At 44.8% G+C, this 118,476-nt stretch overlaps 2 protein-coding genes, 1 long non-coding RNA gene and 1 pseudogene across 34 annotated transcripts; 1 reads left to right on the top strand and 3 right to left on the bottom strand.

Moving 5' to 3' along the window:
* Positions 1-8,129: 8,129 nt before the first annotated feature.
* LOC148699849 (cysteine proteinase inhibitor 1 pseudogene) lies at positions 8,130-8,753 on the bottom strand (annotated as a pseudogene). The gene has a single exon (XR_015973569.1). The product of XR_015973569.1 is annotated as a cysteine proteinase inhibitor 1 pseudogene (transcript).
* A 43,965-nt stretch (positions 8,754-52,718) lies between these two features.
* On the bottom strand, positions 52,719-54,479 carry LOC120107087 (cysteine proteinase inhibitor 1-like). The gene has a single exon (XM_039120238.3). The coding sequence runs from the start codon at positions 54,386-54,388 to the stop codon at positions 53,888-53,890; it is 501 nt and encodes a 166-aa protein (XP_038976166.3). The 5' UTR covers positions 54,389-54,479; the 3' UTR covers positions 52,719-53,887.
* A 23,511-nt stretch (positions 54,480-77,990) lies between these two features.
* On the top strand, positions 77,991-87,910 carry LOC103722509 (cysteine-rich receptor-like protein kinase 6). 20 transcript variants are annotated; one of them, XR_016398438.1, is made up of 8 exons: positions 78,004-78,691; positions 81,288-81,602; positions 82,581-82,812; positions 85,553-85,678; positions 86,104-86,237; positions 86,408-86,618; positions 86,900-87,136; positions 87,245-87,910. XR_016398438.1 is itself a non-coding variant. In XM_089927391.1 (7 exons), exons 4-7 carry the CDS (start codon positions 85,564-85,566, stop codon positions 86,920-86,922), a joined length of 483 nt encoding a protein of 160 aa, XP_089783517.1. In that variant the 5' UTR covers positions 78,004-78,691; positions 81,288-81,602; positions 82,581-82,812; positions 85,553-85,563; the 3' UTR covers positions 86,923-87,910. The 20 variants fall into 20 exon arrangements, 12 of the variants coding, with proteins under 12 accessions (XP_088568160.1, XP_088568161.1, XP_089783517.1 ...); XR_016398440.1 differs by adding an exon at positions 85,360-85,459 and having other exon boundaries at positions 78,022-81,602; XR_016398441.1 differs by having other exon boundaries at positions 78,023-78,691; positions 81,351-81,602.
* Positions 87,911-89,366: 1,456 nt separating this feature from the next.
* LOC120109137 (uncharacterized) lies at positions 89,367-94,857 on the bottom strand. Of its 12 annotated transcripts, none has more exons than XR_016398450.1 (7): positions 93,905-94,857; positions 91,908-93,830; positions 91,070-91,359; positions 90,475-90,546; positions 90,133-90,348; positions 89,878-89,997; positions 89,367-89,788 (listed from the first exon to the last, which is right to left on the bottom strand). It is a non-coding gene; the product is annotated as an uncharacterized LOC120109137 (long non-coding RNA). The 12 variants fall into 12 exon arrangements; XR_016398448.1 differs by having other exon boundaries at positions 91,908-92,096; positions 93,686-94,840; XR_016398453.1 differs by having other exon boundaries at positions 91,908-92,096; positions 93,905-94,840.
* Positions 94,858-118,476: the final 23,619 nt, after the last annotated feature.

Raw genomic sequence — 118,476 nt, 5'->3', positions numbered from 1 at the left:
CCTCCGAGCCAATGCTGATGTATTTGCCTGGTCGGCGGCCGATGTACCTGGGATCGACCCGGAGGTCATTTCTCACGCCCTCAACGTCGACCCAACCCACCGACCAGTAAAGCAGAAGAAGAGACACTGTGCCCCGGATCGGATCCGAGTGGTCGACCAGGAGGTAGACAAGCTCTTGGAGGCAGGATTCATAAGGGAGGTCAGCTACCCCGAATGGCTGGCAAATGTCGTACTTGTCCGGAAGGCGAGCGGGAAGTGGAGGATGTGCGTCGACTACACCGACCTGAACAAGGCGGACCCAAGGATAGCTTTCCGCTTCCACGGATAGACCAACTGGTCGACGCGACTTCCGGATATCAGCTGCTGTCTTTCATGGACGCCTTCTCCGGCTACAACCAAATAATGATGGCTCCACAGGACGAGGAGAAAACTGCCTTTATAACAAACCGGGGGCTGTACTGTTACAAGGTAATGCCCTTTGGTCTGAAGAATGCTGGCGCCACTTACCAGCGCCTCGTCAACAAAATCTTCAAAGGGCAAATCGGCCGGAACATGGAGGTGTACGTGGACGATATGCTGGTGAAGAGCCGCCATGCAGACCAGCACATCGCGGATCTGGAGGAGACTTTTGCCACCCTGCGGAAGTTTCGCATGAAGCTGAACCCAGCGAAGTGCGCCTTTGGCGCTTCGGCCGGGAGGTTCCTCGGTTTCATTGTCAACCAGCGGGGGATCGAAGCCAACCCTGACAAAATCAAGGCTATCCAAGATATGTCCCCTCCGACCAAAGTGAAGGAGGTTCAGGAGCTCGCTGGAAGGGTCGCCGCGCTCGGACGATTTGTGGCAAAATCGGCCGAACGCTGCCAACCATTCTTCAAGGTGTTGAAGCGCCCGAAAGACTTCCTTTGGACGGCCGAATGTCAAGTGGCATTCGACCAACTCAAGGAGTACTTGGCGTCTCCTCCCCTGCTGTCCAAGCCGCAAGAGGGGGAGATGCTCTACCTCTATCTGGCGGTCTCCCCAACCGCAGTCAGCGCAGTACTGGTTCGGGAAGAGGCAAAGCTCCAGAAGCCTGTGTACTACATCAGCCGGGTCCTACGGGATGCCGAGACGCGGTATACGAAGGCGGAAAAGATCGCCTTCGCGCTGCTGACCGCGACCAGGAGGCTTCGCCCCTATTTCCAGGCCCATTCTGTCACCCTCTTGACCGACCAACCGCTGCGGCAGATCCTCAGCAATCCTGAGAATGCAGGACGGCTGGTGAAGTGGGCAGTAGAACTTGGTGAGTTCGACATCCGCTACCAGCCCCGACCCGCTATCAAGGCCCAGGTGCTCGCGGACTTCCTCGCTGAGTACACTGTGCAGGAGGCGGAACCTAGGCCGCCGGAAACACCCAGCCTCGACCTCCCAATCTGGACGCTTCACATTGATGGGTCGTCGAACCCCGAAGGTGGAGGGGCCGGGCTGGTCCTTACCAGTCCCGATGGAGTGATAGCCGAGTATGCCTTGAGGTTCGGATTTCCAGTGACCAACAACGAGGCGGAATACGAGGCCCTAGTCACAGGACTCAAACTCACCAAGGAGCTCGGCATCCGGCGTTTGAAGGTCTTCACCGACTCCCAGCTGGTGGTCGGGCAGGTCCGAGGGGAGTTCGAGGCTCGGAGCCCGACCATGCAGAGCTATGTCTGGAAGGTGCAAGCACTCATTCCCGACTTCGGCAGTGTTGACATTAAGCAGGTCCCAAGAAGCGAAAATGCTAGGGCCGACAGGCTGTCCCGCTTGGTGGGCGCAGACGCGCACAACTTGTCGAGGGCGATCTACCTGGAGACCCTGGATGCCCCGAGCATCGGCGAGGCCGGAGCGGTGATGGCGATTGATCCGGAGCCATCTTGGATGGACCCGCTCGTCGCCTACCTCGCCGAAGGGATCCTCCCAGAGGACGAAGATCAAGCTCGGCGACTCGTCATGAAGTCCGCCCACTACGTACTCTATGAAGGGAGGCTGTATCGGACCTCGTTCACCGCCCCCCTCTTAAGGTGCCTCCGCCCCTCGGAAGCGGCCTACGCCCTCAGCGAAATCCACGAAGGCATCTGCGGATCGCACCTGGGGGCTAGGTCCTTGGCGCATAAGATCATGAGGCAAGGCTATTATTGGCCTACCTTGTTGGAGGACTCAAAGGATCATGTGCGGAAATGCGACGCCTGCCAGCGCCACGCCAACGTCCAGAGAGTCCCTTCTGTCCCCTTGGCACCAATCACTGCACCCTGGCCCTTCGCCCAGTGGGGAATGGATATCCTCGGACCATTCTCCGTCGCTTCAGCTCAGCGGAAATTTTTGATTGTTGCAATCGACTACTTCACCAAGTGGGTGGAGGCAGAGCCGCTGGCCACTATCACGGAGGTGCAAGTCCGGAAGTTCGTGAAGAAGAACATCATTGTCCGATTTGGGGTACCTCGGGTCCTCATCTCGGATAATGGGCGACAGTTCGACAACAAGCATTTCCGTGACTTCTGCGAGGAGTTCGGGATCGAGCATCGGTTCACATCTGTGTCGCATCCCCAAACCAACGGCGAGGCCGAGGTCACAAATCGGACAATCCTCCAAGAAATCAAAGCGCGAATCGGTCGGACGGGGCAAGCTTGGGTCGAAGAACTCGAGAATGTCCTTTGGGCGTATCGGACCACGCATCGGACCCCTACCGGGGAGACGCCTTTCAGCCTAACCTATGGCACGGAAGCCGTTGTCCCCGAGGAGCTCGGACTCCCCTCACCTCGGGTGGCCGCGCACCGACCCGAGGCCAATTCGGAACAACTCCGAGGGAACCTGGATCTCTTGGAAGAAGCGAGGGAAATGGCGCAGGTTCGGATGGCGATGTATCAGCGGAGGGTGGCCCGATATTACAACTCCAAGGTCCGACCGAAGCTTTTCAGAATCGGAGATCTGGTGCTAAGGCGAGCTAAAGCATCTCGACCTGCGGAAGGTGGGAAGCTAGCGCCAAATTGGGAAGGCCCATATAAGGTTCGCTGGGTAAACCGACCTGGCTCCTACCAGCTGGAGGCCCTAGATGGTCGAGAAATTCTAAGGAGCTGGAATTCCGCTAACCTGCGGATGTATTACCAGTAGAACGACGATGCCAGAAAGACAGTTCAAAAATGTATAACACTTTGCATTTCAATAATTTCTGGTTACAACGGCGTGCTCGTGTGATTACAAGGAATTCCCAGGGGGGAATTAGGGTGTAAAGAAAGTAAAGAAGAGGTGGAGACTCCGAGGAGCTGAAGATCTGGGATCCCGAAACCTCCATCTGAAGCGGTTGCAATCCCGTCGGAAGTGGGTGCTTCCAACCGGAGGCGCCATCGGCGTCTCACGAAAGAGACGAAGAGCCGGCGCGGATGAAGAAGAAGTGGACGAAGGAGAAGTCCACACTACCTCCAACCGGAGGCGCCATCCACACCCCACGAAGAGGATGAGGAGCCGCCGCCGATGAAGCTCCCGCTGCCTCCAGAGGAACGCCACCTCCAAGGGATATTCCGGTCCTCCCCAGTGTTAGGGGAGAGAAGGAATACAAGGGGGAAGAGCATATGGAGGCGCGGTCCCGGATCAGGCGTCTGGTGCAGAGCTCAATCGGGAGGCTGAACTTCAAGGAGGGGAGATGTGATCCCGGATGAAACGCCTAGAGCGGAGTTCCGCCGGGGAGACCCTCCTTGCTGATCCCAGATGAAACGGCTAGTTGGCTGAAGTCGCGAGGGGCGCGCCTCCCGTTCCTTCGGCAGGAGTCTCTCAGCCATGCGCCAGAGAGAAGGTCCACGATCCATGGCAACTTGAACAGCTTCGGCTTGGCAAACTCCATCGCACCTGCACCTGTATTTATAGCCAAACTGCAGCCCCCCGGTCGTTCCGATGCGGGTGGCTCCCATAAATGCGGACGCATTGAATCCGGAGCCGTTCTGGCTCTCGAGGCGTATCTTCCCGCGATTTCCTAAGCGTCATTCTCCTTAATCGCATTCTTTGTGCAGGACACTCCGGGTGGCACGTACCCCTAGGTCCACATATCTCCGCTCGCGCTCAGGCCGCATCCGCCTCGAAGAACGCGCGCATCGCGGCCGCTTAACTGACACTCCTCGCAAGCAGCAACTGGCGATCCGATTTCCCAGGTAACGCATCAATTAGCGTTTAATGCCCTTCTGTTGTTCCCCAGGCAACGCTTGGAGAAGAGGAGAAACACGATCGCAGCTGGCCACGGGGAAACCCCGTCGGGCTGCAAGCGACAGGCGCATGGCCAACGAGCGGAATTTCCCGAGGCACGGCCCTCGGATGCCAGGCTAACCCGATGATCATCCCGGGAGTAGACTAGCCTGAAGCCCCGACCGGTCGCCTTGGCTTGCGCCAGCCTTGGCCGACCAACGAGCGGAATCTCCCGAGGCTCGGCCCTCGGATGCCAGGCTAACCCGATGATCATCCCGGGAGCAGACTAGCCTGAAGCCCCGACCGGTCGCCTTGGCTTGCGCCAGCCTTGGCCGACCAACGAGCGGAATCTCCCGAGGCCCGGCCCTCGGATGCCAGGCTAACCCGATGATAATCCCGGGAGCAGACTAGCCTGAAGCCCCGACCGGTCGCCTTGGCTTGCGTCAGCCTTGGCCGACCAACGAGCGGAATCTCCCGAGGCCCGGCCCTCGGATGCCAGGCTAACCCGATGATCATCCCGGGAGCAGACTAGCCTGAAGCCCCGACCGGTCGCCTTGGCTTGCGCCAGCCTTGGCCGACCAACGAGCGGAATCTCCCGAGGCTCGGCCCTCGGATGCCAGGCTAACCCGATGATCATCCCGGGAGCAGACTAGCCTGAAGCCCCGACCGGTCGCCTTAGCTTGCGCCAGCCTTGGCCGACCAACGAGCGGAATCTTCCGAGGCTCGGCCCTCGGATGCCAGGCTAACCCGATGATCATCCCGGGAGCAGACTAGCCTGAAGCCCCGACCGGTCGCCTTGGCTTGCGCCAGCCTTGGCCGACCAACGAGCGGAATCTCCCGAGGCCCGGCCCTCGGATGCCAGGCTAACCCGATGATAATCCCGGGAGCAGACTAGCCTGAAGCCCCGACCGGTCGCCTTGGCTTGCGCCAGCCTTGGCCGACCAACGAGCGGAATCTCCCGAGGCCCGACCCTCGGATGCCAGGCTAACCCGATGATCATCCCGGGAGTAGACTAGCCTGAAGCCCCGACCGGTCGCCTTGGCTTGCGCCAGCCTTGGCCGACCAACGAGCGGAATCTCCCGAGGCTCGGCCCTCGGATGCCAGGCTAACCCGATGACCATTCCGGGACCAGACTAGCCTGAAGCCCCGACCGGTCGCCTCGGCTTGCGCCAGCCTTGGCCGACCAACGAGCGGAATCTCCCGAGGCTCGGCCCTCGGATGCCAGGCTAACCCGATGACCATCCCGGGACCAGACTAGCCTGAAGCCCCGACCGGTCGCCTCGGCTTGCGCCAGCCTTGGCCGACCAACGAGCGGAATTTCCTGAGGCCTAACCCTCAGATGCCTGGCTTAGCGCTGGAAGAATTTCCTGAGGCCTAACCCTCGGATGCCTGGCTTAGTGCCGGAAGAATTTCCTGAGGCCTAACCCTCGGATGCCTGGCTTAGTGCCGGAAGAATTTCCTGAGGCCTAACCCTCGGATGCCTGGCTTAGTGCCGGAAGAATTTCCTGAGGCCTAACCCTCGGATGCCTGGCTTAGCGCCGGAAGAATTTCCTGAGGCCTAACCCTCGGATGCCTGGCTTAGCGCCGGAAGAATTTCCTGAGGCCTAACCCTCGGATGCCTGGCTTAGCGCCGGAAGAATTTCCTGAGGCCTAACCCTCGGATGCCTGGCTTAGTGCCGGAAGAATTTCCTGAGGCCTAACCCTCGGATGCCTGGCTTAGTGCCGGAAGAATTTCCTGAGGCCTAACCCTCGGATGCCTGGCTTAGTGCCGGAAGAATTTCCTGAGGCCTAACCCTCGGATGCCTGGCTTAGGGCCGGAAGAACTTCGAGAGTCAGGAGTCGGCAAGACGCTGCCAAGAGTTAAAAAGAAAAAAAAAGAGGAAGACGGACGGGGGAGGGCCCCCGGTTAAATAGGCGGAAAGGCGGGTGATGCCTCGATGACGCCAGAGGACGCCTGGCCGCCGAAGGGTCGCTCGCGCCCCAAAGGCGAATCGACACCATTAAGGAAGGATGTCCGCTGAAATCCTCAGACTGCCAGGTCAGCAACAACCGCCATACGCCATAAAGAAGGCGGGGAGCTCGAAGCGCGCGCGCCTCTCCGAGGGATGGCGGCAATCTCGAAGCATCACTCCCTTCACCCGTTCCCCTTCTGGTTCCAGGCTCGGAAGTGGGGGGCTACTGTTACGGGGGAACTAAGCCGCCATGCTCCACGTGACCGGCACGCGCGCCCATGAAGACTACGGCTGTCCTTTGATCCAGCAATCCGACCCCGAGTCGGACATCTTCGGCTCCACAGCCCGACCTCGAGTCGGCTGCCCTTCGATCCAGCAGTCCGGCCCCGAGTCGGACATCTTCGGCTTCGCAGCCCGACCCCGAGTCGGCTGCCCCTTAATCTAGCAATCCGACCCCAAGTCGGATATCCTCAGCACCGCAGCCCGACCCCGGGTCGGCTGCCCCCTGATCCAGCACTCCGACCCCGAGTCGGAGATCTCTTGATAACGACAGGCTGCTTCCCAGAGGCACGCCGAGGCCTCCTGCTCCACTACTCCCTGCAACGGCTGTATCCGATGCTGTTCCACGATCTCCTGTATCAGCCGTACAAAGCGGAACTCCACTACGCCCTGTCATGGCCGTACCCAGCGCTGCTCCACGACGCCCTGTAACGGCCATGTCAGTGGCCACTCCATCGCGCCCACGATGACAAACCCCCCTGAGAGACCCCCCAGCCAGGTATATATGCGGCTGGGGGGAGAAGGGGGGGTAAGCAATATCTTCCAGAGCACTCTCTTGCTTGCTATTATTATCTCTCCTTCTCCTCCAATCTCCTCTGACTTGATCGTCGGAGGGCCCCCACTACCCCAGTGGTGGTGCGAGGCTTGCTCGCAGGTTTCCCGGTGGAAGGTGGAGCGTAACCAACACCAACCAAAACAACTCAGACGGAACCCCGTTCACACCGCTGTGTCAATCGTTCTCGGTTTGGACCACCAGCAACAATATATATATAATATTATATTATATTATATTATATATTATATTAATGATATATTATATTATAATATATTACTAATCATATTATTATCCTATTATTATTGAAGGATAATAATATAGTAGAAATATGTATTATATTTTATATTTATATAATGAAAATATTTAATATATTATTCCTATTTACCTTATTTTCCTAATCAAAATAATTATTAGTATTAAAAAAAATCTATTATAAGTATAAATAAAAATATTAATTCTATAATGAAAAATAACATATTTTTATAAGATTAATAATTTATAGGAGTAATAAATATATTTTTATAGAATATTAATATATTGATAAATATATTAATATTATATTTAATATATTTTATATGTATAGTAAATATATGATAAGAGCAACTAAAAGTAGAATATGTGATAAAATTATGATGCTATTGTAGAAATTAGTATATTAACTTAAATTTTTGATTCATGAGAATTAAAAATACATAAAAAATTCATCTAAAATATATCAGGGTATTTGTAATATTATGTGATTGGTGATCTTGGATCTCCGTACCATACCAAATAAGTTACTTATGGATACTCGGGGATTTTTAATCATTGGACAATTGCCTACCAAACACATTGATCTTAGATCATTGGGGATCAAATTACTCCAGCATTCGGATCATCGGAAATCTTAGATCACCATGGTGATCCTGTTGGGGTTACCAAACGCCCCATGAGGTTAGATATGTTTACCTAGCTTTATTTTGACCAACTTTCTCGCATCCTACCGTCCATTTTTTTATAAAGGAAAGATTTACATCATCAAATGGCTTGATATACAAATCGTTTGCAAGAAGCTTGTATGATCTATCGATAATCACGTCCCTAGACAATGGTCTGAGTTAGTGTTTAACTTCACACCCTATGGCAGGAAGGGAAATAAACCAATGATGCAACAAAAGACATGATAAAAGATCAGCAGAGAGCAGCAAATGCTTCCACATATCTTCTCCCATTACAAGGCATGGTATCCTTTGCTTGAACATCAACAACGAGAAATGGTAATTACTCTCTTCATTAAGCTTATAATATATCGCTTACATTTTTTCATAACATTTCTCAAACAGTTACCTTGGGTTTATATTTTTCAACCCTCGACTGACTTGAAGGATGCGAGCTTCCTGAACCCCTCCCAGGCCTTCTCCAACACGACGGCCTCATACTTCACCATGGCTGCTCCGCTATTCTTAGCCTCCACGACAAGCTTATAGTTAATTCCAGACACCACCTGGGTCTCGCCCTTTGCCACTTTACTAAACGCAAGCCTGGTGTTAGCCAGCTTGTTGTGCTCCGACACCGCGAACTTCGCAATCTCCTGGACATGGGGGTCATTAACATTCTTGATTGGCTGCCAACCCCCGAGAAGAGTCTTGCTCATGGCTACGGTGGCTGAGAGGGCTCCAGTGGCTACGAGAAGCAGAGGGAGGAGAAGAAACGGAAGGGATCTCATATTGATGATAATGGAGGCGATTTTTTCTTTTGGGGATAAGATGAGGAGGAGGATAAGCATGCGTAGGTGGAGGTTCGGTGGGGGATTTTATTGTGGTGGATTTTGAGAGTTGGAACGTTACAACCGGGGAAGGAACGTTTTGGTCTAGGTTTTTTCCGCGTTGGTGGGGCCACGGATCGAAGAAAGTTTGTCGGGGAGGACGCACTAGAAAACATTATCTAGTCTAATACTGTGAATCTATAAAACTGTGGTGTCACGGGTTTAAAACCGCTAACAAGGATGCACCGGTGAGGGTGGGTTTCCTGCAAAGAACCACATATTAGGACGGTTGCTGCATCAAGTCTCAAGAGGTTGGTTCCTGTGCATCGCTATATGTACTATTTGGCAAGCAAAATCAAATCTTGGCCCAGGTTGTAGTCCCAAAATAATGCCAAGTGTAGCTAATAACACAAAATTTGAAGAGAAAAAGACCATGGTCTTGACCTGACAGCAGAGTTCTTCGTGGAGAAGAGATTGGGAATACTTATTGGCCTTGTGTGCCTCCATCTGGGTATAGGTAGGGATGCAAAAAAAATGGGTTGAATTGGATTTTAATTTGATTCGATTTTTTGTCCGAGTTTTAATTTTGGATTCAGATTCGATCCGGTTGAAGATCTAATCGGATCCGAGTCGGATCCTGATCGGATCGGATTCGGTTTCGAGCCTGAATTTTTTTTTTTTTTTTACTCTTTTGAGGAAGAATTTACGCAAATCTAATTTGGTCATATCATAATTATGAGGTGCTGGGTGAGTCATGACTTGAAAGACTTGCAGGTGACACATGGCTTACTAACTCAACGGGCCAAATTTCAAATCACACTATTTCTTGTCTATCTGACTGATTTGACGGAACTTGGTGTCTCCCAGCTCCCCTCTCACGAGGACAAAAAAAAAATCCCAGACCTCCGTCCAAAATCCAATTCCATTGCAGAAAACTGGCACATGACCCATATTCACTCCAGTGTTCCCTCAGTTTCTCCTTTCAAAAGCTAAAAGAAACAAAAACCAAAAAATTGAAGGGAAAAAAAAAAAAAAGAAAGCCAGCTACCGAGACACCAGAGGCATCAACAGTGTAATAGATCGAGAGAGAATCCGGACGGGCCGGGGTTCTTTTGGAATCTCTGAACCTATGTTTGTTGCTATCCTTCCACGCTTGAACCGTCCTCTCCTTAGGGCTTTTCCTTCTTTTCCTTTTTTTTATTTTTTTTTGGTACAAAGCTTTCCCTCCTCTTGGTGGGCATTTCCCATCCCTTAGGGAGCAAGCTAACAAGCTCCTAAGAAACCCATATCTCCTTCCTGTTTGCCTCGAAAACCCACCATAAATTCACTTAAAAACGACCAATAGTACTACAACCCACACACACACACACACACTCTCTCTCTCTCTCTCTCTCTCTTTCTCTTCGGGTCGGATCGGATCCATTTGGTAAACCCAAATCCGACTCAGAAAATGATTCGGATCCAATTTTAGGACCCGACTCGAACCTGCGGGTCCTAAAATTCGGAACGGATCAGGTCTACGCGGATTGGGTCGGGTTAGGTCACGGATCGACTCGACCCATTTGCAGCCTTAGATATAGGGATGCAAATGGGTCGGATCAAGTTAGGTCATGAGTGACTTCGATTTAATCTAGTTTCTTGTTCGAGACCTAATTTTAGATCCCGACTCGATAAAAGATCGGGTCAGATCGTGTTGAGTCCACCGCTACAGTTTTTGACCCAACGAGTCATTTGGGTCGAGTCGAATACATGTATAATCGGACCCAACCCAAAAAATTTGGATCCGGTTTGGATATGGGTCGGGTCCGGTTCGGGTCAATCCATTTGTGGCTTCAAAAATTGTGTTTGCACTACCGCGGGCTGCAACCCGCAAGCCAAAATAATTTTTTAGATTCGGATCGGGTCGGGTCAGATCGGGTTTGCATTCAATAAACCTAAACTTGAGCCGAAAAATAAAATGGGACCAATTTTAGAATCTGATCTGGCTTCACGAATCCTCTAAAATAGATTGGATCTAATTGGATCGGGTCACAAGTCAACCCGATCTATTTGCTGCAGCCTTGGCTGGGTATGGTAGAGTTGCACCTTGAACTCAGACGATGGAGGATGCCCTCAAAGAAGCGTAGCTACAGAGAGAAACCAATAGGCGTAAAAAGTAGGCATTTATCGTGATGAGCCGGTCGTTTTGATCTGGACCCTGCCAGGTGACCAAGCTATAGGCTCCATATCCTATTCCTACATCAGCTGATAAGGTATTACCGCATAGATATATAAATCAAGATCTCTCCTCTACCAAATTGCTGCAATTTTCTAGACACTGAATCCGTGGTATCAGAGCCCCCATACAAGGTCCTCAAATTGGCAACTTGTATGAACTCTTCAAATCACAAATATGTACATTAACGGCTATAATTACTCATTACGTGATTATCAACTAAACTATATGAATAGTTTTCATGTAAATCTACAATGGTTGCTTCGAAATTTATACGGAGATTACGGTCCAATTGTCGATGTTATAAAAAAAAAAAAATCAACCACTTTTTTTACACAAAAGATAGGATCCCAATCCTACTTTGGCAGATCTCGGATATAAAACCATCTAGACCCACAAATCCTGAAGTTGGATTTCACAATATTCATGAATAGCAAACCCACTTGCACCAACCTGACGGTGGGAAAACTCTAGAAACACAAATTTAGTCACACCACCTACTCCCTTAAACGGGAGGTGTGGACGCGAAGTCCATGTTTGCCCAACCGTCACCAAATTAGAGGGGGCCCGGGACCTTCAACGTGCCTTCATAAAAAGTGGACAATGGGAATCATGTCCATTCCACCGCCTTCCCCACGTCTCCGAATTTCTTTTTAACTTTTGGCATTCCTTAAGGGACAACGAAAACTCATGGTCTGGTTTCTCTCTTACATAAATTCTATTGCATAAAAATTGGAGAAAAGTTTTTTCCTCACGTATGGCCAGACTTTTCTTTAATAAATGCGCTCAATATATAAATTTTTTAATAATAAAATTAAATAGCGCAGAGATAAAGTTCAAACTCAGGACCTCTACTCTGATGCTATGTTAAAATCATCAATTGTTCCAAAAGCTTAAACTAATACAATAAGATAGATTTATTTATATATTTTATATTTTTTTAAACATAAATCTGTCCGATACGTACAGTTGCTTGATCTACAACTTAAAGCAACAAATGATGTACAACACCAGTCTCAATGGTCCATTCCACACAAAATAATATAATGGACTAGAAGTATGCCATGTATCTACCAATTAACATGCCACATCAAGAGCCCTCTCTGCACTACACGTGTCAAGTCCAGTTGAGTGGCTAGGTGTGAATAAGGCTGCAAATGCATCGGGTCGACCCGACCCGCATAGATCCGACCCGATCCAAATTTTAGGATCCGTGGGTCCGGGTCGGATCCTAAAATTGGATTCGAATCATTTTCTGGGCCGGGTCTGGATTTACCGAACGGACCCGATCCAACCCAAATGGACCCGAAGAGAGAGAGGAAAAGCAAAAGAGAATCTTCTTTTTTTTTGTGTGTGTGTGTGTGGGTGGTGATACTATTGGTCGTTTTTAAGTAAATTTATGGCAAGTTTTCAAAGCAGAAAAGAGATATGGGTTTCTTAGGAGCTTGTTAGCTTGCTTCGGAAATGCTAGCCAACGAGGAGGGAAAGTTTTGTACCAAAAAAAAAAAAAAAAGGAAAAGCTCGAAGGATAGCAACAAGCATAGGCTGAATCCAAAGGAACCTCGGCCCGTCAGGATTCTCTCTCGATCTATTACACTGTTGATACCCTTGGTATCCCGGTAGCTGGCTTTTTTTTTTTTATGTCCTGTTTTTTGGTTTTTGTTTCTTTTAACTTTTGAAAGGGAGAAAGTGAGGGAACACTGAACTGAATATGGGTCATGTGCCAGTTTTCCGCAATGGAATTGGATTTTGGAAGAAGGTCAGGGATTTTTTTGGTCCTCGTGAGAGGGGAGCTGGGAGACACCAAGTTTCGTCTAATCAGTCGTACAGATAAAAAATAGTGTGATATGAAATTTGGGTCATCTGTTCTGACTGGACGTCAAGTGCAAGTCTTTCGAGATTGTCATTGGTCACCCAGCACCTCATAATTATGATATGATCAAATTAGATTTGTCCAAATTTTTTTCAAAAAGCATAAAAAAAATTTGAACCAATTCGGATCAGAATCCGGCCTAACTCGGATTCGAATCCGACTCGAACCCGAATCCGGCCAGACTCGGACCCGACCTTCAACCGGGTTGGGTCTGGTCTAAAATTAGGATCCATACAAAAAATCAAGTCGGGTCGGAATCACTCAGCATCCGATTCGATCCGATCCGACCTATTTGCACCTTTAGTGAAGTGTAAACCAAATTTTTTGAATTTTTTTTGGACCAATTTTGTTAAGTTTGATTGGATTAAGTACAACATCCCGATAGAATGCCATCTTCCCTAGAATTTTAGCGGAGCACATTATAAATGCTCCTTAACCAATTCATGTTCGTGTGCCAAGAAAAACCAAAAAAAAAAAAAAACAATCCATGTTTGGAGCATATCATGGCAAAAATTTGTCGCTTTTACAGCTTAGAAAAACAAAATCTTTTGCTAGGGTAGGCGGTAAAAAAATAGTAGATCTAAGTAAAACGAGAAAACCTAAAAATAACTAGCCCAAACAGACTGGGTTTGAATGGGCTTGTGTATGGATTTCCAGCCTATAAAAATTTTCCGGCTTCATTTGAACTAGGTTTTGGCCTTGCAATTATAGTTAAACTTCACTCTATATACATACATGCATACGTATATACATATATTTATGCATGCATATATATATATATATATATATATATATATATATATATATATTAGTTTGTACATATATACAAATAAAATTAGCCTCTCCTAATCTCAAAAAAAATAAAATATAAGATATAAGAAAATAATATGTATAAGTAAGTGTAGTTACTTAGTTAAAAATATATATAGCATACTCTATTTAATGCTAAGACTGATTTATGTCTAGTTACACTTAGATGCTCTAAAAACATTAGAGTTAGATACCATTTCCTAAATTGGAGTATGTGTTGCGCTCTACCTTGTTTTTGACCAAACTTTCTCCCATCCTACAATTCTTTTTTTGTAAATAATAATATTATATTATATCACATGGCCTAGCATGCAAATTGATTGCAAGAAGCTTATACTATCTGATCCCAACAGTTCTCAAAATCCTGGATCATGATGTCGATGCAGCACTGGAGTCCAGCGAGGTCGCCCGTGAGGTTGTCCGCTGGGCCTCGCTTCCGCGTGACCGGCCTCAGTTGGAGGAGCTAGGGTTGACCGGGGTTGTTGATGAAGCCTACACCACCAGTGTTTTAGTAAGTGATATTACTTCTGTGTAGATACTTGACCTCGGCTAACTTCTGTTTTCTTGTGCCAGCTGCTCCATCTGGTCGACATGCTGGGGAATACTGCCGTCAACTCTCGGAAGAAAATTTGGGAGTTGCAGTCAGAAGTGGCGGTCGCGGAGCGGCAAAGGAAGGAAGCCGAGGCCCGAGTTGCTGATGCTGAGTAGGGACGGCAACAGGCCGAAGCTCTTGTCGAGGCTGGGCTCGTTCGAATTTGGAAGATGAAAGCCGAGCTCCTCCAGGTACATTCGACTGCCGAGGGTCGTATTTTGGAGCTCGATTCCGCACTGGCCGGAAAGAAGAGGGAAAATAGAAACCCTAGAGGTCCCTTCAGGGCTTTATATAGCCTGCTTCAACGGCTTCGATCGACTTTTTTAAATGACGGGATAGCTAGATTTCACCACGCAGTAAGCTCCGGAGTCGTCTCATCAAATCTCTTCAGATCGCAGCACTAAAGACCGATCATTATGGCAAACATTCTAAAAAAAATGGAGCATTATGATTGGCCCCTTGCGTTCTGTTCAGCGACGCTTCGAAAAAGAAGCGTGCACGCAACACATTAAGAGCTTCCACGGCTGCTTCCTCTTCGATTGACGTGATGACCTAACTTATTCCAGCTCGCCTTACAAAGTACGGCCAGAAGCAATACACCCTTGATAAGACATGTATGCTCAGCTCGATGTGCGCGTCTTCATGAGCACTTAGCTGAAATGCAGGACGACCAATAGTCCAACTACTTCCTTCGCCCAAGCCAAAGAGCGACTCGACCTTAGAATTCGGGGGCAAATGATGGGGGGCGAAATAGATCGTCTTGTCTACAACAAAAGGTCCACCAAATTTCGCCCAATAGACACCAATGCCGACCAGACGGAATCTCGGTCCGACCTAGAACCAGCCCGACCTCAGATTCCGCTGAAAGCTCCTTCGACCTCAGGAATATTCGCCGACCCATCCCGACCAAGCTCGGGACACCATCCACGTTTGTCGACTCGCCCCGACCAAGCTCGGGGCACCTTCTATGGTTGGCGACTCGCCCCGACCATGCTCAAGGCGCCATCCACGTTCGTCGACTCGCCCCAACCAAGCTCGGGGCACCTTCTACGATCGACGACCCGCCCCGACCAAGCTCAGGGCACCTTCCTTATTCGCCAACATGCTCCGACCGAGCTCGGGGCGCCCTTCCAATAATACGCTCCGACTCTTGAGCTCGGGGCGCTCTACCGAGCACACCTCGGAATCCGGAATACTAGGGTAGCCTTAACACCCGTCAAGCCGACTCTCGCCAAATGCATGATGCGACCTCTCGACAAGCTCGACCTTGCCAACAGCCGCACCCATGTGCGTGCCCACACCCTCCTACGTGGCCGTACATTACGACACCACCATGCCATGCTTTGCTTGCTGGCCTACGACAGTCAAGGACAGCGCCATGCTATCCCAGCCATATCCTGCTATGACTGTCAATGCCTTACCGTTTTCAAGAACGGACTGCACTGCGCGCCACCAGCAAACTCTAGCTACACGCCATCTGGCTTAGAGCCATTCCCTCTTATGATGAGAACAGGCCATACCACCACCACCTGGGCATATCCACAGAGACTATAAATAGCCCCATCAGGTAACGCTTAAGGAACTTCTGGACTAGACCAACTGAGCTCCACTCTAATTTGATCGTCGGAGGGCCCTCACCGGAAGCACCGGTGAGACTTTATGCAGGTTCACTGCCGCGCGGGAGGTGGCTCTCATCCTCTTCTTCGACACTCCGGCAGCTCCCTTGACTCCTCCGGCATGGTCACTCTCGGGCCAAATTTGAACCGCAACACTATCTATAAACATCACATGCCAAGATAGTGGCTTAACTTCCACTATTAATCAATAAGATAGATCTAAACACATAAGCGATTTAATAAACATAAACCCCAAGACCTTCAGCTATCATGATTTTCACCAATATAAACATAAGGCTCAAGTAATTTAGAAGACATACCAGAATCCATGAGAGTAAGTCTTCTTGTTGTTGTTGAAATCTTTAGAGTAGACACTTTTCAGAAAAATGATTTCTCTCACTTAGCCCTCAATTCAGATACACCAAAATGATGGAGATAGTGTTCATTTATAGGGTAGAGAGAGGACCATATTTCCAACCTTTTACATACCATAAGACTCTCCACTATCCATCAAAGTGGGAGTTTCAAGAGAAAATTAATTTTTCATAATATAACATAATATTAAATTATTTAACATAATATATTAATGTATTATGATATAATGTAATATAAATATTATATTTATAGTATAATACAAAAATAAAGGTATAAAATATTATAATTATTAGCGTAAATTAATTTAAAAGAAAGAAAATCAATGGTCCACTCACAGAAGAACCCACCCTTTCCCGCATCAGGCACTAATCTATCTTTAACGTCTAATTAGATCGGGTAATCATTCAAATTAAGAACAAAAGCTCGTTGCTTTTTTTCTCTTCTTTAAGTCTTCCCAATTCCCAATTATCTTGATACCTATCAAGATAAGAATCTTCGTAAACTGGGCTATCTTTATAGCATGTCTCTTTAAAGTGAAAGTGGAATTCCCCCTTTGTTTTTTCCTTTCCATTCACTCGGATCTTTTTTTCTCAGAAGAAAGAGACAGAAGAAGAGGAACAGAGAGAGAGGGCAGCAAAGCCGAGGCACAAGCCAATTCGAAATACCTCGACTTTTTCAGAACAGGTCCGAGTCAAATAGCAATGATTCGAAGCACTTCTTTTTACATTACACTATTTCGGAAACCTAGCCTAAAAAATAAGTGCTTTCCACCTCTTTCTTGCTGCAGTTGCAGGTCGAAGATGAACCTTGCTGTTTAGTTTCTGCGTGACAAATACGCGCCTACCCCCCCAAAAAGGAAAAAAATGGTCATTAATTACTAGGTAACAGAATTACACTTAAAAATATAATTTTTTGACAAAAAATGTTGCGGAGACAGGATTTTCATAATATAACATAATATTAAATTATTTAACATAACATATTAATGCATTATGATATAATATAATATAATATTTTATTTATAGTATAATACAATAATAAAGGTATAAAATATTATAATTATTAGCATAAATTAATTTTTCATACTATAACATAATATTAAATTATTTAACATAACATATTAATATTTTATGATATAATGTAATATAATATGGAGTGTGATCTACGGCTAGAATTCTTTGTTAGGGCTCCAATAAATTTTTAAGTTTATAAAGTGATAAAGTATGTAATTGTTATATTTTATTATGAATATTTTGGTCAAAAAAAATAACTTTCCAACAAAACTCAAAACGGTTTTTTCGGAAAGCTCCAAAATGGAGCTTCTCCCAAAAAACTATTTTTAGCTTTCTGAAAAAACTAAAACAGCTTTCCAAAATTTTTATTAAATATCTTTTTTATCTAAAAGTGCCTTTAGAAGGATCAGAAAGTACTTTTTGGCCCTCCAAAAGCTTCCTCAAATGGAGGCTAAATCTTTATTAATATTAATGTCTGAGATGAAGTACTCTTATTCTATAACCTTTTTATCAAGGATGAAATGATTACATTCATTTATGGAAGCTATTTATAAATTTCCATCACGTGTTTGGTAAGGAGACAAGAGCGGCCAGATGGAACGGGAGGCTGCGGCAGGACTGTTAGGATGCCGCGCACACCGCAGAAAAATCAGAATGCAACGGAAGAGGTATGCACGGATCCGCATTCATCGCATGAACATATTTTAAAACCGTTCGTAGATAGATTAGGATTAATTGCTTTACATAAGATTAGGAAGATCAGATCTTTACCTTGTGCAGGTAGATGATCACCGTAATCTGATGATCGTGGTATTGTAGGAAAGGTTTGCTTGAAGCCGCACCCACGTCCAGCCTCTACGAGTATCTAGACGAGGCAGAGGACTAATCCAAATGCCTGAATCTCCCCGGGGTGCTAGCTCCCTTACAGAGATTTGTTATAATGGCTGAATCTCTCTCTCCTTTTAGCAACCAACCCTTTGATTGCTCTCTCTTCAGGAAGAGGAAGAGGAAGAGGAGAGGGAAGAAGAAAAGGAAGTGCCCTTGCTGCCTTTTCTTTTTGCGGTGGAAGAAGGGAGAGAGGATGAACCACACGCCTCTCTTTTTTTTTTTTCTTTTGCTTGCGGCTGAAAAACCTAGAGGGGAGAAAGGGAGGCAGCCGTATGTGATAAGGGATTATTGGAGGGGGGCTACAAGCCCTCCTCTTATTTTTTTTTTTTAACCCTAGATGTGAGCTCCTACAATTTAGGAGCTCATGTTTATCTCTTAGCCAAAAGAGGAGGGGTATGCCCCTCCCTTTTTCTATCATGAATTAGCAAGGGGAGGGGCATACCTCTTTTTCTCCCGTTCACGCACGCCCCCACTTAATCAAATTAAGTGGGGCGTGGGGCCTCTTTCATGGGTCTCTAATCCTCTTCTAAAGAGGATTAGGTGGCTTTCAAGATTTATCCATAAGAATCCTAATCTAGTTAGGACCCAATTGGATTATGACTCAATTGAACTCTTCAGTTCTAATCCAATTAGGAATCATCTTATTTATTAGATCAAAATTAATTAGGACTTAAGGAATCCTAATCCAATTAGGACTCATATAATTTTAATCCTAATCCAATTAGGACTTTAGAAATCCTACTCCAAGAAGGATTCTAATTTAATAAGATCAAACTCAATTAATTAAGTTTAATTGATTCAATTAAATTGCAATCCAATTGCAATTATTCCTTCTTCAACTCACTAATTCTTAGTGGGTTAAACCAATTATCAATCAAATTGACAATCTTGAATAATTATGATTTCAAATCATAATTCAACCATCGGATCGGTTAATACCTCTAATGTGTGTGACCCCATAGATTCTATTCTATCTAGTAGTGAGATATATTATGATCCCTATCATAATATCATTGAAAACTCCTTTCAATGGGTTGAAACTGTTGCGGGATTTTCACCCCGGCAACAGCCTTAGTCCCAACCGAGCCGAGCAGAAAGAGACCGCGTCCCCCACGAGGTATTGTCCGCTTTGGGCGCTCCGGTCCGCGCGTCCAGCGCTGACGGAGGGAGACGTTTCCGGCCCGCGCGTCCAGCGCTGACGGAGGGATTGCCCTCACGGTTTTGTCCCACAAAAGGGCCCTCGTGAGGAAAAGGCTTCACCCTCCTCATTATAAGGCACGGAACCTTTCCGCTCTAGCCGATGTGGGACTAAATTCAAGGCCCCCTCCCCTCCCACAACATAGCCCCCCCAGCGGGAAGGTTCCGGCCAGGTTTTACCCCAACGGGCCCCCACAGTCCTGGAGGGTAGTCAATGGAGAGAGGAGGCTGCCCTCCTTCTAGCGCCAACTGTTGCGGGATTTTCACCCCGGCAACAGCCTTAGTCCCAACCGAGCCGAGCAGAAAGAGACTGCGTCCTCCATGAGGTATTGTCCGCTTTGGGCGCTCCGGTTCGCGCGTCCAGCGCTGACGGAGGGAGACGTTTCCGGCCCGCGCGTCCAGCGCTGACGGGGGGATTGCCCTCACGGTTTTGTCCCACAAAAGGGCCCTCGTGAGGAAAAGGCTTCGCCCTCCTCATTATAAGGCACAGAACCTTTCCGCTCTAGCCGATGTGGGACTAAATTCAAGGCCCCCTCCCCTCCCACAACATAGGGATCACGCCCGCGACTAGAGGAAGGGCCGAATCTCAGAGCGATCGTAATGACACGGCGAGGTGGTCGTGGAGCTTCCAATGCCTCCGGTCGCGGGGCCTCTCGCGCCTCCGGCCGGGAGGCCGCTGCGTCTCCAACACATTCTCAGCAACACTCCACCGCTCCACCTCCCATTCAGATGGTCGAAGCCGCTCAGTTCGACCAGTTAGCCCAGCAGGTTCGCACCCTCGCGGAGGCAGTGCAGAACCTGCAGGGTGTGATGTCTCGGGCGCCGCAGCGGGCCCAGGAGCCGCTGCTCCCTGAGCGCTCACCTGTCCTCCTCAACCCGCGCTCCTTCCTCTCCCATGGGGAGGAGCGCCGGCGCGAGGAAGATTCTCGAGCACGGTCCATTCTGCCGGGACTTTCCCATCGGAGCTGCGCGGGGTACGAGAAGCGGGCCCGGGCGCATTCCCAGACCCCCCAGTCCTCAAGGAACCCGCGCTCCAGTCGGTCCCCCTCTCGGTGCTCCTTGTCTCCCACCCATCGGTCGCGCTCCCTGGACCGGCGGGTGGACGATCTCCACCGACAACTCCAGGTCCTGAAGGGCCACTCCAAAGATCCCTTCGCCGACTTGGAGATCTCCTCCCAACCGGCGCTTGTCTCGAGGATCCTGCGGACCCCGAATCCGCCGGGGTTTAAAATACCGGCGATCGAGCCCTATGACGGGGCGGCGGACCCGCGGGATCACGTCGAGAGTTTCAGGACCCTTATGCTCCTCCACGGAGCATCAGATCCTCTCCTCTGCAAGGCCTTCCCGGCGACCCTCCGTGGCCCGGCAAGGGCATGGTTCGCCGGCTTGGAGGCTAACTCAATCCAGTCCTTCGACCAGTTTACTCGCCTCTTCATCACCCATTTTGCCGTCAGTAGCCGGCGGCGACTGGTCTCCGACTCCCTCTTTGATGTCCGGCAAAACGAGGGAGAAAGCTTGCGGGATTATCTTACCCGCTTCAACAAGGCTACGCTGGAAGTCCGGAACCTGAGCCAGGAGGTGGCTCTTTCAGCCCTGAAGCGTGGCTTCCGAAAGGGCAGACTCACCTTCTCCCTGGACAAACGCCTGCCGTGGAGTTTTCCGGAGCTGTTGTCCCGGGCGAACCAGTATGCGGACGCCGAGGAGGCGGCCGCCCACCGGAGCAAGGAGGCCGCCGAGATCCCTCCAAAGCTCGAGAAGAAAAGGCGAAAAGAGGCACGCCAGAGGAGGAGCCCGATGCCTCAACGTCGGCGCAGAAGCCTATCGCCGGCGAGGAACCACGGCGCCCTACGCCCTCGTTCTCCGCCCCAACGTTTCAACCGGTACACTCCTCTCCTGACTCCCCGGGCCCAGATCCTCATGGAAATCAAGGGGCGGGAGGACCTCCCGGTCCCGAGACAGATGAAGAAGATTCCTGGGAGGAGGCCCTCTCGGGCGTACTGTGAGTACCACCGGGACCACGGCCACGACACCGAAGACTGCTTCCAGCTTCGGGACGAGATCGAGGCTCTCATCCACCGAGGGCGTCTCGGTCGATATGTGAACGACCGACGTCCCCCCGCAGACCCGCGTCCGGCCGACCCGGTCCCTCAGGAGCCTCGGGAGCAGAATCGACCCGTCGCGGGTGTGATCCACACTATCACTGGGGGCTGCCCCCGGCCCGAGAGGAACGCAGGGGGCTCGACTGAAGCGTCAGGGGCAGCCGTCGCAAAGAGGCAAAGCTCCAGAAGCCTGTGTACTACATCAGCCGGGTCCTACGGGATGCCGAGACGCGGTATACGAAGGCTGAAAAGATCGCCTTCGCGCTGCTGACCGCGACCAGGAGGCTTCGCCCCTATTTCCAGGCCCATTCTGTCACCCTCTTGACCGATCAACCGCTGCGGCAGATCCTCAGCAATCCTGAGAATGCGGGACGGCTGGTGAAGTGGGCAGTAGAACTTGGTGAGTTCGACATCCGCTACCAGCCCCGACCCGCCATCAAGGCCCAGGTGCTCGCGGATTTCCTCGCTGAGTGCACGGTGCAGGAGGCGGAACCTTGGTCGCCGGAAACACCCAGCCTCGACCTCCCGATTTGGATGCTTCACATCGATGGGTCGTCGAACCCCGAAGGTGGAGGGGCCGGGCTGGTCCTTACCAGTCCTGATGGAGTGATAGCCGAGTATGCCTTGAGGTTCGGATTTTCAGTGACCAACAACGAGGCGGAGTACGAGGCCCTAGTCACGGGACTCAAACTCACCAAGGACTCCCCTCACCCCGGGTGGCCGCGCACCGACCCGAGGCCAATTCGGAGCAACTCCGAGGGAACCTGGATCTCTTGGAAGAAGCGAGGAAAATGGCGCAGGTTCGGATGGCGATGTATCAGCGGAGGGTGGCCCGATATTACAACTCCAAGGTCCGACCGAAGCTTTTCAGAATCGGAGATCTGGTGCTAAGGCGAGCTAAAGCATCTCAACCTGCGGAAGGTGGGAAGCTAGCGCCAAATTGAGAAGGCCCGTATAGGGTTCGCTGGGTAAACCGACCTGGCTCCTACCAGTTGGAGGCCCTAGATGGTCGAGAAATTCCAAGGAGCTGGAATTCCGCTAACCTGCGGATGTATTACCAGTAGAACGACAATGCCAGAAAGACAGTTCAAAAATGTATAACACTTTTCATTTCAATAATTTCTGGTTACAATGGCGTGCTCGTGTAATTACAAGGAATTCCCAGAGGGGAATTAGGGTGTAAAGAAGGTAAGGAAGAGGTGGAGACTCCGAGGAACTGAAGATCTGGGATCCGGAAACCTCCATCCGAAGCGGCTGCAATCCCACCGGAAGTGGGTGCTTCCAACCGGAGGCGCCATCGACGCCTCACGAAAAAGACGAGGAGCCGCCGCAGAAGAAGCTCCCGCTGCCTCCAGGGGAACGCCACCTCCAAGGGATATTCCGGTCCTCCCCAGTGTTAGGCGAGAGAAGGAATACAAGGGAGAAGAGCATATGGAGGCGCGGTCCCGGATCAAGCATCTGGTGCGGAGCTCAATCGGGAGGCTGAACTTCAAGGAGGGGAGACGTGATCTCGGATGAAACGCCTAGAGCGGAGTTCCGCCGGGGTGAACCTCCTTGTTGATCCCAGATGAAACGGCTAGTTGGCGGAAGTCGCGAAGGGCGCGCCTCCCGTTCCTTCGATAGGGGTCTCTCAACCATGCGCCGGAGAGGAGGCCCACGATCCATGGCAATCTGAACAGCTCCGGCTTGGCAGGCTCCATCGCACCTGCACCTATATTTATAGCCAAACTGCGGCCCCCCGGTCGTTCCGATGCGGGTGGCTCCAATAAATGCGGGCGCATTGAATCCGGAGCCGATCCGGCTCTCGAGGCGTATCTTCCTGCGATTTCCTAAGCGTTATTCTCCTTAATCGCATTCTTTGTGCAGGACACTCCGGGTGGCCTGTACCCCTAGGTCCACGTATCTCCGCTCGCGCCCAGGCCGCATCCGCCTCGAAGAACGCGCGTATCGCGGCCGCTTAACTGACACTCCTCGCAAGCAGCAACTGGCGATCCGATTTTCCAGGTAACCCCTCAATTAGCATTTAATGCCCATCTGGTGTTCCCCAGGCGACGCTTGGAGAGGAGGAGAAACACGATCGCAGCTGGCCACGGAGAAATCCCGTCGGGCGGCAAGCGACAGGCGCACGACCAGCGAGCGGAATTTCTCGAGGCTCGGCCCTCGGATGCCAGGCTAACCCGATGATCATCCCGGGAGCAGACTAGCCTGAAGCCCCGACCGGTCGCCTCGGCTTGCGCCAGCCTTGGCCGACCAACGAGCGGAATTTCCTGAGGCCTGACAACCCTCGGATGCCAGGCTAACCCGATGATCATCCCGGGAGCAGACTAGCCTGAAGCCCCAACCGGTCGCCTCGGCTTGCGCCAGCCTTGGCCGACCAACGAGCGGAATTTTCCGAGGCTCGGCCCTCGGATGCCAGGCTAACCCGATGATCATCCCGGGAGCAGACTAGCCTGAAGCCCCGACCGGTCGCCTCGGCTTGCGCCAGCCTTGGCCGACCAACGAGCGGAATTTCTCGAGGCTCGGCCCTCGGATGCCAGGCTAACCCGATGATCATCCCGGGAGCAGACTAGCCTGAAGCCCCGACCGGTCGCCTCGGCTTGCGCCCGCCTTGGCCAACCAACGAGCGAAATTTCCCGAAGCTCGGCCCTCGGATGCCAGGCTAACCCGATGATCATCCCGGGAGCAGACTAGCCTGAAGCCCCGACCGGTCGCCTCGGCTTGCGCCAGCCTTGGCCGACCAACGAGCGGAATTTTCCGAGGCTCGGCCCTCGGATGCCAGGCTAACCCGATGATCATCCCGGAAAAAGACTAGCCTGAAGCCCCGACCGGTCGCCTCGGCTTGCGCCAGCCTTGGCCGACCAACGAGCGGAATCTCCCGAGGTTCGGCCCTCGGATGCCAGGCTAACCCGATGATCATCCCAGGAGCAGACTAGCCTGAAGCCCCGACCGGTCGCCTCGGCTTGCGCCCGCCTTGGCCGACCAACGAGCGGAATTTTCCGAGGCTCGGCCCTCGGATGCCAGGCTAACCCGATGATCATCCCGGGAGCAGACTAGCCTGAAGCCCCGACCGGTCGCCTCGGCTTGCGCCAGCCTTGGCCGACCAACGAGCGGAATTTCCTGAGGCCTGACAACCCTCGGATGCCAGGCTAACCCGATGATCATCCCGGGAGCAGACTAGCCTGAAGCCCCGACCGGTCGCCTCGGCTTGCGCCAGCCTTGGCCGACCAACGAGCGGAATTTCCTGAGGCCTAACCCTCGGATGCCTGGCTTAGCGCCGGAAGAAGTTCCTGAGGCCTAACCCTCGGATGCCTGGCTTAGCGCCGGAAGAAGTTCCTGAGGCTTAACCCTCGGATGCCTGGCCTAGCGCCGGAAGAAGTTCCTGAGGCCTAACCCTCGGATGCCTGGCCTAGCGCCGGAAGAAGTTCCTGAGGCCTAACCCTCGGATGCCTGGCTTAGCGCCAAAAGAAGTTCCTGAGGCCTAACCCTCGGATGCCTGGCTTAGCGCCGGAAGAAGTTCCTGAGGCCTAACCCTCGGATGCCTGGCGTAGCGCCGGAAGAAGTTCCTGAGGCCTAACCCTCGGATGCCTGGCCTAGCGCCAGAAGAATTTCCTGAGGCCTAACCCTCGGATGCCCGGCTTAGCGCCGGAAGAAGTTTCTGAGGCCTAACCCTCGGATGCCTGGCCTAGCGCCGGAAGAAGTTCCTGAGGCCTAACCCTCGGATGCCTGGCTTAGCGCCAGAAGAAGTTCCTGAGGCCTAACCCTCGGATGCCTGGCTTAGCGCCGGAAGAAGTTCCTGAGGCCTAACCCTCGGATGCCTGGCTTAGCGCCGGAAGAAGTTCCTGAGGCCTAACCCTCGGATGCCTGGCTTAGCGCCGGAAGAATTCCCTGAGGCCTAACCCTCAGATACCTGGCCTAGCGCCAGAAGAATTTCAAGAGTCGGGAGTCAGCGAAACGCTACCAAGAGTTAAAAAGAAGAAGGACGAAAGTGAAATGAAGAAACTCTATTTGCATTAACTTTCATTGTTTCAGGGCCGAGACCCATACAACTTGGCAAAACGCCAACACACAAAGAAAAGTACAGAGGGTCAGCTTGGAGGAACCCCCGGGTCGGGAACGCCCGGCACGTCTGCAAGGGGTAGGGAGACGGTTGGAGAATCAGCAGGCAATGGCGCCGGAGGGGAGTCGAGAAGGGAGATCCCACTCAGGTCAATTTCGGGGTACTTAGCCGACACCCTTGCCAGGCCTTTCTCGAAGCCTAAGACAAAGGAGTCGGACCCCGCGTCCGACATGTCACGGACAAACTCGTCAGACTGACGATAGGCCTGTACCGCCTCCGACATATCACAGGTGAACTCGGCGGACTGACGATAAGCCTGTACCGCCTGACGCCCGATTTCCGCACTCTTCTCGGCCAGCGCCGCCTCTGCCCGCTCCATAATCTGAGCTTTCGCCTCCAAGACCTTCGCCACAATCCGGTCGTCCGCCTCGGAGGAGACCCTCAGCAGATCAGCCTGAGCCTCCTTGTGTTTCGCCTCGGCAGCAATGCGAGCAGCCTCAGCCTCCTCCAGGCGCGAATGAAGCTCCTGGTCGCTCGCGCGGAACTCCTCCAAGGCCGACTCCAATTCGCCCAGCTTGGCTTCAAGAGACCGGGTTCGGTTGCGGGCGTTGTCGGCTGACCGCTGGGCCTTCTCCCACCTCTCCCGGTAGTCGGCAGCCTTCCGGGACTGCTTCTTGGCCCGCTCCTCCGCCTTCTTGATCTCGCCCTCGAGACCCGAGGCAACCTTGAGTTGCTCCTGAGCCTCCAACAGTTGCTTCTCGAGGGTGACGAAGCCGAGTGCCCGCTCTTCGGCCACCTGGAGCCTCATCTCGAGGTCCCTGGTCGTCCTCCCCGCCGCAGCCTGACCTCCCTCCTCTACTGCCTTCAGTTGGCTCTCGGCCCTCGCCAGAAGCCTCGCCTGTTCCTCGTAGCACTCTTCCAGGCGGATCATGTACTGGGCGAGCTAAGAGATAGGAAAAACGAGGGCGTCAGGCGGGGATCAACAGAGCCTATAAATGATGAAAGCGACCAAAAGAACACTCACCGACATGAGACAGACGCAGCTGGCAGCCCCAACGTCAGGGACCCTCATCTTCCGGACCTGCCTGCGGTCCTTCTCCAGCAGCACCGTCTCGATGAGGTTTCGGGCGCCGGCGAAAGTGAAGGCCGACCCCGACTTCTCTCCGGAGTCGGACGGTGGTTCTGCAGCCTTACCCTTACCCATCGCTTGGGGAAGAGTCATGCTGACCATGCTCGGGGCGGGGACCGCCCCTGGAATTGACAGGGTCCCGCTCGGCCGGGGCCTCGGCGCGTCCCTCCTCGTATCATCCGGAGCCGACCGAGTCGAAGGCTGAGCTGGGGACCGATCACGTCCGACCCGTCCATCTCGGGCGCGCCCGGGTGATGCCTCCGGAGAAATGGTAGTCTCGGCATCGGAGGGCTGATACAGCGTCAACTGCCGGTCCGCGCCCGCGGCGTCCCCCTGATCGGTGGGTCCGGACCCGTCTGTCGGCGTCGGAGTCGCCTGCCGGCGGGACTTCTTCGCCGGTGGGGCCCCGCTCGGAGGAGCTCATTTCTTCCTCCGGACTGCTTTCAGTAGGGACGTCCTACCAACAGCCATTGCCTTGTCCGACCGCATGACGTCGTCGATCTCTGCAAAAAGGACGAGGTGGTCGGAGGTTGAGAAACTGAAGGAAAGAACGAGACGAAAGAGGAGAAAAGAGCTAAAAAAGAAATGGTGGCGGGCTCACGGTCAGCGGGGACCGAGCTCAGACCGACGTTCACCAAGGTATCCTCGGAAATAAGGCGAGCCACCGGGGGGAGCCGGCCCTCGGCAACCAACCCCTTCAAGACGGCGACGCCATCGGATTCCTCCCTCGACAACCTCGATAGGCCAATCGGGGACTTCATCGGCGTCTCCCAGGTTGCCCTGATCCCCCAAGAGGGATCTGCGTCAACGAAAAAGAAGCGCCCCTTCCAGCCGTGAATGGAGGTAGGAGCCTCCTTGACGAGGCCGCACCCTCGCCGCGCCGCAAAGCACCACCACCCTTTGTCCTGGGGGTGGCCGCTCAGGCCGTAGCATTCCCAAAAGACATTCAGGGTGGCGGGAACCTCGTGCATGCGGCAGAGAACCTGAAAGGCCGTCAGGGCGCGCCATGAGTTCGGCACCAGTTGCGTCGGCGCCACTCTTAAACCCCGAAGCACCTGAACGACTAAGTCCGAGGGGGGAAAGTGGAACCCGGCCTGAAGAATGCCCTCATTGATGGCAACCTTCCCCGGAGGAGGATGGGACATCCTCTCCTCAGGCCCCGGGAGCGTAACATTGCAGGCCTCGGGAAGGTGGTATCGAGCCACGAACCTATCTAGGTCTTCGGCGACCAGCTCCGACTTAATGCGGTCTGCTCTCACTTCGCCCATCCCTAATGGCCAGTGAATCTACGGTCAGGATGGGGTCAAGAAGGGAGAAAGGACCGGAACGACTGGAGTACACTAATACAAAAGGAGAAAGTATGGAGAGCCTTAAATTGAAGAATGGGGCAACTCACCGGAAGAGAAGGAAGAACGGCTCCGAGAGCGTCAAAGGAGGAGCAAGCGAACAGTCCGACGGCAATGACGGCAGCGCAAAGGAGAAACTCGAAGATGTCTATAAAGAGAAAGGCGGACGGAGGAGGGCCCCCGGTTAAATAGGCGGAAAGGTGGGTGACGCCTCGGTGACGCCAGAGGACGCCTGGCTGCCGAAGGGTCGCTCGCGCCCCAAAGGCGAATCGACGCCATTAAGGAAGGATGTCCGCCGAAATCCTCAGACTGCCAGGTCAGCAACAACCGCCATACGCCATAAAGAAGGCGGGGAGCTCGAAGCGCGCGCGCCTCTCCGAGGGATGGCGGCAATCTCGAAGCATCACTCCCTTCACCCGTTCCCCTTCTGGTTCCGGGCTCGGAAGTGGGGGGCTACTGTTACGGGGGAACTTAGCCACCATGCCCCACGTGACCGGCACGCGCGCCCAGGAAGACTACGGCAGCCCCTTGATCCAGCAATCCGACCCCGAGTCGGACATCTTCGGCTCCGCAGCCCGACCCCGAGTCGGCAGCCCCTTGATCCAGCAATCCGACCCCGAGTCGGACATCTTCGGCTCCGCAGCCCGACCCCGAGTCGGCAGCCCCTTGATCCAGCAATCCGACCCCGAGTCGGACATCTTCGGCTCCGCAGCCCGACCCCGAGTCGGCTGCCCCTTGATCCAGCAATCCGACCCCGAGTCGGACATCTTCGTCTCCGCAGCCCGACCCCGAGTCGGACATCTCTCGACAACGACAGGCTATTCCCCAGAGGCACGCCGCAGCCTCCTGCTCCACTACTCCCTGCAACGGTTGTATCTGGCGCTGCTCCACGATCCCCTGTCACAGCCGTACAAGGCGGAGCTCCACTACGCCCTGTCTTGGCCGTACCCAGCGCTGCCCCACGACACCCTGTAACGGCCGTGTCAGTGGTAGCTCCATCGTGCCCCACGATGACGAACCCCCCTGAAAGACCCCCCAGCCTGGTATATATGCGGCTGGGGGGAGGAGGGGGGGTAAGCAAGAACTTCCAGAGCATTCTCTTACTTGCTACTATTATCTCTCCTTCTCCTCCAATCTCCTCTGACTTGATCGTCGGAGGGCCCCCACTACCCCAGTGGTGGTGCGAGGCTTGCTTGCAGGTTTTCCGGTGGAAGGTGGAGCGCAATCAACACCAACCAAGGCAACTCAAACGGAACCCCGTTCACACCGCTGTGCCAATCGTTCTCGGTTTGGACCACCAGCAACAGAAACAATTCCAACTCTTTTCACCAGGGATCATCGACTATCAAAATAATCCCTGTGAGTCTCACCATCCACCAGTGACACCTAGCAGCATATAGTAGCAACCTAGCAGAATGAAATAATGAACCTCTAGGTGCAGTTACCGTATGATATAGTCCTTCTATCGTGGATCCTTACAAGATGGAGGTTATGGATAACTCGTCAAACTCCATCATCTGTCATATGTCAAGATTTATTCGACTTAAGTTCGAGAATGAAAAACTCTTTTTTCACTATACATACTGCTCTGGCCGAGGTCTTACAAACTTAGTTTTATAAATTAAATATGATTACTCCTTATCAACCAAGGTCGATAGATTCCATGTAGGTGCAGATCCTACTCCTATAGTGAACCTACTGCAGCCAATCTACACCATAAGAACCCATATGGCTAGAGACTATATATACGTGCAGTCAAACTACAACAACCTTACTGTGAATAGCTAAAGCACCGTAAGTCAAAGGACCAGTCACACTATTGCAATATCAAGTAAGTCACTGACAAGTGGATAGACATCTAAGTGACTCTTGCTTTGGTCATGCTTGGTACCCTTGTTCTCTAACAAGCACCTGCACTATCACTCCAGTATTCCTACACTGTGGACTCGAGACTCGTCTATCCAAAAGAAAAGTGATTTGTACACTAATCTCATCGGATCAATCACCGTCCTCGTGATGATCCATCGATCAGGAGCATTTAGAAATTAATCACCAATGACACATGGTTCAAATTCTCAACTCTTAAGAATATGCATCATCATCTTATTAATTCCTTAGACGATTCATAGACACATACACAATATGAATGAAAAAGATGACCATTTATTATTCAATAATAATAAAGTCAAGTACAAAATTATGTTCCAGAATTAATTATGCGTCAGCCAGATTAGCTTCTAGGGCATACATCTAACAGAAACTCCCACCAAGGGCGCTCAAGAGCACACCCCCCTGCCACAGCAAAGGTGAGGGGTTCGAAAGAGGCACATGGGATGCCGACGTGTTCCCAGGGGGTTGGCCGCACGGACAACTAACGAAACGCAACAGGACACAATAGGGGTCCTTCGAGCAGGAGTGAAGGGACACACCTAGGAATGGTTGGCTGCAACAAGGCAGGGATGCTGCCTCTGGTTGCATATCCGAGACCGCTCACGCGCCAACACGATCGTAGCCATGTCGCGCCCCGTGGTCCCATCCCCTAAGCATGGAGCCTTTCGGCCCGGCCACGTATGGAGGGGTCGTCATCAGGGTGCCAACAGCAGAGCACTGTTGAGCACAAGATACTACAAAGACCGAGGGTAGACAGATGCACGAAACTGTGTTGCACTGTCGGGGTAGCGGTGGGATGGAGGAGGGAGAGGGAAATCAGGCTCGATGCAGCAAGAGTCCCATGCATCAGAGGGAGATCCACCGAACCAACGAACGCTACCTCATCACCATGCCCGCACGGATGCGACATCGACTGGAGGGGACCAGACACCGAGGTGATAATAGTAACATTGAACTCTCAAATATGCTCAAAGATCTCAAAATGATCTTCCAGTTTTTGGGAGAATTCGCAAAACTCCATTTCCATCAAAAATTTTATGGGGGATGGAAGGTAAAATGGATCGTCCTACTCCGGCATAGAACCACCCAAACCCTGCCGAGCAAGCCGACCACGGCCAGAGGGCGAGTCGACCACGGCCAGAGAGCGGGCTGACCTCTGCCTGGGTCCAAGGCGACCTCCGCTGAAGGCAGACCTCAGCCTCGCTAAGAGCCAGGCTGACCTCAGCCTCGCTAAGAACCGAGCTGATCTGAGCCCTGCCAAGAGCCAGGCAGACCTTAGCCCCGCCAAGAGCCAGGCCGACCTCAGTCCACCAAAGGCCCGAGCCGACCTCGCCAAATATATGTCGTAGCTATCACCTGCAACAGCCTCACCGTGTCGTACTTTGCTTGTTGGCCATGCTATGACGTGTCAACCAGGGCCATACCCTGTTACACTTGCCAGGGGTTATACCCTGTTTGTTGCCCAGTAAATACAACCCAAGAGAGGGGGGTGAATTGGGTCTTTTAAAACTTTTAAGCTTCTTTTGAAACTTTTTGATTAATTATGCTAAGTTGTATAGATGCACAGTAGAATTTAAACTTAGCAACAGTTTGATTTATTGAATGAGACTTGATTACGTAAATTGAATATGCTTGCAACTAAAGGATGCACGGATAAGAGTTAAGCAAGCAATTTATCTAAGTAAGTAGGTGAGCAAGTTAGACAATGACAAAAAGCATACAAACATATAGTGGTTCGGTGCACCCCAGCACCTACATCCACTCCCCAAGACCTCTTGGGAATTTCACTATAATCCTACAGATTACAGCCGGTTGTTTTACAAGCTCACAACCCAACTGGTTGTTTTACGAGCGCACAACGAACTCGTCGGTTTTTCCAGGCTCACCGACTAGAACCAACCCCGATTGTTTTTCCGGGCTCACAATCAAACCCTTACACGTTGGTTTTACCCTCGGCTCGCCAACAAACCTAAACCCCGTTGGTTTTCCCTTTGGCTCACCAACAAACCTTAAACCCCGTTGGTTTTCCCTTTGGCTCACCAACAAACCTTAACCCCTTGATTCAATCCCTTGATTGAATCAAGTTACAAGATATTAAAAATAAAGTTTAAAACAAATCAAAGCTTCTTAAATAAGCAAATATAACAATATAAACAAATAGAGTAAAGAGAAGCCCTCAAACAAGTTTTGAAGATGAAGGAGCTCGGCTTCTTCTTTACTTGACCCTCTTCTGATTTGGCATGAGGTAGAGGATCACTGAGGCAGCACACGGATGGAGAGAAAGCTTTGGGATTCTCTTGGATGCTCTTCTTCTCTCTATTTCGCTTTGGTTGGCCCTTTTGTGCTTATGGGAGATTTCCTTTGTAATCTCTTTGAGATCTCTTTCCTAGATGATCTCTCCCGCTTCCATAACTTCTTCCCTAGCTCTCTTCTTGTTTTTATAGCTTTAGATAACGTGAAAACAAGAATATAGCCGTTAGAGACAAAAATAGAGCCGTTGGACACAGTCTGCACTTCCTGACAATATTACCGTTGGGATCGGAGTCGACTCGCGCGATCAGAAGTCGGCTCGCCTGTTGCAGGAGTCGGCTCGTGTTTTACCGGAGACGACTCGGCCACTGTTCCAAATTTGAATTAATGTGCTTGCCTCGACTGGGAGTCGACTCGACTTAACCCGGAGTCGACTCGCCAACTTCTGGAGCTGACTTGGCAATTCTGGAGTCGGCTCTTCCACTGAAGTCCGTGGATCCAATTTTGAATTTTGTCCACTCGAGTCGACTCGACTGTCCTGGGAGTCGACTCGAATCTCAGAGCCCGAACTCCCGATCCAGTCTTGGAGTCGACTCGAACTTCCTCGGAGTCGACTCGGCTCTCAGTTTGCGAAATACAGCCTTCTGCCATCTTGGTGTAGCGCTGCCTTGGAGTCGACTCGAGCTGTCTGGGAGTCGACTCGAATCTCAGAGGCAGTAACTTGGTTTTCTGTCTGTTGATGGTCGCGGAGTCTCGGAGTCGACTCGTGCAATGCGGGAGTCGACTCGAATCTCAGAGTCCCAAAAATGCTCTCTGACTTTTTCCTTGTGTTCCGCTGAGAGTCGACTCTTGCTTTCTTTGGAGTCGACCTACCAACCATCGGAGTCGACTCGCGTTCCACTGGAGTCGACTCGAATCTCAGACCCGAAGACTGCTCTCTGATTTTTCTGCCTGTGACTCCTAGGAGTCGACTCATACTTCTCCGGAGTCGACTCGAATTCCACTGGAGTCGACTCGAAGACTGTTCTTTTGAATTTTTCTTTTGATTTTACTCCTCCAATTTGAATCCTTTGAACTTTAAACTTGGGCCAATAAATTGTAGCTTTCTTCCAACTTGAGAGCTTTGGAGGCCTTCTTGTGTTCTTCCAACTTGCTATGTTCCTTGCAAAATAAATATCTTTCTCCTTGCAACATAAACATTAGTATCTATACTTCAAGGTTTTGTGATCATCAAAATCAATCTATGAATCAATCTTTGGGTCATCAATCTCCCCCTTTTTGATGATGACAAAACTTGGAGTATATGCAATATAAAAGATATTGTTTTCTAGAAGTAATACATAGCTAAGTTGCATGAAGTAGAAGACATGTATATTTAAAACATACTTCATGATAATGCTTTTAGATTTAATCAGCTTAACACAATCAACATATTTAAATTTTAAGCTGATTTGTATTCAATTCAAAGTAATAAAGCATTCTGAGGTATATAGCATATACTTAGATATTTCTCCCCCTTTTTGACAACATCAAAAAGATAGTGAAACATTAAGCACAAAGATCAGAGCAGAACACATCGAGTGTGAATTCAAGAGGTTTTCTAATTTGATACCACAGATAGTTTTCTAATCAAGTGTAGGTGGAATCTTCCTTAGGTTAATTCAAGAAGTACTACAAATGATATTCAAGGAAAAACATGAGTGGAAATCTAACCTCTCTTCACTGAGTATGAAAGCTTGTTCGTTTAAGACCTTTTGCCCAATCTATTAAGTATTTTATCAACCATGAGAGCAATTTAATTAATTTTCTTAATGACTTCAAAGTTCTTTTATGATAATAGGAGCATTGAGGCACAAATATCAAAATATACATTCATGCAATTTTTGATACATCTTAGAGCTCTTTTAAAGACTTTCTTTTATTTCTTTAGAAAATAAGCACAATTTGATACATAAAATAATGAATTTGCACAAAATTGAAGTTCCAAAGAGCAAGCCAATTAGGACTCATTAGTGAGGTTCAAAATAGATTTTCTAAGAGATACTCAAGAAAATTTAATACATTGTTCTCCCCCTGTTTCATTAAATTAGAGGCTCTCAAGATTTGTAATTTGGTTCATGAGTGATGCATAAGATATACTAACCAAATAACACGCCTCAAGGTGTATCATAAAGATTTTCAGATTTAAGTTTCAGATGATACATATTGGAGAGTATTAGGATTACTTTTCATTTAGTATTCTTTCTCTCTCCTTTAGCTATAGATTTATGCAATTAAGTCCAATAAGACCTCTCCTTCTGAAATTTTCTTTCTCCCCCTCAATTGATCATTCCATTTAAGAGTTTAGAATCCTAAGATAATGTTCAACAAAATTGTCAATCTCAAAAATATATTTTCTATAAGTTTCAGCTTATTTTCATAAGACTCAAGGTTTGAGATAAGACAACCTTTATAGAACTCATCTCAAGGTAATTAAAGCATGTCTTGCAATATAAGGAGGTTCATCAAAATCAATCCATAAAATTCAAAGCATGCATCAAAATAAAGTGTCTTTGGGATAGGATACCGAATATCTAAAGCTCCCCCTCAAAAGATGCATTCTTCTTTAATCATTTTAAATTGTTGAATTTCAGATTATAGTGATAAACGTGAATAACACTGAAATTCTGTAATATCGAGAATGTAGAGTAATCCAGTATTATTCCAAAATTTGTAGTAATTACTCTTTCTAATCCTTTATGAACAAGTTATGCTTTCTCTTAATCTTAGAGAAAATGTATAGAAATATCAATCAGAAAATGATTCATTTGAAGCTTAGTTTCTTTCAACCGCATTTACATTTTCTTTCTTTTAGAATCATTTGAGTGAGCTGAAATATTTCTAGTTTTAAGATCATTCACTCTATTGATGGAAGTTTTTAATAATGTAGGGGAGAAAAACATATAGATGATCATTGTGCAATGTATACATGAAACACAATAAATCCTTTTAATATCAAAATAAAATCATATATTTAGAAATTTTTGTTTGCAATCAAGATCATCGAAAGACACATCATTTGAACCAATATTAGTATACTTTGAAGATAAGAAATGATATGTTTCGGATGCGTATCGGAGCAATCACCAAAGGCATCAAAATTAATTCTGTTTTTCTTTCAAAATCATACTTTGAGATATGTATCTTCCATATTATAGCTCATCTTAAATGATTACAATTGAAAATGCATATTTCAAACATATAAGAGTATATACAGAATCTTTGTATTTAATGTTGAGTTTTGGTACGAATTAGAACATTATATACCAAATTTAAGCAAGTTGAAGGATCAATAGAGATATCCTTCTCTTCTCCTTTTTACAGATTTATTTAACTTTCAGATTTTAACGATGATTGTGAATGACAAATCTGAAATTTCTTTTCAATAAGACCAAACAAAAGATGTTATGTAGCATTTCAAACATTCAATCAAATTATTCAATCATGGAACATTACAACACATTGAGAACCCATAGTTTAAAGCATCATGCCACATGCAAAATACATTGTGTGTTAAGTCATGCATGAAAATATTAAGAACAAGCATGTCAATGATCAAAATCAATTCTTTTCAAAGAAACTCCCCCTATTTAAATGTTATCTTGCACTGATTTCATTTACTTTGTCTTTCATTTTTACTTTCTTATGCTCTATACTCTATTTACTCCCTATCCGGTGGAGTTGGGAAGGGGCACGAGGTACTACCACTAGCCTCCCTCTTGTGTCGTCCCTAATATGCCCTACACCGAATAGTTGGGTCAAATAGTGCCGGGTACTACCACTAGCCTCCCCATTGGCACCATCCCTATGATGAGCAATATAGAAAGGTTAAAATGTTCACTTCTAACTTTTCCTGTTTGAGTATAATTAGTTACAGATTTTATCGCTTCCAAACGTCTCACAAATATTCCGAGTATACTATGCTTGTTTTGCTTTTCCTTAAGATTGGAGTATTTGTCTTTACTCAGATTTTTCATCTCTTGAACAATGTCCATTTTCTTTTCTTTATCTCTCTCCCTTTTTGTCATTCTCAAGTAATTTACATGAAAGAGTAGAATAAAGAAATAATCTTATGTGTCATATAGATGTATATCATGCAAACAACTTTTTCATTATGCTCAAGTATTCATAACTTCTCACAAGTTATTTTACATCAAAATTTTAAGCATATACTTGTGTATTTCATGGTTATGATATAGGCAAAGAAATAATTTAGTTTGGGCAAACCATGAAACAGTTTCTAAAAGTATAAGTCAGTCAATACACACATAGACATGATATCAAAAATTAATAATTAAAGAATATAATCATGCCATAATAAGATTTAAGTTATTGACTTTGCTCAATTAATTTATGAGAAAGGTATCTAAAATTACCTATTCATTCTATATTCTTCAAGCCAAACTAGATTTCTTATGTGTGAACTTTTGGCTGAAGAAGATCCTCTCTCTTGTTTACATGTGAATGTTTATTGTATCTTATGTGGAGGTTTCCTTCAAGTTGAAATCTCTCATTTTCTTGCTTAAAGATCCTGCATTATTAACAAAATTCTTTTCTTTCTTGAAGGAAAATCATTAGTTTCTTCAAGATACAAAACATTCATACCATATATTTCTTAACTAGATGACTCAACGTACGATATGACAATAATTGAGTGTTGAGTCATTTTACTCAAGAGATTGCCTAAATATAAGCAAGCATATGTCACTTGAACTTACAGAGATAGTTTCATTAACCAAGATGGTTCAAAGACAAGCATGTGAAGCAATAGGAAGATTTATCAAGATCAAAATTTTTTTTTTTATTTTTAGAATCAATTTAGCTTAGATTCTATTTGCTTAAGATAATTATCAATAAGACATGTTAGCTAAGTTTTAATCAACTTATCTTAAACGGTTGTTTCTATCAAAATTCAGATTATGATTTATTTGTTATCAATAAAATGTGATTCATTAAAGTTAGATTGAAGTCTTGCACAAGGGCACACAATGATCATACAATCTGGTCTACTAACTGTATGATAAAATAATTATTCTATCATGCTTCAATACAGCTTTAAAACAATAGATCTACTTTGCTCATCCTTTTCAAATTCTACAAGATGGGATCATAGACATACCTTCTTCATGCCAATCTTCTATAAGAGTTGTCTTGTGGACTAACTTTGGTCAATGAAGATCCCCTTTCTTGTTTGTTTTAATTTGGAGTTTGAGAAAAAATGTTAATTCATTCATCATACATATTTCAAACTCACCTTGCATGAGCTTAGTAAAATCTTCATATAAATCTTCATTAGTAGAACCAAGAATGATGTCATCAATGTATACTTTGAGCAAATAAGATATCACAAATTCTTCTTTTGATGCATAGATTTATTACTTTCTGTCGAAAAGGTTGCTTAAGCTTTTATATCACGCTTTTGATGCTTGTTTCAAATCATATATTGCTTTATCATATTTGTAATGAGTGTTTTCAAATATGGTGGTTATTTAACATATATCTTCTTTAATAAAGTAAGCACATAGGAGTCCATTCTACACACTCATTTGATAGAATATAAAGCTCATAAAGCAAGCAAATGATAATGGTGATCTTTACTTCTAATCATGCAAGAATTTCATCAAGATCTATTTCATCTTTTCTTGATTTAGTCTTTTAGTAGTCATCAATTTTTCTTCATTAAGTGCATTTCTGAAAAGCTCAATTTGGTTCTAATTATTAACAAGTTTTCAGATTGTTATATGTAAAATATTAACCATATACATACATAATTTAATTTTAGTATCTTGATAATAAATCATTAGTCTCATAAGGAATAAAATGAATTGATATTTCTGCAACTAAAATCTTTTCATTGAATATTCTATATGCATTGCTTGATGAATGATATCCAAGGATAGACATATCTCTATCAGATTTGGCATTATTTTCATAAGAGCATATTAAGCATAACATGTACGACTGAAAAATATGAAAGATATGCAATGGTTCATTTTCCATTTTTCAGAAGATCAAAATTTTCATCAAAAATAGATCTAATAGAAATCATATGTATGACAAGCAGTGATGATAGTCTTTTAAAAATTATTTAAGTAGATGACTATCATACATAATTGTCTTTTTCATTTCTTCAAGAATTCTATTAACCCTATTTTACTTATGATGTCCTTGGAGCTGAAATAATTGAATTTAATATTATTTTCTGTATAATCTTAATCAGGATTTTGGTTTTCAACACTGTGCCATGATCTTCACAGTTTGGAAACCTTTTTCATTTGAAACGCTTTTACAAGATTTAGTAAATACAGAAAAATACTTCAGTTTTATTTTCCAAGAACAAATCCAATGTAAGCTTTTGAAAACTTAGAGATGGAAACAACATCTTTAGATTTAGAAATGATTTTTGTTTGTTTCCTTAGTTAGCATGCATAGCAAAACTTTGACCTTTAAGTAGATAATCTAAGTAAGCCTATGGCAAGGTCTTTTGAGATTAAGTACATACTAGCATGAGTTGATTCTATGTGGCAAGGATGGTTTCTTTAATCTTGGTATTCATAGTGCATATATTCAAAAGCATACCAAGTACACATTATCATATCTATGATCAATAAACAATAATGCCATGGATAAAAACTCTCAATCAAGCATATAGAGAATTCATAGAATTAATCTTAATAATGATTAATCATTTAGCAACTTTATCCAATAGTGAGTAAAGTATCCTATAAAATGAAGTGATTTGATTATATTTCCAAAAGTATTTTCTATATCACAAAATTGATCAACACATGCAATTCATACTTTAATCAAATACTAAAACAAAAATAATGATGAGATGCAAGGATTACTAATTTTCTTATTATTATAATTATTATGTTTATTTAAAATTACTTTTCATAAGTAAGTTTTAAGTTTCAATGTGTCTAGAACACCCATTTGTATGAATCTATTTGTTTCATGGGTATCTTGGCACATCTATGTCTACATCCTCATATTTTCATTTTAGGTACCCAAGCTTGCTTGAGTCCTTGAGAGTTAGGACATATGGTTCCTTTTGGAACCCAAATCTGTTTAATAGTAATAACTTTACCATTTGATTTAATTGTGTTAGAATGATAGGTAAAGTTGTTATGCCCATTCTTTTCATGTTTGAAATAAGTTATCTTATTTAATGGTTTGCTTGGTGAATTGATAACCTTTTTTTCTAGAGATTTATGGCTAAGTGAAGGAGTCAAGCTAAATTTTGATTTATCAAAATCAGCATGTTGGCTTTCAAACATCATTTTTAACCTTTCTGAACTTACAGTGAATTTGTTAATAAAACATCTTAATTGGTTAATTTCTTCGCTTAAGTTTTGATTTTCTTTAATTAAATTTTGATTTTTCTGAATCAATTGTTCTAAATTTAACCTTAAGCTTTTATTTTCAGAATCTTGTATTTCATCATTAGAATTTCTTTCTTTTGAAATTTTCAGATTTAGTTTCTTAAGATTTTTATTCTTCACAGCTAATTTTCTACATTCACTATACAAATCATGAAAAGCATTTAATAATTCATCATAAGAGAATTCTTCTTGAAAATCATTTGAGGTAAGAGTAGATTCAGTCTTTACCTTGTCTTCTTGTGCCATAAAGCACACGTTAGTTACCTCTTGTAGTTCCTTGGAGCTAATATCATCATTGTTGCTCCTAACTTTTATTTTCTTGCTAGACTCTTTCTTGGTCAAGGCTTTCTTCCTTTTTATCTCTTTCTTCCTTTCTTCTTGCTTCCTCTTCTTCTTTGTCTTTAGGAAGCTGATTTGCCTCGGAGTCGACTCGGACCTTATTGGAGTCGACTCGGTGAACTTGAGAGTCGACTCTGAGATACTTGGAGTCGACTCGAGTGAGGGAGATTCAACACCTTTTTCTGCAGTCTTATTGTTAGTATGTAATTGAAGCACATGTGAGCTAGTCTGAGATTTATCATAAATATTTTCTAAAGTATCCCAGATCTCCTTAGCAGATAAGCATGCAGAAATTTCATTAAACTTTGTTTCTTGAATAGCACAATATAATATGTTCATAGCATTAGCATTCAATTGTGCTAAGTCCTTTTCATTAAAAGTTTGAGAGAGTGTGTGAAGGTCATTTATTATGAATTTCCATAAATAATAGTTTTGTGATTGAATAAAAATGCGCATGCGTATTTTCCAATGTGTATAGTTTATGCCATTAAATAGTGGAGGTGTATCAATTGATTGTCCTTCTCCTAGAAAACTATCTATTTGAGTTGTCATGATCTTTGGCTCTAGTCGGTTAAGACTACAAATAATATTTGAGCACCCGCTCTGATACCACTTGTTGCCCAGTAAATACAACCCAAGAGGGGGGGGGGTGAATTGGGTCTTTTAAAACTTTTAAGCTTCTTTTGAAACTTTTTGATTAATTATGCTAAGTTGTATAGATGCACAGTAGAATTTAAACTTAGCAACAGTTTGATTTATTGAATGAGACTTGATTACGTAAATTGAATATGCTTGCAACTAAAGGATGCACGGATAAGAGTTAAGCAAGCAATTTATCTAAGTAAGTAGGTGAGCAAGTTAGACAATGACAAAAAGCATCACAAACACAACAAACATATAGTGGTTCGGTGCACCCCAGCACCTACATCCACTCCCCAAGACCTCTTGGGAATTTCACTATAATCCTACAGATTACAGCCGGTTGTTTTACAAGCTCACAACCCAACTTGTTGTTTTACGAGCGCACAACGAACTCGGTCGGTTTTCCCAGGCTCACCGACTAGAACCAACCCCGATTGTTTTTCCGGGCTCACAATCAAACCCTTACACGTTGGTTTTACCCTCGGCTCGCCAACAAACCTAAACCCCGTTGGTTTTCCCTTTGGCTCACCAACAAACCTTAAACCCCGTTGGTTTTCCCTTTGGCTCACCAACAAACCTTAACCCCTTGATTCAATCCCTTGATTGAATCAAGTTACAAGATATTAAAAATAAAGTTTAAAACAAATCAAAGCTTCTTAAATAAGCAAATATAACAATATAAACAAATAGAGTAAAGAGAAGCCCTCAAACAAGTTTGAAGATGAAGGAGCTCGGCTTCTTCTTTACTTGACCCTCTTCTGATTTGGCACGAGGTAGAGGATCACTGAGGCAGCACACGGATGGAGAGGAAGCTTTGGGATTCTCTTGGATGCTCTTCTTCTCTCTATTTCGCTTTGGTTGGCCCTTTTGTGCCTATGGGAGATTTCCTTTGTAATCTCTTTGAGATCTCTTTCCTAGATGATCTCTCCCGCTTCCATAACTTCTCCCCTAGCTCTCTTCTTGTTTTTATAGCTTTAGATAACGTGGAAACAAGAATATAGCCGTTAGAGACAAAAATAGAGCCGTTGGACACAGTCTGCACTTCCTGACAATATTACCGTTGGGATCGGAGTCGACTCGCGCGATCAGGAGTCGGCTCGCCTGTTGCAGGAGTCGGCTCGTGTTTTACCGGAGACGACTCGGCCACTGTTCCAAATTTAAATTAATGTGCTTGCCTCGACTGGGAGTCGACTCGACTTAACCCGGAGTCGACTCGCCAACTTCTGGAGCTGACTTGGCAATTCTGGAGTCGGCTCTTCCACTGAAGTCCGTGGATCCAATTTTGAATTTTGTCCACTCGAGTCGACTCGACTGTCCTGGGAGTCGACTCGAATCTCAGAGCCCGAACTCCCGATCCAGTCTTGGAGTCGACTCGAACTTCCTCGGAGTCGACTCGGCTCTCAGTTTGCGAAACACAGCCTTCTGCCATCTTGGTGTAGCGCTGTTGTAATAACCCCAAATTTTTTTTTTTATATATAAAAAGGGATAGAATAGTCCTTTAAAATTGATATAAGGGGTAAAATTGGAAGGAATGAAAAGATAATGGCATAGTTGTAGATGCGTTGAAGTGGTAAGGGTAAAATTGGAAAGGAATCAAAAGTTAATGGCATAACAGTAGATATGTTGAAGTGTTAGGGGCAAAATGGGAATTTAATAATATTAAACAAAGGGTAAATAGTGTTTTGATGTGACTTAATTGGAGGGTTTTGAGTTGGTTGGCTGGCGTTGGGATGGAAACTGAGAGAGAGTAACAGAGAGGGAGAGTCAGAGACGCAGAGAGGAAAGAAAGAAGGAAAAAGAGAAGAAGAAGAAGAAGAAAGAAGAAGAGGAAAGGGATTCGAGGAGGAAAGGGATCCCGGTTGCACTTCCAGCTGAAGGGAAAAACGTAGATCTCCTTCCCTTCTACACAAGGACCTCGATTTCCAAAAAAGAAAAAGGTAAATATCCGTCCCTATCTAGTCTTTTGATGACATTAGGCTATACAAAGGGTGGATATAGTCTAGAGGGGTCGGATAAGGGTTGTAGAGGTGGTTAAAAGAGGAAGAATCGGATTTTAACAAATTTTTCCGGCACTACGGAAAAACTGTGTCGAAGTCCCAACTTCGGCGAATTATTTAGGAGGTCAAACGGCCTCCGATGATGATGCATGTTATCTCTTTGGAATCCTCTATGAGTGTAGAATGTTAGGTAAAAATTTCATCAAATTTGGAGTCCTGAAAGTGGATCAAAACCGGGATGAAGTAACCCACTGTCAGTTCGGGTTACTGTTCATCCGGGTGGAAAATAAGGGATTTCATGCTATAATAGAGTATTAAGCCTAGATCAAGCAAAAAGGGACCTTGTACTCATGCAAAGGAGTCCCTAATACACATAAATGGTGAGTTAATTAATTAAAAAGAAAAAGAAGAAAGAAAAGAAAAGATTTAGGGAACAGGGGAGTTGAATCAATTAAAGTTTCCTATGTTATAATTGGCACGTAGATTATAGCCCTTGATACAAGACTAAATGTATTGTAAATGCATGTCATAGTTGGGCAAGAAGTTAGGGAACAAGAGGAAGAAGTTCCCCACTGCCTGCTGTAGATTTTTGGAGGCGTATCAGGGCTGTGCCGGATTGGCAGGTGAGTGGGAGTCATGTACTTTGCACCATGAGCATTCCTTATTCATTTTCATGAATGTTGCCAAGTGTGACTTGATTCCACCTGAGCCTATTGATTAACTGTTGTTGTAGATTTCTCTATATTTTGTTCTCCATACTTGATTATTCTGTACATGCATTCGAGGGAACATTGAGAGGAATTACGATGGATCTGAATTGGGAAATGACATCTTTTGTAAAGTGATTTCATTTCATCTATTTCAAAGACTTGTGAGTGGGAGTCATGTACTTTGCACCATGAGCATTCCTTATTCATTTTCATGAATGTTGCCAAGTGTGACTTGATTCCACCTGAGCCTATTGATTAACTGTTGTTGTAGATTCCTCTATATTTTGTTCTCCATACTTGATTATTCTGTACATGCATTCGAGGGAACATTGAGAGGAATTACGATGGATCTGAATTGGGAAATGACATCTTTTGTAAAGTGATTTCATTTCATCTATTTCAAAGACTTGTGAGTGGGAGTCATGTACTTTGCACCATGAGCACATTCCTTATTCATTTTCATGAATGTTGCCAAGTGTGACTTGATTCCACCTGAGCTTATTGATTAATTGTTGTAGTAGATTCCTCTATAATCTTAATTCTCCATGCTTGATTATTCTGTACATGCATTTGAGGAAACATTGAGAGGAATTACGAGGGGTTGATGAGTAATCAAATTGATTCCGAATTGTGAAATGATTTCTTTTGTAAATTGATTTCATTTCCTCTATTTCAAAGATTTGTAGAGCCTTTTTAGTGGTATATTGAGTTGTATTGCACTTCCTTGACCCTCACTCCTAATCCTGATGTTAGTTTATGATTGGGTCATGATCGAGTGAGTGGTAGTCTTGATTATACTCCTTTTTAGTTGAGTATTGGGAGGGTGCATTATGGCATTTATGCATGGCTTGGCAGTATCTGCAGGACACCTATAGTCGATGGGGGTTGAACATCGGCCTTTGTGCGCACATAGTAGCCTTCTGGGTGGGCGGAGCCCAGTCCCTTCCTAGGGGGGACACGGCCCTAGGCGTAGGATCGGCCGGTCCTACGACTTATATTCTGCTTGCCGCCGGGCATAGTAAGACCCCGCGAGGTGCAGTATGGCTTTCCGCGGATGTAGAATTCCCGCGAGGTGCCGTTTAGTATGTAGATGTGAGATGGATTTCTGTTCTGGATACTGGCCAGCATTTACATGATCAGTGTGGTATCTTATCCTGCATATGCATGTGACAGTAGGGAGTTGTTGCTGGTTCGCCTGGGGCGTAAAACCCACCTCCCGATAGCTGTCTAGCATTTACATTATCGATATGGTGTCTTATCCTGCATATGCATGTGACAGTGGGGAGTTGTTGCTGGTTCGCCTGGGGCGTAAAACCCACCTCCCGACAGCTGTCTAGTGATGATTTACATATTGGTGTGGTGTCATATTCGATATATGCATATGGCAGTAGGGAGTTGTTGCTGGTTCGCCTGGGGCGTAAAACCCACCTCCCGATAGCTGTCTAGTGATGATTTCAGCATATTGACACCTGATTTGTATGTTCCAGCATTATGATCTGTTGAGCATATTCATGAGTAGCATATATGTTTACTTGATTATTCCATATATGCTTCAGATGAGTTGATATTGATTGTGGTGATATTGATGATTTACTCCATATTCTTTATGTTGAGATCATGTTTATCTTGTTATTGATCTTGAGATTTCATCTCGAGCCATGATTATATTCTGTCTCATGTGCACAGTACTCTCTACTCCACTCACTGAGTATTTATATACTCACTCCCCAGTTTTGTGTTTTTGATTGCAGGGCAGGTATTGTATAGAGAAGAGCAGGGTTAGAGATTGCCTGCTAGCTGTGCCGCTCCATAGTGTAGCATAGTATAATGTAGATAGAGGTTTATCCCCTTTTTGTGTATTATAAACCTTCTGTTGTATTTAGTGTATAGTTACAGTCATAGATCCTGTTGTGGATATGGGTTTGACCATGGATGAAATGGGAACCAGATTTTTATATAGATGAGTTATATGCCTGAGATGATGTATTGATATATATTGTCCAGGTTCATTATGTGACAGATTATGTGATTGCTGCTCTGACAGGTAGCATTGTTGTATGTAATGAGATAATCCTGACAGGTCATCATAGGAAAGGTGATCATTTTGTGCATGTATCATGCCAAATTTTTCAAGATTTATTGATGATTGATAGGTAGTAGGGTTCTACGCGGTGGCTGGTGGCCTTATGCCTACCCGCACCCTAGGACCGTCGCGGCGGCCCGCCGGGAACGGGGCGGGGGTCGTGACAAAGCTTGGTATCAGAGCAAAGGTTAAGAAGAGTCCTGTCAGAGCAATAGGATGAGTCAGGATTAAGTATAGGATTATACTATGGAGCATAGGATTTTTCTGTATGTTATTTTATGAGTCATTTACAACTCAGTAAAATATATCATGACTCAGTGTGTAACGACCATCCTCTCTTTTTGACTTTTTTAGAGAGATATAAAGAATACCTCCAAGGAGAGGACCTGCTCGTCCTGGAAGGAGGATGGAGCCAGATATAGCATTGGATGCGGGTTCTGCACATGTCGAGCCCCAAAGAGAAAAACCTCCTCCTGCTGATAGACGGAGGGTTGATGATCAAGGAGATGTAGGAAGTAGAGATGCATTGATGGAACAGTTACTGGCGGAGAATCAGGCTCTGAGGGAGCAGATTGCTCGGAGGAAATCTCCTGCCCCGTCAGTAGTATCCATCCCACCTCCTGTACCTGTGCCAGGAAGTTTGGCCAGACGGGCTCTAGATAATGAGGGGATTACTGTATAGGAATTTCTGAGGCTTAGAACCCCAGAGTTTAAGGAGGAAGAAGGTGAAGATCCTCAGAGATTCTTGGAGGAGACTGAAAAGATGATACGGAGACTGCCCTGTTCTGATGCAAGAGCTATAGAACTTGTAGGGCTTACAATGAAGGAAGATGCCTAGGACTGGTACCAGAGGCATATGGAGGACAGATTGTACAGTAGGAATCCTCCAACCTGGGAAGAGTTCAGGCAAGCAGTGATGGATGAGTTTTTGTCTCCGGCTGAGAGGCAGAATCGGGCTCTTCAGTTTGAGAGGCTGAAGCAGATGCCCGGAATGAGCGTATCTGAGTACGCTCGTGAGTTCACTAGATTGGGGAAGTATGCTCCTTACATCATCCCCACTGAAGCTGCCAGGATAGAAAGGTTCAGACGAGGTCTGATTTCCCCGCTTTATAATGCAGTACTGGCAGTAGAGGTCCCCACCTTATCTAGATTGATAAAGCAAAACAGTGGGAGACCAGAAACAAAGAGGAAAGAGCTGAAAGAGAACAGAGGAAAATGAGTATGGGGAAAGGGCAAAGCAGTAGAGATAGATCTGAGGGAGTAGATCTCTCGGAGGGCCCGATGGAGCAGTCTGTACGCTCAGCTCCACCTGCCCCACGTAAGAGGAAATGGAGGGAAAGAGGTCAATCACAAGATACTTTTCTACCATCAGTACCTCGTCCTCCAGTCACTATGGCCAGAACTGAATCTAGGTTCCAATCATGGCCAGTATGTGGCATATGTGGGAAGCAGCACCCTGGCAGATGCAGAATGGGTCAGGGAGTGTGCTACAGATGTGGACAGCCGGGTCATTTTGTCAGAGAATGCCCGCAGGGTGCCACCCAGCAGTTTGTGCCTTTGGCATCCTATCCTTCTGTACAGATGGACAGGCCTAGTAGTAGGGAGCCTGTAGGCAGAGGTAGAGGTCAAGCACAAACATCACAGCAGAGTGCTGGACCATCTCAACTGTCAGCTCCAGTAGGCAGAGGGCAAGGAAGGGTGTTCACGGTAAATCCACAGGAGGCACAGACATCGAATGCAGCTATGACAGGTAATTTACTCTTTTAAATTCGAGGACGAATTTTATATAAGGGGGGGAGGATGTAATAACCCCAAATTTTTTTTTTATATATAAAAAGGGATAGAATAGTCCTTTAAAATTGATATAAGGGGTAAAATTGGAAGGAATGAAAAGATAATGGCATAGTTGTAGATGCGTTGAAGTGGTAAGGGTAAAATTGGAAAGGAATCAAAAGTTAATGGCATAACAGTAGATATGTTGAAGTGTTAGGGGCAAAATGGGAATTTAATAATATTAAACAAAGGGTAAATAGTGTTTTGATGTGACTTAATTGGAGGGTTTTGAGTTGGTTGGCTGGCGTTGGGATGGAAACTGAGAGAGAGTAACAGAGAGGGAGAGTCAGAGACGCAGAGAGGAAAGAAAGAAGGAAAAAGAGAAGAAGAAGAAGAAGAAAGAAGAAGAGGAAAGGGATTCGAGGAGAAAAGGGATCCCGGTTGCACTTCCAGCTGAAGGAAAAAACGTAGATCTCCTTCCCTTCTACACAAGGACCTCGATTTCCAAAAAAGAAAAAGGTAAATATCCGTCCCTATCTAGTCTTTTGATGACATTAGGCTATACAAAGGGTGGATATAGTCTAGAGGGGTCGGATAAGGGTTGTAGAGGTGGTTAAAAGAGGAAGAATCGGATTTTAACAAATTTTTCCGGCACTACGGAAAAACTGTGTCGAAGTCCCAACTTCGGCGAATTATTTAGGAGGTCAAACGGCCTCCGATGATGATGCATGTTATCTCTTTGGAATCCTCTATGAGTGTAGAATGTTAGGTAAAAATTTCATCAAATTTGGAGTCCTGAAAGTGGATCAAAACCGGGATGAAGTAACCCACTGTCAGTTCGGGTTACTGTTCATCCGGGTGGAAAATAAGGGATTTCATGCTATAATAGAGTATTAAGCCTAGATCAAGCAAAAAGGGACCTTGTACTCATGCAAAGGAGTCCCTAATACACATAAATGGTGAGTTAATTAATTAAAAAGAAAAAGAAGAAAGAAAAGAAAAGATTTAGGGAACAGGGGAGTTGAATCAATTAAAGTTTCCTATGTTATAATTGGCACGTAGATTATAGCCCTTGATACAAGACTAAATGTATTGTAAATGCATGTCATAGTTGGGCAAGAAGTTAGGGAACAAGAGGAAGAAGTTCCCCACTGCCTGCTGTAGATTTTTGGAGGCGTATCAGGGCTGTGCCGGATTGGCAGGTGAGTGGGAGTCATGTACTTTGCACCATGAGCATTCCTTATTCATTTTCATGAATGTTGCCAAGTGTGACTTGATTCCACCTGAGCCTATTGATTAACTGTTGTTGTAGATTCCTCTATATTTTGTTCTCCATACTTGATTATTCTGTACATGCATTCGAGGGAACATTGAGAGGAATTACGATGGATCTGAATTGGGAAATGACATCTTTTGTAAAGTGATTTCATTTCATCTATTTCAAAGACTTGTGAGTGGGAGTCATGTACTTTGCACCATGAGCATTCCTTATTCATTTTCATGAATGTTGCCAAGTGTGACTTGATTCCACCTGAGCCTATTGATTAACTGTTGTTGTAGATTCCTCTATATTTTGTTCTCCATACTTGATTATTCTGTACATGCATTCGAGGGAACATTGAGAGGAATTACGATGGATCTGAATTGGGAAATGACATCTTTTGTAAAGTGATTTCATTTCATCTATTTCAAAGACTTGTGAGTGGGAGTCATGTACTTTGCACCATGAGCACATTCCTTATTCATTTTCATGAATGTTGCCAAGTGTGACTTGATTCCACCTGAGCTTATTGATTAATTGTTGTAGTAGATTCCTCTATAATCTTAATTCTCCATGCTTGATTATTCTGTACATGCATTTGAGGAAACATTGAGAGGAATTACGAGGGGTTGATGAGTAATCAAATTGATTCCGAATTGTGAAATGATTTCTTTTGTAAATTGATTTCATTTCCTCTATTTCAAAGATTTGTAGAGCCTTTTTAGTGGTATATTGAGTTGTATTGCACTTCCTTGACCCTCACTCCTAATCCTGATGTTAGTTTATGATTGGGTCATGATCGAGTGAGTGGTAGTCTTGATTATACTCCTTTTTAGTTGAGTATTGGGAGGGTGCATTATGGCATTTATGCATGGCTTGGCAGTATCTGCAGGACACCTATAGTCGATGGGGGTTGAACATCGGCCTTTGTGCGCACATAGTAGCCTTCTGGGTGGGCGGAGCCCAGTCCCTTCCTAGGGGGGACACGGCCCTAGGCGTAGGATCGGCCGGTCCTACGACTTATATTCTGCTTGCCGCCGGGCATAGTAAGACCCCGCGAGGTGCAGTATGGCTTTCCGCGGATGTAGAATTCCCGCGAGGTGCCGTTTAGTATGTAGATGTGAGATGGATTTCTGTTCTGGATACTGGCCAGCATTTACATGATCAGTGTGGTATCTTATCCTGCATATGCATGTGACAGTAGGGAGTTGTTGCTGGTTCGCCTGGGGCGTAAAACCCACCTCCCGATAGCTGTCTAGCATTTACATTATCGATATGGTGTCTTATCCTGCATATGCATGTGACAGTGGGGAGTTGTTGCTGGTTCGCCTGGGGCGTAAAACCCACCTCCCGACAGCTGTCTAGTGATGATTTACATATTGGTGTGGTGTCATATTCGATATATGCATATGGCAGTAGGGAGTTGTTGCTGGTTCGCCTGGGGCGTAAAACCCACCTCCCGATAGCTGTCTAGTGATGATTTCAGCATATTGACACCTGATTTGTATGTTCCAGCATTATGATCTGTTGAGCATATTCATGAGTAGCATATATGTTTACTTGATTATTCCATATATGCTTCAGATGAGTTGATATTGATTGTGGTGATATTGATGATTTACTCCATATTCTCTATGTTGAGATCATGTTCATCTTGTTATTGATCTTGAGATTTCATCTCGAGCCATGATTATATTCTGTCTCATGTGCACAGTACTCTCTACTCCACTCACTGAGTATTTATATACTCACTCCCCAGTTTTGTGTTTTTGATTGCAGGGCAGGTATTGTATAGAGAAGAGCAGGGTTAGAGATTGCCTGCTAGCTGTGCCGCTCCATAGTGTAGCATAGTATAATGTAGATAGAGGTTTATCCCCTTTTTGTGTATTATAAACCTTCTGTTGTATTTAGTGTATAGTTACAGTCATAGATCCTGTTGTGGATATGGGTTTGACCATGGATGAAATGGGAACCAGATTTTTATATAGATGAGTTATATGCCTGAGATGATGTATTGATATATATTGTCCAGGTTCATTATGTGACAGATTATGTGATTGCTGCTCTGACAGGTAGCATTGTTGTATGTAATGAGATAATCCTGACAGGTCATCATAGGAAAGGTGATCATTTTGTGCATGTATCATGCCAAATTTTTCAAGATTTATTGATGATTGATAGGTAGTAGGGTTCTACGCGGTGGCTGGTGGCCTTATGCCTACCCGCACCCTAGGACCGTCGCGGCGGCCCGCCGGGAACGGGGCGGGGGTCGTGACAGCTGTCTTGGAGTCGACTCGAGCTGTCTGGGAGTCGACTCGAATCTCAGAGGCAGTAACTTGGTTTTCTGTCTGTTGATGGTCGCGGAGTCTCGGAGTCGACTCGTGCAATGCGGGAGTCGACTCGAATCTCAGAGTCCCAAAAATGCTCTCTGACTTTTTCCTTGTGTTCCGCTGAGAGTCGACTCTTGCTTTCTTTGGAGTCGACCTACCAACCATCGGAGTCGACTCGCGTTCCACTGGAGTCGACTCGAATCTCAGACCCGAAGACTGCTCTCTGATTTTTCTGCCTGTGACTCCTAGGAGTCGACTCATACTTCTCCGGAGTCGACTCGAATTCCACTGGAGTCGACTCGAAGACTGTTCTTTTGAATTTTTCTTTTGATTTTACTCCTCCAATTTGAATCCTTTGAACTTTAAACTTGGGCCAATAAATTGTAGCTTTCTTCCAACTTGAGAGCTTTGGAGGCCTTCTTGTGTTCTTCCAACTTGCTATGTTCCTTGCAAAATAAATATCTTTCTCCTTGCAACATAAACATTAGTATCTATACTTCAAGGTTTTGTGATCATCAAAATCAATCTATGAATCAATCTTTGGGTCATCACTGTTACACCTGCTAGAGGCCATACCCTGCCTGCTGGAGCCATACCTTCACCATCGGGGGACTCTGGTAAGAAATAAAAGAGACCATGAAAAGGTACTCAAGGAGGACTCTCCGGACTCCTCCTCCTCCCCCCAACGGAGATAAGGGGACGCTGGCTCCCAAAAGGAGGACCCTCCAAAAAACTTTGTTGACTTAGCTAGCGGAAGGCCTTCGCCGGAATCCCCAGCAAAGGCTTTGTGCAGGTATCCCAGATTGCAAGGAGGTGGCACCCTTTTCCCATCCCGGCCGCCGTCTTCTCGGAAGCACCCTGGAGCAACGGTGGTGGCCCTCTTCTCCGTCTCGGCCGGCGTCTTCTCGGCTTCCTCCAGCGTGTTCACTCTCAGGCCGAATTTCAACCCCAGCAATAGGGTTTTTCCGTAGTTCTACCAGAGAATCTAACATAGACATTTCTCTATTACTTATTGATGCTAAATTTGAATACAAATGGTGAAAACTAGTATATCAAGTAGTTTCAATATGCAAATGAAAATGTGATTATTGTGTCATGCCCATAACAATGTTACCAGGTTATCTATTTATTTTTTTAAAAAAATAAAATATTCCCAGCGGCTAGAATTGCTGCCCAAGTTTACACACTAAACCGCCGCTAAAAGTATCATTATCAGTAGTCAGGATCGCTACCAAAAGTTTACGCATTACTTTCAGTAGCAAATAGAGCCACTGCTAAAAGTTTACACAACTTTTAGTAGCAGTAGTCGGAATTGTTGCTAAAAGTTTAGTACTAGTAAAAACAATTTAAATAAGATGTCTGTTACAATATGTTGGTAGTAGTTATGACCAATGGATAAAGTTTCTCTTGCGGTTGGAAAATGCCGTTAAATCCTTATTAAAACCGTTTCTGAAAGTATACTTTCCCCAGTGATTATCTAAGTTTTAAAACAACGATGGTACATTTGGCAGTGACTTGGCCGCAGTTGTTACGACCGCTGGGAAAAATTTGTCCAGCTGCTTTCCATACGTTTTTTCTGGTAACCTGAGTAGGAAAGAAATACAACAAAGTAAAGGACATCAAAAAGGAAAACTATCAAGATTTACGAGTATAAAACATTCCCCGAACATCTCGCAATAGAATCTGAGATAACTCATAAGGCAAGTCGAAGTAGAGAAGGAAGTTCAGATTCGCTCTTCTAGCAGCCAGCCAATATATATATATAGATGTAGATATATATATATATACTTATTATTCAGAAAAAAAGAATCATATTAATGGTGTCATTAATACGGGTGTCTATCTGGCTAATGAAGAGCTCAAGCACAAAATAAGCCTCCATTTTCCTTGCATACTAGAATGTAACCAACATGACGAATGGATATGAATTTTTATTTAGTTTTGGATTGCTCCATAATTGTAATATAGCACTGTAACAAATTATACTTAAAATATTATGTTGTTTTGTTAAAACCATCATGGTACAATGATTATGGTTTTGTAAGAGCTATTACTTGTGCCACGGAGTAGATTACATATGTGTTGGCTAAAGAATAAATTATATTAAATTTAATGAATAGATGTGTGGATTGGCTTGAGTTTGAGTTAAGATAGAATGACGGGCATATAATCATTATTTATCATTTTAAAAATATTATTGTAACTGTTTGTGCTGCATTCTTATGCCATATTCAAGATGGCCCATGAGAGACGTGCTTGTTCAACCATATGATGGCTAGGGGCGCCAATAGGTCGAGCCATGAGTGACTCAGCCTAATCTGATATTTTATTTGGATTCTAATATTGGACCTAAACCCAATCCAATAGAAGATCGAAATAGGTCGGTCGGGTCCACCATTATAATTTTTGACCCAACGGGTCATTCAGGTCTGGTTGGATCCATGTATAACCCGGACCCAACCCAAAAAATTTGGATCCAAATTGAGTCGAGTCCAGTTCAAGTCAACCCATCCATAGCTTCATAACTTGTTTGCACCCCTACGGGCCCAAATAATTTTATAAATTTGGGTCGGGTCGGATCGGAGCAGGTCGTAAGATTGAAAACACCAAAATTATGCAAATTTTAAACTGGGTCGGGTCGGATCGAGTCGGGTCTGAATTCAGTAAACCCATACTCGATCTGAAAAATTGAACGAGTCCAAGTTTAAGACCCGATTCGGCCCCACGGGTCCTCCAAAATGGGTTGAGTTAGGTCTAAGCAGGTGCGGTCAGGTCATGGATCAACCCGACCCATTTGTAGCCTTAATGATGGGGGTAAAAACATTATTGGTATAATAGAGTTTAAGATGGCTATCCCAAAAATAACTAAAGCCAAAGTAATAGACTTCATAAATAAGCTGATCGACTCTATTAAAAGGTATTATGCTAGATAGAAAAGGTGAATATAAACTACTACAAGATTGACCGAAAGAAGATCCAATGTTAGGATTAGAACCGATCAAGTATGATAATCAATATAATCCATGATTTGATATGCATGACAGGAAGAAAAATAAACTGATGGGGACGCAAAAGAAAACAATGATAAAAGAACAGCTGATCCAGCACTTACTTCCACATCTCATCTGTCTTTATCCTTTATTTGAACAACAATAACGAGAGGCACTAATTATTTATCAATATGACCTCGTCATGAAACAGATGATATCTTGTTTATATTTTTTTCTCATAATATTTCTCAAACAACTGCAGTTTGTTTGCATTTTTAACTCCCGACTGGTGTAAATGATGTGAGGTTCCTAAACCCCTCCCATGTCTTCTCCCACACCACGGCCACATAGTTCGCCATGGCTTCGCCATCTTTGGTCTCTACAACAAGCCTATAATTAATTCCAGCCACCACCTGGGTCTCACCCTTCACCACTTTACTCAAAGTAAGGTTGGTGTTCGCCAGCTTGTTGTGCTCCGACACCGCGAATTCTGCAATCTCTTGGACATGGGGATCACTGATATCCTTGATCGGCTTCCAGCCCCCAACAAGAACCTTGCTTGCAGCTTTACGGGCTGCCAGGGCTCTCGGAGGTGAATGAATGGCTATGAGAAGAAGAGGGAGGAGAAGAAGACGAAGGGATCGCAGGGTAACCATCACGGTGGCGATTTTTTGTCCTGGGGTGAGGCGAGAGGAGGCTGCGGTGGGGGGTAAGGATGGGCGGGTGGGGGCTTTTATTACGGTGGCTGGGAGGAGCTGTGGATGATTAGAGTGCATTAAAACAGGGAGAGCTTTGGTTTTGTTTTGTCGCGTGGATAGCGCTTTATGGGGACAGTGGGTACCTGGAAGGTGGACCTAGCACCAGCCCATTACTGCGAGTCTTTATATGATATGTGGTGGTGTAATAAATAAGAGATTGGTGATGGATTGGCGATGGGTTGGCTTCCATGGAAACCATGTATCATAATTTAATGTGTGATGATGCAATGGGTGAGGAGAGGCTTCGATGGAAACAATATATCATTCATTTAATGTGCGATGATGCTGTACACAGTTACACCTTGCATGCTTACCATCTCAATTTTGGATTATTTGATAGGCAATCAAATTTCTAATCAAATTATGTTTGTGTATATAAATATTTTGGAAGGAGGCTCTTGCTAGTGCACGCCAAAAAATTTCTTGAGCCTGCTTGTTCATTTTTCACAGTTCTTAGTAAATACTATTTTAATTGCTCAAATTATTCTGTTTTTTTTTTTTAGTTTTTTTATTCTTCTATGCCGGTTTAGATAAATCAGAACCCGGGGGCTACCCACTGGAATGATGGAGATATTTTGGATACTTATCTAAACTCCGTCAAATACAATTCGCCGGTCTTCGCTTAAAAGACAAATCCAGTTGCATGATTTTGCCGACATGCTAGGGACTGGTAGGTATCTAGGCTACGTGCCCACGGATATTCGCGTTTAATGAAAACCTTGCTTGGCTAACTGACGTAAACTTTGTCAAAAACAATCCACTCATCTTGACTAAAGGCAAATCTAGCTCTACGACTTTGTCGCCATGCCAAGGTCCGACGGGTGCGCATTGGTTGTTTTTCCGGTTTGGCTGCATAACCAGTGGATTCTGACCTTCCGAGTCACATTAAGTCCGGAAATTCTGCTATCTAGATGCCTTCCAAACTGTGGAAAGGTTTCTGGGCCATTTGCGAAAACCGTGTCTGAATGGACAATGGATCGGCCTTTGTAGGCCGTACTAAAATCTTATTTAGGATTATTGTTGGCAGCAGGACTTTGAAAGTAGAGTTCTGTTATTTTTTTTTTACTGTTTGATAATTATATTTTCAAATGATGTACATTTTATATATCTATTTAGTAATTAAATTAAAAAAATATTTTTAGCATGATAAAAAGACAACAAAAAAAATTATATGGTATTGTATAGTATAGTATAAGTATAATATAAAATCTTGTTACAATGCATTTTTCTTTCCGTACAAGTACAAAATCCTAATTTTTTATTTAAAATTGAATAACTTTAGATGGATGACTGGATGCCAATAGTATAGATTACCATATTTGATTTTTATTGTAATTAAATCTAAAATCCTATCCTTTTTGAGTTGTTCCCTCTTATCTTTTATCTTGTTTTATCTCTCTTATTGGCAAGTCCACTATTGCCTCCTACCTCTGTGCCCTCCCCAACCTCGCAACTACCTACAACCTCGATCTTCTTTCTCTCCTCTGTTCCTCTTCCTTCCGTTATCTATGCTGGCTTCCATCCTTAGAATCTTGATCGATAATACAGAAGGGGTGGGCGGCAACGACCTTGATGACAGTGATCGTGGCTGCAGTCGATGCCAACTAGAGAAAAGACCCAATTCCACACTACAAGGAAGTAGCCATGGGGGCAGTTTGCAGCAGAGATCGAGAAACCCTAGAAGAAGACCCAGTATTTGTCTCAACACCTCCGACTCTCTCAAGCATGCCATCAATGCCCTTTGTGGTCCCAAGGCTATGAATGACATTTAATGGTATCGAAGCAATAGGTTTGATCATGAGTAAAACTTTAAGTTTAATAATGAAAATGGGTAGTTAGGTCTCGTTCAGTTAGATTCCGCATGGTTGAAAAGAAAGGATAGATTTTTTAAATTGTACTGATGGTCAACCATGAAAATTAATTAATATTAATATTTTGATGGGTGACAATGGACAATAAAGAGAAGGAAGTGTTGGCAAATTTTAGAAAGATAGGAGCAAGAGCAACTACGAAAGGAGTTGCCAGCCAGCCAGTTGGGCAAGCTCCTAACTCGACAATGACCCAGGCTGACATTGGTGGAGTATGCTGGATGGTAGCTCAGCTTCTTCAGCAACAACAGAAGTTGCAGGCCGTTTCCGGACCTGCACTGCCTATGGAGTCTTATTACTATAGATTCTGGAGGCTTAACCCACCCATGTTTGATTGTGGACCTGATCCTCTAGCTACTGAGACCTGAATTCGGAAGATGGAGAAGATGTTCGATGTACTGCAGTATCCGAGAGTGTGAAGGTCAGATTGGCTATGCCAATATTGAGAGAAAATGCAGAATTCTGGTGGACGGCCATGAAAGCTGCAAATGAGAATGAAGATGATCACTTGACATGGGATGAGTTCAAGAAAATATTTTATGATCAGTATTTTTCCAAGTTAGAAAAGTTAGCAAAAGAGAACGAATTCTTGTCTTTGAGGTAGATGGATGACGTGATAGTATTGGAGTATGCAAATAAATATAATGAGTTAGGCCGCTTTTGTCCCCAACTCTTGGTGTCCGAAAGGAGAAGGCTAATAGGTTCAAACAAGGTCTGAGATATTCAATTCGATCTCGTTTGTCATCTCACATCTTCAGTAGTTATAAAGATGTGCTGGAAAGAGTACTAAAGGTTGAGTTAGAATTGAAGAGATCAGAGAAGGAAAGGAGTAATAAGAAGAGGCCCAAACCTGTAGGAACTCAAAATGACCAACGCGAAGATTTAGAAAATAACTCTAACAAAAAGAACAGATTAGACATTTGCGAGTATTGTGGCAAGCTTCATGCTGGACCTTGCCTCAAGAAGTTGGAAGCTTGCTATGCATGCGGTCAGTCAGGACATTTAGCACGAGACTGCTCGAATAAAAGGAAGAATGACTATGGATCTGCTAAATCTAATGCTCGGATTTTTGCATTAATCCAGCAGAATGCTAGTGCAAGTGATCAAGTAGTGACAAGTATCATCCTAGACAACTTTATAAATGTTTATGCACAAATTAATTCTTCAATTTCCTTGCATCTTCTAACTTTCTACCCCTTTAGAACGCATATTCGAAGAACTAGGCCAACCTTTATGTGTTATCATTTCTCTTAAGAAAGTTATTTTATTATAGATATTTTGTTTTTAAAAAAAATTATCACTTAGATAAGGAAGTTAGGGTTAATACAAACTAGTCTAGGGTTTTAGAACTTAGAAGAGTTGGTAAGATCAGAGTTGCACGGCAAAAGTTTGGTGGAGTAGGAAAGACTAAGTATCCTTATATATTAATAAGCGAAGGTATGTTAAATTTTGAGGATGAAATTTCTTTTAAGGCTTCCTTTAGGAAATGATCTCTAAGGCTTGATCTTTGGAGACCATCATCATGGAATCGTAGCCCTCATAAAGCTGCCCTGGGATTCGATAAAATGCTTCCTTTGGATGGTGGGACTGAGGAAAATTATTCAAAATAATTAAAAATAGTTGGAGTGATGCCACTCAATCGCTTGTTCATTAGGCTACCAAGTAGCCTCAGGAATCAATGATTTTTGACCTCAGCTGCATTGAAATTGAGGAGTAAGTAGCCTTTGGATGGAAAAGACAAACTAAAAAGATTTAATGCTAAATCTGATGAAGTTATCTTTCTTCGATAATTTTCTTCTAGCAAGACATATAGAGTGTTTAATAAGAGAATTCTAGTAGTAGAAGGGTCCATTCATATTGTTTTTGATGAACTAATGATTTTCTACAAGAAAGGAGAAGGCTTTTGATGATGATGCAAATTCTTTGGGCAAAGAAATACAAGACTTTACCATAAAAGATATGTCTATACAAGGTGTAAGAAAACATAAAAAAAAAAAATAATGGTGATGATCAAGAAGAATAGGATCAACCACAACAATAATCTTAAGATAGACATGACTTACCTAGAGAATGGAGATATGTTAAATCATCCTAAAGAACTTATAATTGGTGATCCATCACTTAGGGTGAGAACTAGGTCTTCTGTTAGAGATGCATGTAATCATTTAACTTTTATTTCTCAAATTGAATCTAAATCTATAGAAGAAGCTGAATAAGATCATAATTGGTTAATTATCATGCAAGAAGAACTAAACTAATTTGAAAGAAACAAAGTTTGGAAACTTGTTAGTAGACCCAAGGACTATCTTATAATAAGAACTAAATGGGTATACAAAAACAAACTAAATAAAGATGAAAATGTTGTAAGAAACAAAGATAGACTAGTTGTTAAAGGATATAATCAAGAAGAAGGCATTGATTTTGATGAAACTTCTAGTTCCGTAGAAAGATTAGAAGCTATTAGATAGTTACTTGTATTTGCTTGCTACATGAATTTTAAAATATTTCAAATGGATGTTAAAAATACCTTTCTAAATAGATTTATTGCTAAGAAAGTTTATATAGAACAACCGCTAGAATTTGAAAATCATGTCTTTAAATTAAACAAGGAATTATTTGGTTTAGAGCTAGCTCTTAGAGCTTGGTATGATAGATTAAGTGAATTTTTTTTAGAAAATAATTTTTTAAAAGAAAACATTGATAAAACTCTTTTTATAAAAAGAAAAGATGATAATACCTTAATTATATAAAAATATATTAATGATATTATTTTTGGTGCTACTAATGAAGCTTTATGTTAAGAATTTGTTAAGCTCATGCAGGAAGAATTCAAGATGAGCATGATAAGTGAATTCACATTTTTTCTCAAATTTCAAATCAAACAAACAAGAGAAGGGTTCTTTATTAGCCAAAGCAAATATACAAGAGAAATTTTGAAGAAATTTAGCATGGAGAAAGCAAAGCGCATTGGTACTCTTATGAGTCCCTCTTGTATATTAGACAAAAATGAGCATGGTAAAAGCATTGATTTAATGCTTTATAGAGGCATGATAGTTTCTTTGTTATATCTTACTGTTAGTAGAATTGATATCATGTTTAGTATTTGTTTGTGTACAAAATATCAATTTGATCCTAAAGGTTCATATTTAATTATTATTAAAAGAATCTTAAAATATTTAAAAGGAACACAAAATCTAAGTTTATAGTACTCTAATCAATTCTCAATCAACTTAGTTGGATAAATAGGTACAGATTTTACTAGTTGAAAAATTGATAAAAAAAGTACTAGTGGAACTTGCTAATTTTTAGGATTTAACTTAATCTTCCTATTTACAAAGAAATAAAATTTGGTAACCTTGTTTACAGTTGAGACTGGATACATTACAATCAAAAGTTGTGGGGCTCAAATCTTGTGGATTAAGCAACAACTTGAGGATTATAGCATAAAATTTGATAAAATACCCATACAATGTGATAATATAAGAGCTATCATCTTAACTAAAAATTTCATACAATAATTAAGAACTACACACATTGCAATATGACATCAATTCATAAGAGATCATGTTCAAAACAATGATGTAATTACTGATTTTGTTTATTCTGAAAAACAATTAGCTAATATTTTTACTAAACCTGTTAGTGAAGACAAACATGTTTGATTAAGAGTGAACTTAGAATTTGCAATCCTTTCTACTATTATCCTTCTACTAAAATCTATCAGTTAAACGCTTGTTTACTATAGTTAATTAACTCAATTTCAATTTCATTTTGATGAAAATGTTGAATCCCTTTTTTTTGTGAGTCGACTCTGAATCTGAGAAGTCGACTCTGGATCATAAGGAGTCGACTTCTTGGAGTAAGGAGAAGCTTCAAGTCGACTCAAGAGTTAACTCGAAGTTCTACTGGCAGTGAAGGAGTCGACTATTAGAAATTGAGGGGCGACCTCACCACTCAGGAGCCGACTCGAAAGTGAGTTCGAGCCGACCCTTATGTCGGGAGACGGATGTTATATCCGAACGATCCCAATTCTGTTTCATTTTATCTACTCCCTCCTTCTATTTGAATCTCTCACCTACCATTTTCTCCTCCAAAATAAGTTCAACCATGATAGAGAATTCTTTCCTTTTGGGTGGATTGGTCCCTCATGGCTCCTAAGAAGGAGATTGCTCAACGGATGAAGTGGACGGAAACCCTAGTTCTATTAGAAAGAAGAACCAAAGCTCAGATGGATTGAGTGCCTCCGTAGGCTAAAGAGACAACTGCTTCCCCTCCCAATGCTATTCCAAGTTAGGTACCACTCTCTACAAGGGTTTTGACTATCGATCGCAAGATAGATTTTGAGTTTTTGCAACGAGAGGGTTTCTCAATTAGAAGTAAACTAAAGCAGATGTGTTGGAAATTTATGTGCTCAAGGTGAGTCCTCTAAATCTACCCTCACTCATATTCCGCCACATGTACAAGGCAGCAAGCAAGTCGAAGGTATCTCTATTTTATGGCATGATTCTAAGCTTGGTGCTTAGAAACATGGTGTTGTGCTTGAAAGAGAAACTTCGAGAGCATTGCTGCACACCAACACCTAGGATGACCGCTCCCTATATTGAATAGGTTATTCCAAGATTGATGGTCATTGGGTGCGACATGATGCTACTAGGAGACAAGATGAGCCTATAGAGACTAGACCTAGCGAAACTATAGCCTCTATTGATGAGCATACTAAGCCACCTGCCCCCATGGAGATGTATTCAGCTGAGGAGCATAGTGTAAAGACTTTATGACATTTTTTGACTTTTAGCCTCCATATCTAGAGAGCAGCTTGAGTCACACTATTAGGATGGATGAGGCGTAGATGAAGTCCATTATTGAGCGAGTGCTTGCTAGAGTGATGGCTTCTAGACTTCTTGGATAGGGGGGACAGCAAACCCCTACATCACCACATGGTGCACTTCCCACGGATTAGAGATTGTAGCATCATTTTCTTTGTTGACCCAGATGGTTGCTGAGTTGAGGCCTGACGTCTTTGACATTCGGATATTGGTGATTAGCTAGTTTAGGAGGACTATAGATATTGAGGGGGAGACAAGTGCTCAAAAGATTAGTGAGCATATTCTTGGAATACTTAAAGAAGTTCAAGATGAATCAAGACATCTAATAGAATCTCTTATTGCATTGGCCTCTACTTTTGTTGAGATGATCGGACACTTCACGTAGGAGTTGAGTGTTGGAATCCCTCGCACGCCGCAGAAAATTTCAGAAAAATTCTGCGCGCAGCGGAAGACATGCGCGAGATTCCGTTCATCGCATGAACATATTTTAAAACCGTCGTTCGTAGATAGATTAGGATTAAATACTTTTACATAATATTAGGAAGATCAGATCTTCACCTTGAGCGGGTAGATATTCACCGCAATCTGATGATCGTGGTATTTGTTGGAAGGTTCGCTTGAGCCGCACACGCGTCCGGCCTCTACGGGTATCCACACGAGGCAGAGAACCAATCCAAACTCTCTAATCTCCCTGGGGTGCTAGCTCCCTTGCAGAGATATGTTTTGATGGCTGAAATCCTCTCTTGATTTATCAACTCTTTGATAGATCTCAAGAGGAAGAAGAAGGACTTGAAAGGGAGGAAGAAGATCCCATCTTGCTGCCTCCTTTTCTTTTATTCTTGTGGATGGAAGAAGGGTGAAGAGAGAAAGCCATACACCACCCTATTTTTTTTTGATGCTCATGCTGAAACCCCAAGAGGAAGGAGGCTTGCCCATGGCACAAAAACCAAGAGGGAGGAGGCACTCTCACGGCACAAAAGAAAAGGAGAGAGGGGAGGAGCTCTCACGTCACAAAAGAACCATGATATGGGCTGCCCCTTTGTTTCCCCTTTTCTTCCCCTTTTTTTTTTGTTTGTGTGCGGCTGAAACCATCATGGGAGAGAGGGGCTGCCGTATCCTCTTTCTTTTTATAAGAAGAGGGGGCCACATGCTCCCCTTTTTTTTTTTGTTTGAACCCTAGGCGTGAGCTCCTACAAATTAGGAGCTCACGTCTATCTTTTGGCAAGAGGAGGGGCGTACGCCCCTCCCTCTAATCCTCTCATGTCCCACGCCCAAGCCTCATCTCATGAGGTGCGTGGGCCCCACTTTCAGCCCCTTTTAATTCCCTCACAATTGAGGTCTAATCTAATTAGATCTCAATCAATTTATGAATCAATTAGGACTTATCCATATGAGTCCTAATCCAATTATGACCCAATTGAATCTTGACTCAATTAAATTCTTCAATCCTAATCCAATTAGGAGTCATCTTAATTTATTAGATCAAAAATAATTAGGACTTTAGGAATCCTAAAGTGATTAGGACTCATATAATTTTAGTCCTAATCCAATTAGGACTTTAGGAACCTACTCCAAGTAGGACTCTAATTTAATTTGAAGTCCTAATCTAATTAGGACTCTAGGAGTCCTACTGCAAATAGGACTCTTATTAAATAAGATCAAGCCCAATTAATTAAGTCCAATTGATTTAATTAAATTGCAATCCAATTGCAATTATTCCTTCTTCTACTCACTAACTTTTAGTGAGTTAAAACAATTATCAATCAAATTGATAATTATAAATTATTTGTGATTGCAAATCACAATTCAACCATCGGATCGGTCAATACCTCTATTGTGTGTGACCCCATAGGTTCTATTCTGTCTGGTAGTGAGATATATTGCGATCTCTATCACAATATCATTGAAAACTCCTTTCAATGGGTTGGAACAATTCCAACTCAACCCACCAGGGATCATCGATCATCAAGATAGTCCCTGTGAGTCTCACCATCCACTAGTGACACCTAGCAGCATGTAGTGGCAACCCAGCAGAATGGAATGATGAACCTCTAGGTGCAGTTATCGTATGATACAGTCCTTCTATCGTGGATCCCTACAGAACGGAGGTCATGGATAACTCGTCAAACCCCGTCGTCTGTCATATGTCTAGATTTATTCGAGTTAAGTTCGAGAATGGAAAACTCCTTTTCCATTGTACATACTACCCCGGCCGAGGATTTACGAACTCAGTCTCATAAATCACATAGGATCTCTCTTAACCTATCAAGATCGATAGATTCCATCTAGATGCACCCCTACTCCTACAATGAACCTACTGCAGCCAATCTGCACCACAAGAACCCAATTGGCTAGGGCTCATGTTTATGTGCTCGTCAAACTACAGCAACCTCACTGTGAATAGCCGAGGCATCGCAGGTCAAAGGACCAGTCATACAACTACAGCATCAAGTAAGTCACTGACGAGTGGATAGACATCCAAGTGACTACTTGCTATGGTCACGCTCAGTACCCTTGTTCTCTAACAAGCACTTGCACAATTGCTCCAGTGTCGCCACACTGTGGACTCAAGACTCGTCCATCAAAGAAAGCGATCTGTGCACTAATCTCAGCGGATCGATCACCGTCCTCGTGATGATCCATCGATCAGGAGCAATTCAGAAATTAATCACCAATGACACATGCCTCAAATTCTCAACTCTTGAGAATATGCGTCATCATCTTATTAATTTCTTTGACGATTCATGGACACATAAGAACATGAATGAAAAGAATGCCCATTCTAATAAATTCATTATTAGGTCAAGTACAAATTTATGTCCCAGAATAAAATAATGCGTCAGCCAAATTGGCTTCTAGGGCATACTTCTAACAATCTCCTACTTGTACTAAAGCCAATCAGCTATAAACCTAAGCCCCATCTTCTCAAGATGCGCTTCAGTTTTCTGCTGACTTATCTGCTTAGTGAATGGGTCCACCACATTTCCTGTGGAGTCTACTCTCTGATCCTTTACTTATTTCTTTTCAAGGTAGTCGCTTATTAGGTTAAACCACCGCTCTATGTGCTTCGGCTTCTGGTGAGACCTTGGCTCTTTAGCTAGTGCTATGGTGCCTTTGTTATCGCAGTAGCTGAAAGTGAATCCTAGGTTCTTCGGTGTTAAGCATGCGGATTTTTTTTTTTTTTTAAAACCATGGCTGAACCTGATCGGGTTGCCTACGTACCCCTTCATAAGGGGGATCAAGCCATACGTAGTTCTTTTTAAGTTTTAAAACGCAGCAGAAAAATCGAATCAAACAATTTAAATCATGCATGCTTACAAGATCAAATCTAGAAATCAGCACCTTAAGAACACATAGGATTATGCCGGAATCGTTTAAACAATTATGCTAAAACTTTCATGCATGATTAACTATCAGATCTGTAACTTAAGAACTCTATTCCGATTAATCTCCGAATATCCATTGAATGGATTCTGGAGATATCTCCGTGAGGAGCCCCAAAAGAGGGTAAAACCTCGGGGAATCAGACCTAGATCTTGACACCATAATAAAAGATTAATGTAGGATTAATACCTTTTATGATGGATGAAACTTGTGGATCTGATCCTCGACTTCGCAGCCACGCACACGAATGGCCTCTACGAGAAGTCCACGCGAAGTTCCTGAAGAGATCCAATCCTACGGAAGTGCTAGCTTGCGCAGAATTTCTTGAGGCTGAAATTTGATCTTCCAAACGCTATCAACTTTTGATCCGCCTTCTTGGAAGAACTTGGAGGAAAGGTTTAAAGGGATTGAAGAGGACTTAGATCTGATCTAAAGACTCTTATCAGGGACCCCTAACACTAATGGCGCGATGGACTTAGAGGAGGAAGAAGTCAGCTAGATTGAATGCAGAATTTTTCCATGCATGAACTAGGGTTTCTCTCTTTTCTTTTCCCTTTTTTCTTCTTCTTTTTCTCTCTTTTTTCCTTGAATTCGACCACCAGATGATGGAGGTCCTTTTAATGTTGCTCTCCTACCTAACTTCATGCCAACCATCCCATATTTGTGGAGGATTTTGTGGGGTTTTGAATTTTGAATTCAAAATTCAAGTTCATGTGCCATTACATGATGAAGCTTGATCTAATCTAAACCATTCATCATGTTGCCACTTCCCTCTTTCAATTTCGAAATTCCCATGCCCCTAATCAGATTAGAGGGTCACGTGGTGATTTTGTGGTGATTAAATTCGAAATTCAACCTTAATTAGAAGTGAGATAAAGATAAGGATGGCATATGTCATGAAGAGAGAGAATTTGATCTTATCCAATTCTTTTCATGAATTTATCTCTCCATTTTGACTCATCTAATGATGAAAGAGGTCCCTGATGTTGCCAAGTGTCCCATGGCACCATTAAATAAATTAAATTAATTTTTAATCATATTAAAAATCAATTTATGGCGCCATGCATGGATATGTGACAAGTGGATTTCAAGATCCGAATAGTTTCAGATCAAACCCATTTAATTTAATTAAATCCTAACAATTAGAATGATTCAATTACCATGGGTTGAACCTAATCCAATTAGGTCAATCCTTAATTAAGCACAAATTTAATCTAATTTAATTTGGTCAACCTAAGTCCTCTTGATTCAGACCTAATCCAATCAGGTCAAAAACCCTGATTGAGCCCAGAATTGAATCTAATTCAATTTGGCTCATCCTTAGTCTAATTACTCAATCCAATTGAGTTCATTAGCAATCTAATTACTAATTAATCCTCCGATAATTACTTTAATTATTTTATAAGATAATTTGCCAATCGAATTGACCAAATTACCCCTGAATGATTCTTAATCATTCATCAGCCTTCTTGATCAATCAGGAATCTTCTATGCGTGTGACCTCATAGGTTCGAACCTAAGCCGGTAGTATAGGAACGACTTCCTACACTAATCGATGTGACCATCTAGCAATGGTACCCGACGTCCGAATAGGCCGAATATATGCGAAGCAAATATTCTGGAACCCTGAACTATGGTTACTGTATAATTCAATCCCTTTGACTCTTAATGCCAGGATGACTTAGAGCTCACTGTCAACCCTATAATTAGTACATCCATTATGTGATTAACTTTAGATATCCCGTGACTCCTCACTGGGATTACCCTGGCCAAGGTTTTGCTAAATTAATCACAAGACATTATTCCTGTTTCCAGGAGGGGTCAATTCCATCTTGACTCACAACTGACTACGCAAGTACTTGACTGCACCCAGTGACCTTCCGTCACTGAATTAGAAATTCAGGTAGTCCGGTACCAAAGTACAGTGAGTTGCTTGCTAGTCACAGATTGCGGTCTCAGGTCAGAGGGCCAAACTTATACCCATATCCACTCGGAACATCTCTCGACAGTAGAGCGTTCCGGAATTGGTCACGTTCAGTGAAATGTACTCCTACACTTCACCTGTATGGCATACCAGTGTCTCCACACTCCTTGGTTAAGAGGACAACCAACGTATATGTCACACAACGACCTAATCTCGATAATGTTGTCGTCCTAGTAACAACATATCATTTGGTCGCGAACAAGTTTAAGGACTCAAAGATAAATCCTCCTTTATCATAACATAAGTCCTAAGGACTTCATCATATAAGAGTTCATTTGAAGATGAAATGATGAATAATGCCAAATAATACTTTATTAATTTGTCAATTTATTTACAATATTCAATCATCAATATGCTGACGATTGACATTTAGGATACAATTCCCAACAGTAGCGTGTTATGGCATCTGATGACATTACACCTAACTCCGCAATGAACTTCTTAAAACAGAAGGTTTCCACTGCACCCTTAGATACGGCTTAACATTCAGCTTCTAAGGTAGAATCTACAATAATCGGTTGTTTGGAACTCTTCCAATTTACTGAACCATCATTGCATATAATCTGATGTAGACTTTCTATCATCAATATGTGTGCATCCTTCTACCTTCAACTCTGATTTTCTTCCAAAGACCAAGAACATGTCCGTAGTTCTTCTCAAGTACTTAAGACTGTTTTTCACAGTTATCCAGTGCTTCTTGCCTGGATTTGACTGATATATGCTCGTGACACTCACAGCATGTACTATATCAAGTCATGTACATATCATGGTATACATGAGGCTCCCTATAGCCGAAGTATAAGGGATCTTGCTCATCCACTGAATCTCTTCAGATGTGTTGGGGCACATCTTCTTGAAGAGATTTACCCCATGCCTAAGGGGTAATAATCCCCTTTTAGAGGTTTCCATGCCGAACCTCTTCAACACTCCCTCTATGTAATATTCTGTGACAGGACAAGCATCCTCTTAGATCTATCTCTATAGACCTTAATTCCCAAAATATAGGATGCTTTTCCAAAGTCTATCATGGAGAATTCCTTAGACAACCAAACCTTGACTTAGGATATCATCCACGTACAATACGAGGAATGCAATAGCCCTCCCACTAACCTTCTTATAAACACATGGTTCCTCCTCGTTCTTGAAGAAATCAAACGATTTGATTATATCGTTGAAACGAGTGTTCCAACTCCAAGATACTTGTTTTTGTCCATAGATGAACCTTTGCAGCTTACAGACCTTGTGATCACCATCACAATATCATGATATGCTACAACAACAAGCAATATTCGAATGGACTTCAGCATGGCTACAGGTGAAAAAGTATCCTGATAATCAGTGCCTTCGCACTAACTATAACCTTTTGCCATTAGCCTTGCCTTATAGGTCTCTACCTTGCCATTCGAACTTAATTTTCTCTTGTAGATCCATTTACACCCAATAGGTACTATACCTTCCGGTGAATCTACTAAGGTCCAGACTTGGTTGGAATGCATGGAGTCTATCTCTAACTTCATGGCTTCCAGCCATCTCTCGGAATCGATGTCTAACATCGCCTCGTTGTAGGTATTGGGATCCTTACCTTGATCCCTATCTCCCATGAGGAACACTTCCTCTACATCCTCTGTAAGTATACCTAAGTACCTTTCAGGAGGATGGAAGATCCTACTAAATCTACGAGGTGGAGGAGGTACAACATGTACTGGCTCAATATGAATAGGTTCTATAGGCACAATGGCTCGTTGCTCTTTAGAGACTTTCTCTTCGAGCTCAATTTTTCTCCCACTGCCTCTATCAAGGATAAACTATTTTCCACGAAGATAGCATGTCGGCTCACAAACACTTTGTGATTCTCTTGGATGTAAAATTGTATCCTAATTACTTTTTAGGATATTCTATAAAACGAGCACTAATTGTCCTATCCTCTAACTTGTCCGCCTATTGTCATTTGACTTGGGCCGGACATCCCCAAATCTTGAAATAACCAAGACTCGGCTTCTTACCATGTCATATCTCATATAGTGTGGTAGGAACAGACTTAGAGGAAACACTATTCAATATGTAAATAGCTGAAAATAGGGCATCTCTCTAAAGAAATAAGGGTTGATCAGTGAAGCTCATCATGGACCTGACAATATCCAATAGGATCTGATTCCTCCTCTCCGACACTCCGTTAAGCTGAGGTGTACCAGGAGGGATCCATTATGAAACTATACCATTCTCCTTGAGATAATCATGGAACTCTCCACTAAGGTATTCACCTCCTCGATCTGATCGAAGAACCTTAATGAGTTTTTCTGTTTGTTTTTCTACTTCATATCTGAACTCTTTGAACCTTTCAAAAATTTCAGATTTGTGTCTCATACACATATCCATACCGTGAGTAATCATCGGTAAATGAAGTAAAAATTACAACCCCTAGCCTGCACATCGAATGGGCCACACACATAAGTGTGTACTAGGGTAAGTATCGCAGTGGACCTCTCCCATGTCCTAAAAGGGAAAATTTGGTCATCTTTTCCTTGAAGGCAGAATTCACAAATCGGATATGACTCGAAAGTCAATGAGCTCAGAAGCCCATATTTCTTCAATTTGTTTATTCTGTCTTCTCCTATATGACCAAGCCTGAGGTGCCACAAATACTTTAGATTTATCTCATCTCTAGATCTTTTTAGATCCTATGGTACTCACTGTTTGCTTAGATACATTCACAGGTACATCCAAATGTAAGTGATAGAGACGGTCAATCATAAAACCATATGCATCCAATTTATTTCTCAAACAAATTGAACAATAGTCTTATAAAAATCTTTCTGTGCTAAACAAGATACAGAAATCAAATTTCTGTTTGCAACAGGTAACAGTCCCTAAGTATCCTTTTAATAATGAGCATATCTGGCATACCTTCTGAAGGTCTGTCACCCTTCTTACTCTTTATGCTTTCCATGTATGTAGGACAGTTCCTCTTTCAATGGCTGTCTTATGATGCAATGGAAACACTTTTCCTTGCAATCGGCCTTTTTCTTGGAACTTCCTTACTGGGCCTTTTCTCGGTCTTCTGCCTTTTCACAGGTTTCTTCTTCTTCCAAGTAGACTCTCTCTTGGAAGTAGAAACCAATTCGACAGCGAGAACGATGCCCCTTGAACTCTTCAAGGTCCCTAAGGTAGTTACCAATTTTATTTAACAATTCTATTTTGGTGCATACAATCTTGTTCATATGGTAATTTACTATAAACTGTTCATATGAAGCTAGAAGGGATTGCGGGATCAAATCCGTTTGCAATTCCTTGTGCATGGTCATGTCGAGCTTCTCAAGCTCCTCTAAGTTCTTTATCATGGTCAAACCATGATCATGGACAGACTGCCCATCACACATCTTGGCCTTGAAGAGCCTCTTGGACACTTCAAAATATGCTGCGTGACTCTGTTCACCATACAACTCTTGTAGGTGATATAATATGTCCCTGGCGGTCTTCATGTTCTCATGCTGGCATTGCAATTCATTGGACATGGATGCCATTATGCAGCACCTAACTTTATTGTTATTGTTCGTCACTTAGCATGCATCTTATGCTGACCAGTAATCGGACGGATTGGTAACACAGGGATTCCATGGTCTAGCATATACCCTAATTTCTCACAATTCAAAACTATTTTGAAAGTTGCTGAGCTAGTTTTTATAATTGGGTTTGGTCAAACGGTTGTTCTATAGGATATGAGTTAAGAGTCTAGAAGCTGAATTTCTAATCCTCAGAGAGTAAAAATTCTAATTAGAAGTTTGTACTTGATCTCTATTTATTTTAGGGCCTTTTAAAACAAATATACCTCCCACTATTTTCTCGAATCTCTCACACTCCTCTAGTAGAGAAACGGAAACCTTGCGACTCTAGGTTTCAAGTGGGGTGCTACGGTCCCACTAATTTACATACCACCTCACCTAACAGTTATTGGTGACAAATAAACGATGAGTGTACAACTCTTGTACAGTGCTTCTCAAGCAAGTTGTAGCGCTATCAGGTCTCTAAGTAATGAAGACCTCACCTAACAGTTATTGGCCCCATTCCTTAGTTAAGTCGGACCCACCGTATAACCGCAGAAGTAAAGCCGTCATTGGGTCCCTCACCTAACAGTTATTGGGCCCAACCCTATCTTTACCCCTACAACATCTCATGCCTAATAGAGAGGTCCAGTCCCCCGATGCAACTTGCCCACTGTATCCAGCCGAGACAAATCAACGTCGGAAAGACCTTAGCAGCTCTACTACGGTGGAAGACCTATGGACTTAATATTTTCGAGGAGATTTAATTTAGGTCTCTTTTATTTAATTATTTACATCTCATGCAAATAATTATCTACCCGCTATGCATAAACATAAACATCCAGGCATAATAACAAAAATTAAACTGGTGATGATCATGGATCCAGGATGGGGTCATAGTACAAGCACATGCACGTCAATTGGTTAGATCGTCTTCAACTCTTGATTCGATCTTGAGTACCCTAGGTCCAATTTCGATCAACTCCTTGATCCATCTTCAATCAACCCTTGATCTCGATCCGCGCAAGGCGTGCTTGTAGAGGCATGCAGCGATCAACCATTGACGTGCAAACACATCACAGATTACATCCCAGATAAACTTTTAAAAATAAAAGAATAATTACAATCCTTTTCCATGAGACACGCAGGTCTCTAATACATCAATTTAAGATGCACGTAGGCATCTGAAAATCTGATTTACATGCCATCACATAACATCACAGAACATCACAGAACATTTCAGCACATGTAAAGGGTCCATCCATGATCATCACCATACGCATCTCATGCATTAAATATAATTTACAGATCTGAAATCTAATTGATTACGTCATCACATGAGTTGCTGATCATGCAAGACATGATTCTAAATATTTGTAATCACATTATCAAAGCAATAGAATCATTAATTAAAACATTCAAAAATTTCAACATGCAGAAAAATCTGCAACCTGAAATTCTGCATGCATAAAAATCAGCAGGCATAATCCTTTAAATTTCAGATCTAATATGCCCTTTAATAATTAATTCTAACCTTAATCTACGAAACCTGGCTCTGATACCACTGTTGGAATCCCTCGCATGCCGCAGAAAATTTCAGAAAAATTTTGCGCGCAGCGGAAGACATGCGCGAGATTCCGTTCATCGCATGAACATATTTTAAAACCGTCGTTCGTAGATAGATTAGGATTAAATACTTTTACATAATATTAGGAAGATCAGATCTTCACCTTGTGCGGGTAGATATTCACCGCAATCTGATGATCATGGTATTTGTTGGAAGGTTCGCTTGAAGCCGCACACGCGTCCGGCCTCTACGGGTATCCACACGAGGCAGAGAACCAATCCAAACTCTCTAATCTCCCTGGGGTGCTAGCTCCCTTGCAGAGATATGTTTTGATGGCTGAAATCCTCTCTTGATTTATCAACTCTTTGATAGATCTCAAGAGGAAGAAGAAGGACTTGAAAGGGAGGAAGAAGATCCCATCTTGCTGCCTCCTTTTCTTTTATTCTTGTGGATGGAAGAAGGGTGAAGAGAGAAAGCCATACACCACCCTATTTTTTTTTGATGCTCATGCTGAAACCCCAAGAGGAAGGAGGCTTGCCCATGGCACAAAAACCAAGAGGGAGGAGGCACTCTCACGGCACAAAAGAAAAGGAGAGAGGGGAGGAGCTCTCACGTCACAAAAGAACCATGATATGGGCTGCCCCTTTGTTTCCCCTTTTCTTCCCCTTTTTTTTTTGTTTGTGTGCGGCTGAAACCATCATGGGAGAGAGGGGCTGCCGTATCCTCTTTCTTTTTATAAGAAGAGGGGGCCACATGCTCCCCTTTTTTTTTTTGTTTGAACCCTAGGCGTGAGCTCCTACAAATTAGGAGCTCACGTCTATCTTTTGGCAAGAGGAGGGGCGTACGCCCCTCCCTCTAATCCTCTCATGTCCCACGCCCAAGCTTCATCTCATGAGGTGCGTGGGCCCCACTTTCAGCCCCTTTTAATTCCCTCACAATTGAGGTCTAATCTAATTAGATCTCAATCAATTTATGAATCAATTAGGACTTATCCATATGAGTCCTAATCCAATTATGACCTAATTGAATCTTGACTCAATTAAATTCTTCAATCCTAATCCAATTAGGAGTCATCTTAATTTATTAGATCAAAAATAATTAGGACTTTAGGAATCCTAAAGTGATTAGGACTCATATAATTTTAGTCCTAATCCAATTAGGACTTTAGGAACCTACTCCAAGTAGGACTCTAATTTAATTTGAAGTCCTAATCTAATTAGGACTCTAGGAGTCCTACTGCAAATAGGACTCTTATTAAATAAGATCAAGCCCAATTAATTAAGTCCAATTGATTTAATTAAATTGCAATCCAATTGCAATTATTCCTTCTTCTACTCACTAACTTTTAGTGAGTTAAAACAATTATCAATCAAATTGATAATTATAAATTATTTGTGATTGCAAATTACAATTCAACCATCGGATCGGTCAATACCTCTATTGTGTGTGACCCCATAGGTTCTATTCTGTCTGGTAGTGAGATATATTGCGATCTCTATCACAATATCATTGAAAACTCCTTTCAATGGGTTGGAACAATTCCAACTCAACCCACCAGGGATCATCGATCATCAAGATAGTCCCTGTGAGTCTCACCATCCACTAGTGACACCTAGCAGCATGTAGTGGCAACCCAGCAGAATGGAATGATGAACCTCTAGGTGCAGTTATCGTATGATACAGTCCTTCTATCGTGGATCCCTACAGAACGGAGGTCATGGATAACTCGTCAAACCCCGTCGTCTGTCATATGTCTAGATTTATTCGAGTTAAGTTCGAGAATGGAAAACTCCTTTTCCACTGTACATACTACCCCGGCCGAGGATTTACGAACTCAGTCTCATAAATCACATAGGATCTCTCTTAACCTATCAAGATCGATAGATTCCATCTAGATGCACCCCTACTCCTACAATGAACCTACTGCAGCCAATCTGCACCACAAGAACCCAATTGGCTAGGGCTCATGTTTATGTGCTCGTCAAACTACAGCAACCTCACTGTGAATAGCCGAGGCATCGCAGGTCAAAGGACCAGTCATACAACTACAGCATCAAGTAAGTCACTGACGAGTGGATAGACATCCAAGTGACTACTTGCTATGGTCACGCTCAGTACCCTTGTTCTCTAACAAGCACTTGCACAATTGCTCCAGTGTCGCCACACTGTGGACTCAAGACTCGTCCATCAAAGAAAGCGATCTGTGCACTAATCTCAGCGGATCGATCACCGTCCTCGTGATGATCCATCGATCAGGAGCAATTCAGAAATTAATCACCAATGACACATGCCTCAAATTCTCAACTCTTGAGAATATGCGTCATCATCTTATTAATTTCTTGGACGATTCATGGACACATAAGAACATGAATGAAAAGAATGCCCATTCTAATAAATTCATTATTAGGTCAAGTACAAATTTATGTCCCAGAATAAAATAATGCGTCAGCCAAATTGGCTTCTAGGGCATACTTCTAACATTGAGATCCATTCAAACCCAACAACCTGGTCCATCTCATCCACCTCATCCTTCTCCACCAGGGTTTAGAACTAGAAGATTAACTATTTATCATCTTTATCATGGCTTACCCTCATCCTCATCTTCATCTACTTCCTCAAATGAGTCTAGGACTTAGGAACCTTTCTTTTTCTCTTATTTGTAGAGACTCCTAAGTTTTCTTGAATTGTAACTAACTCCTATTCCATACCTATAGTTTGAATGAGTCATATTTGTATTTAAACTCTTTTACTTTATAAAAAGATACTGATTAAATTCATCCGACATGCATTTATCTATGACAATTTCTTTAATGAATGGATATCTATAGTTTAAGTTCAAGTGACATGTGCTTATCTATCTATTTTTGTGATATGATTCAATGTTGCAATTCTATTTAATAAATGGATATTTTAGCTTGTAGGTTTAAGTGTTTTTCCTTAGATGTTAATCTTGCTTATACTACTATCTGAATTTTATACTATTCTCTTTTGGAAATCAAAGATTTTGTCATCATCAAAATGGGAAAGATTGTTAACCCTAAAGGTTTGATTTTGATGATGCAAAATAATTGAGTAAAAAAGATGACTAATCTATTGCTTTAAGTTTGGTTGATTAATTTCAGAAAACCAAGAAAAAAGCCTTTAGTAATTCTCTAATGAAGATCATCTATATGAAGCTCTATATCGAGAAACAAACCTCCCAAAAGGCCTTGAAGCAATTCTAGGAAGCTCACATGCAAATATAGAAAATTTTGTTCTAAGCTATCTCAGAGTTGATCCTCAGTTTGCAATGAGTTGACCCTAGCACATTATCACTAGCTGATATGGTTTCATGAGCCGACTTCAGCAAAATACGAGTCAACCCCAGATCAGTCTCAGAAGATGGACAAAATGCTGCAAAATTCATCAAATTGGCGAGTCGACACATGAAAAATACAAGGAGACTCTAGTCTAACAACAGTCGACCCTAGAGACAAATGAGTCGACCTCTGAATGGCCATTGAGAATAAACAGAGAACTAGAAATTTTATCGCTTTGGCAAGTCGACGCATGAAAAACATGAGCTGACTCTAGTCAGACAAGAGTTGACCCTAGAAACAAGCAAGTCGGCCCCTAAACGACTATAATGAAAAGATAAAAAAGCAACAAAACTCAGCCCATTGAAAAGTAAACCCTTGAAAATATCGAGTCCATCCCTGTCATCAGATGAGTCGACCTCTGAACTAAGAAAGCCAACTCCACAATAGTCACAAAAGAAAGACTGAGCATAACAAAAGCAACAGCAAGCTCAAGATGATTTCTGAAGATCATAAGTCAACTCTTGGATATCATAAGTCGACCCTTAAAAATATCGAGTCGACTTCTCTGCGCCTTACAATAGTAACATCTACTTTTCTATAAATAAAAAATGTTGTTTTCATATCATAATGGCTCTTTTAACCTATCTATTGGCTAGAAGAGTATTCCAACCACTTCCAAATAATATAAATACATGGAAACACTAAGAAAAAAGAAGAGAACTTGAAAAGAGAAGAAAAATAGATAAAAAGAATGAGAAAAGACAGCTTCAAAGAAAAAATTATTCAAGTGCATATATTGAGAGCTGAAAGATCACATCTTCTGCAATTGAGAGTTAATGAAGCGCATTCAAGATCAATCAAAGCCAACCCAACAGAGTCAATCTCTATTTTTTATTTTGTATTTATTGTTCAGGAGCTATACTTTATTCTATGTATATTCTATTGTAACAAGTTTTAGGGACTAAAACTTGGGGATAGGTCTATCCAAACCCTGAATTGGATAGTGTAGGTTTTGGTATATTGCCTGTGAAAATCAACTAGGCGAAGAATTAAGCGAATTCTTGTTAGAATATGATCTTTCAAAGGTACCTTTTGATATAACCCCTGTTCATAAGTTGAAAGGATTATGATACATTATTTGCACATAATTATGTTGATAAGGTGCTACTAATGAAATGCTATGTCAAGATTTGACTACGCTCATGCAAGAAAAATTCAAGATGAACATAATAGGTGAACTCATATTATTAACTTGATCTCCAAATCAAACAAATAAGAGATGGGATCTTCATCAACCAATAGAAGCATGCAGGAGAAATCATGAAAAAAATTGGTCTAAAGAATGCAAAACATTTCGATACTCCTTTAAGCCCCTCTTGTAAATTAAACAAAGTTGAGCATGATAAAAGTATTGATTTAAAACATTATAGAGGCTTGATAGATTCTTTGTAGACCTGATATTGTGTTGAATGTTTACCTATGTATCTAATTCTAAAAAATCACATTTAAATGTAGAACATATGTATTTGGCCATCACATAAAATATAACAAGTGCTATAAATTTAACTAAGAATCCAAATCAGCACTCAAAAATCGAGCACACTAGAATAAGACATCATTTCTTAAAACACCGTGTGCAAAATAATTAAATTTGTACATTCTAAAAAGTATTTGACCGACATCTTTGCAAAACCTCTAAATAAAAAAATAATTTTTGTGATTAAAGATGATTTGAGAGTTTATAATCCCTTGTGTTTACTCCTTTCTATTGAGCTCCAGATTATCACTTTAAATCTATTCTATTTCAACTACATTCCATTGAAAATCCTGAATTTTTTTCTCTATGTGTCAGTCCTTAACCAGAGGAGTTGACACCAAATAATGAGGAGCCGACCCTTACGAGTAAGTGGGAGCTTCGAATTGACACGAAGTTCTGTGGGAGGGGAGTAGTCGACTCTCAAAAATGAGGGGACGATCCCACCACTCAAGAGTTGACTCGAAAATAAGTTCGAGCTAACCCTTATGTCAGAAGATGGATGATAAATCCGAATATTCTCTACTCTATTTCATCTCATCTCTTCTTTATTCCATTCGATACCTTGCTTTGCTTGTTCCTCCTCCAAAATCCATCCATCCTCGATCTTGTTTTTCCTCCTTTGGATTCTCAATGGGTCCTAAGAAGCAAGTTGCACAACGGTTGAATAGAACGGAAACCCAAGTTTCGTCTGCGAGAAGAACAAAAGCTCAAATGGACATAATGCCTTCTCAAACTGAAAAAACATCACCAACTCCTCAGACCGCTCCAACTCAGGTACCTCTCTCCACTAGAGTGGTTATGATTGGACAAAAAGTTGATTTTGATTTCTTGGAGTGAGATAACTTCTCAATTGGAAGCATGTCGAGAGAGATGGGTTGGGACTTTATGTGTTCACTTAACCTTTCTACTTATCCTAGCCTAGTCAGAGAATAACTCTCTTGACTTGATCTGCCACGAAAGCTGAAGATGCTATATATCGCTTTGTAAGTGGTCTTAGTACGGCGATTACTTTAATCTTAACTATTTTTTCAATCTATTTCTATAACAACGTAATGATAGCTATACAAATGTCCCACTAGTACTACCAAAAAACTTATTTGCTCCTTTTGTTCTCTCTGAGTGTGCCAAAAAACTTGTTGGCTAATAAAAAGGATGACAAGTCTGATAACAAGAGTAAATAGATATGCAAGCATGCCATCAGTGTTTGAGCTACCAAAAAGATGATGATTAAAGAAAGGATGTGAGAGTAGTATGGGTCTAGATGCCTTAACATTCAAGAACTTTTACCACCATCATACCATCGTTAAAAAAAAATAGATTCAAATAGTGTTAAGGTGTAGCCTGAGCTACGGTAGTAGAGATTTAAGTTAACACTACTCTTAAAGTAGAGCCCTACTAGTAAATAAAGTCACCATAGAAAAAGTTGGCTATCCCAACATTTACATGTCGACGCTAGATAGAAATGTCGGTAATTTTGGTCTAGCGCTAAAATTTACCGACACTTTTAAATAGCATCGGCAATCATAATACTATGACGACGCTAGATAGGGTCGTCGAAGGCGAAAGAAAAGAAAAAGAATTAGATGATGCTTAAAAGCATCGTCGAAGGCCAAACGAACCTCTCCCCAAATGACACTTTGAAAAAAGAGTTGTCGGAGTCCACATCCAGCCCCCACCCCCAACGACGCTCTCTCTAAAACATTGTCGGAGTCCAAATGAACCTAGCCCCCACCCCCACAATGCTTTTCTCTACAGCATCATCGGAGGCCCCCAAAACCCACCCACATAAATCCCACCCTCCGCCTGTCCCGATCCTAATCCCTTCCTGATCCCTAACCCCTCTTGTTCTCTCGCTCGCTTGGCTTGATTTCTTTTGATTTCTCCTTGAATTTTTTTTTTGCTAGATTCGATCGTAGAGGGCCCTTCCAGATCCGAAGCACTAACCCTAGGGAGAATATTTTTAGGTTCTCCTCCCTGGGGGGCGAGATGGAGGAGGCGATGGAGATGGCGCGGGTGACGGACACGAAAGAGCGGATGGAGGGTGGAGCAGCTTCCCCAGCTATTGGAGGCGTCTACGAAGAGCCTGTTGTCAGCCGAGGTCACGGCCCTCGTCGATTGTTGCACGGATCTCCTCAAAGACAACAATTTTCGGGTCTCCTAGGGCGCACTTCAGGCACTGTCCTTCACTACTGTGCTCTCCGGGGAGCACTTCAAGCTCCATTTTAATGGTCTCATACCCGCCGTCATCAAGAGGCTTGGTGATGGGAGGCAGCCCGTCCGGGATGCTGGCCGACATCTTCTGATCAACCTAATGGAGGTTAGGGATTCAGAATATTCTCTAAAAAAATACATATGTCATTTTTCAGTTTCTTAATTTTTAATGTTTTCATACTGTCTTGCGTGAATTTGTGAGTTTCGAGAGATTGAAGGGGGTTCATCTAACTTATGCGGTCGCTGTCTTGCGTGAATCTGTGAGGATTCGAGAAATTGGAGGTGAGGAAAGCTCTAGAGGCCGTGCCGTGGACCGAGGAGGAGGGGGTCCTCAGCGTGTTCCCCTTCCTTCGCGAAGAAGAATCCCGAGATCTTCTTGCTAGGGTTTCTCCGAAGGTGACCGCCGGAGACCGGAATAGCCATCCTCAGGTCTCTAGGTTTAGGGTTTTCAATTTTTTTTTTTAAAATAATTATGCCGATGCTTATAAACATCTGCGGACTGCAAATTAGGACGATGCTTAAAAGCGTCAACATAGCATCAGTTTTTGCCGACGTTTTGAAAAAGCATCAGTAAAAAATGTTTCCATCCCCACCTATGCGACGCTTTTGAAAGCATTGACGCTAAAATTACCGACGCTTATAGCATCGGTATAGGCTTTAAAAAGCGTTGAAAAAGACTATTTTATTTGCAGTGAGTATAGTATAATATAAAGCTAATGTTAAGATAAGTAAAGATAAAATACAATTAATTGATATGTTGGATGTCAAAAGGTTCTTTATCAACATTATACTCTGATATTTATAGGTGGCTCCTCCTAACTGTAAGATGGGTGCCACTACTCCTCTTGGATACTTGTCCTCACTAGTATTTGTCACATGGACCACTAGTACCATATATGATGAGTAGTGCTACCCTTCCTCTCATATTATGGATAGTGGAAAAATAGCTATAACTACGGCACTCCTTCCTATTATGAATATTCGAAAGATGGGTGCAGCTATCCTATGTGGATTTCACTACACTAAGGCTTCATCATGGATCGATAACTCTTGCTCTCTTGGATCTAAACCGATTTTATTGGGCCTACACCAACCTTTAGAGCACAATCAGTCTGGATGTGGTACAGACACAAACATGTATAAACTTTAAATAAATTGACATGAAATGCTTCACAACATGCTATGTCATTCTAACAATTTTCTTGAAGCACAATTTTATCATAAAAATCCAACCATCATACACAATGTAGTCTCCTATGCTTGGTCTACATTGTCAAATTTTTTTTTTGTGCTTTGTAAACTATACCCGTTTTTTCATACACATATATAAACTTATGGAAAATTGTGTTCCGAATGTCTGTACAAAAGCAAAAACAAATTGATCAAGATAACAACTGCAAAATGATTTTTCTAAGTAAAAATGTGACATGAATCCATCTCTAAAAAACCTAGAATATAGCGATACCTACATATTAGTTTTCAACGAGGCTAGACGTGACTGCAACAGAACACACCAATTGTAGGTTTTCTAAAAAGTTCCTAAAGTACAATAAAGTTTTACGTTTGGGCATAGGAAGTGTCTTCATTGGGTTTCCAGACATTCTCAGGATTCTACAAACTTGGATCCTTCGGTATTAGGGGTGATGACCCTAAATCTGCGTATCAGTATTAGCGGTCATAGCTCTAGATGGTAGAGTCCCAATTTAGGCACGCGCCCTTGATCTATAGCCCATCACCTAGAAATTCTTTCTCCTACTCTAAGTCATTCCTCAAAATTAATAAATAAAAAGGTCTAGAGTGTACAACCCTACTTTAATTTCTCCTTATTCGGATGATGCACTCCTACACAAAACTAAGACCATCAGTTATAAGAGACTTATAGATGGAACGAGGGAAATGGTGAAAAATATGATGGAGAGATGGAAGAAAAACTAGACTGGTTGGGTGGTCGGCGTCCGGCGCCAGAATTCGTCTGATTCTAGGTAATGATCTTCCGAATTGGAAAACGAGATTTCGATCAGAGCAAAGGCAACTCGATGGGGGTTGTCAATGGTGGATCCAGTGATGCCTGGCGAAGAGCAGAGGTCAACACGATTGACAGTTGAAATATTAGTTTAGGACCCTCTAGTGGGTTCGACCGGGGCACATGCACACACGCAGAGAGAGAGAGAGAGAGAGAGAGAGAGAGAGAGATTCTTCCAGGGTCCACCCAAATGTAAGAGAGAGGGAAACAGGGAGAGGGAGAGGGAGAGAAGCAGGTGTTTTTTTTGTTAGAAAAATAGAGAAGGGAGAGGGAGGTCCTCATGGTCTCCTAGGGAAGAGGGAAGGGAAGAGGTGGTGGTCCGGCAGGGCACTAGTGACCAACGACCAGAGGTCCTTGCGGCAGGTGATGGTACCGGCTTCTTCTCTCATATTGTTCTTCTGTTTTTTTCTTCACCTTCCCCTTTTTCCTGGATTCTTGATTTTCTCAAAATTTGGATTTATTGTTCTCCTCCTTCACACTGTTGACCCCGATTTCTTTATTTTATTTTATTTTATTTTTTCTGTTGGTAATCCAACCTCTTTGTCTTTCTCCGATTTCGATTAGGGTTGTGAAGCAATTATCTTTTCTAAACCCCTTTTGGTACGACATATTGTTGGTCTGAGGAACATGATAGATATGCTTCATTAGCCCTGATATTTTGCGTTGTCTTTGGCGTCAGACCTTCTTGAATTAAAGGAAGTTGCATTTCTTTGATTATGGGAAGCGTTTCTTGAAATCTTAGCTTTGCCTGCGTTAAGGGAAGAAGGGGCATCTCAACAGCCAGACCTTTTTGAATTAAAGAAGTCGCATTTCTTTGATTATGGAAAGCGTCTCTTGAAATCTTAGCTTTGCCCGCGTTAAGGGAAGAAGTAGCATGTCAACAGCCAGGAAGAGATCCTGTTCTCAGAGACAGCGATGCTCAGAAGCAATGCAGTTGCGAAGAAAATCTTTGCCACATGAAAATGCACTGCACCACACGGTTATTCTTTACCAGGTACAATTTATTTCTTCATCATGTTAGTAAAGTCAAAGATTCAAGATTTCATTTTCGTTGGCTCTCATTCATTGAAGACATGTTTCTTTTTTGCTTGTTAACTACATGATTGTTCTTTTCATGAATGGTTAAGTAGCAAGGAGATATGCCCAAAATTTATCATGGGTAATGCTTAGTGTTGTTTGTTGCTTGGCCACCGGAATCCTATGTTCCAGTTGGAACATACGCGTGTAATGGAATCTAAAACATGGGTGGAGCATACTCTGGACAGGAAATTTGCTGGGTTTGTAATTACTTTAAGGTGCCAACCGACCATCATTGTGCTCTCATGCATATATTCAAACTTGCAAAAGGCTGGGGTTGCCCAGATGAGTTCTTTGTTGCTTTCGGTAGAAGGAATTTTGACAAAATAGAAACACATAAACAATTACTGCTTATTGAGAAATCGCAATTATTATCTTTCCCAGTTCCTGATCTAATCGTTTTGCTTGACTGCAGCCTCACTTGCAAACATATTTGGGATCATCCAATTTTTGTAATAAATTGTGATCATGTAGTTAGTACAGGTGGCGATCATCATACGTGATAAATTGCACTTTTTCCATGTGGGCATAGTCGCATGGGATCCTGAGATGTGGTTTTGAGGCACGTTGAACATGCTAGGAGGCCGATACTGCCTCGACAGAGAGCAAGGCCATAGACCCAGTCCAGGATTTCACCTAGGTTTTGTTGAAGGATTAGGAGGAGAGCAAAGGATCGAGGTTAACTTGGAAGTTCTGTTGGTGGTCTAGCAGTTTATGCCTTAGCATCTGCAATAGAAAAGTTCAAAGAAAGACAGCATAAAGTAGTTGAAAGAACTTTCAAAGAAAGAAGCATTAGCAACATTGCCTTTGAACCCATCAAGTCATGAATATTAGATTTTAAATGTTGCTAGAACTGCAATTCTTTGCTTTGACTGATGACTTCTATATCTTACAGGGCACAACCAATGATGTGACAGCCTTTCTAATCCTTGGAAGAAGTCAGATAAAAGACATAGCGACACTGATATTTTAAGAGTGGGTCAAAAATTTAATACAGTGATCGTGATTAACAGGGGAGGGGAGGCACCCAATTTTGTTATTTGGAAAATTCTGGCAGTGCGACTACCAATATGCTCATGACTAGAGCAGAAGACCTCTTAATTAGTATTGGAATAATAACATAAAAGGTTAGCCCTTATATTCACATTTGCTGAAACTTGATTAGCAGTCTGAGGATGCACAGCCATTACAGTAATGTTGATGAAACAATATTTCATCTTATTTACTTTAGGTGGTTGCTTTATCTGCTGCATTTCATCTCATAATATATGTTGTGTACTTCTAGATTAGCCATGCTTATATGACAATGTTGAGATAGAATAAATACCCTCATTACCGGTGGAACTGGAATGAGTGCATTGGATGACCATTCAATTGAGGAAGAAGCTGGTGAATTCACGTTTACATGTAGCCACTAGCTTTCGATTGCTGCAGATATGCATATTGGGTAATTGCACTTGTTTGAGGAGGTTGAGTGATGTAAACATAGACTAAGACTTGGTCATGGGAAATTTCTACTGAGGGTTACTTCCCAGCTTCATAAATTCCCCAGAAACTCGATTGGGTACTCACTTCCTAAGTATTTCCTTCAATTTTTTTTAAAATTCATTTCCTTGTATCCATTTCTGCATCTGCTCCCAGTTTTGGCAACTAAGGTTTAAAGCATGACATACCTAGAGACATGGTGTCAAAGGATGAGCTTCTCATAATGGAATCATCGGAATACAGAACAAAATCATAAACTTCTTGCAAAAATAATGTGCTTGCTTCCTGGTACACCTTACAGATTACTCCTTTGACTTCATAACTTGATTGTTGACAAAGGCCAATATGACTGAATTGCTTATGATGTCTATAATTTTTCCCATTAGATTACAGTTTCTTAAATTTGCTAACTTTTAAGATGTTTATTATGTGGTAGTAAAATTTGTCTTGGTACCTCTATTTTTTGGTGCTAACAAGGTGACAAAATGCTATAAAATTATGAGGGATTGTTAGTTCTTCTAAAACAGAGTGTCCGAGTTTCTTCAAGTCCTCTTATCATGCCTAGTTATTAGTATAATACCACTTCTATCAGGACAAAAGACATTTTTCTCTGGTCTCTTTCCTCGGCTCTTAGGTTGCTGCAGTTCATACTTTTAATCGCCCAACCTAATTAGAGCAAATATCATCTTTGCTTTTATGCACTTTCCTTCTCTTGTCTATTTGGATTTGCAATTGTGTATCCACAACCATTCTTTGGTAATTTTGCTTGAGGTTAGGTTTATGTCCTTGTTCTCTATGCATCATTTTCTTGAACTTTATTTAAATTCTGGAAGATCAGTAAACATGGAAATAAAGGAAATCAAGTAATAGATTGTCTTGTAAGAGAATGGGCAGACATGAGGCGCGCACACTGGATTTCCAGTGTTTATGAGGGTCTGATAAAAAATGCAGGTGTTACATCCATGATGAAAAATCTTTATAATTTTGAAGAAAGACCATAATTGTTCAAGATATTCATCAACCTTCTTCTACTTAGCTTCATACATTTATCTAGCTTCAAGTTCTGTAATCGACACCTTATTTGGTGACTTTGGTATTAACTTGCTTGAAGATTTGTCATACGTACCTCTAGATAAATCAACTTCATTTGAATAAGCATCTGAATCAATACCACTCTTTCCAATGCAAAATGCTGGTCTAGAAGGAGCCGGGAGAGACACAGAGATACTGCTGAGCATCACAACAACTTGTAATATGTTGGGTCTATCAGATGGATTTTCCTGGACACACAATAGGCCAATCCGAACACATCTTAACACTTCGCCTCTTGGGCAATGGTTGCCTAAAGATGGGTCCAATATCTCCAAAATTGTTCCTTTGACCCACTGCTTCCAGACCTGCATGAAATGAATTTATTCAGTCATGTAGGACACTGTAATATACGAGGGTTATTTCCACAAACCAGCCAAAGTAGAGAACCTTTTCTTTAATTTAAGGGTTTGCTGGCTAGCACCAGTATATTATTGTTCGATCAAAGGTAGTTCGCACTATCATAATTGCACCAAATTAACATTCCATAGGATCACATTTTTATTACTAACCTAGGAGCATGAAAAGATTGCACATGGATTCCTTTTGAATGGCAGTCCATTTTGGACCCTAGTTCTGCTTCACACCTAATTCACTTGAGTAGGGATCCTCTGCAGTACATGTTTTGCACCAGGAAGAATTGTACAACCTGCAATCACCGCCATGTCATCCAATCATGGAGACGGACGGCTATTTAACATCCAATAGTGATGTACAACATTTGGAACGCAACATGATGCCGTATTTGACAGTTGTCTATCTTCCACGATCAGATGACATGGCAATGATCAAGGACTATACAACCCTCTATGGTGTAAAACATTCACCACAAAGTATCCAAACTCAATCCACTTATCCGAGACACTCTATTCAACAAGCCTGCCAGATAAGAATCATAAGGTTTATAGAGTAAATACTCATAAAAGCTTTCCCACAATATGACCGGCCTCAATTGCCATACATGCCACAAACATTTGTAACAGACAATAAAGATGCACTAATATGATGTATGTCTTAACCAATGGCTCCATGTCTTGTTATCGTCAATGTGCCATGTTGATACAGAAATGCAAATGAAAGTGGTCATTTATCAAATGCAGGAAAGACAATAAATAAAAGCTTTCCCACAATATGACCGGCCTCAATTGCCATACATGCCACAAACATTTGTAACAGACAATAAAGATGCACTAATATGATGTATGTCTTAACCAATGGCTCCATGTCTTGTTATCGTCAATGTGCCATGTTGATACAGAAATGCAAATGAAAGTGGTCATTTATCAAATGCAGGAAAGAAGAAAATGGCCATCGGTATGGTCCTTGCTATTGCTATACCTCTAGTAACTGCATTCGTGCTGATCTGCATAATTTGCATTTGCATCTCGAGGAGGAGGAAGCCATTTGTAAAGTTACCATGTAAGTAACCCATGAATTAAATGCTTTCTATTGTTTCACAAAATATCCAGCTCTTTTCTTTACATTTTTTTTGGGGCTTGACCAAAGTTCTACCAAGAGGAAAAAAGGATGAAATCTTAGGTGAAGTTACTATAGAAGTTATGACCAGAAAGGTTTACTATAAGCAAAAAAAAGTGTGCATTGCTTGATTATTTATTTCAATAGCCTTTAATAAGTCTGTTAAAACGAGGTCCAACGGTCCACAAGTTGCCGCCTTGAGAGGCAACGATCTATATATTAGTCTTGATTTAGAGCTGACTTGGTTTAATTAAGCAACATCATTTTCTGAATTTTTTTCTGGGTCCAATTATCTCATCTTCTTATCATTATTTGTAAGATTCAAAAGAAATTTTTGACAATAGTTTCAAAATTCCGTGCACTTTCAGTACATGGGAGTAGCCTGGAGGAAATCGCAAGTGTCGAGTCCCTATTACTTGATATATCTACACTACGATTTGCAACATCTAACTTTTCTGAAGAGAACAAACTTGGAGAAGGCGGCTTTGGTGCAGTTTACAAGGTATCATGGTAGCCTATTGCATCAACTTCTTTATATCTAATCTTAATAGAATTGTACTCCAATAAAAAAACTTTATCATACGTAATCTTCTTGATCCAAATCAGTTCTATATTTATCTTTAATTTCTTCAGGTTCTATATAACTCCTGTTAAACTTATAATTCTGTATAGGGACTACTAACTGATGGACGAGAAATAGCAGTGAAGAGGTTATCAGCTAGTTCATCACAAGGATTCAGAGAGCTGAGAAATGAGCTAGTTTTAGTTGCAAAACTCCAGCACAGGAATCTTGTAAGGCTTCTGGGTGTTTGCTTAGAAGAACAAGAGAAGTTGCTTGTTTATGAATATGTGCCTAACAGAAGCCTGGACACCATTCTTTTTGGTATAATTTCTTCATCCACTCAAAACTGACTATTAAACGTATGCAGCCAGCATAATATTGTTGAACTATAACTTAATACTGAACCTCCAACTTTGGTGTTTGTTTAAATGTAGGCTCTCCTCTACCAACTTAATATAGTTGTGTTTCTAGTGTAACTCTTTTGTTAGTGCAGAAGAAACAAATGTCTGACCATCTTATGTTTAAGCCCTCTTTGGATGTACTCTCATATGTATTGCCTTAATTGATCATCCTTAATTGATTATCAAGTTTGTATGACATAGATCATGAAAGCGCGAACAGCTAAACTGGGGAAAAAGGAACAAGATCATTGGTGGGATTGCTCGAGGCCTACAATACCTGCACGAAGAATCTCAATTAAAAATTATACATCGGGATTTAAAAGCTAGCAATATCTTATTAGATGCAGATTTGAACTCAAAGATTTCAGACTTTGGTTTGGCTAGGCTTTTTGGTGGAGACCAAACTCAGTGCACCACGAACCAAGTCGTTGGAACATTGTAAGTAGAAATCTTGAACAACCTATGCATTCTCTATCTGAAAGAATTACCAATGCATTCACTGGTTGATTAAAGAGTATTTTAAATAATATACTCAACTTATTACAGTGGGTATATGGCACCGGAGTATGTCATGCATGGGCAGTTTTCTATCAAGTCAGATGTATATAGTTTTGGTATTCTGGTTTTAGAGATCGTGGCAGGCAGAAAGAACAGTGATTTTTCTAATTCTGAATATGTTGAAGATACAGTGAGCTATGAGGTCTACAAAACAAGGGAGGCATGGCACGGTCAGAAAATTAGTGACAGAAGAGAAAATGGAGAGGGAGAGAGAGGGTCCATTGGTGTCTCAAAAAGGGGATGGGGAGAGTAAAAGGAAGAGGAGGCAACACCGGCCTCTCCAATTCATAGAGTAAAAGAAGGAATTCCGGTCGAGTTTGGAAGGCAGAGCCAAGATCGCTAGACCCTCCTCATTTGGTGAACAAAAATGGAATGGAGAAAGTTGGAAAGGAAAATAAGGAGGAAGGGATCCTCTTTGTTTTCGAGATGATTACGTGGTAGCCATCCAAGCATGCGCCTCTCCCTACAGTGAAAGCAGGCTTTGCATTCTTCTCGTCTTAAATCATCATATGCTATTATATTAACTAGAAGTCCTATATATCGACGATGACCTCTCCCGGTTTCAGGTTTGTGTCATTGGATTGCCTTTATTCTTTTTAATTTCTTTTATTAATGAACTGATAGTGTGTTTAGTATAGAAGAAGAGGTTACAGACAGCCCTAGCAAAGTGGGTCGGCTTTAGTCGCCTAACCAAATGTACGTAGAACTGGCACCGTTGCAACGAGAATTCACAAGCATCTCACTTTTTTTTAAAAGCAATAATATATATAAATATGTCTCACATAAACAGTCCATATTAGAATACCACGGGGCTAGTACAACATGGAGATCTCCAAGGAAATCGCTCCAAGACTCAAAATAATGGCAAAACAAACATTCATCGACAGGAGCTGTTAACAATATTGGAATCAGAACTCCATGCTGGTTTTCAGAATTACACAATATCCAGTACAATATTATAGAGGCCTGATGGAGTAGCAGACCATAGTAGATTTCTAAATATGTATGCTGTAGGAGAATATATACTAGCGTGACGCTAGTGGTGATAATAGTGATAATGGCAACAACAGGGAGATAATTATTGCGTGGATGAGGAGATGGTGTCGCGTAGGTGGTAACAATTTTTATGTGAAAGGTGGGGCAGGGGATGGAGATGGTGTAGGTGGAGGCTTAAACTAGCAAGGAGAAGGAGATGATGGTGTGGGATGTTGGGTAGTCGATTGATGAGAGGATTGAGATGGTGGGCATGGTGACTAATGGTATATGCTGCTGCTGCTGGTGAGACTCGTGTAGTGTAGGCGGTGACTTGGATGATGATAAGAAAGATAATAATGGTACAAAGGTGGTGGAGGTGGACACTTCTATTAGTATGGTGGAGGTGGTGATTTATAATTAGTTGGTGGTGGAGGAGGAGAATAATAATAATAGTAGGGACGCGGAGGAGGTGAGGAATACTTATAAGGTGGTGGAGGAGAGGGATATTTGTAAGAGTGATAGTAGTAGGGAGGCGGAGGAGGTGAGGAATACTTATAAGGTGGTGGAGGAGAGGGATATTTCACTACAAAATAATTGATATCTCCCGGCGCTATATTTAGCCTATACCGACGCTTTTAAGCGTCGGCGAATTTCTCACCCACGCTCCCCAAAGCGTGGCTCCGACGTCGGGCAGGTGGGCGTGGGGCCGGTTTAGGCCGACGCGTGAAGAAAGCGTCGGCGGTCTATGCCGACGCTTTTAAGCGTCGGCTAAGGTGGCATATGCCGACGCTTTTAAGCGTCGTTAAATAAGGTGGCATATGCCGACGCTTTTAAGCGTCGGCAAGCTTCAAAGGCGTGCCAGTTTCCCAGTGTTGTGCCGACGCTTTTAAGCGTCGGCAAACTTCAAAGGCGTGCCAGTTACTCAGTATTGTGCCGACGCTTTTAAGCGTCGGCAGCAAACTTCAAAGGCGTGCCAGTTTTTCCGTGTTGTGCCGGTCGCTTTTGCCGACGCTTAAAAGCGTCGGCAAATGATTTTTTTTTTAAAAAAAAATTATAAAAGTAATTTTTAATACCCTGTACACATTATATTCTAACAAAACAAATACACTAAATCACATATATAACAAAATACACGTCACAAACAAGAACTTTGATTACATTCATATTATAATATTTGATTACATTGTACTTCAAAAACATTCTAAAAATATACATCTCAAATTCCTAAGTATACAATCTACGATATGGGGGCTATATTTTAAAGTTAATACTAGTATATAACCTGCATGATGCATAAGGTACAATTTTTGTTCCTTCTTCCAACTATTCTTCAAATACAATATAGCAATATAATAATTATAACAAACAGAAGGCTTCAATAATTCTATTGCACATTAAACAATTAACTTTAATGATGGCCGAGTAGAAGCCCCCATCATTTTCCGCTGTGTATATCTTTCTGTCAGTCTCAACATCAAAAATAGTCACCACATTTTCTGCTGCTGCTGCTAAATACTGTCCAATGTAAGGCTGAAACCTAACTTGCACTGTACCACCCTGTTTGACCAACAATAAAGAATTAATACATGAGCACAATTAACTACAACCAAAGGTGAACATATAAAAGCATAATCATGAAAACTAACCTTAGAAACACGTGAGCATGAAAACTGGGCTGGTTAAGAGTCCTAGGCTTCAGAGAAGCATTAACAAAAAAGAGCTATTGGAGATAAAGAAAATGCATGCTCTGTTTGATCCAGTGATCCCTGCATGATGGTTGAAACAACTGAATTGGCATCAGTCTTGTTGGTTTCAATGCCAGTTGGCATCTCTACCAACAGCATAGTGTAAATGGAGGCAGGGCCATCTGCTGCCCTGAAATAGGATTTGCTGTTAGTTACCTTCAGGAGTCCTGGGCTTTGCTGTTAGCCGCCTTCAGTACTTTTAATCCTCTTGGAGTGTAAGATCATCCCTATTAAAATATAAGAAAAATGCTTGTTATTCGCCAGATAAGCACCGAAGACAGCTACACTTGAAACCAAAACCTTCAGCAAGAATTTTCTGCCGAGCCTCATAACCCATGCTAACATCAATATAGCAGATCCGCAGTTCCTCACCTAAACCAGTTAAAATATTAATTAATTATCAAGACAATTAGCTTCCATTCATAGTAGAAAAGAAAAGGATAGTATAATGCAAATAGTTCATAAGGTAACTGGAACAAAGATTGTGCCTTAACAGACCTGCTTCGATGTCATGGACAGCCTTCAATTTTGCATTTGCATTCTCTATCCATAATATATGTGTATTTGGATCTGGAAAAAAAAATAACAATTGTTTAGCTTATCTATTTCTTTTCCACAACAAAGTGTTGGATACAGATGCCAAAGTTAATATGACGGAATTCAAAATGCATACAAGAGCACCTACAAGAGCACCTTATGCTCATTTTGAGTTTATAAAATACTTATCCACCAAGTAGCACAAGATCTGTAATAGATATTTTGTAAGCCTAATGCAATGTTTGTTTGGAATAATAAAGGCTAGAATGGAATTGATATTCCAACTTCCGTCTGATTCCAACATTTGGCATACATGCTGTTAAGGGAGAAAATGAGGTGGAAGAAGGAATATGGATAGGAGACAGGCCTCTCAGAACCTACACCAGGTGGAACACAGGAAACATCGAGCACATGTCAAAGGCTTATGAGGTTCCATATCAAAATAAATCACCTGAAGGCAGGCACATAACTTCCCAATAGATTTCACCGGACTATTATGGTGGGACTTACAGACCCTAGGATACCCCCCCCTGCAAAGGGCACTCCATCTGCTTACCCTTCCTGTAGTTTATAAGCAGCCCACAGAAGTAACTTGAAGCCCTCGTGTCAGTCCAAAAACGTAGGGCAAGCACTTCACGATTGTAAGTGCCACTCCCAAGCGAGGCTCAACCACAAAAATTTACATGGTTTCCATCTTCTATAGACAAATTACTCTTATCTTTGCCACCTGATACGTCAAGTTAGTGTTGTAGATATTGGAAGGTCAAATGCAGTGGGAAATCGGAGACCAGAGCCTTTGAACTTTGATACAGGGCATAACCAACAAAAGATGTTAGGCCCTAGTGCCTGCAGGAAAAATTGATTTGAAGTTAATCAATAGCGTAATGACCAGATATCAGATATCCAGGTGCATGATCTCCCCTGAGCTCATATATATAAACAGTCAAACATGAAACAAACTTGTGTTGCGCACTTTAAAGAAGACACATGATTTAAGGACCAACCAATGGCTACCCTTTAAAATTAAGCCTTCAATTGGAACCATGATAAACTTGTAGCTCAAAATACAAAATGCCTTGAAAGCTAACTAGCCTGAACTGAGAGCAAGTGCAGTTGTAGTGAAGCAGAACCCTTAATGTTTAAAGAGTGAAAGAAACAAGGAAAGAAGTCATCTAGCGTGCACAACATCTTAGTTCGAAAAGATCCACATAAGAGTGACCGTCCTCTTCTCCAATGTAAACTTCACAGAACCATAAAATAAAGTAGATGCTAAGCAACAATAACAAAAGTATATGATTGAAATAATGTTGACCTTGAAAGTAGCAATAGAACATATCCAAGATAGGACAAGCAGGGATTAATACGAGTGAAAAATGTCTATGCTATCACCATACCAATGATCTGTTAAGTTGATAAATGTCCGAAAGTCAAAATCAGACTTGAGGAATGATGCTATCAAAGTGAGTCATCTTCTTCTTTTTTTCTTTTAGAGGAAAGTTACTCACACATGTTGTTTTATTAGAGTAACTACTCTGCAGCTGATCCTTCTGTGCATCATGAATAAAATTTCCAACAAAAAGAACCTGAAATAATATTGAAATAATTTATGAATAGGATTTGGGAATTATAATGTGATGATCTATGTTTCCGTAAACTAATTCGAGATAGATTAGAAAATAAGTACAAATTGTAGCTTGCTGGCTTAGCAAAATCATGCTACGACATGAATAAATATGAAGTACTTATTCTTGTGGTGTATAGAACGTGCGATGCATGTCCGTCGATGTTAATTTAATTCCTTGTGCCCATGACTTCTGATTCATCAAGCATTGCATCTGTATCTTAAAATCTTCCATGCGAATAAGCTCAGACTGCAGGTACCCCCCACCCCACAAAAGCCCCTCTCTCTCTATCTCTCTCTCTCTCTCTCTCTGGGTTTTTTTTTGTAATTTCCGAAGCAAACCTTTTCATTTGCAGTTGAAGCTTTGAAATGCACAGTTGTTGCCGGACTAGTGATCCAACTGGCAGAGACAACTACAGTTCCCACAATTTGAAGGGATCCCTCTCGTCAGCTTTGGTTCATCGTCTCCTTGGGGTTTGGGGACCCCAACCAAGTCATCTCATTTGTCTTGATAACTAAGGAAGCAACTTTTGACTAATTAGGTAACCAGGGGTAAAAAAAAAGCCATGCTCCAAGCCCAGCCCAGCCTCATCGCCATATATTTCCTCTAGAACCAACAAAGACATATAAGATAATGCTTAGATCCAACAAAATGCCATCTCTATTCCTTTCCACAACTTCCATGTACGTTATATAAAGTCCATGAATCCACTACCCTAACCCTTCAACATCCATCCAAGTCTCTGTCTCTTCACAAGCGTATCAAATGTGGAAATGTTCTTCAGCAGAATCAGCACTATCATCAACAGACTCCTACAATCTCTTCAATATATAGTTACACATGTTTCAATGTCCTTATATGTAAACCTAATTTCATGGTTTTTCATGAGACAAAGTTAGAACTTGCAATGCAGCGTGGACTATTAAAAGCGCACAAGCAGAAGACGACCACTATAGAGACAGCCAACATATCAGAGCATGAAGTTGATCAGAAAAAAGCCAACTAAGTATTTTGTTGCTTCTAAACAGGTATCAAGTGTATTAGAAGCTCCAACATTAGTACTGCTGTATACAAGAGCAAAGCCTTGATTCATCACCGGTTTATACGACTACCACAAACTACAGCAGCAGATCAAACCAAGCCCAAAAATTCCAAGTTTACTGAGCAAAAAGCCAAACAACAAAGAAAGAATAGCACCAATTCTCATCGTATCAAAAATTAGCATCAGCTGAAAATCAGCATCACTAACTCTTAAAAGCCATGGCAACCCTCCAATTTCAATCAGCATATCATCATGCACCAACCAGACTTGTCAAAACCATAGATAAACCCATAAACAAAACACAGAAACATTGACAAACATTTCTTCCTTCCCAACAAAACCAAGATCGACCGAGTCAGAGACCTGGTAGCATCGACATCCAACAAAACCAAATATAATAAATCTACATAAATAACAGAGGATCTAAGTGAGGAAAGCATTAGATCAAGGCCGCAAGAATTTGAGATCTAAGAAGGGGAGTGGTGTGGGGTACAACAACATAGCTTACTTATGAGCGCTATACTGGTGTTCCATTCTCATCAGTTCCTCGGAAGAGAAGGGGGCGGATTTGTGGGGAAGGGCGCACATGCTCCTCGCCCCAATCGCCCTTCCCAGCATCCATTGCAACGATCTCTTGGTCGCAATCATTTGATCTGCTCAGCAGCAGGAGGAGGAGGAGGAGGAGGACGAGCAGCAGCAGGAGGAGGAGGAGGAGGAGGAGGCTTACCTCAGAGGAGAAGGAGGAAGACGGCAGCGGGGAAGCACCGGCTCGCGATGGAGGTGGGAAGTCGGCGCGCGCACAAGTAGGGCATCGACCGAATTTTAGAGGGGGCTGGGCGAACGGAAGGAGGAAGACGGCAGCGGGGAAGCACCGGCTCTCGATGGAGGTGGGAAGTCGGCTCTCGATGGAGGTGGGAAGTCGGCTCTCGAGGACGACGCTTTTATGCGACGTATTTTAATCTTTTCTCGACCCTTTTAAGCGTCGTTGTATGTAAGTAAACCTTTACCGACGCTACAATAAAGCGTCGGCAAAGGCTGGATCTGAGCCAAACTTTTCCGACGCTTTCTCCTAGCGTCGGGATAAAAGAGTCGGCAAAGCTCATATTTGTTGTAGTGTTTGTAAGAGTGATAGTAGTAGGGAGGCGGAGGAGGTGAGGAATACATATAAGGTGGTGGAGGAGAGGGATATTTGTAAGAGTGATAGTAATATTGGTATGGTGGAGGGGATGAGGAGTACTTGTAAGGTGGTGAAGGTGAGGGATATTTATAAGATTGATAATAGTAGGGGGGTGGAGGAGGAGAGGAATATTTGTAAGCTGGTGGAGGTGGAGAGTGATAATAGTAAGGGGGTGGAGGAGGCGAGTAGTATTTGTATGGCGGCGGAGGTGAGTACTCATAAGGAGGTGGAGACGAAGAGTGATAATAATAAGGATGGTCATAGTAGGGTGGCGGAGGCAGTGATGAGTACTTGTAAGATGTCGAAGGAGGTGAGAAGTAATTGTAAGGAGGTGGAGATGGAGAGTGATAGTAATTGGGTGGTGGTGGAGGTGAATAATAGTAGTACGGAGATGGAGATGGTGGTGGAGGAGATTTGGGTTCGTAGAATGCCTCTGTCATAACACTGCGGATTATGACACATAGTAACACTGAGAGCCTAAGCCTATTCTTCTCCAGAGACGCCATGGTCATGGCTGTGGCACTTCAATAGCCAAGCAAATCTCCAAGTCTCTGTAAGTATAGGCTAGCTGATTCATAGAAGCCCCTATCCCTTTTATAACCAATCTTTAATGGTTGACGAGGTTGGTTTAATGGATACTATTATCATATCAATGACCAGGCAATATGTGTTTTGAGGAGCTTAAGTTTTATTAATGGAGCTTAAGGTTCTATTAATGCTGGTTTAAAATAATGAGTGGTGGCCAAATGTTAGTTAAAGATGATGAAGGCTATCCATGGTCTTACACAAGATAGTGCTGACTTTTTCCAATAATCTGCACCGCGTGAGGTATTTGGTATCTAATGTCCGTACAATAGTACCTACAACTCCTTTACGGGCTCCGTTGCAGTAAATTATATATTGTTAAAAAAATCGTTCACGTACATTACTTTGAATGAGTAAATCAATCATTTGTCCTTCGGGTCTGACATTAATCCCTCTCTTATACCTACTAATTGTTGTATTTGAGATGCATTTCCTCTATAGCTTCTGAAAAGGTCATGGCAATCAAAAAGTTGTACATTATATTATATTGTCTAGTCTTGCACTTCTAGTCTTGTTCAGATACAAAAAGATTTAACTCAACTGGCATCTTCTGTTTTATGGCTGAGCTCAGCATCTCTCACACTAGTATATTGCACTTGCTATGCACATTATTCAAAAAAAAAAAGAAAAATTTTAAAAAAAAAGGAAAAATACACCAAAAAATAGGGTGCATCTGGAATAAAATGATCAATATAATATCAGAACAAAGAGTTGCTTGTGAGGACGTGAATGGGGGAAATGAAAAAAAAAAGAGAAAGCAATATTGAGTCGGTTGGAAGATCTTAAAAAACCTTGATGGCTTAGGAGAGTCTAATTAGGAAAAATAATTGAAAAGCAAACTTTCCCAGCACTGTTGGAGTCTCCTACGAATGTGTTAGTTATATATTAAAAAAAAAGAATCAAGTTGTTTACCCAAAAAAGAAAAAAGACTCTAGCTGCATAAAGTTTCTCCCATTAAAATTGTAAGATAAACTAGGTTGGCCCATGCATCGCCATCTCCACTCTTTCCCAGAACCTGGAAGTAATCCTAGATAAGAGATAGAGTAACTGAATAATGATCAGCATGTTTATCGATTATCAAATGTCTAGAGATTTGTTAGAGTTTGAATTGTTCAGCTGAGTGGTTAATTATAGTTAGTTGACATGTAGGAATGATATCATTGAAGTTTGCATTTATACTACTTCTAGGGCTCGTTTGGTTCGCAGGAAAAGGAGGGGGGAAAGTGTGGTCAACGGAAAAGTAATGAAATGCCTCTTGTTTGGTTGGAGTTTTCAAAGGAGAGAGATGGGAAAGTTGTATTCCCATGGGAATATGATTCCCACATTTCATGGGAAAGTCTTTCCCATGAGAAACATGGGAAAGTTACTTTCCTATGAGGTGGGAATCACTCCTTTTTTATTTTTTTCCAAAAAGACCCTTCAACATTAAAGAAGCATTAAAGAGGCATTAAAGAACTAATTTTTATTAAGGGCATAATAGGAATTATACATAACTTTTCTAGGAAAGTGGATGGTCAACCAAACATAAGCACTTTGGAAATTTGTCACTTTTCCATGGTTAACCAAACATGCCAAAAATACTTTCCTAGGTATCCTCTTTCTAGGAATATGATTCCCAGGAATCATATTCCTACGAGGGAAAATACTTCCCGCGAACCAAACGAGCCCCTATTGTATATGATATAATAGGAGATGCTGGTTCCCATCGGACCAGCTATTGTCGTTGTGGATGGGCTACAAGAGGATGTTATTTGATTTCTTGCCTGTTTTATGGAGTTGACCAAATCTTAGAACTAGTTGTCAATTCTCTGATTATTGATAGATTAAACATGCCAAAATGTTCTTGCGACCATGTCTCCATGAACCTACATTAGTCGTCAATTGGCCACAACTTGCCATACTTTAGCTGCATCTGAAATGTGTTAGGTATCATAAATGCCTATTGTCGTTTGAAGCTGTCTTCATTCCATCCTATGACATCATTTTTGGAAATGGATAATATAAAATATTAGGGTGTCGGAAAAAATAATAGGCATATGATATTGAATAAGTCCACCAATTTCTGAAGTGTTTATGTGAAACAGCGACTTGTAATTCTGTTGATTTCTTCCTTCTATTCTTTTCAACCTAGAGTTGTTTTTTATAATCAATCTCATATCTGATGAAATATGGTTGAATAATATATTTAATTTGCTGTTTTAGTTTTTATTTTTATAATCAAGCTTTATTGTCTGAGCAGAAGGCAGCTCATTAGACATCATCTTGCTAGTGTCTAAAGCTGCTCATGAGGCAGAGCATCCCGATCCTTGCTCAATCTAATAATTCATTTGCCGGATTGAGTATGGGATGGCAAGCATCTCCAAGTGTAAGTTTAGCAATTTGTTTGAATGTGCATCCATTTGTAACATGTTGTTTTTTTGATTTAACCCATTCATGCAGTGTCAATGCACTCTTGATTTCCAAGCTGTCATGATTGCCTTATAACTATGTTCTTTATATTACTTGTGTTATAAGAATAGGGGAATATTTTCCAAAATTACCTAATCTACCCAGGGACAAGAAGTGGTTGGTATTGTGATATAACTAATCATTTTAAAATAATATAGTCGATAGAAGTGGGAAGTCAAATGAAAGCAAAAGGTAAAATAAATAGGACTTTGAAATAAGTTCAAAGGCACAACAAATCTACCTTCTCCCTTAAATAAATTAATTTTATATTTTCTTATAACCTAATACATACGTATATATGTTTGCGTATACATATAGACACAAAAATACACTCTGACACACACACACACATATAGATAGATAGATAGATAGATAGATAGAAATGGTCTTCATTCCATCCTATGACATCATTTTGACATAAAAATGGATCATATAAAATATTAGGGTATCGAGAAAAAAATAATAGACATATAATCTTAAACAAGTCCACCAATTTCTTAAATGTTTATGTTAAACAAGTTGTAAATCTGTTGATCTCTTCCTTCTAGTCTTTTCAACTTAGATTTGTTTTTTATAACAAATCTCATATTTAAGGAAATATGGTTGAATAATATATTTAATTTGCTGTTTTAATTTTTATTTTTACAATTAAAATTTATTGTCCTAGCAGAAGGCAGCTGAATTAGATATCAACTTGCTAGTGCCTAAAGCTGCTCATAAGGCCGAGCACCCCGATCATTGCTCAATCTAACAATTCATTTGGTGGTTTGAGTGTGGGATGGCAAGCATCCCAAGTATAAATCTAGCAATTTATTTGAATGTGCGTCTATTTGTACCATGTTGTTTTTTCAATTTAGCCCATTCGTATAGTATTAGTGCACTCTTGATATCCAAGCTTTCTTGATTGTCTTATAAACTATGCTCTTTATATTACTTGTGTTATAAGAAAAAGGCATATTTCCCTAAATAACCTTATTTAGTTAGGGATAAGGAGTAGTTGGCATTGTGATATAACTGATCATTCTAAAATAATATAGTTGATAGAAAGGGGAAGTTAAAAGAAAGGAAGAAAAAAAAGAGACTTCGGAACAAGTCCAAAGGCACTACAAATCTACCTGCTTCCTTAAATAAATTAATTTTATATATCTTTTTAACCTACTACAAACAAATATTTGTATGTGTATGTGTACATACATACATACATAACATAAATACATACACACACATAGATATACATATATAGACAGATAAATGGATGGGTGGATGGATGGGTAGATGGATAGATCGAATGGATGGATCTATGGATAGATCGAATGGATGGATCGATGGATAGATCGAATGGATCGATAGATGGATAGATCGAATGGATGGATCGATGGATGGATCGAATGGATCGATAGATGGATAGATCGAATGGATGGATCGATGGATAGATCGATCTATATATATATATATATATATATATATATATATATATATATATATATATATATATATATATATATATATATATATATATATATATATAACATGCCAATATGATCATTAAGTATGGCAAATAGCTTATACACTGATAGAAATCTTTTAAAAAAACACCTATATTTATGTATGGTCTTTCAACCCCCATTCCAATACCAATTAACATGTTGATTTCAAATATTAAATTACTAAATGTATCATTTAGTAAAAATGGGTTTGGTTCATGTTGGAATTGCCAAGATCAATATAAGGCCAAAAATGGTCTTGAGCAAGCCTCAAGCCCATTAGGTTGGGCTGCCTTCAAGTCTGGCTTGGGACCTTGGCCTGAGAAAGTCCAAATCAGGCTTTAGCTTGGAAGCCAAGGCCTACTAAGTTTCAGTCCAAAGCCTGAACCCCGACTCCCAAGCCCCAACCCTATATCCTACTTGGATTAAAGAGTCAAATCTAGGGGTTAAAGTGGACTAGATAATATTTGTTCAGATTCATTTTTGCATCCAAATCTATCTAAATATAGATAGAAATTTGAACATCCGATTAATATCCATATCTATATCCATATTTAACAAAGAAAAATGAATATGAATATGGATAGAAAACTATCCGATCCATATTCAAATATTCAATTCTATTTGTAACCCTATTTAACTTTATATAATACTCATGAAATTTTAAGAGAAATATATAATCATATTAACAGGTTATTAACTTGATTTACCATCTACTTAGTAATTTCTTTGATTTTGTGGTCATAAAGTTTAATTACCTAACTTATATCCATATGTATATCCATATTTTTAGTATCTGATTTGTATTCGTATCTGTTGCTGGTGGTCCAAACCGAGAACGATTGACACAGCGGTGTGAACGGGGTTCCGTCTGAGTTGTCTTGGTTGGTGTTGGTTACGCTCCACCTTCCACCGGAAAACCTGCAAGCAAGCCTCGCACCACCACTGGGGTAGTGGGGGCCCTCCGACGATCAAGTCAGAGGAGATTGGAGGAGGAGGAGAGATGATAATCGCAAGCAAGAGAGTGCTCTGGAAGATATTGCTTACCCCCCCCTTCTCCCCCCAGCCGCATATATACCTGGCTGGGGGGTCTCTCAGGGGGGTTTGTCATCGTGGGGCGCGATGGAGTGGCCACTGACATGGCCGTTACTGGGCGTCGTGGAGCAGCGCTGGGTACGGCCATGACAGGGCGTAGTGGAGTTCCGCTTTGTACGGTTGATACAGGAGATCGTGGAACAGCATCGGATACAGCCGTTGCAGGGAGTAGTGGAGCAGGAGGCCTCGGCGTGCCTCTGGGAAGCAGCCTGTCGTTATCAAGAGATTTCCGACTCGGGGTCGGAGTGCTGGATCAGGGGGGCAGCCGACTCGGGGTCGGGCTGCGTTGCTGAGGACATCCGACTTGGGGTCGGATTGCTAGATTAAGGGGCAGCCGACTCGGGGTCGGGCTGCGAAGCCGAAGATGTCCGACTCGGGGTCGGATTGCTGGATCAAAGGGCAGCCGACTCGAGGTCGGGCTGTGGAGCCGAAGATGTCCGACTCGGGGTCGGATTGCTGGATCAAAGGACAGCCGTAGTCTTCATGGGCGCGCGTGCCGGTCACGTGGAGCATGGCGGCTTAGTTCCCCCGTAACAGTAGCCCCCCACTTCCGAGCCTGGAACCAGAAGGGGAACGGGTGAAGGGAGTGATGCTTCGAGATTGCCGCCATCCCTCGGAGAGGCGCGCGCGCTTCGAGCTCCCCGCCTTCTTTATGGCGTATGGCGGTTGTTGCTGATCTGGCAGTCTGAGGATTTCGGCGGACATCCTTCCTTAATGGTGTCGATTCGCCTTTGGGGCGCGAGCGACCCTTCGGCGGCCAGGCGTCCTCTGGCGTCATCGAGGCATCACCCGCCTTTCCGCCTATTTAACCGGGGACCCTCCCCCGTCCGTCTTCCTCTTTACAGACATTTTCGAGTTTCCCCTTTGCGCTGCCGTTGTTGCCGTCGGACTGTTCGCTTGCTTCTCCTTTGACGCTCTCGGAGCCGTTCTTCCTTCTCTTCCGGTGAGTTACCCCATTCTTCTACTTAGGGCTCTTCATACTTTCTCCTTTTGTACTAGTGTACCCCAGTCGTCCGGTCTTTCCCCCCTTCTTGTCCCCGTCCTGACCGTAGGTTTATTGGCCATTAGGAATGGGCGAAGTGAGAGCAGACCACATTAAGTCGGAGCTGGTCGCCGAGGACTTAGACAAACTCGTGACTCGGTACCACCTTCCCGAGGCCTGCAACGTTACGCTCCCGGGGCCTGAGGAGAGGATGTCCCATCCTCCTCCAGGGAAGATCGCCATCAATGAGGGCATTCTCCAGGCTGGGTTCCGCTTTCCCCTTTCGGACTTAGTCGTGTAGGTACTCCGGGGTTTAAGAGTTGCGCCGACGCAACTGGTGCCGAACTCGTGGCGTGCCCTGACGGTCTTCCAGGTTCTCTGCCGCATGCACGAGATTCCCGCCACTCTGAATGTTTTTTGGGAGTTCTACAGCCTGAGTGGCCACCCCCAGGACAAAGGGTGGTGGTGCTTTGCGGCGCGGCGAGGGTGCGGCCTCGTCAAAGAGGCTCCTTCCTCCATTCACGGCTGGAAGGAGCGTTTCTTCTTCATCGATGTAGATCCCTCTTGGGAAATCAGGGCGACCTGGGAGACGCCGATGAAGTCCCCGATCGGCCTATCGAGACTGTCGAGGGAGGAATCCGATGGCTTGGCCGCCTTGAAGGGGTTGGTTGCCGAGGGCCAGCTCCCCCCGGTGGCCCGCCTTATTTCCGAGGATACCTTGGTGAATGTCGGTCTGAGCTCGGTCCCCACCGACCGTGAGCCCGCCACCATTTCTTTTTTGACTCTTTTCTCCTCTTTCGTCTCGTTTTTTCCTTCGGTTTCTCAGCCCTCGACCATCTCGTTCTTGTTGCAGAGATTGACGACGTCATGCGGTCGGACAAGGGACCGGCTGTTGGTAGGTCGTCCCTACTGGAAGCGGTCCGGAGGAGGAAACGAGCTCCTCCGAGCGGGGCCCCGCCGGCGAAGAAGTCCCGCATGGAGGTGCCTGCGACGCCGACCGACGAGTCCGGGCCCACCGATCAGGGAGACGCCGTGGGCACGGACCGGCAGCTGACGCTGTATCAGCCCTCCGGTGGTGAGACTGCCGCTATTCCGGAGGTATCATCCGAGCCCGCTCGAGACGGACGGGTCGGACGTGATCGGTCCCCGGCCCGGCCTTCGACTCAGCCGGCTCCTGATGATCCGAGGAGGGACGCGCCGAGGCCCCGGCCGAGCAGGGCCCTATCAATTCCTGGAGTGACCCCCGCCCCGAGCACAATCAGCAGGACTCTTCCCCAGGCGATGGATAAGGGTAAGGCTGCAGAACCACCATCCGGCTCCGGAAAGAAATCGGGGTCGGCCTTCACTACCGATGGCGCCCGAAACCTCATCGAAACAGTGCTGCTGGAGAAGGACCGTCGGCGGGTCCGGGAGTTGGGGGTCTCTGACGTCGGGGCTGCCAGCTGTGTCTGTCTCATGTCGGTGAGTGTTCTTCTGGCCGCTTTTCACCATTTATTAGCTCTGTTGTTCTCCGCCTGACGCCCTCACTTTTCCTATCTCTTAGCTCGCCCAGTACATGATCCGTCTAGAGGAGTGCTACAAGGAACAGGCGGGGCTTCTGGCGAAGGCCGAGGACCGACTGAAAGCAGTGGAAGAGGGAGGCCAGGCTGTGGCGGGCAGGACGACCGGGGACCTCGAGGCGAGGCTCCGGGAGGCCGAAGAGCAGGCACTCGGCTTCGCCGCCCTCGAGAAGCAACTGTTGGAAGCTCGGGAGCAACTCAAAGTCGCCTCGGGCCTCGAAAGCAGGGTTAAGAAGGCGGAGGAACGAGCTGAAAAGCAGTCCCGGAAGGTCGCGGGCTATCGAGAGAGGTGGGAGAAGGCTCAGCGGTCTGCCGACAGCGCCCGCAACCGAACCCGGTCTCTTGAAGCCAAACTGGGCGAATTGGAGTCAGCCTTGGAGAGGTCCCGCGCGAACGACCAAGAGCTCCGTTCGCGCCTGGAGGAAGCTGAGGCCGCTCGCACTGCTGCCGAGGCGGAGCGTAAGGAGGCTCAGGCTAATCTGCTGAGGGTCTCCTCCGAGGCTGAGGACCGGATTGTGGCGAAGGTCTTGGAGGCTAAGGCTCAGATTACGGAGCGAACAGAGGCGGCGCTGACCGAGAAGAGTGCGGAGATCGGGCGCCAGGCGGTACAGGCTTATCGTCAGTCCGCCGAGTTCACCCGTGATATGTCGGAGGCGGTACGGGCCTATCGTCAGTCTGACGAGTTCGTCCGTGACGCGTCGGACGCGGGGTCCGAATCCTTCATCTTAGGCTTCGAGGAGGGCCTGGCAAGGGTGTCGGCTAAGTACCCCGAAGTTGACCTGAGTGGGATTTCCCTTCTCGACTCCTCTCCGGCGCCATCGCCTGCTGATTCTCCTACCGCCTCCCTACCCCCTGCGGACGAGCCCGACGCTCCCGACCCGGGGGTTCCTCCAAGCTGACCTCTTGTACCTTTCGTTGTCCTCTTTTTTTGTATGTCGGCATTTTGCCAAATTGTATGGGCCTTGGCCCTGAAACAATGAAAATTAATACAAGTCGAATGTTTCTTCATCTCGCTTTCGTCCTCCTCTTCTTTTTTTTTTCTTTTTAACCCTTGGCAGCGTCTTGCCGACTCCTGACTCTCGAAGTTCTTCCGGCCCTAAGCCAGGCATCCGAGGGTTAGGCCTCAGGAAATTCTTCCGGCGCTAAGCCAGGCATCCGAGGGTTAGGCCTCAGAAAATTCTTCCGGCACTAAGCCAGGCATCCGAGGGTTAGGCCTCAGGAAATTCTTCCGGCGCTAAGCCAGGCATCCGAGGGTTAGGCCTCAGGAAATTCTTCCGGCGCTAAGCCAGGCATCCGAGGGTTAGGCCTTAGGAAATTCTTCCGGCGCTAAGCCAGGCATCCGAGGGTTAGGCCTCAGGAAATTCTTCCGGCGCTAAGCCAGGCATCCGAGGGTTAGGCCTCAGGAAATTCTTCCGGCGCTAAGCCAGGCATCCGAGGGTTAGGCCTCAGGAAATTCTTCCGGCACTAAGCCAGGCATCCGAGGGTTAGGCCTCAGGAAATTCTTCCGGCGCTAAGCCAGGCATCCGAGGGTTAGGCCTCAGAAAATTCTTCCGGCACTAAGCCAGGCATCCGAGGGTTAGGCCTCAGGAAATTCTTCCGGCACTAAGCCAGGCATCCGAGGGTTAGGCCTCAGGAAATTCTTCCGGCGCTAAGCCAGGCATCCGAGGTTTAGGCCTCAGGAAATTCTTCCGGCACTAAGCCAGGCATCCGAGGGTTAGGCCTCAGGAAATTCTTCCGGCACTAAGCCAGGCATCCGAGGGTTAGGCCTCAGGAAATTCTTCCGGCGCTAAGCCAGGCATCCGAGGGTTAGGCCTCAGGAAATTCTTCCGGCGCTAAGCCAGGCATCCGAGGGTTAGGCCTCAGGAAATTCTTCCGGCGCTAAGCCAGGCATCCGAGGGTTAGGCCTCAGGAAATTCTTCCGGCGCTAAGCCAGGCATCCGAGGGTTAGGCCTCAGGAAATTCTTCCGGCACTAAGCCAGGCATCCGAGGGTTAGGCCTCAGAAAATTCTTTCGGTACTAAGCCAGGCATCCGAGGGTTAGGCCTCAGAAAATTCTTCCGGCGCTAAGCCAGGCATCCGAGGGTTAGGCCTCAGGAAATTCTTCCGGCGCTAAGCCAGGCATCCGAGGGTTAGGCCTCAGGAAATTCTTCCGGCGCTAAGCCAGGCATCCGAGGGTTAGGCCTCAGGAAATTCTTCCGGCGCTAAGCCAGGCATCCGAGGGTTAGGCCTCAGGAAATTCTTCCGGCACTAAGCCAGGCATCCGAAGGTTAGGCCTCAGGAAATTCTTCCGGCGCTAAGCCAGGCATCCGAGGGTTAGGCCTCAAGAAATTCTTCCGGCACTAAGCCAGGCATCCGAGGGTTAGGCCTCAGGAAATTCCGCTCGTTGGTCGGCCAAGGCTGGCGCAAGCCAAGGCGACCGGTCGGGGCTTCAGGCTAGTCTGCTCCCGGGATGATCATCGGGTTAGCCTGGCATCCGAGGGCCGAGCCTCGGGAGATTCCGCTCGTTGGTCGGCCAAGGCTGGCGCAAGCCAAGGCGACCGGTCGGGGCTTCAGGCTAGTCTGCTCCCGGGATGGTCATCGGGTTAGCCTGGCATCCGAGGGCCGAGCCTCGGGAGATTCCGCTCGTTGGTCGACCAAGGCTGGCGCAAGCCGAGGCGACCGGTCGGGGCTTCAGGCTAGTCTGCTCCCGGGATGGTCATCGAGTTAGCCTGGCATCCGAGGGCCGAGCCTCGGGAGATTCCGCTCGTTGGTCGGCCAAGGCTGGCGCAAGCCGAGGCGACCGGTCGGGGCTTCAGGCTAGTCTGGTCCCGGGATGGTCATCGGGTTAGCCTGGCATCCGAGGGCCGAGCCTCGGGAGATTCCGCTCGTTGGTCGGCCAAGGCTGGCGCAAGCCGAGGCGACCGGTCGGGGCTTCAGGCTAGTCTGCTCCCGGGATGGTCATCGGGTTAGCCTGGCATCCGAGGGCCGAGCCTCGGGAGATTCCGCTCGTTGGTCGGCCAAGGCTGGCGCAAGCCAAGGCGACCGGTCGGGGCTTCAGGCTAGTCTGCTCCCGGGATGATCATCGGGTTAGCCTGGCATCCGAGGGCCGTGCCTCGGAAAATTCCGCTCGTTGGTCGGCCAAGGCTGGCGCAAGCCGAGGCGACCGGTCGGGGCTTCAGGCTAGTCTGCTCCCGGGATGGTCATCGGGTTAGCCTGGCATCCGAGGGCCGTGCTTCGGGAAATTCCGCTCGTTGGCCATGCGCCTGTCGCTTGCAGCCCGACGGGGTTTCTCCGTGGCCAGCTGCGATCGTGTTTCTCCTCTTCCCCAAGCGTTGCCTGGGGAACACCAGAAGGGCATTAAACGCTAATTGATGCGTTACCTAGGAAATCGGATCGCCAGTTGCTGCTTGCGAGGAGTGTCAGTTAAGCGGCCGCGATGCGCGCGTTCTTCGAAGCGGATGCGGCCTGGGCGCGAGCGGAGATACGTGGACCTAGGGGTACAGGCCACCTGGAGTGTCCTGCACAAAAAATGCGATTAAGGAGAATGACGCTTAGGAAATCGCGGGAAGATACGCCTTGAGAGCCGGATCGGCTCCGGATTCAATGCGCCCGCATTTATTGGAGTCACCCGTATCGGAACGACCGGGGGGCCGCAGTTTGGCTATAAATATAGGTGCAGGTGCGATGGAGCCTGCCAAGCCGGAGCTGTTCAAGTTGCCATGAATCGTGGACCTTCTCTCTGGCGCATGGCTGAGAGACTCCTGCCGAAGGAACGGGAGGCGCGCCCCTCGCGACTTCAGCCAACTAGCCGTTTCATCTGGGATCAGCAAGGAGGGTCTCCCCGGCGGAACTCCGCTCTAGGCGTTTCATCCGGGATCACATCTCCCCTCCTTGAAGTTCAGCCTCCCGATTGAGCTCTGCACCAGACGCCTGATCCGGGACCGCGCCTCCATATGCTCTTCCCCCTCGTATTCCTTCTCTCCCCTAACACTGGGGAGGTCCGGAATATCCCTTGGAGGTGGCGTTCCTCTGGAGGCAGCGGGAGCTTCGTCGGCGGCGGCTCCTCATCCTCTTCGTGGGGCGTGGATGGCGCCTCCGGTTGGAGGCAGTGTGGACTTCTCCTTCGTCCACTTCTTCTTCATCCGCGCCGGCTCTTCATCTCTTTCGTGAGACGCTGATGGCGCCTCCGGTTGGAAGCACCCACTTCCGACGGGATTGCAACCGCTTCAGATGGAGGTTTCGGGATCCCAGATCTTCAGCTCCTCGGAGTCTCCACCTCTTCTTTACTTTCTTTACACCCTAATTCCCCCCTGGGAATTCCTTGTAATCACACGAGCACGCCGTTGTAACCAGAAATTATTGAAATGCAAAGTGTTATACATTTTTGAACTGTCTTTCTGGCATCGTCGTTCTACTGGTAATACATCCGCAGGTTAGCGGAATTCCAGCTCCTTAGAATTTCTCGACCATCTAGGGCCTCCAGCTGGTAGGAGCCAGGTCGGTTTACCCAGCGAACCTTATATGGGCCTTCCCAATTTGGCGCTAGCTTCCCACCTTCCGCAGGTCGAGATGCTTTAGCTCGCCTTAGCACCAGATCTCCGATTCTGAAAAGCTTCGGTCGGACCTTGGAGTTGTAATATCGGGCCACCCTCCGCTGATACATCGCCATCCGAACCTGCGCCATTTCCCTCGCTTCTTCCAAGAGATCCAGGTTCCCTCGGAGTTGTTCCGAATTGGCCTCGGGTCGGTGCGCGGCCACCCGAGGTGAGGGGAGTCCGAGCTCCACGGGGACAACGGCTTCCGTGCCATAGGTTAGGCTGAAAGGCGTCTCCCTGGTAGGGGTCCGATGCGTGGTCCGATACGCCCAAAGGACATTCTCGAGTTCTTCGACCCAAGCTTGCCCCGTCCGACCGATTCGCGCTTTGATTCCTTGGAGGATTGTCCGATTTGTGACCTCGGCCTCGCCGTTGGTTTGGGGATGCGACACAGATGTGAACCGATGCTCGATCCCGAACTCCTCGCAGAAGTCACGGAAATGCTTGTTGTCGAACTGTCGTCCATTATCCGAGATGAGGACTCGAGGTACCTCAAATCGGACAATGATGTTCTTCTTCACGAACTTCCGGACTTGCACCTCCGTGATAGTGGCCAGCAGCTCTGCCTCCACCCACTTGGTGAAGTAGTCGATTGCAACAATCAAAAATTTCCGCTGAGCTGAAGCGACGGGAAATGGTCCGAGGATATCCATTCCCCACTGGGCGAAGGGCCAGGGTGCAGTGATTGGTGCCAAGGGGATAGAAGGGACTCTCTGGATGTTGGCGTGGCGCTGGCAGGCGTCGCATTTCCGCACATGATCCTTTGAGTCCTCCAACAAGGTAGGCCAATAATAGCCTTGCCTCATGATCTTATGCGCCAAGGACCTAGCCCCCAGGTGCGATCCGCAGATGCCTTCGTGGACTTCGCTGAGGGCATAGGCCGCTTCCGAGGGGCGGAGGCACCTTAAGAGGGGGGCGGTGAACGAGGTCCGATACAGCCTCCCTTCATAGAGTACGTAGTGGGCGGACTTCATGACGGGTCGCCGAGCTTGATCTTCGTCCTCTGGGAGGATCCCTTCGGCGAGGTAGGCGACGAGCGGGTCCATCCAAGATGGCTCCGGATCAATCGCCATCACCGCTCCGGCCTCGCCGATGCTCGGGGCATCCAGGGTCTCCAGGTAGATCGCCCTCGACAAGTTGTGCGCGTCTGCGCCCACCAAGCGGGACAGCCTGTCGGCCCTGGCATTTTCGCTTCTTGGGACCTGCTGAATGTCAACACTGCCGAGGTCGGGAATGAGTGCTTGCACCTTCCAGACATAGCTCTGCATGGTCGGGCTCCGAGCCTCGAACTCCCCTCGGACCTGCCCGACCACCAGCTGGGAGTCGGTGAAGACCTTCAAACGCCGGATGCCGAGCTCCTTGGTGAGTTTGAGTCCTGTGACTAGGGCCTCGTATTCCGCCTCGTTGTTGGTCACTGGAAATCCGAACCTCAAGGCATACTCGGCTATCACTCCATCGGGACTGGTAAGGACCAGCCCGGCCCCTCCACCTTCGGGGTTCGACGACCCATCAATGTGAAGCGTCCAGATTGGGAGGTCGAGGCTGGGTGTTTCCGGCGGCCTAGGTTCCGCCTCCTGCACAGTGCACTCAGCGAGGAAGTCCGCGAGCACCTGGGCCTTGATGGCGGGTCGGGGCTGGTAGCGGATGTCGAACTCACCAAGTTCTACTGCCCACTTCACCAGCCGTCCCGCATTCTGAGGATTGCTGAGGATCTGCCGCAGTGGTTGATCGGTCAAGAGGGTGACGGGATGAGCCTGAAAATAGGGGCGAAGCCTCCTGGCCGCGGTGAGCAGCGCGAAGGCGATTTTTTCCGCCTTCGTATACCGCGTCTCGGCATCCCGTAGGACCCGGCTGATGTAGTACACAGGCTTCTGGAGCTTTGCCTCTTCCCAAACCAGTACTGCGCTGACTGCGGTTGGGGAGACCGCCAGATAGAGGTAGAGCATCTCCCCCTCTTGCGGCTTGGACAGCAGGGGAGGAGACGCCAAGTACTCCTTGAGTTGGTCGAATGCCACTTGACATTCGGCTGTCCAAAGGAAGTCTTTCGGGCGCTTCAACACCTTGAAGAACGGTTGGCAGCGTTCGGCCGATTTTGCCACGAATCGTCCGAGCGCGGCGACCCTTCCAGCGAGCTCCTGAACCTCCTTCACTTTGGTCGGAGGGGACATATCTTGGATGGCCTTGATTTTGTCAGGGTTGGCTTCGATCCCCCGCTGGTTGACAATGAAACCGAGGAACCTCCCGGCCGAAGCGCCAAAGGCGCACTTCGCTGGGTTCAGCTTCATGCGAAACTTCCGCAGGGTGGCAAAAGTCTCCTCCAGATCCGCGATGTGCTGGTCGGCATGGCGGCTCTTCACCAGCATATCGTCCACGTACACCTCCATGTTCCGGCCGATTTGCCCTTTGAAGATTTTGTTGACGAGGCGCTGGTAAGTGGCGCCAGCATTCTTCAGACCAAAGGGCATTACCTTGTAACAGTACAGCCCCCGGTCTGTTATAAAGGCAGTTTTCTCCTCGTCCTGTGGAGCCATCATTATTTGGTTGTAGCCGGAGAAGGCGTCCATGAAAGACAGCAGCTGGTATCCGGAAGTCGCGTCGACCAGTTGGTTTATCCGTGGAAGCGGAAAGCTATCCTTGGGGCACGCCTTGTTCAGGTCGGTGTAGTCGACGCACATCCTCCACTTCCCGCTCGCCTTCCGGACAAGTACGACATTTGCCAGCCATTCGGGGTAGCTGACCTCCCTTATGAATCCTGCCTCCAAGAGCTTGTCTACCTCCTGGTCGACCACTCGGATCCGATCCGGGGCACAGTGTCTCTTCTTCTGCTTTACTGGTCGGTGGGTTGGGTCGACGTTGAGGGCGTGAGAAATGACCTCCGGGTCGATCCCAGGTACATCGGCCGCCGACCAGGCAAATACATCAGCATTGGCTCGGAGGAATTCCACTAACCTGAGCCGAGCTTCCGAGTCGAGGTTGGCACCGACCCGGACCGTACGGTCCGGGCGACCCTCTTCAAGGGGAACTTCGATCACACCCTCGGCCGGCTCCCCGTGCCGCAAAGCCACCTCGTCTCTGGCGTCAAGGGACTCGACGCTTAGGGCCTCCACGGGCTTCTTCCCTTTGAGAGTTGCTAGGAAACATTGCCGTGCGGTCGGTTGGTCACCTCGGACCTCTCCAATCCCGGCCGCCGTGGGGAACCGCATTAGCAAATGGTATGTAGAGACTACCGCGCGAAGGGCGTTCAGTCCGGGTCGTCCGAGGATAGCGTTGTAGGCCGAGGGAACACGAACGACCAAGAACCCGAGCCGCACCGTGGCTTCTGCGGGTGCAACGCCCGCAGTCACAGGCAGCTCAACGACACCTTCGGCCGAGATAGCGTCTCCAGTGAATCCTATGAGGGGGGTGGATGTTTTGTGCAACACTTATCGGGACAAGCTCATCTTTTGGAAGGCCTCGTAAAACAAAATATCAGCTGAGCTTCCACTATCCACAAGAACACGCCTTACATCATAGTTCGCCATAGTGAGGGAGATCACCATGGCATCATCATGGGGGGTCTGAACCCCCTTTACATCCTCATCACAAAAAGTGATTACATTTCCGACCCGCTGCCTCTTCGCGACGGCCACCCCTGATGCTTCCACCGAGCCCCCTGCGTTCCTCACGGGCCGAGAGCAGCCCCCAGTGATGGTGTGGATCACGCCCGCGACGGGTCGATTCTGCTCCCGAGGCTCCTGAGGGGCCGGGTCGGCCGGACGCGGGTCTGCGGGGGGACGTCGGTCGTTTACATATCGACCGAGACGCCCTCGGCGGATGAGAGCCTCGATCTCGTCCCGAAGCTGGAAGCAGTCTTCGGTGTCGTGGCCGTGGTCTCGGTGGTACTCACAGTACGCTCGAGAGGGCCTCCTCCCAGGGATTTTCTTCATCTGCCTCGGGACCGGGAGGTTCTCCCGCCCCTTGACCTCCATAAGGATCTGGGCCCGGGGGGCCAGGAGTGGGGTGTACCGGTTGAAGCGTCGGTGCGGAGAACGAGGGCGTGGGGCGCCGTGGTTCCTCGCCGGTGACGGGCTTCTGCGCCGATGTTGAGGCGTCGGGCTCCTCCTCTGGGGTGCCTCTTTTCGCCTTTTCTTTCCGAGCTTTAGAGGGGCCTCGGCGGCCTCCTTGTTCCGGTGGGCGGCTGCCTCCTCGGCGTCTGCATACTGGTTCGCCCGAGACAACAGCTCCGGGAAGCTCCGCGGCAGGCGTTTGTCCAGGGAGAAGGTGAGTCTGCCTTTCCGGAAGCCACGCTTCAGGGCTGAGAGAGCCACCTCCTGGCTCAGGTTCCGGACCTCCAATGTAGCCTTGTTGAAGCGGGTAAGGTAATCCCGCAGGCTTTCTCCCTCGTTTTGCCGGACATCAAAGAGGAAGTCGGAAACCAATCGCCGCCGGCTACTGACGGCGAAATGGCTGATGAAGAGGCGAGTGAACTGGTCAAAGGACCGGATAGAGTCAGCCTCCAGGCCGGCGAACCACGCCCTGGCTGGGCCACGGAGGGTCGCCGGGAAGGCCTTGCAGAGGAGAGGATCTGATGCTCCATGGAGGAGCATAAGAGTCCTGAAACTCTCCACGTGATCCCGCGGGTCCGCCGCCCCGTCATAGGGCTCGATCGCCGGCATTTTGAATCCCGGCGGATTTGGGGTCCGCAGGATCCTCGAGGCAAGCGCCGGTTGGGAGGAGATCTCCAAGTCGGCGAAGGGATCTTTAGAGTGGCAGGACCTGGAGTTGTCGGTGGAGATCGTCCACCCGCCGGTCCAGGGAGCGCGACCGATGAGTGGGGGACAAGGAGCACCGAGAGGGGGACCGACTGGAGCACGGGTTCCTTGAGGACTGGGGGGTCTGGGAACGCGCCCGGGCCCGCCTCTTGTACCCCGCGCAGCTTCGATGGGACGGTCCCGGCAGAATGGACCGTGCTCGAGAATCTCCCTCGCGCCGGCGCTCCTCCCCATGGGAGAGGAAGGAGCGCGGGTTAAGGAGGACAGGTGAGCGCTCAGGGAGCAGCGGCTCCTGGGCCCGCTGCGGCGCCCGAGACATCACACCCTGCAGGTTCTGCACCGCCTCCGCGAGGGTGCGGACCTGCTGGGCTAACTGGTCGAACTGAGCGGCTTCGACCATTTGAATCGGGGGTGGAACGGTGGAGTGTTGCTGAGAATGTGTTGGAGACGCAGCGGCCTCCCGGCCGGAGGCGCGAGAGGCCCCGCGACCGGAGGCATTGGAAGCTCCACGACCACCTCGCCGTGCCATTACGATCGCTCTGAGATCAGGCCCTTCCTCTAGCGCCAACTGTTGCTGGTGGTCCAAATCGAGAACGATTGACACAGCGGTGTGAACGGGGTTCCGTCTGAGTTGTCTTGGTTGGTGTTGGTTACGCTCCACCTTCCACCGGAAAACCTGCAAGCAAGCCTCGCACCACCACTGGGGTAGTGGGGGCCCTCCGACGATCAAGTCAGAGGAGATTGGAGGAGGAGGAGAGATGATAATCGCAAGCAAGAGAGTGCTCTGGAAGATATTGCTTACCCCCCCTTCTCCCCCCAGCCGCATATATACCTGGCTGGGGGGTCTCTCAGGGGGGTTTGTCATCGTGGGGCGCGATGGAGTGGCCACTGACATGGACGTTACTGGGCGTCGTGGAGCAGCGCTGGGTACGGCCATGACAGGGCGTAGTGGAGTTCCGCTTTGTACGGTTGATACAGGAGATCGTGGAACAGCATCGGATACAGCCGTTGCAGGGAGTAGTGGAGCAGGAGGCCTCGGCGTGCCTCTGGGAAGCAGCCTGTCGTTATCAAGAGATCTCCGACTCGGGGTCGGAGTGCTGGATCAGGGGGGCAGCCGACTCGGGGTCGGGCTGCGTTGCTGAGGACATCCGACTTGGGGTCGGATTGCTAGATTAAGGGGCAGCCGACTCGGGGTCGGGCTGCGAAGCCGAAGATGTCCGACTCGGGGTCGGATTGCTGGATCAAAGGGCAGCCGACTCGAGGTCGGGCTGTGGAGTCGAAGATGTCCGACTCGGGGTCGGATTGCTGGATCAAAGGACAGCCGTAGTCTTCATGGGCGCGCGTGCCGGTCACGTGGAGCATGGCGGCTTAGTTCCCCCGTAACAGTATCCATTTAAAATAAATATGGATATAAATTTTTGCATCCAACTAATATCCATATCCATATCTATATTTATCAAATAAAATAAATATGAATATGTTAGATGTATGCCCTAGAAGCCAATCTGGCTGACACATTGTTAATTCTAGGGACATAATTTTGTACTTGACTATTTATTATTGAATAAATAAAAGGCATCTTTTCATTCATATTAATTATGTGTCTATGAATCGTCCAAGAAATTAATAAGATGATGATGCATATTCTCAAGAGTTGAGAATTTGAGCCATGTATCATTGGTGATTAATTTCTAAATGCTCCTGATCAATGGATCATCACGAGGACGGTGATCGATCCGATCAGTGCACAGATCACTTTCCTTCTGAATGGACGAGACTTGAGTCCACAGTGTAGGGACACTGAAGTGATAGTGCAGGTGCTTGTTAGAGAACAAGGGTACTGAGCGTGACCAAGACAAGAAGTTACTTGGACGTCTATCCACTCGTCAGTGACTTGCTTGATGTTGCAGTAGTATGACTGGTCCTTTGACCTGCGGTGCTTCGGCTACTCACAGTGAGGTTATTGTAGTTTGACTACACGTATACATGGTCTCTAGTCATATGGGTCCTTGTAGTGTAGATTGGCTGCAGTAAGTTCCATGTAGGAGTAGGGTATGCACTTACATGGAATCTATCGACCTTGATAGAAGAGGAGTGATCCTATGTGATTTGTTAGACTGAGTTCTAAGACCTTGGCCAGGGCAGTAATATAAAGTGGAGAAAGAGTTTTCCACTAACGAACTCGAGTCAAATAAATCTTGACATATGACAGACGAAGGGGTTTGACGAGTTATCCATGACCTCCGTCCTGTAGGGATCCATGATAGAAGGACTGTATCACATGATAACTGCACCTAGAGGTTCATCATTCTATTCTACTGGGTAGCCACTACATGCTGCTAGGTGTCACTGGTGGATGGTGGGACTCATAGAGATTATCTCGATGATCGATAAGCCCTAATGAGTAGAGTTGGAATCGTTCCGACCCATTGAAAGGAGTTTTCAGTGATATTGTGATAGAGATCACAATATATCTCACTACCAGTCAGAGTAGAACCTATGGGGTCACACACACTAGAGGCATTGACCGATCCGATGGTTGAATCGTGATTAGGAATCACAAGTAATCAATTCGATTGATAATAAGCTGAAGAAGGAACAAAGAGAATTAATTAATTGGACTTAAAACAAGAGTCCTACTTGGAGTAGGATTCCTAGAGTCCTAATTGGATTAGGACTAGGAATCCTACTTGGACTGAGATTTCTACTTGGACTGGGATTCCTACTTGGACTGGGAATCCTATTTGGAGTAGGACTAGGATTCCTACTTGGAGTAGGATTCCTACAATCCTAATTAGATTAGGAGTTTTGAATTAAATTTGGATTCCTACTTGGAGTAGGATTCCTAGAGTCCTAATCGGATTAGGACTTCGAATTCAAATTAGAGTCCTAATTGGATTAGGACTAGAATTAAACAAGTCCTAATTGGATTAGAATTTCTTAAGTCCTAATTAATTATTGATCTAATGAATCAACATGACTCCTAATTGGATTAGGATTGAAGAGTTCAATTGAGTCATGGTTCATTCAAGTTCTAATTGGATTAGGACTAGCATAGATTGTTGGGGTATGTGGAGACCTTTAGTGATGAAGAGAATTGAAGGAGAATCAATTCTGAATAGTTCCGTCTGGTGGACTGTCGGAGTCGACTCGAGCTACAGTCGAGTCGACTCGGGAACAGTCGAGTCGACTCGAGGTCTGTCGAGTCGACCCGAGAGGAGAAAGCCGCAAAAACCATGTTTCTGTCTGGACTGTCAGAGTCGACTCGAACTACAGTCGAGTCGACTCGGAGCATCGTCGAGTCGACTCGAGATACAGTGGAGTCGACTCGAGATCGTGCCAGTTAAACTGGAAGTTGTTCAGACGTGCCAGAGTCGACTCGGACTTCAGCCGAGTCGACTCGGGCTCGCGGGAAATCATACGGATGAGTTTCTTTTTGGTGTTTTGTTGGCGTTTCGACGGCTATGATCATCTGAAGGTCTTGAGACTATATATAGGACTCATGAGAGCCCTAGGGTTAAAAAAGGTATTGGCCGTATTTTGAGAGAGACTCTTGTTTGTGAGGCTAGGGTTCTAGAGAAGAAGAGGATTGTGATCCTACTTCTTGTGCAAGGGGAATTCTGTGTGAATCTCTTGTAGATCGATCGCTTGTGATCGTTCGGGTGTGTGCTATCTCTGTAATCAGTTCATCCTTATTGAGATTTGGAGCGGTGGAGGACGTAGGCTATTTGTAGCCGAACCTCGTTACATCTTTGTGTTTGCTTTGCTATTTTCTTCCTTCTTCTTCCTTTGATCTTTGATAATCCGTTGCGGTGCTCAAGTGTTTTACCCTACTGATACCAAGGGGTAATCTTTTGCCCTTCGTAGGCGGAGCGAAGAGGTGATCCTTGAGTCCGGAGTCGAGGGAGCGAGAGAGTGCTTATCCGTTTGTATCTCTCTTGCTTGTCCGACGTCGGTGGCGGCGCTGGTGTGAGTGGGTTCCGGCGTGGGCGACGACAACAATTGGTATCAGAGCTATTGGTTATTCTGCAATGGCGGATGAAGGGAAGTTGCGAATTGAGAAGTTCAATGGCATGAACTTCGGGTTTTGGAAGATGCAAATAGAAGATTACCTTTACCAGAAGGATCTCTATTTACCTCTTGGAGGTAGAGCAAAGAAACCAGAGAAGATGTCCGATGAAGACTGGGAGGTCCTCGATCGGAAGACGCTCGGCACCATCAGATTGTCACTTGCATCCCAAGTGGCATTCAACATCAAAAATGAGAAGACGACGATGGAGTTGATGGCAACATTGTCGCGGATGTACGAGAAACCCTCAGCATCAAACAAGGTATTTCTCATGAAGAGGTTGTTTAATCTTCGTATGAAAAATGGCGGCAGCGTAGCAGAATACCTCAACGAGTTCAATGGACTCACGGCCCAGTTGGAGTCAGTGGAGATTAGTTTTGACGATGAGATTCGGGCATTGCTAATCCTCTCCGGATTGCCTGATAGCTGGGAGGGCCTGGTGATGGCGGTGAGCAACTCTTCGGCAACGGGGAAGTTGATTTTTGATGACGTTGTGGGAGTGCTTCTGAGTGAAGAAGCAAGAAGGAAATCTTCTGGAGCTACGGAGTCGTCTGGAAGTGCACTAAACACCTCTGACCGGGGAAGACAAAAGAAGGACGGTCGATTTCGAAGCGACTCGAAGTCGAGATCCAGCAGGTCTCGAGCACCTCAGAACAAGGGAGCGAAGTGCTGGAACTGCGGGAAGACGGGGCACTTTAGGAGGGATTGCAAATCTCCTAAAGGGAAGCAAGGCGACCACACCGAAGGAGTCAGCAAGGATCTGGCAAATCTTGCTGAAGACGGTGATATGGATGCCCTCGTTCTATCTTTGTCTACCTGTGACGAGTCTTGGGTGATAGACTCGGGCGCGTCTTTCCATGCTACATCCCAACGGAAGCTTCTTGGAGGATATGAGAAGGGAGACTTTGGCAAAGTCTACCTAGGGGATGGAGAGCCTTGCACCATACAAGGAAGGGGAAGCGCGGAAGTGAAGTTGGTTTCTGGATCTTCACTTGAGCTTGAGGACGTACGGCACGTACCTCAACTGCAGAGGAATCTGATTTCTGTTGGACAGTTGGCGAGCCAGGGGTACAAGGCTACTTTCACAGCTGATCAGTGGAAGATATCCAGAGGTTCGTTGACGGTGGCTAGTGGCAAGAAGGTTGGGACACTTTATGTCACCAACGGCACGGAGAACTCTATTGGAGTTGTTGCAGCAGATGTGGACACCAAGTTATGGCATTGTAGACTTGGGCACATGAGTTATCAGGGACTGGAGGTGATGCACCAGTTGGGAAAGCTGCAGGGTCTCAGGAGTGTTGAGATGGACTTCTGTGAGGATTGTGTTCTCGGAAAGCAGAAGCGTGTTTCATTCAACAAAGAAGGTAAACCTCGGAAGCAAGAAAAGCTAGATCTCGTGCACACGGACGTGTGGGGGCCTGCACCAGTTTCTTCCATTGGTGGATCTCAGTACTATGTTACTTTTATTGATGATGCTACCAGGAAGCTTTGGGTGTTCTTCTTGAAGCACAAGTCAGAGGTATTTGGGGTCTTCAGGAGATGGCAGGCGATGGTAGAACTCGAGACAGGAAAGAGGTTGAAATGCCTGAGATCGGACAACGGTGGTGAGTATTGTAGCAGGGAGTTTGAGGACTACTGTGCAGATGCTGGGATCGTCAGGCAGAGGACAGTTCCAGGAACACCACAACAAAATGGAGTTGCTGAAAGGATGAACAGAACAATTAATGAGCGTGCCAGGAGTATGAGGATACATGCTGGATTGCCACAGCAGTTTTGGGCGGAAGCAGTTAACACTGCTGCCTACTTGATCAACAGAGGGCCATCAAAGAAACTTGAATTTGGGATTCCTGAGGAAGCATGGACAGCGAAGAAGATTGATTTGGCGCACTTACGAGTATTCGGTTGTACCAGTTATGTCCATGTTGATTCCAGTCAAAGAAGCAAACTAGACGCCAAATCAAAGAAGTGTATTTTCGTTGGATACGGAGGTCAACAGTTTGGGTACCGGCTTTGGGATCCCGAACACAAGTAGATCATTCGTAGTAATGATATGGTATTCAATGAAAAAATGCAGCAGAGCACTGAATCAGAAACAAAACTTGTTGAGCCGTGTTTTGTGGATCCTGAAGAGGAGTCTACAAATTCTGGTCAGAAGACTCAGTCAGAGCAAGAACCTGAAGCATTGGCACCCCCTCCACAACTAAGAAGGTCCACTCGTAGTACTCATGGGAAGCCTCCTCAAAGGTATGATGGGACTCTTAGTTATTTGCTGCTCACAGATAATGGCGAACCTGAATGCTTCACGGAGGCATTGGAGGTTGATACCAGGAAGGAGTGGGAGTTGGCCATGGATGATGAGATGAAGTCATTGGAGCAGAATCAAACGTGGGATTTGGTGGATCTGCCCAAGGGGAAGAAAGCACTGTCAAACAAATGGATTTACAGGCTGAAGGAAGAGCAAGGCGGGAAGAAGCGATACAAGGCCAGGCTGGTTGTAAAAGGATTTCAGCAGAGAGCAGGTATCGACTTCACAGAGATCTTTTCTCCTGTAGTCAAGATGAGTACTATTCGAGCGG

The sequence above is a fragment of the Phoenix dactylifera genome, chromosome 15, assembly GCF_051530095.1.
Source record: "Phoenix dactylifera cultivar Ajwa chromosome 15, Ajwa_hap1_PhDact_Kaust_v1.1, whole genome shotgun sequence".
NCBI classification, from domain to species: domain Eukaryota; kingdom Viridiplantae; phylum Streptophyta; class Magnoliopsida; order Arecales; family Arecaceae; genus Phoenix; species Phoenix dactylifera.
Note: the sequence above shows the minus strand (reverse complement) of the source record. Positions and strands in the feature narration are given on the sequence as shown.

Excerpts from the sequence above, each read along its gene's own strand:
- LOC120107087 (XM_039120238.3), bottom strand. The coding sequence starts at position 54,388 with ATGCACTCTAATCATCCACAGCTCCTCCCAGCCACCGTAATAAAAGCC.
- LOC103722509 (XM_088712034.2), top strand. The coding sequence starts at position 85,564 with ATGGCCATCGGTATGGTCCTTGCTATTGCTATACCTCTAGTAACTGCA. Across the intron at positions 85,679-86,103 it reads GCCATTTGTAAAGTTACCAT|TACATGGGAGTAGCCTGGAG; the intron begins GTAAGTAACCCA and ends GTGCACTTTCAG. Across the intron at positions 86,238-86,407 it reads GCTTTGGTGCAGTTTACAAG|GGACTACTAACTGATGGACG; the intron begins GTATCATGGTAG and ends AATTCTGTATAG.